Here is a 127,327-nt window from a genome sequence, read left to right on the forward strand (position 1 = left end):
AAGATTCTATGTCTTATTTTCAAATAATTTCAAGTGCTTTATTATTAGGCTTCATGGCCAGCTTAAGGCAATTGGGCTGGGCTGGAAGGAATGCTTCAGAAGCCTATGCCCTAACTGACCAGATGTTATCAGACATAATGGCTGTGTCACCTTGCATACCACTGCTTACGAAATTTCCCATTACTCTGCCAGAACTCTCAAAGCCTTATAAACCTCCTGCTTTTCTTTGTTTAGGGGAACTGATCTGACTCAGTCTCCCCTCCATGTTGGTGGAATAAAGCCTCTTAGCTGAAATAGTGCCTGGCTTGGGTCTCTCTTTCTTTTCTCCGTCTCGCGGAACCTAACATTTATGTCTTTGATTATTTACGAAAACCGAGTCTTCTCATTAAAAAAAAAAAAAAAAAGCTAAGGGTTTTTTATTTGACAATCATATTACCAGTGCCTCATGAGATATCACATTTTAGGAAGAATTAGATTCACGTAATTGGAAGGCACCTTGGGAACTGACTCAATCTGACATATCCATTAATATGTGCCAGCAGGAGTTACCACATTTAAATCAGCACAGCTAGATGAAAAAGCTACTTTTTAAACACCTTTACCTGAATAACCTCAATTTCCTTTATCTTTACGCTTTTCTCCTGAGTTGGAAATCCAGCAAATGGAAATTCCACAGCAATCACTGGCAGAAAATTCTTACTCATCATTAGCTAAAGACCACCATACGGAAGTTAGCTTATTACATAAGCTTAACAAACAATTGTCAAAATGAAGTCCTAGGTTAAAAATAGACACCCCAACTCTTTTTATGTTTGCATGACTGAGTAGCTTGTAACTGAAAGTATATAATAAAAGAGCAAAAGTAGAGGAAGTAATATACACTAAACTAATATATATAATTAAGTAATATATATTAAACACATAGTCTTCCTAGTTTAATTAGAAACGTTGTTAGCAGTGTGCTGGGAGAAGTCCAAAATTTAAAGCAAGAATTTTTTGGACTGACTCTTCTTTCTGTTACTCACTAAATTGTGGGACCTTGGGCAAGACAATTAAGATAAGTCTCAATTGCCTAATTTGTAAACGTCCTACAGCGTTTTGGGAATGTTTCATTCGCTTGGCAACTACAAAGGCTTCAGTAGGCTGGCAGTATTTAGTCAGTAAGCATCAGCGGCAAAAATTCTTCCTTTAAGTCCACTCACACCAGGACACCGCTCAGGAACACCGCTAAGCGTCCCTTTTGCTAAGCGGATGTGGCAGTCCGTAGGCGCAAAGTTCGACCTAGTAGGAAGGAAGGACTTCGCAGGGCTGGAGCGCGGGCGGGAGCAAGAAGCCGAACCGGAACAGGTGGAAGGAACTAGGCCGCCGGAGGGAGGTGTCGGGAAGCGCCGGGGGGTGGAGGGTGGGTGGGAGGGGGACGGACTACATTTCCCATAAATCCGCGGGGCAGGGCGAGGGGCGGGCGTCGAGAACGTTACCGGACAGGCCTTTCCCGGCAATACAAAGGTAAACGCCGGCACCGCGGCTCCGAGGGAAAAGTAACTTACGGTCCGTGCCTAGATATATAGTAGTAATCCTCCTAACCCATCCCGAACTGACAGAAACTACTCTCCCAACCGGGCGACTTTGAGATTTCCGGGCCTCAGACGCCACCCTCTCAACCCATAGCTGCCCCACCAACTTTGGGCCTGGGGGCACTTCCCAAATGCCTACGGACGTGGGGGCGGGGAGTGCGCTAGGAAGGTGAAGGCCCAGGGTACCCTTTTCTAGGGGTGACGATCTATAACGGTTCCTTGTTCGCCCCTCCCCCACTCCCAGTCTCCTATGAAATCGGATCCTATTAAAAGATGCTTCCACCTCTCCTATTAAAGAGATGGCAGCTGGAGCGCCCGGCCCATTCTGGTAGCAGACGACCGCCCTTCGCCTTTGGTTGCTGCTCAGTCGTCCTCGGGCCGGCGAAAGCTGTCGAAGACCTGCAGGCCAAGCACTGCTAAACGCCTCCACCCAGCATCCTTAATCCTTCCCTCTGTCCTTTAGAGTGGTATAATGATTGCCACTGGAGAGACTAAGGGACTTTGCCCTGGGTCCCAGTACCGAGCCTGTCCGGATCTAAAGTCCTTTGCTTTGCTTACGTCCCATCACCTTCTTCAAACCTTATCATAAGAGAGGGCAAGCTCTGGGGACCGCGGAGTCAATTTTTTTGCCCAGTGGTACTGACGCAAGCCACTTTGGGCCCAGGTGCAATGCACCCCATGTCCCCAGCACGTTCCGGCCTGTCCAGCCGCGCTGGCGCGGACATATTGGTCCGGCTTCGGTTTCCCCCGCCTGAACAAAAACCAGCAAGGTCTTCCCTGGACCCGTCAGGGGCAGTGGTCCCTTGGACTGTCGTTTCTCTTCTCCTCCTTTTCCTTCTCTGGGGACTGACGGACAGCGGGCGTCATCGCCGGGGCCGCTGGGTGGCAGGGTGGGGTTTACTGCACGGCGACGGCAGCTAGTGGGTCCTCCAGTGACTCTGGGGCGGGGCCGTGAGGAGGGCGCGGACAGACAGATCGACCCCGCCGGAATGGGGGGTGTGGCTGCTCCGCCAGTTTCCTCTGGGTGGGAGAGCAGCTCCGCGACCACCGGTGGCCGGACTCCCTCGGCCTTCTGCTAGAGATGCTCTTCCTCTCGGTGAGTTGCTTTTTTGTTGTCGCGGGCTGGGCTGTAGGCCTAAGTCACGCCCCGGGGAGGAGGAAGGAGCCGGGCCACCTCGGTCTGTGTGGCCTGGATAGGGCAGGGCAAAGGGGAACTGGCCAGCTGCGCTCCTGGTCCTCCTCCTTTTGGGGCATGTTGATCCGCGGCTGCGCTCCATGTTCCAGTTTCATGCAGGCTCCTGGGAAAGCTGGTGCTGCTGCTGCCTGATTCCCGCCGACAGACCTTGGGATCGGGGCCGGCGTTGGCGACTGGAGATGGCGGACACGAGATCCGTGCATGAAACCAGGTTTGAGGCGGCCGTGAAGGTGATCCAGAGTTTGCCGAAAAATGGTACGTGCACCGGGCTGAAGAAGCCTCCTACGGAGGCCTGAGGCCCCAGTTTCTAAGCCTCACCTCTTTTAACCTTTTTTCTGGTTCTAATCTTGCTTAGTTAGCCTAATTTTTTCTCTGTTGAAAAGGAGTGTAATTGAAGAGGAGGTATCGAGTGTGAATTAATTACCTGCTGATCTTTCAATCTTTCACAGAAATATATTATTCAGATTTCAAGTAGTTTTTATTGTTGAGAACAAAAGTCTTGTCACTTAATGACTGCGGATTTGGATATGTCAAAATCTGGGATGGAGATGTCTGGTGGCATATACTCATTAAGTCTAAAATTTAAGGCTTTTTGAAAACTTTTGATATGAAGGAAGAGAAAAGACAGGACAAATTTTTTCATTTGCAAATGATTTTTTTATTTTTATTTTAATTTAATTTAATTTTATTTTTTAAAAGATGACCGGTAAGGGGATCTTAACCCTTGACTTGGTGTTTTCAGCACCACGCTCACCCAGTGAGCTAACCGGCCATCCCTATATGGGATCCGAACCCGTGGCCCTGGTGCTATCAGCACCGCACTCTCCCAAGTGAGCCACGGGCCGGCCCGCAAATGATTTTTTAAAATTTAATAAATATATATTACTACTTTTTTTTTCTATTCCGTTGTACTAGTTTTATCTTTTTTATGCTCATATTGGACCTTCTTTGCAGCTTGGAAGAAAAGCCATTAAAGTTGTTCTGTTGTATTTGATGTGTCATTTCTCTGGCTACTTTGAAGATTTTTCTCTTTCTCTTTGTTTTTTAGCAGTTTGGCTATGATATGTTTAGGTGTGATTTTGCTCATATTTATCCTGTTCACGCTTTGCAGTTTTTGGAATTTGTAATTTTATGTCTTTGATCATGGTTGGGAAGTTTTCAGCCATTATTTATTTATTTACTTATTTATTACCTTTTTTTTTAAAAAAGATGACTGGTAAGGGGATCTTAACCCTTGACTTGGTGTTGTCAGCACCACACTCTCCCAAGTTAGCCACAGGCTGGCCCTGTAATACTACTTTTAAATTGATCTGTCCTAAACTACTGCAGAGAGTAAGATCTTAAGATTTTTTGTTACTTGTTGCTTCATCTTTGTTTAAGGCCTAAGGTAATAAAATAATGAATCTATGGCATCTATGTTTGGTATGAGCTTGGCCTTTAGAAATTTAAATTCTTTGATAATATTTCAAACGTATATGTTAAATATATCATGTATGAGCACCTTGAGGACAGGGATCATAACTATCTGGTGCCTTACACATAGAATACATTCAATAAATGTTCTGTTTTTTGTTTTAATCCATTGCAATGTGAATGTCATTCACCTAAGCCAATAAACTTTTAAATATTAATTGGTTAGCTCACTGAAGATACTATGAGATGAGGCTTGGTGTTTTAAATTTAGATATGTGTTAAATAAGTTGGTGACCATTTTTAACTGTGATTTCTCCATTTTTTCCCTCTGCTGTATAAAAAAGGACTATATCATTGAAACACTGTAGCTAATAGATACTCCTAAATTTGCATGTAATATATGTGGATAATTATTATTGTGATTTTGGAATTAGTCATGCACTCTTGGCCAAACTTGAAATACCAGCTCTCAGCTTGTCTGTTTTGTGATTTCCACAGCTTTTATAAACTACTAGCTTTTGTTTACTACATATTATCTGTTTATTATGCCAAAGTTTCTTAGCAACTGAGAAACTGAAATTTGGCAAAGAGGAGCCGAATTTCTTACTGTTGCAATTTTATTAACCAGAGTATACATGTAACTTTTTAATTTATGCTAGTCAATTTTGGTTTGTCACAAGCTTTGAGTAAATATACCTTATTATAGTGCATAATATCAATTATTCTACATATTAATATATTTGTTTTTTAAGTGACATTTGCCAGTTATTTTGATTACACCTACAGTAAGTTTGTTTATTCTTTTACTTATTGAACTGTTATGCACTGCTATTAAAGCTTAAAATCTCAGAGTTTTCTGAAATCAAAGGAACAAAGCAATTAACAGAGCCATAATTTTTGTTTCTATAAGGTAGAATAAATTATTATCTGAATTATTAATGAAATATAAAATCACTATTAGTAGCTAAGCTAATTTACAAGTTTACTGTATCACTTGTATTCTCTAGGTGATCTGTATTTAAAATATTTTTCCAATAGGTTCATTCCAGCCAACAAATGAAATGATGCTCAAGTTTTATAGCTTCTATAAGCAGGCAACTGAAGGACCCTGTAAACTTTCAAGGCCTGGATTCTGGGATCCTATTGGAAGATATAAATGGTAATTTTATGTAGAGAGCTATGAAAGAATTTTAATTTTAATGACATAATTATCATATATGGCTGTTACTTATATGGATGTATATTATTCTGTGCATAAAGTTTCCTAGATATTGGATACAATTTTTAATCCTTGAAGTACTCTTAACATAATTTTACACAAATAGGAAAATCTTGGGGAAGAGAGGAAAAAAATAAAACCAAAAAGGGTAGGTGCATAAAAGATAAAAAGTTAATCTTTTAAACCTTTATCTTTTATCTTTGTTAATCTTTCCTTTTTATGGAGATAAAAGATAAACAAATTATCTTTGTTAATCTTTCCCTTTTACGGAGTTTTTCTTTTTCTTTTAAAATTTTTTTTTCTAAGCAAAGAGCAACTTCCAAACTAAGTTAAAAATACAAAGTTTAACTGGCTCTTTTACCTGCCAAGAAAAGTAATGACTTTTGCTTGTCAGGTGACATTGTTTGCTTTGATCCTTTAAGATAATAAATAACTAGGGATATGACTAGGTACTGCCACACTAACTTTTTATCTAAGCTTTCATTTCGAGAAATTAGATTTTTAATATACTTAAGAGAATTATATACTATCAAGATACCTGTGCCATTTTCCCAATTGACTAACATTTAATATTCTTAAATTTTATCGAAGACTTTACAAATGTCTGACAAAAGTCAATTTTAGACTGTTCTTTATGACCACAGAATGCTAATTGTTTTTTTTTTTTTTGTCTTTTTTGTCTTTTTCGTGACCGGCACTCAGCCAGTGAGTGCACCGGCCATTCCTATATAGGATCCGAACCCGCGGCGGGAGCGTCTCCCCAGTGCGCCACGGGCTCGGCCCAGAATGCTAATTGTTGAAGAACGCTTAAAGAGCTACACTTTTTTTTTTTTTGGCAGCTGGTGGGTGTGGGGATCTTAACCCTTGACCTTGGTGTTATCAACACTATGCTGTAACCAAGAGCCACACATTATCATGCTAAATTTCTTCATCCTGAATTGGAAAGTGCTATAAACTTGTTTGAAGATTTCTTAGTACTGTACTTTGTTCTAAGATCTTCATGAATAGTCATAAAGTAATAGGTTAAATGAAACAGCAATGTTGTTTAATTTGTATGTTTTAAGAAAATTATTTACTTCATTTTTTTCCCCTAGAATTTACATGGGTGGAATTAGACTCCTTATGGGCAAAATATATAAAAAGAGAGGTTTTCATGTTAGGCAAAATTTCAAAGGACTGTTCTTATTATTTAGGGCTTTAAAAATTTCTTGCTGCTCACATTTTCATTTCTTCAGAAGTGAAAAACCATTTTCATTTTTAGTTCCAGTGTACAACTTAGGCTCTTATTTAAATTAATTGAAAAAAAAAATTTTTTTTAAGATGACCGGTAAGGGGAGGTTAACCCTTGACTTGGTGTTGTCAGCACCATGCTCTTCCAAGTGAGCCACGGGCTAGCACTAAATTAATTGAAACTTTTAACTGAGCTTTTCTTCATTTAAAACATGCCTATGGGGCCGAGCCTGTGGCACACTGGGGGTGGGGGTGGCGCTGGGAGCGCGGTGACGCTCCCAGCGGCCGCGGGTTCGGATCCTACATAGGAATGGCTGGTGCACTCACTGGCTGAGTGCCGGTCACGAAAAAGAAAAAAAAAAAAAAAAAAAAAAAAAAACATGCCTATGACAGTTCATGTAGTCTTCTAAATTGTTCATTTCTATTCCTGTTCTTTATAATGATATAAAAAAGTTTAAAGAGTTCTTAGCAAATATTTACAGATAGTCTGTAGTCTCCGTGGTCTATTAATATAAAGATAGACAGATTTTATATATATACTTATTAGTTTTAAATACTACTAATTTGCAAGTTTATTTGCTGTGATGGTTTTCTTCGAAGTGGTGCATTCAAAGAGATCATTTGGAAACAAAACATGGCTTTGAGTAGAGCCTGTTTTAAATTAATGATCCTACAGCATCAACTATAAATTGTTTTCTGAGCAATTGAAAATCAGGTGTCTTTTTGTCATTATTTGGATATTTTCATTTCTAGGGATGCTTGGAGTTCATTGGGTGATATGACCAAAGAGGAAGCCATGATTGCATATGTTGAAGAAATGAAAAAGGTAAGGAAGATAATTCACAGTAGAAAATAAAAATATTCAGAGCAGCTCTAATTTGATTTTGTTATCAGACAAATTAGGTGCTTCATTTAAGGAACAAGGAGATCACAGTACTGTATGTTATACTATAGAATCTAGATTATGGACTTTATTATGGTTTTTTGTGATTCTTTAAAGTTCATCTTAAGGTGGTTTTTTTTGTTTTGTTTTGTTTTTTTTCTTTTAAAAGATGACTGGTAAGGGGATCTTAACCCTTGACTTGGTGTTGTCAGCACCACGCTCACCCAGTGAGCTAACCGGCCATCCCCATATGGGATCCAAACCCGTGGCCTTGGTGTTATCAGCACCGCACTCTCCCAAGTGAGCCACAGGCCGGCCCTTAAGGTAAGTGTTTTTTCCTTAAGATACATCACATCGGTCCGGCCCGTGGCTCACTCGGGAGAGTGCGGTGCTGATAACACCAAGGCCCCGGGTTCGGATCCCATATACGGATGGCGGGTTCGCTCACTGGCTGAGCGTGGTCCTGACAACACCAAGTCAAGGGTTAAGATCCCCTTACCGGTCATCTTTAAAAAAAAAAAAAAAAAAAAAAAAAGATACATCACATCGTGGTGTTATGGTATTTTATTTTATTTATTATTATTTTCTTTTTCATCTTCCATATCTTTATAGTCAACTCCTGGAAAAAGTATAGGAATAGAAATCTTTGGAAATACTGTTGTCCCCTACTCAGGAGTCTGGGAAGTACCTGGACTGGCTTGAAAGCATTTCTACTTTGGAACTTTTTATTTAGGAGAAATAGTTAACAAGACTGCCCAACAACATTCTCATACAAGTTTTGACACATAAATCGAGATACTGTCATCACTGGACTTCTCAGTAACAAGCGTTTTTCTGTGAATGCTTCCTTCAGAAGTAGAGTAAGATAAGTATACTTTTAGATTCTCTGCTAACTCTTAAGGAGAAGCATTCCTTGTTAAGCCTCTCTTTTAAGTCTGTCCAAGGCATTGTTTTGAGGAGCAAATTTATGAAGAAATCATGGATATTGAAAATGATCTTAAGGGGCCGGCCCATGGCTCACTTGGGAGAGTGTGGTGCTGATAACACCAAGGCCATGGGTTCAGATCCCTAGACAGGGATGGCTGGTTAGCTCACTTGGGAGAGTGCGGTGCTGACAACACCAAGAAAGGGTTAAGATCCCTTTACTGGTCATCTTTTTTTTTAAAAAAAAGAAGAAAATGATCTTAGAGACGTTTTATAAAGGGCCATTTTTATGTTGGACATGGATCAGAAGTTGTAAAATCTTTAAAAAGGAATAGTATTTTTGCTGATGGTTTGAAGGTATGAATCTCTGTAGTAATTCTATTTGGTAGATTCAGACCAGTTTTTCATTGTTTTCTTTTTTAATCTCTTCCGCACTGCTCAAAAGTTGTGCCCTTTGTTACATTTTCACAGTTTTTATTTATTGGACTTAATCTACAACAGAGGGCAGAGTTTAGTTCTTCTGCGTGTTAAGTATATTAATAACACAGTAACAAAGGAGCCTTTCCAAAGCAGAGAGAGAGATAATCTGAAGCCTTTTTGGTTTAATAACTATTCCTTTTTCTTTATCTTAAATATCATTATAATTTTTAGGACACACTTCTATAATATAAAGCTGAATTGACACATTGAGTAAAATTTACCCATTTTTTTCTATCCAATTTTATTAATTAATGGTATAGTCACAGTGTAAAGTGGCAGGGGGTGAAATATTATGTATTCTACTTTTTCACCAAGAAAGATTAAAACTATACTGCTGCCTTTTTGTTGTCTTAAATTGCTTCTACTGGCTGTGGATTTCAGTAAGAATACACTGTTTTTACTGAGACTTTTACAATTTTATTTCTTACTGTGAATGTAGCTTATAGTAAACTTTGAGTAAAATTGAAAAATGTTAGGATATTTGTAGATTGAAAATTTGATCACTGTTTTGAATTATTTTTATAGTTTAGCTTTATGGCTATCAGTAGATAAAACTGCATGTTTCTAAATAATCTGGTGGGATAGTACGTTATCCCAAAGATTTGATTATTGAATTTGAGACTTTTTTTCTTTTTCTTTCTTTTTTTTTTTTTTTAAAAGATGACCGGTAAGGGGATCTTAACCCTTGACTTGGTGTTGTCAGCACCATGCTTACCCAGTGAGCTAACCGGCCATCCCTATATGGGATCCAAACCCTTGATCTTGGTGTTATCAGCACCATACTCTCCTGAGTAAGCCATGGGCCGGCCCTGAGACTTTTTCTAATTGCAATAATTTAGTAACAAAGCAGTCATTAAATTATGTTGTTAAATATGGTTCATAAATCACTGGCTATTGCTCTTTAGAATTACTCTTTTTGGGTGGTGGGGGCAGCTGGCCAGTGCAGGGATCTGAACCCTTGATCTTGGTGTCTTCAACACTGCCCTCTAACCAAATGAGCTAACTGGCTGGCCCTAGAGTTACTCTTTAGAGTATAAATCTCATTACATGTCTTTGCATTCAAGGGTTTCAGAAATCTTATTTAACTTATATTGTATAATGGATAATTTTTTGTAGAAAATTGCTTTTTGTAATTTATAAATTGTCCAGTAAACTATCACTGAAAAAGTTGTGGAATCAAAAATTATTTTAATGTAATTTAATATAGTTTTAGCTTTGAGGGAATAGAGTAAGTAATGTGATTTGGGGGAAAAAAATCCATGTTTCTTTAAATAAGGTTTATTTTGATTCATAATCAGAGGGAAGTATAAAATTCTATTTTTTGTACAAATGTAACAGCGTATCTTATGGGGATTTTTGGAGTATTCAGCCAACACTTGAATAATGTGCATTATGTCTGCTGTATTTAAAGAGAGGTGAGTGTACTCAATCCTGGCTGCATATTAGAATCACTGGGAGATATTGAGAAAACATAGAAATGTCCCAGGATGACTGCAGACTAGTTATTTCAAGATTTCTAACAGATTGGGATAATCATAGTAATAGAGGGAAGAGTAGAGCAGGATCTCATAAAGGATGGAACCTGAAAGTTACCATGGCCAAGGATCTCGTCCATAGCTGTACAAGTGTAGAACAGTGGATTTCTCTGAGTATTGACAGTTGACTTTTGTTTTAAGGTTTGACTCATGATAACCATCTTTTGGAAGTTGGAAAAACCAGAATGCCGGTTTCTTATGATAGACTTTTCTAGTGGTCAGCATACTAAGTACTGACATCTAGGACAGTCCTCAAAAGGTCAGAGGCACTTGGGAGACTGAATTAGTGATTGCTGAGACACATTGAACAGAGAGTACAGCAGTGGGATTTGGATGGCTTTAAAAAATGTGATCATCTTGGACAAAAAAAAGCTTTAGGTATTTAGTCTTTGCTTTAGTAAGGTATATATGCACCTTTCCAGTATGATTTTATCATCTAAAAATGTCTCTCACTGAGGAAAAGTGCTTGATAAACCTAGAGAAATTATTGTGCTTTGGGTGCTGCTTTTCTAGAGTCCATGCAGCTTATCAAACATTTCTGTTAAAAGATTCGTCATTTGGATAGATTGCAATATATTGAATTAACTTAATTCACTTATAACTTTAGAAAAAAAATCTTCTCTGAAGATAAGTAGTAGTTACCTAGACTGAGATTTGCCTGTGTCTGCTTGTCTGTGTGTGTCCCTCTAGCTCCATCTGTGCATGCATGTGTGCTATTTCTTGAATTTCAGTATTGGCATCAGGGAGAGAATTTTGCAAATGGCTAAGCTCATTGTTTTAGTCCATTTATGTTGCTATAACAGAAATACCTGAGAGTGGGTAATTTATAAAGAACAGAGGTTTATTTAGCTTATGATTCTGGGACAGCTGCATCTGGCACAGACCTCAGAATGCTTCTACTCATGGTGGAAAGCGGCAGGCAGCCAGTGTATACAAGCAGGTCACATGGTGAGAAGAAGCGAGAGAGAGAGAGAGAGAGAGAGAGAGAGAGAGGAGAGAGAGAGAGAGAGGAGAGAGAGAGAGAGAGAGAGAGCAAATGCCAGGGTCTTTTAAACAACCAGCTCTCATGGGAACTAATAGAGCAAGAACTCACTCATTAATCCTTCCACCTAGGGAGAGCATTAATCCATTCATGAGGGATCCACCCTCATGACTCTTAACAGCTTCCAATACTGTCACATTGGGGATCAGATTTCTGCATGAGTTTTAGGGGAACAGCACATCCAAACTCTGTCAATCATTCTTAGTTGTTTTATTTTTAAAGTTTCTTCTTCAGAAAGCAACACCTTAAATTCTAGATATGTCTTGCCATGGCCACTCCTGTTCTCACTATATTGACTATTGAAATTTTAGCTTATTGCAAGAACGAATACTCTTTATATTTGCTTAGTGCCAGTACATACACCATTTATTTAGTTGTGGCATTTCGATTCCACACTTCACTCTCTTATCTTATGAGGTATGAGAAACCCAAACACTGAATGGAGTAGCCCTACTTAAGGACAAATTTGAGAAAGAGATTTATTTTTATAAGCTTTAATAGAGAGCTAAAAGATCTGTTTTGGAGAAGGATCAAAGGAGGAGGCATTGAGTGGGCGTCAGGATGGCATATTATATGGTTGGCTTATCAGATTCTGCTAGGTCAAGTCTTTCTATTATGGCAGTGTGGGGTAGTATAAAGGGTCTGATATAATGTTTTATCATATTATTACGTAATGTTTTATATCTCTGCCATTTATTAGCTGTGACTTTGGTCATGCCAAAGTAAACATTACCATATGGTTTCAATTTTGGTTTGAATCTAATTCTCAGAATTATTATTACAATCCAAGTATATTATAAATTAGATATCTATAATAAGCTATAAAAATGCGCCCCCATGGCCCCGGCCTCATAACAAATATTTCCTTTAGCAAAAAGAAATTTTATGATTAAAGCATTTTCATTCCTATCCATTAATAGGAACAGCAGTTAGATAATTTACTATGAGCTGTGCATTTAAATTATAATTACTAAAACCAGTTATCATTAACATAGTTTATTATGTATAATTTCTCTCATTAACAACCTCCCCTGCCATACACATGATGGATGGTGGTGTTGATGGGAATATCTCAGTTCAAAATCATATCAGAGTTGCTGATTGCCATAGTCTACTGATGATCTGTCCTCTATCTGGTTTGGAAATAAAAGCATGTTGTCTGAACAAGAATTTGAGAGTTTTAAACTAGATTATTTATTAAATACCTTCTATGTGCTTGACAGTAGAAATACAGGAGTGAACAAAAAGAGATAAAGACACTTTTACTGAGCTTACAGTGTACTGTGGAAGATAGGAAGTAAAGCAGGGAGAGTGACTAATAAGTCCAGAGTTTTAGTCTGGACTTATTAAAAACTCTGTGAGTTTTCCACAAAAAAGTAGCCACTTTAAAACTGTGTATAAACTGAAAAAATATACAAGAAAGATAATAGGTTTTGGTTTCTTAAAAACAACAAATTTGTTCATTTTAATAATAAAAGTAATATATGTTATGTAAATGCAAAAAAAAAAATCTTAACAGTAAAAGAAGTATAAATGAAAATTGAGTCTTCCCTGTATCCTCCATTTTTACTCTGTAATGGTAATTACTTTTAATTGTATTTTGTAGATTGATTGAGAAGGGATGTATATGTCCTATTGTTAAAGAAAACAGAGGCTGGCCGGTTAGCTCAAGGGTTTGAATCTCCTTACCAGCCAGCTGCCAAAAAAAATAAATAAATAAAAACAATACTGGCATCATATTAAATATACTTGCAGCAATTTTTTTACCCTTAAAGAAAAATTAGAAAATATACCACATTAATGTAACATATTAATGACAGGAGAAACTATGGGGTAGGGGGTGGAGGTGGGATATGGGAACAATCTGTTCTTTATGCTCAATTTCTCTGTAAACCTAAAACTGCTATAAAAGTAGAGACTATTATAGAAAAAAAAATTAAAGAGATTTTGCTAGTCAGCACACATAGAGCTAACTTTATTCTTTTTAGTAACTATAAAATTTTTTTATTCCACATATCTAAGTACTTTAATTTCTTTGATCAGTCACTGGTTAACGGCTAGTTAGTTGAATGCCTCTTCAGTTAATTTACCTTGCTCTTTGAATTTGATGATTCTAAATTGACTCATAGTTAAGAAGGTGTCTGAAAGTGGTTACCATTTCCTACTTCACTTTTGTGCCCTTTTAGAAACACTACCTTAGTGTTAAAGAACAGGTTTAATAATTTTATTCTAACCTCACAGTTTTCTGTTTTATTTAATTAAAGCCATAGTTTTTAAGATACAACCTATAGATTATTGTATAAAATTTAACATGAAGATTATGTAAAATAGTCTACAAAATGAGAACACTTTACATCTTTAATATAAAAGATTAAAGATGAAACTTTTCTAAGAGCATGTGTACAGTAAGTATATAATTAATGTAGATCCTTTAGAGAGTCTATTAATTATTAATGAACTTCAAATCTCAAAATTATCAATAAACTGGAAATATTTGATTATTTGATACTAGTGTAGATCAAATTAAGTTTATTTCATTTGTATTTGTTTCTTTTGATTGCAGATTCTTGAAACTATGCCGATGACTGAGAAAGTTGAAGAATTGCTGCATGTCATAGGTCCATTTTATGAAATTGTAGAGGACAAAAAGAGTGGCAGGAGTTCTGATTTAACCTCAGGTTGGACTATTTTACCCAACTTTTAATTCTGCAACAGATGTACTTTGCATTTGTTAATATTAACATGTCTAATTTTTTATTCTACTTTCACATGCCAGCCCGACTGGAGAAAATCTCTAAATATTTAGAAGGTAGGAATAATGAAATCCATGTAAAAATTTTGTTTAAAATTTACTTGCCAAAAGAATTCTGCACAAATTTATATAACTTATAAGGATTTGTTACCCAGGAATTTTCATTCCAAGCAAACACATTGTATGGAGTTTCAAAATATTATAAACTCTTGTTTTATTTTATTTTTTTTAGGGAGCATTAAATACTTGGTAATTTATATAATTTACTGTGCTAAAAATGAAGAAATAAATAGGACATGGGAATAGGAATAACATAGGAAAAGTAATTTATGATTTTCTTCATTTTGGTTTTGCTTTCTTGTCTTTAGGAGGAAAGATTTTGACTTCAAAAGTAAAAAAAATAAGGGCTGGCCCATGGCTCACTTGGGAGAGTGTGGTGCTGATAACACCAAGGCCGCAGGTTCGGATTCTATATAGGGATGGCTGGTTAGCTCACTGGCTGAGTGTGGTACTGACAACACCAAGCTAAGGGTTAAGATCCCCTTACCGGTCCTCTTTTAAAAAAAAAAAGTAACATAATATTTAAGAAGGGAATTCACAACTTTCTTTTTTTTTTTTTTTTTTTTGTCTTTTTCGTGACCAGCACTCAGCCAGTGAGCGCACTGGTCATTCCTATATGGGATCCGAACCCGCGGCGGGAGAGTCGCCGCGCTCCCAGCGCAGCACTCTACCAAGTGGCCACGGGCTCGGCCCGGAATTCACAACTTTCTGGTCTAACTGGTATTATTGTGCTATTTTCTCAGTAGTCCATGTTTCTGGATAAAGTTTATTATTATTGAGAGTGTCAATGCCTCTACAACAGAATTTCACCTTTGGGAATATTCTTAATATTCATCATATAAAGCAACCTGAATTCATTTGGCTTTTGAGGTGTTTCTGCATTTTTTACCTGTATGGTAGAGGCAGGGTCTCTGGAATCAACATACACATCTTTTAGTAATGACAGCACCTTGTCATCTTTTTTAGCAATTTCTCCCTTAATTTCTGGGTGGTGGCTCATCTGCCCTCACAGGAGGTCCTTGATGGAAGGGTGCTTGGGAGCAGGACAGGGCTTCATCTTGCTGATTTCCTGTTGAACTTGATTCTCTAGGTGGAAATTCCTGATCCTGCGAATCACCACAGCCCCTACCTCCTTACAACATGATCTAAACCCTTAAGATTTTAACCCTTAAGTGTTAAGTTATTAAAATATGCCAATTGGTTCACTTAGTATATACAAAATTATAACAATTCATGGTTTTATTTTGAGGGATCATATTTTCTATTTTTGCTTTATGAGTTATTAGCAATACTGTGGATTAAATAATTTTCTAGCTAACTTAAAAATGGATATGTTTATAGTATGGTTTAACTATAGCATAGCAAGCTAAAACAAGACATTGTTGAATTCACTTTGCTTGGTTTTTTTTTTTTTTTGGAATTTTGTTTTCATGTTCTCAGTAAAGGATTAAGAAGGTTACATTTTGCATACTAGTAGGAGTTTAATAAAATACACAAAATATACTGTTATTAACTATAAACATTTGCTCTTTAAATTTTATTAGAAAGAGTGAAATGGCAAGATAAAATTTAAATGAAAATTGGGTATACTTTAAATAAAAATCAGCCTGGCATTTCTCTTTTTTTTCTGGGCATCCTTATTTATAAGACATCTTTTAATAACTGACAGAAATTGCAGCATTTCACAACAGTAATCTACCTGTTCTGTAATAAGGCCATGTAGTTTGTATCTGTCATGGTAATAAACCATGTGCAACTGATAGTGACTGCTTACTGGGCATAATTCTGTATCAGACCATTCTATATCTGATTTGTTTAGAAGAGTCAAATATTAACACATAGTCCTCCTTATAACTCATGCTTATTTAATTCAGAAAATTAAACGTTTTCTTTGAGCCTTGCATGTTGTTAGGATGCAGAGGGAAATAAGTCTGTACCTGCCTTAGTAGTGTTCAGCTTACTGGCCAGAGGCTGATATTTAAACAACTAGTTATAATACAAGAGAAAATAATAATAGTAAAAGCACCGGTCCACAATTACTTAGCTATAATTTAAAAATCCAAAAAGCTTTGAAAACCAAAGGGTTTTTTGTAACTCATTTGGGAGCAAAATCTGTCCTGACATGAACTAATTGAGGAGGAAGACCTGACCTGAAATGTTGTGAGTCTATTTTGAGTCCTTATCGTATTTAGTGTGACTATTCATATTTTGCTGCAAAAATCTTAATTAATTATTTATTTTTTTAAGTGAAGGAGCTATCTGCCTTAGACTCTGTTGGGGTGTTACATAATACACCATATGGTATATGTACCATATGACCTTTGCAAAATTAGAAAACTTGGGATTTCACAACATATCTGGATCCAAGGGTTGCTAAGCAAGAGATTGTGGACCCGCACCGGAATTTATTTAACCTGAACCATTCTGACGGATGTTTAGGTTGTTTTCTCTCTCTCTCTCTTTTTTTTTTTTTTAAAAAACATGACCAGCAAGGGGATCTTAACCCTTGACTTAGTGTTGTCAGCACCACGCTCTCCCAAGTGAGCTAACCGGCCATCCCTATATAGCGATCTGAACCCTTAGCCTTGGTGTTATCAGCACCACACTCTCCCAAGTGAGCCACGGGCCAGCCTTTATTTTCTCTTTTGATCTTCAAAAAGTTCTGCTGAGAGTAACCTGTACATATGTCCTTTTACATATGAGGAAGTATATCTGTAAGAAATAATATTAGAAGTGTTTGATGGATGCTTGTAATTTTGTAAGATATTGCCAAGTTGCAAGCCAGTTTGCAATCTTAACTGTTTTTTTAAAACAAAGCATCTTGTTAAAAGTATCCATTTAGGCCCAGTAGAACAGAGTTATCAGTTTCATGTGGGCTTTTTCAGAATATACCTATGTAGTAAGTTTTGAAATCAGGAAGTATAAGTCCTCCAGTTTCATTCTTTTTCAGGATTGTTTTGGCTATTCTTGATACTTCACATTTTCATATGAATTTTAGAATTTGCTTGTCAATTTTTGCAAAAAAGCCAGCTGGGATTTCGATAGAGATTGCAATGAATTTGTACGTCATTTTGGGGATTGCCATCTACACGATATTGTCTTCCAGTTCATGAACATGGGATGTCTTTCCATTTATTTAGATCTTTAATTTCTTTCAACAATAATTTGTTACATTGTATAAGTCTTATATCTTATTTTATTAAATATATTCCTAAGTATTTTATTCTTTTTGATGCTATTGTAAATTGAATTGTTTTCTAATTTTATTTTTGGGTGGTTTATTGTTAATTTATATAAATACAGTTGATTTTTGTGTATTGATCTGGTATCCTGTATCCTCACTGAACTGTTTGCTAATTCTAATCGTTTTTTTTGTAGGGTTTTCTATATACAAGAGTATGTCATCTGTAAACAGAGATTGTTTATTTCTTCCTTTATAAATATGCTTTTTATTTCTTTTTGCTGCCTAATTGCCCTGGCTAGAACTTTCAGTTCAGTATTAAGTAGATACAGCAAGAGCAGACATCTTTGTCTTGTTCCTTATTTTAGGAGTCTTTTAACATTAACCATGATGCTAGTTGTGAGTTTTTCATGCCCTTTTTCAGACTGAGGAAGTTCTCTTGTATTCTTAGTTTCTTCAAAATTTTTATCATGAAAGAGTGTTGGATTTTATTAATGTTTTTTCTTCATCTCTTGTGGTAATCAATCATGTGGTTTTTATCCTTTAGTCTGTTAATGTGGTGTATAATAAATCAACATTATTTGATTTTTAGATGTTGAGAGGCTCATCAGTAATTCCCTTTGCTTTCTATAATTCTCATCACAGAACTGCAGTGATGCTGCTTTTGCTGCTGTCAAGTAGCTTTTCTACAACCATCCATTTGATGGGGGTTTAGGAATTCCCTGTTACTTGGTTTTGTTGAAGATGTCTGTGGGTAGTAGGTTTTTTTTTTTCTTTTTTGTTTGTTTTGTTTTGTTTTTGCAGCTAGCTGGTACAGAGATTGAAACCTGGACCGTGGTGTTAGCACTGTGCTTTAACTGACTGAGCTAACCAGCCAGCACTTTTTAAAAAAAATTGTTATTCTTGCTTTTTCTGGTTGTCAGGGGAAGAGTATGGAAGAGACAAAAACTATGCTGTTGCCATGATTCCCTAAATAGACAATAGAGTTGACTTTTTATTCTTTTGTTCTGTTAATTAGGTAGAGTTGAGTAAGAATACGAGGGTACTTCATCCTCTTACCAGACAGCTGCCAAAAAAAAAAAAGAATATGAGGGTACTTCAACAAGTTTGTGGAAAAATGGAATTAAAAGATGATGAGAATCTTTCCATGAACATTTTGAAGACCCCTCATTTAGTCCTGACTGTTTAAGATTTATGGAGATTTGGGAATTTATTTATTTATTTTTTTAAAAGATGACCGGTAAGGGGATCTTAACCCTTGATTTGGTGTTGTCAGCACCACGCTCAGCCAGTGAGCGAACCGGCCATCCGTATATGGGATCCGAACCCAGGGCCTTGGTGTTATCAGCACCGCACTCTCCCGAGTGAGCCACGGGCCGGCCCAGAGATTTGGGAATTTAATATGTTATTTGGGATTCAGGGAAGCATCCAAAATACGTTTGAATAAGTAAAAATAAAGCCCAGAAATTTAGGGAATAAGACCATTCTTGGCCAGTAGCCACTTAGGAGACTTTAATATCTTTTTTTCTTTTTCTGGGCTGGCCAGTATGGGGATTTGAACCCTTGACAATGGAGGAGGACTTTAGGATCTTAAAAAATTGTTGATGGAAATGGAATTCCTTGTTTCTCAAAATGTGGTCCAGTAATCAGCAGCTTTGGCAACACATGGGAGCTTTATGGAAATGCAGAAACTTAAATCACTCTTGACCTGCTGATTCAGAATCTACATCTTAACTAGATCTCAGCTGATTCATGTACACATTAAAATTCTGATGTATTTACTTTCAGGGTATAACTTTGGCCAATATTATATTTATGTTTTCAGCATGCTAGCATACGGCAAGGATCTTTTCATTTACGATATATGAAGAAGATCATTCATCTCTAACTTTGCTATTTTGATTGATGTTAACTTAAAAATAATTTATTCTCTGCTGTGTTCAGAAAAGATTTGAGAACTTTATCATTTTTGTTGTAAACATAATTGAAGGAATGTGTCTATTTGTGTAATATATGTAGATTTATAGTAAAAGAAAAGAATGCTATTAATTATATGTAAAATTCTAACATTTTAATTCAAAATGATTTTGTCAGTTATTTATAAATTACAATTATTATTTGTAAGTTATGACGTTGTATATTACCACATTAACGATTAAGTGGTCTTTTCATATTTTAGATCTCGGTAATGTTCTAACTTCTCCAAATGACAAAACTGTTAATGGTAAAGCTGAAAGCAGTGATAGCGGAGCTGAGTCTGAGGAAGAAGAGGCCCAAATAGAAGTGAAAGGAGCAGAACAAAGTGAAAATGGTAATTTTTGGAAAATGGGTTAATAATTTTACATTAAATAAGGATATGAAGACATTTGGGCTGATTTGGTATTCCATAAGATTAGTGCATGTGGTAGGACGTGGGCTGTTGACCCTATAACCAGGTTTTCTGTGAACCAAAAGACTCTACTAGAGAGTGTAGGGACAGCCAGCCTTGTGCATAAATGAAATAGGTGTTTATTGAAGGCTGACAAGAATAGGCCACTCCTCCAAATGTACTGCATGAAATGCTGCATTAGATATATATTATCTTTAGGTAATACATATCTAATGGAATTATCTTAAGGTAGTACATATCTAATGGATCTAATGTTTCAATATGAATATGTGTGTGTTACCAAAGTCGGAAGACAAGTTAAGCTTTCAATATCTTACCAAATATAGAATGGAATCCAGAGAACAGGAAAGAAGCAGGAATTTTGAAGAACATTGAAATCATAGGGGGGACTTGTTAGTAAGAGTACCAGTGATTTATGGGAAGACTGTTTTAGAAAGGGGAGACTGAAAGACCCTCAATCAACCCGCACAACTTAGTTTTGGCTTCACTTTCCAGTAAGTTGTGATGAATAATACCTTCTTTAAGGATTGTTTTATTGGCTATGTGGACCCCTGTACACTGCTAGATCTCACAGAGCAATTCGCCTATGCCTAAGAGAGTGTAAAGTCCTCGAGAGATTATTCTTTAAAAGGGATTCTAGAGGATTCACAAGGAACTAAAGTAGTTTTGAAGCTAACACAGTTTGGATGAGCTCTCACCATACAGTAAACCCCTTTTCAAGGAGCACTTCATCTCTCCAATGCATGTCGGAAACCTTTGAAAGGTATTATGGTAAATTGGGGAAGTGATTACCGGATGTTAGAACACAGTATTAGTTAACACATAAAAGTTAACCTATTGTGAACTTTTATGAATTTCTCCATTTTCTCATAAAAGATGATAAAATGATGAAGAAATCAGAAGATCATAAGAATTTGGAAATCATTGTCACTAATGGCTATGATAAAGACAGCTTTGGTCAGGATTTGCAGAATGACATTCATGCGAGTTCTTCTCTGAATGGCAGAAGCACTGAAGAAGTAAAACCTGTAGACCAAAACTTAGAGCAAACTGAAAAAACTGCTGTCTGCATTCACCAAGGTATTGTCCCAAAATACGTATTTCTTTGTTCAGCTTCTTTTCTATGAATAAAATATTCTTTTAATAATTTGGGGATATTTAGGAGCAGTTTAGAATTTAAAAATCTCTTCTTTAGTAACATCTTAGGATTTATTAGTATTATAAAGGTTTATAGTTATGAAAGACAGTGAATTAGGGCCAGAGCTTTTATATTTTTATTGAAACATTTTTTACTGTGTTATTATATGATATTTTAAAATAAAATCTTAGAAATTTTTTCTTTTATTCCTGATGTTTCTTTTAACCTCTGATTATATGATGCCTTTATTCTCCAATTAGCAAAGATAAGTTTTAGTCTTTTCATATCCTAGGATGCTAGGGGTGAACCCGTAGTATGTATATGGTAAATTAATAACATTGCTGCAATCCAGTGGAGAAACCAAGAAACATTATTTCTTAATGTAGCAACCAAACTTGCATAGTTGCATCCCAACTATGGGAGGTCATTCCATAGTTGACCTCCTAGCTGGTAGTCAGTTTTTTCTTATAAGATTATTTATTAGGTTTTGTAAGCTTTCATCTGGACAGTGTCATCATAAAATTCAGTGAAAAAATACTTTATAATCTTTTCAGATAAAAGCTATCAACTAAAGTTAGAGTTTTGATGAGTTAAAAAAAAAAAGAAGTATGGCTTGGTAAATCAAATTTGTCTCTCAGTATCAAGATAATATAGAACTGATGAATTTTGAAAGTGAAATAAATGTGTTTTTTCCTATTAGTATAATTATACTACCTGGACATTTGTTCATATTTAGATATAAATGATGATCATGTTGAAGATGTTTCAGGAATTCAGCATTTGACAAGTGATTCAGACAGTGAAGTTTACTGTGATTCTATGGAGCAGTTTGGACAGGAAGAGGTAAAGGTGACATTTTCTGATTAGTAAATTTTCAAAGTGGTCTATCAGAATTGAGTGAATAGCTTCTTAATAGCAGATTTATATGCTGTTCATCTCTTTGAAAACATACCTCTACAATGTTTAAACATTTGTATTTTTAGTTATTTTTTGTGCATTAAAAATATATAAAATTCTGGAATATTCAGAGAAAAATTAATATTTAAAAACTATTATAATTTATGATATAATCATGTGTTGATTAACAATGGGGATATGTTCTGAGAAATGTGTGCTTAGGCAATTTCGTTGTATGGTATAGCCTACTACACACCTTTATGCTTGGCCCTATGTTTGAAACACTGATTAATGAGGGTGGTTTTGACAGCTCTATTTATTTAGTGCTTTTACATCCTCTCCCCACTCTCCCTCACCCCCCTTCTAGTATAGTTCAATGCATCTTTTGCATCCTTGAAACAATGATTTTAACTTTTCTATTTGTGTTTTTCCTTTTTTCCCCACTCATTTAATAATGCAGTTAAATTTACCTCTTAGTTTTTTTTTTTTTTTTCTTAAAGATGACTGGTAAGAGGATTTTAACCCTTGACTTGGTGTTGTCAGCATCACGCTCTCCCAAGTGAGCTAACCGGCCATCCCTATATAGGGATCCGAACCTGTGGCCTTGGTGTTATCAGCATCACACTCTCCCAAGTGAGCCATGGGCCGGCCCCTGAATAAAATATTTTTTAACTAAGGTCAAAAACAAATGAGTAGCATAGATGGGAAGAATAATGATAAGGAGGCTAAACTGAGAATGAGCTGAAATTAGTGACAAATGAAAATGAGAAGTGATAAAAACGCAGATTCTCTTTTATTTTCTCTTTTTTAGAAAATATTTTTTTGGGGAAGGTTGGTGAAGATGGACTGTCTGATGTGACTCCTATTTACTGGCCCCTCATAACACAACTCTCCTGTTTGGTGTTTGCTCACCACTCACAGCGCCTTCTGTTTGTTCCTCTAGTATGTCCAGTCCCTCTCCATTCTTTCCTCCAGCGTCTTTACATTCATTTGACCTGGAGAGCACCTTCTCCCCATTCAGTGAGTTAACTCCTTTACATCCTTTAAACCCTAACTCAGATGTCCCTTCCTGAAGGAAACCGTAGATAAGATACAGCCCCACCTATCACCACCCTCACCAAATCTAGGTTAATTACAGGTTGTCATCCACAAATGTCTTAGGTGGATTCTTTTGAAAATACATTTATATAATATCTATTATCAATTTTGGAGTCCTTGAGAATCAAAGTGATTTTCACATTCTTTTTGTGGACCAGTAATGTCACATTTATTGTTTGCCTATTATGATTTGAACGTTTTCCTTTTCTCATTGATTTCAACTTATAAAAGTATTTTTAGAAGCCTGTAATGGCCTTGTGAATGAGTCAGTTAAGCATCATACCCTCCCCCCAGAGTAAGTAATATTTTAAAAATCTTTGGTATATATTTATTTTGTTGCAATAAAGTGTTTTAAAATAGTCTGATAGCTTGATATCTAGGATTTGCTTCAGAATAATTCACTGGGGATGGGGTGGGGGTAATAGGTGAAACAAGAGTGGCTCTGAAGTGCTAAGTGTCGAAACTGGAGGATTAGTACTCTAGCCTATTTGAAATTTTCCACAATAAAAAGGTTAAAAATAAGCATTATAGTCATCTGTGGAATATTTTTTCTTTGTATTTTATTTTCTAACTAATTGTTGCCTATGTGATTTCTTCTTTTTCCTTCTTCGATCAGTGCTGAATTTAACTGTGTTCTACCTTATCACTTTCATAATGAGTACCTTTTTGTTCAACTTCCTTATGACTTGTAGTATTACCTGTCTTTTTGGTTTGTTTTTTTTTTTTTTTAGAGATCTCAATTAGCTTTATTGTGATTATAAAATCAGGCAACACATCATTCCATAAAATAGAATAAGTGTTCCCTAGTATTTACCTGTTTTAAGGGGCTGCTATTTGTTATGTCCCCAGACTTCGATATATCTTATCCACTGAGGTATTTAGCCAATCTGCTAGTATAATTAAAATCTTGTTTTGTTATTACCTGACTTATTAATCTAACCTCAATCCTAAATAATATTACTTCCAACTTCTTTACCCATAATAGATGATCTGTAATAAATTACTATTTTTTAGAAAAGTAAGTATTAGAATGTTATTTTAAGGATTTCTGTACTGCTTTTTGAGTACAGTAATCTTTTTACCTTGTTGCTATTTAGTTTGCCTCAGTTTCTATTCTTTCCATAGGGTTCATGGTCTGAAAGCACTACATCTTATTGGTTTTAACTAAATCTCTGAGGTGAGAGAGGGCGGCATGCTTTCAAGGGCCTCATCTCACTTAACAAAATATTGTTTAAAAGAAAGTCATTTTTTGATTTCATAGTTTTTATTTTTAGTTAAATTTAAATAAGTTGAGTACTTTATAGATCCCTTTCCAAAAAGTGGAAACTTTGAAAGATTGAATTATTAGCCATTATTGCTTTGCAGAATCTAAAAATGAACTATGTTCTAAAATAGCCATTTAGATAGGTAATGGTTTGGAAGTACTGTTCTGAAACTGAAACAGAGACTTGAAGATATGAAATGTTTTATATCTATATATGCTTCTGGTATCATTTCAACCATTATACCAATGCAGACCAGTAGTATACTTGGAATTTTGTGAGGTGGGTTAGATTTCTAAGATGGCAATAAGAGAGAGAAAAAACCTTCTCCTTTGTCTTACATATTCTTATCTCTTTAAACAGTACTTCTTAAAAGGGGAGTTTGTTATAGCACAGACTCCAGGGCCTCAACCCCAGAGTTTCAGATTTAGAATTTGCATTTCTTTTTTTTTTTTTAAAGATGACCGGTAAGGGGATCTTAACCCTTGGCTTGGTGTTGTCAGCACCACGCTCTCCCAAGTGAGCTAACCGGCCATCCCTATATAAGGATCTGAACCCATGGCCTTGGTGTTATCAGCAGCACACTCTCCCAAGTGAGCCATGGGCCGGCCCTTGAATTTGCATTTCTAAGAAGCTCGCAGTTGATGCTGTTGCTCCCAGTCTACAGACCACACTTTGAGTAGCATCTAAAGCATTAGAAGCTAGAGTCTATCAGAATTGGTGGTATGGGTAGGGGACTGATACTCATAAGTCCCATCTCAACTTTTCCCTTGTTTTCATCAAATAATTTTATCTTCTTTATTGAGAAGATAGAAGCCATTAGGTTGTAGCTCCTTCAACTTTGTGGCTTGACACTTATTTTTTAATTTACTGACTGTAAGCTACACCTATTCAGTCCTTGCTGCGTTTCTTCACACCTCAGTGGATGACATGTTCTTCCCATTTAAGGACACTTCCTCTACTTTGCTTGTGTCATATTTCTTCCCACCTTATAATTTGGGGACCTTCATCTTTTCTACTCTATCTAGATTATTCCCCACCATTGTTTCTCTTCTGGTTCTTTCTTCTCAAGCTATACACATAGTCATAACCCTTCCATTTTTAAAAGAAAATACTCTTTAACCTTGTGATACCTTCCAACTATTGTATTTTCTTCCTTCACTTCATGGCCAGGCTTTTTGTTGGTTGTATTCATTTATTATACTCATTTCCGTCAGATTTCTGCCATACATGTCAACATACCTTTGTTGCTAATTTGAGTGGATGCTTTACATTTCCTATCTTATTTGAACATCATTATACAATATTCACTATTCTATCCTCGAAAACATTCCCTTGGCTTTCTTCACACCATTCTTTTAGGTGTCTTTCTTTCCTTTTCTTTTTCTTTTTTTTTTTTCGGCTTCTCGTAGGATCCCTCTTTGAGTTTTTCTTTCTCTGTGGAACCCTTAAGTTTGCTGTTCTTCAGGCATACAGCCCTAGTTGCTACTTCCTTGGTTTGAACTATCACATGCTGATGATGCTCTGAGTTCTAACTCCAACATGTATCTCCTGATTCCAGCTGCGCTACTGTACACCTTGCCTAGGGACCTCAGTTTTTACTTGTTTGTAACTGTACCATTATCTCTTTCAGTTCCCCTGAAACAACCTTATCCTCAGTACTTATCTTGGTGAGTATCACCAAGCCATTTAGTGCCCAGTCTTTCCTTTTCCTTACTCCCATATTCAGTCTTCAAATCTGGTTGATTTTGTAATCTTAAAAGTTCTCAAATCATCCTCTGTCCAACTACTACTTTGTTGGCACATGCTGTCATTATTGTCATCCTTCGACTTGGCATATTCTCTTTTGTTCTTCAAGTCTTAGTTCATATCATTTCGTCCAGGAAGGCTATCCTGACCAAACCTCTACCCAACCCTGGTATGGGTTAGGTACCCCTCCTGCAAGTTCTTATAGCATCCTTTGTACATCTTTTTAATAAAACTTATCAAATATGTTATAATAATCTTCTCTGACTCCCTTACTAAGATTGTAAGCTTCTTGCAGATAGGGATTCTATCTCTTTCTTGATAGTATCCCTAGAGTTTAGCATAGTAACTAAGGTAAGCATAGAGATTTAAATGTTTTTGGGATGAATAACTGATTCATGAGAACAATTCAATGCTAAAACTTCTCAATTCTTTGCTCATAGTGGAATCATTCCTGTTCCGTTTCTTCCCTGTGTACAGGAAGCAGAATATTAATTGAAGACATTTTTCAGAAAAAGAACATTTCTAAGAATAACATGAAAGAACATTTTAGAAAACCAGTATTTCTATCACCTTGACAACTTTGTGCTGTATACGTTATGTTTATAGCTTTTAACTAAGCATCATTTTAAATTTGTAGTCTTTAGACAGCATTACGTCAAACAATGGACCATTTCAGTGTTACTTGGGTGGTGATCCCAGTCAGCCCTTGGAAAATTCTGGTTTTCCTGAAGATGTCCAAGTATCTCCTGGAAATGGCAACATTGGGAATATACAGGTGGTAGCAGTCGAAGGAAAAGGTGAAGTAAAGCATGGAGGAGAAGATGGCAGAAATAACAGTGGAGCACCACACCGTGAGAAGCGAGGTGGAGAAAATGAGGAATTCTCTAATGTCAGAAGAGGGAGAGGTGTGTATTACTTTTTATTTTTTTTTCTCACTGACTATAAACTAATTGGTAAAATGGGGAAGTTCTAGATAGGAGAGGCACTAAGATGATCAGTGTGCAAAGGTTATCTGTAAGGTTAAATGTTATCCTTACATAACATCTGACAGTTTTTCTTTATGTCTACTTCTCTCCTTTGACATCATGGGCATAGTAGTGGGTTCCCTAAAGTGCTTGAGGGAGACATTTCTATTTCCACATCTTTTATGCAATTTTTTGAGGTAGCCAAATGTATGTTCTGTCACCTCCTGAGGAACCACCGATTGCTCCAACTGTGCTGCTGCCTTTTTTCCCCCATATAGGTAAAAATCTGAATTCTTTATCTTTCCCACATTTCCTCAGTTAGGTCAAAAGAGATTATTTAAAGCTGACAAATCAAGTAATAGAGAGAAAAGAACATTTAACTGTACAAAGATAAACATTAAGAATAGTAATGTGATCAGGAAATAAAGTGTCAAGTGGAGAAGAAAAGTAAATATATCCATTTGTAATTGTTTCAGGAAATAAATGAATAGATACTGTTAAAAAAAGAGAATTAAGGGTATTATAGAAAATTATGGTTAAAAACACAACCATTTGAGCAAAATACAGATCTTTCAAATTTATCAGGAAAAACACACATGACGCACATTTGTTAAAAAGTATTGAAAACAAACCACATGGTAAAATATTTTTTAAAACCCATAAAACAGTGCACAATATAAAAGACATTAGGGGCTGGCTGGTTAGCTCAGTTGGTTAGAGTGTGTTGTTATAGCACCAAGGTCAGGAGTTCAGATCTCTTTATGGGCCAGCTGCCAAAAAATAGATGTTAGACCAAATATATTTGTGATAGCAATAAAAGTAAACAGGCTATATTCACATAAAGAAAAAGGTGTTCAGTTAGGTTCACAAAGCAGAACATAATTTCATGCCGTAGTCTATAAAAGGATAGGCAAATACAAATTAAAATTAAGCAAAGCTTGTAATCTTGAAATCAGGTGAGATTAATTTTAGGGCAAGAAGCAGTATGACAAAGAAAGCCATTTATAATGTTAAAGTATGAGATAAGAATATAAAAATTATGAATATCTTTATGTCCAAGAATGTAGTTAGTATCAATATTCAAAAAGCAAAACCCAGCTCATCAGTTAGCTCAGTTGGTTAGAGCATAGCCTTGTTTTTTTTTTGTGGCTGGCTGGTACTGGATCTGGGATCCAAACCTGTTACTTTATAAGGCTGTGCTCTAACCAACTTATCTGACCGGCCAGCCCTAGAGCACAGTTTTTTAATACCAAGGTCAAGGGTTTGGATCCCTGTACTGGCTGGCCACCAAAAACAAAAAAAAAAAAAGCAAAATTTGCAGATAATGTAAGGAGAAGTAGACAAAAATCATATTAATAGGAGATTTTAATGTACTTCTTTTGGTCTATATCAGAGTATAAGGACAAAAAGATAAGTAAGGGTAACAAGGATCTTAATAACATAATTTAGTAAAAATATAATTGGTGTTTATCATACTATATACCATGAAAAGAAAGAGAATATGCCTGTAGAATCTGTCTAGATGTTAAATTTTTCTCTTTGTTATCCTTATTGCCACCAAGGCAAGACACCTTGGGCTACATTTCGTATTTATTATGACCAATGTCTCCCCGTTTTTACATTAGGTCTAACACATAAACCTGTAAATCTGCCTCCATAATGTTTTCCTTTCCATTTTGATAGCCACGCCAATATTTTCATTTCCACTGGCTGCAGAGACCTCTAATTTTGTAAGGCTGTTTTTATTTTCTCACTGTTTCAATCCATTCTCAAAATGATTAGGATAATCTCTTGATTTTTTTTTTGTAAGACATATTATCTATTCACGAATATAGAGCCATTTTTTGTGGTCTCTGTGTTAAGGCTACACTCTTCATCTTCTTGTGACAATTCCATTCTGTCCTTTGCTTTCTCTGACTTTATCATTCTTATTTTTCATCACCCTCCTTTTTAGTGTCTACCTCAAATGAGCAAAGGCAATCTTTCCACTCTCATGTCTGCATTGCTCTTCCAGTTCTATATCTTTGCGTATGTCTTTTCTATCATTTGGAATTATCTTTTGCCTCTTCTTTGTTAATATTTTACTATCCCTTCCTTCAAAGTTCAGCTTTAAAAAACAGTATTTTTTGGAAATCTTTCCTAATAATTCACATTTAATTTTAATTAAAGGGGTTTAATATTCTTGTGTTCTTTTACTCACTCCCTTTGTGTGTTAGGACTTTTGTGTTCTGAATATAGTATATGTTTAATAAATGTTGACAGCACACTATAAAGCAATAAGCTAAAAGATGGCTCTGGGGACTTCCAAGGAAGGATAGTCAAATGTATGCATTGTCGTAACACCCCCCCCCAACCTAATTAAATGAATAAAAAGAGGAAGAAAATATCAATGTCTATAGCAATGGCCCTGAAATTAGGTAAGGACCTCATCCTCATACCATAAGCTTTGCAAAGTATCAGCCAAGGAACAGGACAATTAGAAAGAAACTAAAAGATCATTCTTGGAATGTATGGGAAGTTCTCCCCCATCTTCTGTATAAAGCAATACAATGAAGAGGAAGGTGACTTGATAAAATTTTGAAAAATCCCCTTAATTTAATGGGAAGCAGACTGGAAGCAATAGGGGCTTGAAGAAAATGTTCATAGTGTCCTCTTGGAACTCTTTTGGATAAATAAACAGAAGAACCACAAAACTTGTTATTTTTTTCCACCTGTGGTTGGGAAGAAGGCTGGATAATGGAAAATAATCTGATAGGACTAATCATCACTCATAACAAAGGCTTAAAATAAAAGAGAAAATAAATGGGGGATTGGGGAGCATAGGGTCTAGTTCACCAAACTTCATGTATCTAGCCTTTTACTTCCACTATAATAAGCAGAACCATAGCCAGGACTACACGAAACTGGGATTTGCTTTCACACCTGATCTCATCCTTCCAATTCTGAGCAGGAGGACAGTGGAAAAGGCAAGCATGAATAATTGCTCAGGGATTATAGTTTCTGACTGCCAGTGACCCTTTGGCTTTTGTTATGGAGGAAAGATCTGAAACACAAGGCCACGTGTCATTTGAATATATACCTCACTGACCAGGAAAGAACCCTCAATACAGGGCATTTAACAACATTCAAGAAAAGAGAATAGAAAACAATATCCCTATTATGTTAGCCCCTACTGATAGACCCAGAGGAGCCTAATTTAGAAACAGCATGCATTAATATCAAGCTTTAAGCTCAGGTTCTGGAGGAACATGCCAGTAGAGCAATGTAAACATGGCATGAAACAAACTCTGTTTAGGTAGATTGATAGAGCTGCCCCTGTCTCAGGTAAATAAGTTGACAAAAACAGACCTGGGAACTATGCAGAAATTCTGCAGCCAAGGGAAAAGTAAAAAGGAAGTGGGGAAGGAGTAAGGAGCATTGTATGCAAACAAAAGGTCTGTTTCGGAAGTATACATGTCCCAGAAAACACAGGAACATTTTAGATGACCAATATTTCTCATTCGAAGAAAAAAGATATAAACTGTTACAAATAGGAGATCAAAGCAGAGATGATAAGGTCTGAAAAACAAAAATTGCTTAGGTGAGGGGAAAATTTGGGGCAGAAGCAATACAAAGGTACTTCAAAAAGTGCGTGGAAAAGTTGAATTAAAAGATAATATGAATCTTTCCATGCACTTTTTGAAGACCTCTCATATTTATAGAACTTAGAAAAACCTTAGAAACAGCAACGAAGAGAATAGACATGGCAGAAATGCAAGTCATTCATTTATTCAAGAAAGGCAGATCTAGGTTTTCGGGGATCTGAAACTTAACACAATTTGGCAGGGGGAGACCTCCGTACTGGTACATTTCTGTTACTTGTAACAAAATACCTGGAATTGGGTAATTTGTAAGAGAAAAAAAATGTATCGTTTAACGTTTCAGAGGCTGGGAAGTCTGAAGTCCAGGGAACACATCTGGTGAGGGTCTTCTTTGTAGGTGGCTTTACAACAATGCATGAGTCTCACATGGCAGAAAATGGCTGAGCAGAGAGAGAGAGAGGCTTTCACATGCTCTCCTTTTAAAGCCCTCAGAACCATACCCCTGACCACCATTATTAATCCATTCACTACTGCATAATCCTACAATCTAATCACCTCTTCAGTGCCCCACCTTTCAATCATCGTAGTAGGATTTCCCACCCTCTTTACACGTCACAGTGGGGACTAAGTTTTGGGAGGACAGCACCCTCTTTAAGAGAAAGTGAATGTTAAAAGAAAAAGAAAAATTACAACTATTACTAGAGCCTTGGATTCAGGTACCTGTCTTTAGGCAATTTACCAAAATTGTTTATATGAAAGGCTTCCTATTTACAACCTGACTTCCCCACCCCACCCTAACCTGTAACATGCTTCAATTCCCAGCAATCACAGGAGTCTGTACAAATGGCAGACCCTGAAGTTAAGCTTTGTTAACTTCTTAGTAAATCCACTTCAGCATTCAACAAATATTATTGAGCACCTGTTCTGTCTTGGGTCATAGGGGTGCAATAGAGAACAAGACAAAGTCCTTCCTTTCATGGAGCTTACATTTTAGTAAAAGGGAGCTGACAGTGAGTAAGCAAACAAGATATGTTTCAAATAGTAAATTGTGAGTAGTGCTCTGAAGAACATGAAACAGGGTAATTGGGCAGAATGACTGGAGGTGGGGATTACCATAACACGGGAGTGGTCCAATTAAGCCTGTTCTTTGTGAAGGCTGTATGCTCTGTAGGATATAGTGAGCAGAGACCGAAGTCATTCTCTGGGAGTGGTTCTCTAGTGTCATCAGTACCCACTGACAGGCCATCACAAGCTATCTCAATCTCTTAAGTATGCAGGAAAAAACTAAGACTCAAACTGGACCTTACACTTTTTTTCCCCATGTGAGTTTTATACCACTAGCTGGGTTTGTGAAGGACCACTTCAACATTTACTTCCTTTTGATACAAGAGTAGAAGTCTTCTTGAAAATGGCATCAGGCACCGCTGTGTACTCTTTGGGGTTTAACTTGGCAAACAGCTCTAATTCCATTTCCCATGCAACCCCCAACAATACTTGATGCAAGTTCAGCTGTAGGTATCCTGCTGCTGGAGGTTCTAGGATACTGAAGGGCAATGTGCTAGACAATTTCCTATTTATTATTTAAAACAAAACAAAGAAAACTTACTCATCTCAGCTAATGTGTAACAACTTGTAATTTTCCGTTTCTACAAGGGTAGGGTAACATAGTTGTACCTTTTGTACACTGCAATAGAAAACTGTTTTAGCCTTTCTGAAAAATAGTTTGGCAGCACTCATTAAGAACCTCGACAAAGCTGTTATCCTTTGATCTAGTAATTCTTAGAATCTGTCCTAAAGAAATCAGTGGAAATCTGGACAATAATTTATGTGCAAAACATTCATTGCAATGTTTGTAATAAAAATTTGGGATCATCCTGACTATCCAAAAGTGGATAATGGTTGAGTGAATTACTTCATGACCTAACTAGGGAATTTCTGTAATCATTTAAGTGTTTTTGGAGTAAAACTTAATGATGCAGATAAATGTTCATAATATGATTTAAAAAGCGGAACACAAAATCATGTATGAGGGGTAATGCCAATTTTGTAAATATATGCATAGAAAAAAGATGGATAGATATATTACAAAATCTTAATAGTAGTGAGATTTCAATATTTATAAGGGAACATGCAATTTTTAATAAGAAAAACACATTCAAAAGCCTTATGGAAAGCTTACAATATGATAAAAACAAAAAATAACCAAAAAGGAAAATACAGCTATTCAGTGTAACAAATACTAATACTTCTAAAGAAGCAGCCTTCGTATTTTTTCAGTCTTGTTAACCTTATTAGTGAAGATTTTCTGAGTATGCATGCCAAATATGTATATCATTTGTGAATTATATGCATATAGTCTAGTATATTATGTCTATTATAAAGCCTTGGCAAAACAAGTTTAAAAATATACCAGTATATATAGAAGTTTGCATATTTATTTCTTTGATCCCAAGAGTTTATTTTATGTACTTCCTGATTACTTCTACTCTACTTCGGAGATTTAGATCTCAAAGAAGTAACAGAGGAAAATGAATAAAACACACTGTTTTTACTTTTATAAGAATTATTTAAAACTGCCTTATTTTGCTCCCTTAAAATAGGGCATAGGATGCAACATTTGAGCGAAGGAACAAAGGGTCAGCAAGTGGGAAGTGGAGGTGACGGGGAACGCTGGGGCTCTGACAGAGGATCAAGAGGCAGCCTCAATGAGCAGATCGCTCTAGTGCTCATGAGATTGCAGGAGGACATGCAGAATGTCCTTCAGAGACTTCATAAACTGGAAACACTAACTGCTTCACAGGTAAGCCTCTGAGTTTGTCTTATCGTTGTCTTCTACTTGTTGATCCTGGAAAGCAGTGATCAGATTTACACAAATTAATGTATGTTAATGAATTGTATAAAAAATAAAAAGGACCTCATTTTGAAAATATTGTCGAAGAAAAGACTGTCCCAAGAACTAAATACCACTTAAAATAATAGAAAATTTTTAGAGTTTAAAATTAGCAGTACTGTATTGGAGGTAGGAGTCTAGTGCTTGGGATTAGAAGAATAATTACTGCTAAATAGTACAGTTTGAAGAACTGATAAAGAGACCTTTACTAATGCCCTATACTTCATCATTAAAGAGTCATTCTTTTGTAGTAAGCCTTGTCTATCTTGATTCTTTTAAAAATGCTGATAGGAGTAATACATTAAGGTGCTAATTCCTTTGTGTAAATTAGTTTTAGGGTCAAAACTTTAAGCCAGAAGGGAATGTAGACCTATAGTTTGGCCTTAACTATCTTTTTCCCTGGAAGATCCAAGGGCATTAAACTTTTGAAAAGACACTACAGCTAGTCCACGTACAGAAACTCAAGCAGAACCCAGACATCCTCTATCCTAGGCTAGTGGTCTTTCTAGTCTTTCATAGTAAAGGCAGATTGCTATCCTGAACTGAATAAAACTAGACAGCTGTCTCTGGAGAAAGTACAAAAAAGAAGGGCAAAGGGTTTGTAGGAAGAGAAAATTCCGCTTGGTTCAAAGCTTTGGCTTGGCTGTGATAATCACTGGACTCAGCTGCAGAAGTTTCAAATGGCTGCTAGTGATTGTCCCCATTTGTCTCCTGACTTGCCCCTCCTTGAGTAACATTGGTTGGATAGAATAAAGAGGCAATCAGCCTGTCTGTCTGACCTAGCTTCAAACGTTATACAAAATCGAAGCATCATGCTGTAACAAATGTTAAGAAGAATTTGTAGGGATTAATCAAAGAAGATGTGCTTCCATTGCAAAATGAACACATTAAATGTTGACACATATGAAGAAATGGATACTGCAGGCTTCCTCAGCATCCATTGTGATTACCTAACCCTTTACCCAATAAGTAACCTACTCAAGTTATCACAAGGTTTCTCAATTATATGCATCTCAAGGATTTTTAATTACATTTTATTATCAATTAGACTGAATCCCTGGACTTTCAGGAATCTTTGAATACCCTAAAATACTATTATGCACATTATTGTTTGATTTTTGCATTTTTGAGGGGAGAGGATTTGTTTTCTTCATTAGATTCTCAACAGGGTCTATAATGAAAAAGAGGTTAAAAGTAGTGCCTTATATGTATGATTCAGTGTTTCAGAGTTTCCATCACATTAAAAAAAATAAATTTGAGATGAGAAAATTAAACCCAGTTTTGTTTTTGTTTTTAAATACACAAATATATTAAAGGAAAATTGAATCTTGGAAAAGAAAAAAGAATAATGCCTTAAATAAGTGACATTGTCTGATTTGTACAGGCAAGTATAGGTTGCTGCTATCAAATGAACTGTTTTATCTTTCATTAATGAGAAAATTCTAGTGTTCTATATGTGCTTGAGAGATAAAACGTATTTAAGGTCCATGATCCCCTCACCCTATCCTTGGATTAGAACAGACTTAATCTTTTTTTTTGGCAGCTGGCTGGTATGGGGATCGGAACCCTTGCCCTTGGTTTTATAATACTGCACTCTAACCAACTGAACTAACTGGCCAGCCCCTTGGAGTTAATCTTAAAGGAAGCCAAAAAGAGCTACTTATGCAGGAAATCTTGTTTAGTTATTATTGAACATTATTGTTTCTGGTAGTCTTTTTTTCTTGTTCTGTGATTTTTTTTTTTTTTTTAGCAGCTGGCCGGTATGGAGAACCAAACCTTTGACCCTGGTGTTATAACATTGAAAATATTTTGTATATATGATAGTAAATGTCTTTGATTATATTGAAATTCTGCTAATTCTTTTGAGAGATATGTATATATATTTTGTTTGTTTTTGTTTTTCTATTTTTGCTGGCTGGCTGGTGTGTGTGTATGTATATATATATACATATATATGTATATATATGGAGTTTTTCACTATTGTCTTACATAAAATCTTTTTTAAAAAAAGGATTTTGACATGATAAGGACTTTTTCCTTAAAAATTTCATGATTCACTTGGATGATTCATAAAAGAAATAAATTGATGGTTGAATAGTAGTACATCGTAGGATACTTAGTTCAACACCCTTATTTAGCAGATGAAGAGGCTGAGATACTTAGAGGGTATATTAATAAGTGGCAGAGCAAGGTAACTAACGTCTCCTGATTTCTTTTGTAATGCACTTTCCACCATAGAAAGGTGCCTGAGATATATTTTTTGTAAAATAATTCCTTAGATTCATTCACTCGATAAATATTTTTTGAATGGCGACATACCAGATACTTCTCTAGACAAAGGATACAGAAATGAAAAGGGAGATAGCATAGTGTAGCAGACTTTGGAGCAAACTACCTGGATTCAAATTCTGGCTCTGCCACTTACTAACTGTGTGATCTTGGGTCAGGAAGGTGACTTACCTTCTCTATGCCTCAGTTTCCTAATCTATAAAATGGGAATATTAATAGCACCTACCTCATATGCTTATTCAGAGGATTAGATAAGATGCTTAGTGCAATGCCTAGAACATAGTTAAGCACTTAAGTACTGTCAACATGAGATGATAGTGATGATGACAACAATGATGACAGGACACTTTGTGTTTTGTTTTGTTTTTGTTTAATTAATTTTTTTAATTGAAGCATAATTGTACATATCTGTGGGTACAACATTGAATATCGATACCTGTGTGCAGTGGACACCTTGGTTCTTTACTTCAGGAAGCTCACAGCCTTTGAGAGGCCTAATTTAAATAATTTTCTGTCTTCATATTTCCTTTGCAGTGATTACTGCTATATGAGATTTTTCCTTTCAAAATGAATTTCAAAAAAATTCAGTAATATTTTATTTTAATATAGCAATAGAATGATAAGATGATTGGACATTGGTTTTCTAAATATGTAAAAGCTACTTGATATATATGGAAAAATTTCTTTAAAGCAAATAAAAGAATAATGCTAGGGCTAGCCCAAGGCTCACTTGGGAGAGTGTGGTGCTGACAACACCAAGTCAAGGGTTAAGATCCCCTTACCGGTCATCTTTTAGGAAAAAAAAAAAAAAAAGAATAATGCTAATTATGCAAGTAGTGATTGTTACTTCTTACCTGTAAGCAAGGGTCTTCAGGCATCTTCATTTGCCATTGCAAACCATTTATTACTTAGAAAAAAATCCACTTATAATTCCATTTTATAGTTCTGATTTGACCCTAGCATTTGTTAGTTGCTGCTTTAATGAAGAGTAATTGTGTCTGTCACATTGGAGTTTGGTCACCTTGAGTTCCATTCCAAACTGCACTAATGTAACTTTGTGTAAGTCATTAGACATTTAGGAGCCCAATTTTGTAAATTTACCCTTTCTTTTATTTGGTCAGGAGAGGTACCATAGGTAAATGTCTTGGCTGAATATTATTATGCCTACAAGCTGGTATTATAACTAACATAAGAATCATTACCTTGTCTTGATTCTTTCAGCACTTGGAGTGTTCAGCTTGAGTATAATCTAACTATAACTTGTTTAATACCTTAGTGGTCTATAAGGACTAATGCAACATCCAGAGGCAACTAATTTAGTTTTACTTGTAAGCTATAGTCATAATAGGCTTAGGGAAATCATATTATCCATAACAAGGAAATTTAAAAGCCTACCCTCTCTCCTCCTTTTCTTTACTTTCCTGCTGTCGTCATTCACTCTACTTCAGCACACTGGTGTTGTAGCTCTTCCTTGAACTTGCCAGCAGGCTCCCTCCTACCCTGGGTCTTTGAACTTGTTATCTCCTCTGTATAGAAGGGTGTTCCCCAGTTAGCCACAATTTTGAGCCTTCCCTGATCACTCTAATTAAAATTGCTTGCATGTCCCATAACATGTCCCATCTCCCTTCCCTATTTTATTTTTCTTTATAGTATTTATTTTTATTTTTTATTTTTATTTTTTTAAAAAGATGACCAGTAAGGGGATCTTAACCCTTGACTTGGTGTTGTCAGCACCACGCTCACCCAGTGAGCGAACCGGCTATCCCTATATGGGATCCGAACCCGTGGCCTTGGTGTTATCAGCACTGCACTCTCCTGAGTGAGCCACAGGCCGGCTCAACATTTATCACCACCTAACATACTTTATGTTTTACTGCTTTATTTGTTATTACCTGTATGCTTCTACTAAAGTATAAGCTCCATTAGGGCAGAAATTTTTGTCATTTTGCTCTTCTATATCTCTAGTGCCCAGAATAGTGACTGGTGCATAATAGATGCTCAATAAACATTTACTGAATGAATTAATTCAGTAATCTTCATACAATTTCTCTAAAGTTATTATAAATGGATAAACTGGATTAATAAGTCTCTAATAACTAGCCTAAGGAAACATGTCTTTAGAATGAGCCAAATTGGCATCTAAATTTCCTGTTATTCTGAAATTTTTCTACTTATTTTATGCTACTTCTCATTTAAAAATTTATAACCAACAGTTCGCTTCTCATATGTATGGTATAGCTCTTCTGCTATAACTTGTCATGAGTTTCCAAAACGGATCTTTGGATATTGTTTACAAAGTCTTTTTATTTTAATTAATAATCAAGGCTGCAATTCTCAGACGTGTTTGTATGGAAACTAAGGAATTAATTAAGAAAAGTTGCGTAAATAATTTGATAAGATTATAAAAAGTAAGGGTGTAGATTGATTTGGGGTTTTATTTTTATCTTACATAGTTCGAAGTATAAAATATAAAATGTCAAAGGTGTTTGGCTTGTAATTTTAGGGACCTTATCTTTTGGTCAGTATGGGTTTCAAGATAATGAAAGCATAGTTAGCAGAAAAATAGAGAATAAATAAATATTTCAGCCTTTTTTTTTTTTTAAAGATAGGAAATAGAAAAATGACTGTATTTTTTTTTTCATTTTGTTAAAGCTTAATCACTCTGATTTGCATTTATAGGCAAAATCATCAACATTGCAGGCCAGTAGTGATCAACCCCCCTCAAAGGTAAGAATTTTTTTCTTAAATCTAAGTGCCAGGGTTTCAAGTAAGTTACAGTATATTTAGATTATATGAGATCCTTAAAGCATTCTAAATGACATCTACACTTCAGAGCTTTGAAGTTAAAAAATATTTGTGTTTGTTTAAGTCTGAAGTACTCCTGAAAGTCTGCTTATTGAATTTTGAATTTTGCTGTGAGATGCCGAATATCTCCCTCATTTTATCAGGAGTGAGATTTGTGACTAGTTTTATATTTTCAAAATTATGAGTTAGGAATGTTTTTAAGTTTATATGTGCAAAGTTTAATAGATTGGTGACAAGCTTATTTTATTTTCTCAGAGACCATCTTGGTGGCCCTTTGAGATGTCTCCTGGTGCATTAACTTTTGCTATCATATGGCCTTTTATTGCCCAGTGGTTGGTATATTTATATTATCAAAGAAGGAGAAGGTAATACTATAGTTTTATAATTCGAAATGATGTATTAAACTCTTATAACCTGTAGTAGATAGCTTTTAGCAGCAGTTAAGGGGATAGGTCCAGTTTATATATATGTTGTCATACTGAAAATTCTATACTGATCCTGAGACTGAAATTACCTTGGAAATGATATCTTGTAGATTTCTAGGTACTTGTTAGACTTAAAATATTTTTCACTTGAGAGCATCTGATGGATATGTACACCTTTGGTTTAGACAACAACAAGGAAATGACCATGTGTGTCTAAAGTTTTATGGTTTATGAGGAAACAATGCTGTTAAAGTCTGATGTTTATTTTGGGCCCTTTGCTAATATAAAGGACAATGGAGAGGTAAACAAGTAATGCCTGCTTGCTCTTTATACCTTTGAAATATGCACATTGACCTTTCAGAAAATGTTCAGCCCAGTCGCTATCTCTAGAATTAGGGAGTACTTTAAATTTGAGAGCCAGAATTTCAGTTTGGAATGACAGGAGATACCTCAAATCGGTCTGAGAATAATAGATTGAAATCCTTGAAAGTGCCCTGTGTCTGTTTGGTTTTTTTTGGCTGGCCAGTACAGGGATCAAACCCCTGACATTGGTGTTATCAGTACCACACTAACCAACTGAGCTGGACCCTGAGTCTGTTTATGATAGGAATAACCTGAGGCCAAAACCCTTGGGTTCCAGAAAAATCCTTAAATCTAAAAAGTGTCCTTTGGACACCATGTAAACGGAGTCACTTTCCATACAGGGGTGGGCAGATAGACCATTATTTACCTGACTGTGGCCTCACTGATTATGTTTTTAGTGTTTCATCACCATTTCCACTTAAGTAACAACAGATGGGGAAAAGAAGTGGGGCATTTAATAATAATGTGCAGTACACATACATTTTCAAAAATCTACAAGTTCAAATATTTATGGGTATGTTTTTCCTTTACCAAAGAACCCACTTAGTTAAAAGTATTTAATTATTTTCTAATTGCTACGCTTAGTAACAGAAAACACTCATCCTTCTCTTACATGAAAGGAATAAGCAGCACTCTAAGTGCTCCAGCTATAATACTTAATAGTAGATAGACTGAAATGTGTATAACATTGGGTGAATCATTTTAGTCTTATTTGTTCTCTGTTCCTATTAAGATGGTTTGATTTATGATCATAAGTGAACTAAATAAATTTTTTTGTACATTAATGTTTTTGGAATATACCTTCCCACCTGAAAGAACTTCAGTAGGATTTCAGAAACATATGTTGCTTTCTTAGTATTATTTATCTTTTCTAATTCATTTGTGTATGTATTATTTTAGTTATGAAGATATAGACCTTAATTTAAATCCTTTTTTTCTTCTGTCACACATTTTAAATTTCTCATATGATGGTTGGATTTAGTGCTATACAGTGTTTTATATTCTAATATCCCTGGTAATAGGAGGAAAAAAGAACCAAACCTTTTTTCAATATGTAGTAATGCTAGATTTAAGCAGCAGGGCACAGTGACACTTAAGGTAGATGTTTACATATTTTGCAATGTGTTTCAAAGTTCCTTTTCATGTTTTCTTTGTAGAAAGTTGGGAGTCAGAGAGTAGAGAAATTTGGCATAGTACAAGAAAACCTAAAGCTTACTTTGGTTAATAATTTATTTTATACTTAAGGTTGAAGCAGCTTATCACTTCATTAAAGACTGAAAAAACAAACTATATTCTGCTTCAGCAGTCACAGAAAACTGGAGTTTTTTAAAAATTATTTTTTAAATGTTCCCTTCTAGTAGAAGTATAATAAAAGATTATTTACTATTTCTCTTCAGTTGTTCACAGATGTCTCTGAATGGAGAAACTCTTTTCTATTTTTAATTTTCTATTTTGTTATTATTGAATCTTTATCAAGTTTTTCACTGTATGTTGTGTTTGATCCTTCCAAATTGCAAATTATTTAGCACTGTGTAACTGCATTTTGATGAGGTACAGTGTTTTTTTCATATTGTTTACTTATGTTTGTAACAGATTAACTGGGGTTAGAGGTAGAGCTGTATTTGATATGGAAATAAGTTTTAGCCTTGAGGGGATTTAGGTATCTTCTAATCTGGCAGTGTTTAACAATTATTAATCAGATAGTTAAAGGAATGAAGACTAGAAAGCAGTGTGTATGGTTAGAAAGAGACAGGTTCTGTGTTAGAGATTAAGAGAAAGGTCTAGAAATCTGATTACGATGGGAAAAGTATGAGCAGAAGAGGATGTTCCCTACTCTGGTAGGGATTATCCTGTAGCTCATCCCCTTGGTGCAGTGTCTGGCATGTACTAGTGTTCAGAAATTGTGTTGAATGCATGACTGAATGCCCTCTATTGTCATGACAGCAAACTGAAGTACCATAAGACATGGGAAAGCTTTCATTTTATTTAGTAAATATGCATGTGGACATAGACACACTGGCATAGTCCTATATGTATGTAAAATAAGTAGATATTTGTGATAAGCTTTTAAAAAATATGTATTTTCCTTTTAATGTTAGAAGACACTTAAGGTCTGTTGTCTGATTTTTTCTAGAATAGTAAAATATAAATTTAAAATAAAACAGATTTCTCACACTATCACTCTGCGCCAAGTCAAAAAACATTCTTTCTGTATGTGATGTGAAGAGCAACACCTACCTGCAGGCTTCTCCTTGTTCAAAAATAGGCCTGTCCTCTGTTAATGTAGCCTGATAACTTTACTACTAAAATTCTCCACAAGTTAAATGTTGAAAGCAGACCTATTAAATCCAAAAGACTACTCTTAAACTATTACCTTGAAGGAAAGGATGTTTCTAACCATTTTTCTTTAACAGCCTCCACAGATTTCGTAAATTTGCTGTAATGTACTTTCCTTGGGAATACTGAGCCTACAGTAGAGAGGTAATAAATAAAAACTGGTTGGACCAAGGTTAAGGGTTTGGATCCCCATACTGGTCAGCCACCCCCTTCACCCCCCCCCCCTGCCTTGCGCACGCGCCAAAGAAAAATGGTTGGGAGTGGGGAGGATCTCAGGGGAATATTCTTCAAATCGAACGTGGGGCAGAAGGTATTGAAACAAAAAGTCAGGCTCAGGGTTCTGAGGAGGGGAAAGAATCTCAGCAGTACAGCCAGATCGGAGACTTTAACTAGGTGAGAGGAAAGGCAGAATTTATTTTGCTTCCCTCATCTGTTGTTTTCTGTGACTTTCCTACTCTTATCAGGCTACACCCTCCATTTTGCAAGTCGATTAAAAAAACAAAAACAAAAAAGAGAAAGATCTCATTAAAATTCTGAAAAAAACTCAAGTTCTATTACATCAGGAGATGGGGGTTTAGTGACCAGATTATCTGCCCTTTTGTAAATCTGCAAAGGACCTTGTATAGTAATCTGCATCCCTCTGTTTCTTGGTAAGTGTTGCTAACTGCTCAGGGACCCCACAGCTCACCTTTCTGCTCAGACCTCAGGCAGTTTGTCTTTAGAACCATCTACATCTGATGTGTGACATTTTGGCAATCATTTTGGACATTTTATTTTCCGTGTTGTGGAAGACCTCCCTTAATCTTCGTTTTTTGGTCCTCATTGCTAAGAAGAGCTATTGAGAAGGTCCTAACACTGCAGTTCAGAAAACGAACAGAGCTAAGTAATTGAGAAAATGCCTCCTCTTGAAACGGATATAACGCCAGAAATAGAAGCTATAGAAAGATTGAAGAATTTTATAATAAGGGAGTTTAACAGACTATTCGCAGTGATACAGAAGGGCTGTGCAGAGAGCTCAAAAAGTATCAGGGAGTTGAGAGAGTTAATAGAACAAAGGTACAAGCTGGATTGTCCACAAAACTGAATTACTGAAGTAAGTGCAAAACAAGAGAAAGTCTCACAGACTGCAGAGAAAAAGGGAAGAAAAATCAAGATAAGAAAAGAGGAGAAAAAGAGAGACCTAGAGGGCTGGTCCAGGAGATACGATCTATGCATAGTAGGAATTCCTGAAACAGAGGACAATACAAATGGAGCTGAAATAGTAATTAAGGAAGTAATTGAAGAAAATTTTCCGGAGTTGAGGAACAAACTAGATCTACAAATGGAAAAAGCACACGGTATTTTAAAATTTGACGCAAAGACAACAACAGGTAGACATATTCTGGTGACATTTTTAAATTTCAAGGATGAGGAAAAAATTCTAGAAATATCCAAGCAGAGAAAGCAAGTTATTATAACGGGCAAAAGGCAGGCTGACTTCAGATTTTTCTCTTGCATTTTTAAATGCCAGAAGACAATGGAACCATATCTACAGAGTTGTAAGGGAAAATAATTTTGAATCAAGAATTATATACTCTACCAAGTTATCATTTCTCTACAAAGGCAACTGGAAGACATTCTCAAATATGCAGAGGTTAAGAAAGTATGTTGACCAAGAACCTTCCTTGAAAAGTTTGCTGAATGATTTACTGCAGCAAACAGAACATGAACTAAAGTAACTCAAGAGTAGGGAGGCAATTGTATGAAAGAATTAATGTTAGCCTGTAATTGTAAACTTGCCACGAGACATACTATCCAGATCCTGAGAAACCAAGGAAGACATCAATAAAGCTGTGGTGATTCCACCTGAAGCACATCAAAATCCAGCAGGACCCTAAGATAACATCAAGATGGGAACAGAAACCAGAAGGAGCTTTGGTGAGACCTTGTACCTGGCTCCTTGCTCGGAGCCCCCACAGCTCACGTCCCCCTCCCTCCTGCTTTTCACTTCGTGCATTCCATTCTCTCAACCCCTCTTAAAAAACCCCTCAGTAACCTGAGACTTTGAGATGGCTTAGTCTGGCCACTCTCCTTCAGGTTTACTGGAGAGATGGGTCAGCCTAACATCTCTCCTCAGGTCACTAGTATTCCTGAATAAAAGCTCACTTCCTATTCCACCACCAAACAAACAAACAAACAAACAAACAAACAAACAAACAAAAAACCCCACCCACATCTGTCTGTTATGTGAAAATGGATTTGATTGTATTTAAAATGTCACTCCTGCCTAGGAGGTGTGCATTAGAGGAATTTCTACAGAGGATAAGGAATGATCTGATTATTTAAAATATCACTTCTGCCAAGGAGGTTGCATAAGAGTATTTCTGCAGAGAGGAATGAATCTGTAATAAGAGGGTTTCAGACATTTTGGCATCAGGAGTGCTGGAAGGGTATGGAGATTTTATAGCAACAGGACCTTTCACATCATATATGATTGTGGTGTGATACCTAACAAGTCAACCCTTTTCTGATAGCTCATTCACTCTGCTGTCCTTAAAATCATCACATTATATATATATATATATATATATATATCTCCAAGTTTTCGGTTTGTATGTCCACTTCTGCCCCACCAACTAATTGAGAGCTCTTGAGGGTTGAGCACGTGCCTCACTTATCTTTGAATCCCTAGTGCCTGGCACAGTGCCTAGAAAGTAATAGATACGTAATATGTGTTGATTAAGTGAACAGTCCAGGTTTTATATCTTTCAACCTCTTATAGTTTTGTTAAGCTTTTTTGCTTCACAATTATTCTATTTTGATAAAATTATGGAACAGTTCCCCCAAATCTTAATCATGTAATAGCCAGGTAGTAAAAGCTGAGAATCTAGAGGGTAAGAGAGGAGAAATGTAAATTTAGATTATTTATTAAAAACTGGTCATTTCAGCACGGGTAATTTTGGGTTCTAAGTCACATGAAGTAATTTCATAAGGACCATTTGCAATTTTATGTTTTTATTTTGAATTTGAAAGTTATTATGTTAGCATCCAGAGAATTCTTTGGTATAGATGTGTTTCATATTCAGGTGACATTTATACTCACGGGAACTTGGCTTTTACTTTCTTTTTAAAGAAAACTGAACTGAAGAAAATCATATTTTACTCAAGAAGACAGCTGGGCCTGGATGACTTCAGAATGAAATGGATTGTGGCGTTCAGAAGAAAATCTTAGTTTGTGATGATTACATTTCTTTTTGTTGTCCAGTAATTTGCTTTGTGTATATATATACATATATATATTTTGCACTACACAGATGATAACATTTTGAGGACTGATAAAACTGATAACTTGAATACTCAGTCTCAACTAGGTTATAAGTAGCATACATAGATTTACCCTACTCTTGAACTTGAAGGACATTAAATCATTAATTATTGTTTGGTCACACATTTACCTGATTATCTCCCATAGAGAAACTTAAGCTGCTTTTCCAAGGTACAGTTGTGATAATGAGATCAGATTTATAAGTTGGTATTTTTAATTTTCTAAATTAAATACGAGAAAGAATGAAAACCAGGAATGGATATCAAATGAGATTAAATTGACTCTATATCTCAGTTACTGAAATGCCATGCCAAGTAGTAGAAAACAGCTGGAAGAATCTTCTCCACATTTTACTTTGTGGGCTGCCCATAATGTTTCTTGGACATTCACAACTCTGAGTTTGGTGTTTAGGCGTCATTATTAAAAAGTAGAGCCCTATGTACTAGGCTTAGTTTTTACAAATGATTCACAAAATGGATATAACCTGCTGATGGAAATGATGAAGAATTAGCTTAATGCAGGTTTAAAAATATATTATGAGCCTGCACTTGATTAATATGATTTTCATTCAGTCATTTAATCCTTTGTAATCATTTTTCTTTAACTGAGGATATCTAGCATCTGTGTCATAGGGTGCTTTGAAATATAAAATGAAAACTTATTTATACTGTTTTTACAAAGTCAAAAAGGAAACATGAAAATCACTTTTCTGCAATTGATGAACTACACAGACTGATCTCTTAACCTCTTAGTGCCTCAGTTTTTCCTTTGGGGTATAACATTTGAGATATACCTATTATACAGGTGTATTGGAAAGATTTGCAAGCTAGCAGGCCATATGCTTCCATATGAATAAAGCATATGCAACTAATGAAAACGTAAGTCCCTCTACCCCACCTCTCATGTTTAGGCTAAAAAAAAGACTGTAATTTAGATCCTGGAAGACTTTGTTTGGAAAATCATTCATCCTGTACACCTTCCACCGTTCCCTCCTCACTTAGGTGTATCTTATGCTTTAAAGATTTATTTGATTCAAAGGCTTGGCAGGAAATAATTTTTAAGCATTCTCAATATGTATAATGTTGGGCTTAGCATCATGTGTTCAGAGTGTCTTAAATAAGAGGGAAAGAATTAGTTCATCGGTAGTAGTATACACAGTGGTTCTTTGTTTGCCTGAAGGAAAAAAAAAAAAGTTTAAGAATACAATTTGCTTTCATCAAACTCTGTTTTCCTTTTTTTTTTTTTTCATGTAGCTTGATTTTTTATTTTTTAATCCCACCTTGATTAAAATGTGTCTGTCTAACGGGATCTACTACTATTTGCTTTTAAAAAGCTGTTCCCTATTTATTTAGGAAAAAAAAAATGAAGCAAGTAACTGAATTATATGCAAAAATAAAGTTTAGACCTGTGGACCAGGGATAATTTTCAAAAATTAGATATCAGTCTGCTATCAGAAAATGGTGGCTTTTCTCTTAGTGTGTAAATAAATAAAATGCAAATTAAGAACTTAAGCAGTTGTGATTCATTACAAGCAGTCAGGGGTAACTAACTCCTAGGAATAACCATTTGTATCCTGTTCCAAAGTCTTATTTTATAGTTTGAAAAGCACTTTGCACACAGTTCTTGTATATAAAAGTAAAGATGTAATTATAGGATATAGTGTTACTGCTTTGTTTAACAAGAACCTCATTTTAAATTGACAGCTATGGTATTTTTTTAATGATCAACTTTTCTGTTTCTTTATTGTAAAACTAAGTTAAAAATAAAAGGTTAATGAGAAATGATATGGTTTTTATTACTTGTTAACTATTATTGTTTTGATAATGTACTGAGGATTAAATGAGAACAAATAGTAGGAATTTATAAAGTAATTGTGACTCAAAATAAAGTCATGCTATTATATATAATTTGATAAAAGTCAGAAACTAGAATGAAATTTAACTCATTTGGTCATCTGGTTGAGAATATCAGTGATTTGGTAAAAATCTTAGTTTCAGTTCTTTCTATTTTTATTTCATTTTTTAAAAAGTAATAGACTTTATTTTTATACCACTTTTAGCTTTATAGACAGTTTATATACTCCCCCGAAGTTCCTCCCATTATTAACATCTGACATTAATGTAGTACATTTGTTACAATTATGAACCAATATTCATACATTATTATTAACTAAAGTTTACATTAGGGTTCACTCTTTGAGTTGTACAGTTTTATGGGTTTTGCCAAATGCATAATGTCTTGTATTCACTACTACAGTATCATACAGAATAGAGGACACATCTATAACTTGTAACTTCTATAGATGGTGATAAAAGTGATGTAAACCACCTGTATCATTTAAGATACCAGTGTTCTGATGCATGTGATAGAAACCCAACTTCAGTGGTTTGACCAAATAAGTGTGTTTTTTTTCCCTCATGTACAAGAAGTCTGGAGGTAAGAAGTCTAAGCCTGGTAAGGTGCTTCCACAGTAACATCGGGGTGCAAGCTGCTTCTTTCTGTTCTCCCATCTTTGGTGTGTGGTTTTGTCTTCATGCTTGCAAGATGGCTGCTGTACATCCAGATCTAATGTTTACATTTATAGGCAGGAAAAGTGAATACTTCAAAAGTTTCATGGAAAAATGGAATTGAAAGATAGTGCAAATCTTTCTGTTGACTTTTTGAAGTACCCTTGTATTATTCTGTCTGATCAGGAAACAGAAACCTTCTTGAAAGTCTCACACAGGAGACTCCTTCTCACACCTCATTAGCTAGAACTGAGTCTCATAGTCATAGCTTTGCCTATAAAAATATTTTTTCAAGAATAAAATCATTCCAGTTTATATAGATAAAATTTTATAAGTATAACTTAGCTCATCTGTGGTAGGAAAGTCCATGTCTTTGGCCTTTCTCTCCTTTTTTTTTTTTTTTTTTTGTAGCTGGCCAGTAAGGGTATCTGAAACCTCTCCTCTGTCCCCTCCCCTTCCTTTGGGGAGCTCTTCTTCCTCCACTCAAATCAAGTGATTTTGGTGAGACTACTAAATGGAACATTTAGTATGCAGCTATGTCCATTCCTGCCCCACCCCAAGCCACAGTAATGGGCACGTGACTCAAACCTGGTAAGTTTATGTCCCATTCTCCTGACCGCATCACAAGTCTGGGGATGGGCATAGGACCATGTGAGGAAAATAGAATAATCAGGCCCCCTTGCCTCAGATCTGTTTGGGGGGTGGTGCAGAACATTCTTTGTAAACAAGTTGTGTGTGGGCAGAGTTAGTGCACTTGTGCGCCCATGTATCTTTTTAGTTTGTGCTATTGTGTGTTCTTCAGTTTGTGAAGGAGCAGCTGAATGGCATAGAGCTCGTGTCTAAAAATAGAGCATGTTTACTTTGCTGGGAGCTGCTCGGTTGAGTTTCTCTTTGGGCTGCCTAGCTCTGAGATGTGTGTGTGCTGAGTAAAGACTGTTATTCCTTCAGCCAAGGCTCCAAGGTCCTTTTTCCTGTTACCTAGCTCATAGACCTGCATGTAAAGGGTTTCTGACCCAGTCTGGACAAGCGGCTTGAGGGGTCTGTGAGCTCCAGACCCAGCCCTAGCGCTACAGACCATCAGTGAAGCAGTCACAGTTATTCTCTGGGATTTATTTCATGGAGGCTTTTTCTATCTCTCTCTCTCTTTTTTTTTTTTCTTAAAGATGACCGGTAAGGGGATCTTAACCCTTGACTTAGTGTTGTCAGCACCACACTCTCCCAAGTGAGCCAACCAGCCATCCCTATATAGAGATCTGAACCCTTGGCCTTGGTGTTATCAGCACCACACTCTCCCAAGTGAGCCATGGGCTGGCCCTCTATCTCTCTCTTTAATAGACGTTATTTTTTAGAGCTGTTTTAAGTTCACAGCAAAAGTGGGTGGAAATACAGAAAGTTCCTATAAGTCCACTCCCCTCGTCCACACAACCTCTCACCATTATCCCTGACAGAGTGGTACATTTGTTAGAATTGATGAACTAATAGACATATCACTACATTAGTGTTGTTGACTCCTGGTTTTGTACATTCTATGGGTTTTGATAAATTTAAAATTACATGATTCACTGTTATAATATCAGAGTAGTTTCATTGCCCTAAAATCCTCTTGTGCAGCCTATTCATCTCTGCCTGCTAACTCCCTGCAACCACTGATCTTTTTTGTCTCCATTGTTGTGCACTTTCTAGAATGTCATATATTTGTTTTTGTTTTTTTTTATTTTTTAAATTTTATTTTGTCGATATACATTGTAGCTGATTATTGCTCCCCATCACCAAAACCTCCCTCCCTTCTCCCTCCCCCCCTCCCCCCCAACAATGTCCTTTCTGTTTGCCTGTCGTATCAACTTCAAATAATTGTGGTTGTTATATCTTCTCCCCCCCCCCCCCCGGGGGGTGGGTGTGTGTGTGTGTGTGTGTGTGTGTGTGTGTGTGTGTGTGTGTGTGTGTGTGTGTGTGTGTGTGTGTGTGTGTGTGTGTGTGTGTGTGTGTGTGTGATAGAATGTCATGTATTTGGAACTATAAACTATGTAGCCTTTTCAGACTGGCTTCTTTCACTTAGTAATATCACTTAAGGTTTCACCTCCGAATAATATTAATTTTATGGATGTACCACAGTTTATTTGTTCACCTATTGAAGGACATCTTGGTTGCTTCCAAGTTTTGGCAGTTATGAATAAGCTGCTATAAACACCTGTGTGCAGGTTTTAAGTTTTCACCTCATTTAGGTAAATACCAAGGAGCATGATTACTGGATCATATGCTAAGAGTATGATTAGTTTTGTTAGAAATCACCAAACTATTCTAAAGTGGCTGTACCATTTTGCATTCCCACCAGCAATGAGTAAGAGTTCCTGTCAGTCTGTGTCTTTGCCAACATTTGATGGTGTGTTTTGGATTTTAGCCACTCTGATAGGTGTTGTGGTATCTCATTGTTGTTGCATTCTCTTTCTCTCTGAACTGTAGCCCGCTAAGGTTATATTGTCCTACCCTAGAGGTTCTGGGAGCCATATCTCTTGCCAGTTGGAGGATACAGATAATAAAGCCAACATGGAAACCTAGAAACTTAGACAAATTAAAGTCAGAGCCAGTGAGGAATGTTCATGTCTCTTGATCCAGTTAACTCTGAAAGCACTACCCCCCTCTCATTTGTTTACACGAGTTAGTTTATTAGTCAGGGTTCTCCAGAGAGATAGAACCAATAGCGCGCGCGCGCGCGCGTGTGTGTGTGTGTATTTATTAGGGGAATTATTAGGGGAATGGGTTCATATGATTATGAAGGCTGAGAAGTCCCATAGTAGGCCGTGTGCAAACTGGATGCAGGTAGTGTGGCTCAGTCCAAGTCCAGAAGCCTCAGAACCATGGAAGCTGGTGATATAATTCTGTCTGAGGCCACAGGCCTGAGAACCTGGAGGTGCTGCTGGTGTAAGACCTGGAACCCAAATGCAAAAGAACCCTGAGTTCTGATGGATAGGAGAGAAAAGTGTGTACTAGCTCCAGCAGATACATTTGCCTTTTCCTTCCTTTTTGTTCTCTCCAGGCCCCCAGCAGATTGGATGGTGCCCACCCATATTGAGAACAGATCTTTCCCACCTAGTCCACTCAGGCTCACATGCTAATCTATGGAAACACTCTCACAGATACACCCCCAAATGCTTTACCAGGTGTCTAGGTATTCATTACTCTAGTCGACACCTAAAATTAACCATTACGTGTTTGCATACATATATACACCAATTGTCAAAACCACTTCCATTTTTCCACTGTTCTTGTTCTCTCAGGTTTTTCCTTAATAAGTGTCTGAATCTACAGCATCTTGGCAGATGTAAATTTAGGTAATAAAATCACTTGTTTCCAATAAATACCATTACAATCTGCCTTACCTGTTGGCAGAATGTCAGATGACTAGCTGCATATGCTAGGTCTATAACAGCAAGCTGTTTGTAACTTTCCACTCAAGGGCACCGTCTTCTTTATTGGGAATAGGCTCATTGTATATTTCCCCAATTATCCAGTAATATCTCGAGTCTCTGATAAGATTGATAATCCTGGGCAGTCACTAAACTGGCTTGTTCCCTAATCTGGCTCTGCTCATTCTAATTCTCCAAAGTAATCACTATATATATATATATATATCTCCAATATACAGGTGAGCCATCAGTGGCTGAGTTTAACCTGCCCAAGGCCTTTTAACATGACAAAGTGATGGTTTGTACTATTTGTGCTTGATCCCAAAGACTTTTTTCTTTTAGCTACTTGGTAGTAAGGAGGGCAATAGATAATTCTGTGCTTTCACCTAATTAAAGAGAAAGATGTAATTCATATTAATTGAGTTGTAACAACGGTATTTTGAACATTAGAAAGGGTGACTATTAGGAGAATCAGATCTAAGTAGTCATTACTAAAACAAGCTCAGTAAAACCATTAACCTATGGATTCAATTATATAGCACTGATTATAATGGTAATATCATTCACTGTAACAGTTTGAAACTTATCTTTGTCTACTACATTGTAACAGGGCTTGTATTGGTGTAATGGAAAGTAAAAACACTAAAGCCAATGTGCAAAAGGAACAATAGTATTTAATAGATTATTAGCAGAAAACTCACATATGCTACATTTAAATTTGAACTTTGCTCACTTGGGGGTTAAGTATGCTGAAACCTCAGTGGATTTAAGATGATTTGTGAAGCTGAATCTTGGTTAATATATTTTTAAAAGAATAATGTTGACAGATAATCTGTTTGTTACAGTTATATTTATTAAGCAAAAGTAAATTGTTTTTTTTAAAAGGATAAGTCCATTTCTCATAATGTTTTAAACAAATGACTCTAAATGTAAAGCATTACATTTTCTATTAAAATTGAACAAGCTATTAAAATTGCTAGAGTATATCACAACTAATCATTCCAGGACTATTTTAAACAAACACCTATTGTAGAGCGAGCACCAAAAGCAGTCAGGGCAGCAAAACTGTATCATCAATAAAGTAATCTTAGTCCTTTTATTCATTGCTCATTCCCCAAAGGAGTTACATTATTGAGCCAAGGCATTTTCTAGTTGCATTTTTGAGGTCACAAATGTGGCCTTAAAGGATTGTCCTTGAGACCATAGCTTTTGCAGACGATGTGCAAGTAAAATTACAATCAAATGAAACTACAGTTTTTTTGATATTTTAACACCAAGCTGAATGGTGCACTGAAATCAACGGATAAGAAGAAAATCAAGTTTATGGCTCTCTCTCTATAGTAGTAGTGTCATTCTAGTTTTATTGATGCCTTGCTTTTCATAAAGTGCAGTAAACAAAATAAATACGGTGAAAAAAGCTTTGAAAATTTATATACAGTCATGAGATTAAGATAAATTACTGATTATATTCCTTTTAGCCTTTGAACTCTGTGAAAGGTGTCATGTACATTACAAGCTCATTGGCCCAGGTAAAATAATCATTTTTGCCCTTAGATCAGTCTAGTATTAAGGAGTATATAATTATGTCAGCTTATTCTATAACACGAGGTTAGACTAACAGGAAAATTTATGTGCTATAGACTAAATCCAGATACAGTCAGGTGCTGAGCATTATTCCTGGCTTCAAAATAGGATGTATCTGTTTCGTCATCTGGTTGGGGTATGAAAGGCATAGTTTGATGCTGCAGATTTTCCCAGTCTACATCACTGAAGAGAGGATGATGTTTCAGCTCTTAGGAAAAATATAAAACAAAACAATATTATGACACCATTGCCTAAATAAGTACTATTTTATAGGAATTAAAAAGAGAATGTCTCACATATACCTTGCCCCATTTTATTATGCCAGCTTTACAGACATTTGTTTAATATTTGTGTCCCTATTAGGCTACATACTTTACACTAGGCATATGACAGGTGCCTGGGTTGTATTTGTCAAACGAATGAATGAACGGTTTATCTTAACAGAAGCTTATTGTTCTACCAGCCTGCATCACAATCCCTGATTTGACAGAAGAGAACTTGGCCTACTTCTTGCTCCCTGATACACCTTCCGTACTCCTGATCTTCCATGATTAATTCCTGATCTCCAATTCTCATTCCAAGGTCTTGCCACCTGTTTGTATCACTGCAATCCTTAGCGCTATCTATTGCCCTAGATAACTTTGGCATGAAGCTCATCCTCCACTCCCTTACTTTCTTCCCTATGCTTCATCCTTATCCTTCATGGTGATTTCAAAAAATACGTTGATGACACTTCTGACACATTCTGTTCATGGTTCTTTGACTTCCTTGTTTTCACCAGCTTGCATCTCTACAACATACTGACTGTGTAGCAGTATGTCTACATCCAGAATCTTTATATCACAGCACTGCTCTGCTTACAAGATCTCAGACTTTGCTCACCTCTTTAACTACATTTATTACTTGTCATCTTTCCTATTTCTTTTTACCTAGTGAAAACAAAATATGCTCTTTTGACTACACTGTGATATTTAGTTGCTAGACATAACCTTTCCTTTCTTCAATCCTTCACTTTATAAGGCAACAATAAAGATGTTGACAAACAACAAAGTAATAATAAAGGCAGTAAAAAGCACCCCCTCCCCAAACGTACCCAAATTTAAGGAAAACGTTGGAAGAAGACTACACAGATAGGAAAGAATAATGTGTCTGTATTGGGGATGATGGGTTGGGAGATCAATATGTTTACAAGTTGATTTTCCCCTAAACTATTATAGTAGGAAAAGGGATAAAAATAGTAAAAATAATTCACATTTACAGCATTTTTTTTTTTTTTTTTTGTCGTTTTTTTGTGACCGGCACTCAGCCAGTGAGTGCACCGGTCAGTCCTATATAGGATCCGAACCCGCGGCAGGAGTGTCGCCGCGCTCCCAGGGCAGCACTCTACCAAGTGCGCCACGGGCTCGGCCCTACAGCATTTGTTTCTTAATGTTCAAAATAAATAACTGAGCATGGGATATTTAAAAAATTACTTTAGAAAGCAATTTTCAACTGGGGTGATTTTGCCCTCCAAAGGACATTTGGCATTGTTTGGAGACATTTTTGGTTATCACGACTTGGGGCATACAGTGGGTAGAAGCCAGGGATTCTATTAAACATCCTACAATGCACAGGACAGTCCCCACAACAAAGAATTATCTGCCCCCAAACGTCAATTATGCTGGAGTTGGGAACCATTCTTTAGAAAATGGCTATTATATATTGTAATTTGCTCAAAATAAGTGGGGCAGAAGAACAACATTCTTACTAATGACACCACAGATTTTTGTTTCTCTGATGAACAATTTACATAGCAAAGTAGATGACGGGGGTATTTTTCAGTTAAAAAACAGTTGCTTCAACACAAACTAAACTAGAATTCCTTTGTGGGTTCAGTTTAAAAATAAATGAATAGAGTTATGATGACAGGATCATAACGCTTCCCATCATACCCAGATATCATAGATTACCAGTCACTTCTACAAGTTTTCTGCTTCATTAAATGTTCCTGTCAGCAGAAAAATTCGAGAATTATTCCAACACACAATATCTTAGCCCATTAGAATATCACTATAGCCTGAAACTTTCACTTCTTAAAACTATTGCTACCATGAATGTGGCCAGAAAGAATTATAAGTTTTAGATATTACCATTAATTATCTCTAATTTTTTCTTCTTTTAAGCTGGCAATTGTTTTTGCCTCAAATGTGTTTCATGCTGATAGAATACTTTTCCAACCAGCAGTATAATAAGCTGATGTCTAGAGTCCTATTAATAATAAAGTCTTTACTCAATTTGAGACTGATTAAGTAAGTTAGGGCTTAGCATACATTAGGTATTCAATAAGAATTAGCTTTTAAAAAAAAAGATGACTAATCCCCCTCATGAATGATAGTGTTTTATAATAGCAATCTGACCGATATGCTGCTTTCAGACACTCAGATCTATTCTGAAATAACATTGCAAGGATTCAATATGTCTGAAACCAATGCACAATGTTTGGAGTTGAAATTTGTGGGTATCTGTGTGTTTCAAACAGCTTAATTTAAGTCTTAATTGTCTTGAGAAAGTTAGAGCTGAGTTTTCAAATGTCTGCTCCCTCACTTTACATAGGTTTCTGCTCCAATCCGAGTCCTTACAGAGGTCATCCTGACCACCCTATCTAAAAAAAATCCCGCCATACAAAGAGAGTGTATCTTCTCACTCTGCTTTATTTTTCTTCATAGTACTTACCACTACATGGCATTATGACATTATGTTATGGCTGTATTTGTTTACTGTCTGTCTTTCCACTAGAATGTAAGTTCCAGGAGGACAGGGATTTGAGTCTAGTTTATCCCTAGAGTTCTCCCACTGTCTGGAGCAATGTTGCCTAGCAGGTAGAAGTCACTCTATAGGATCCGTTAAATCAATAAACAAACAAACAGTTGATCTTTTTAGAGGGAACATCTAGAAGCTGATGCCAACGACATATTTCTAAAGCTTATTTTTTAAATATACCCTACTTCACACGGAAATGCATTTTGGAACATAATGTTTATTTGTCTCTATATTATTACCTCATCTTGTTACAAAGAGAATTTTAAGGCAGCTGCTAATGAGATTCACTAGAGTTTCAAAATTAGGGTTTAATATACTCCTGCATTGAGAAAACCATTGAATGGTTCATAATGTACCAAGTTTTTCTTATTTGAGGCAACCTGGGACCTGATACATTGGTCAATGAATAAAAGTATCAGAAATGAAGCAACAGGAAATTATAGAACAGAAGAGATTTCCTGCATTTGTTGATGGTTAACTTTATCAGGCTTTGAAACACCCAAGACACTAATGAGATTGTTTCAGGTGCCTGCTTGAGATTAATAAAATTCAATGTGTGAATATTGTAACTTGGCCACATGGGATTTTAATGTAGAATAAGGACAAATAGATCAATGTATATCTAGAGGGCAAAAATAAACTGAATTATTTTAGTACCGATTTAGCAGTCAGATTTTCTGTAGTATTGTATTGAAACTTGATATTTTTATTAATATTCACCAACTGGAACAAATCATGAACAAGCTTAACACAAAACCATACCTTTCATTCCAGCTCTCTTTGAAACATCAGTGGTTAAAAGCATTTCCACTGCACTTTGAGCATTATCAGATAACTTTTCTTCACCTTCTGGCCAAGGGATATCTACAAATATACAAATAAGCTTGTTAATCACTGCTCAAAATAATACACTGAGAGAGATGAATATACCTTAATAGGAGAAAAAGAATCACCTCTTTTCAGAATATTCTGAAATACTTGTTGTGATGTTTCATCATTGAAAGGGGGAATTCCTGTTAGAAATTCGAACAAGCAAACTCCAAGTGCCCACCAGTCTACTGCAGGACCTAGAATTTAAGAGGAAGCAGCTGAACTTGCAAGCATTTTCTATGAATATTTGATCAACTAAAATATTAATACATGGATATTTGGGCATAATCAAGGCATTCATCGCCTAAGGCTTTCTTCTGTCTTCATAAAGTAGAAAAACCCAAATTACCTTCATTTAAGCAATATGATATTACTTTCTATCTTCCAAGGTTAGATTAGCAATTACCACAACTAGTTAAAGAAAAGTTAAAGCCATCTTTTTCATTTGTTAATAACTTCTGATATTCTATATAGTTTACGTGTTCTAAATCCTAAAATAGCACCAAGGAGTGCATTTAACCTAAAAGTTATTCTCTAAAATAGGTAGATGACTTCTCAATTTCACATCAGGAAATGATAACATTTAGATGATTTTTCTGCATTCCACATTTTTCGCACAAGGTATGAGATGAGGCAGAAACATTTATACTAATTGGAGGATAGCATGGTAACTAGGGAAAGCCTTAATTACAGAATGTTTTAATGTGGCTTTATTCCTTTTAAGGACGTAGAGGAGAGGGACTATTTAGTGTAACAAAGAATATTCACTTAAACTATGGCTTGCAGAGGAAATTAGATAAGTCTTAATAAATAGGTAAAACTGATTTCCAAACAACATCTTTACTGGAAGCAACATTTATATACAATGAAGTTTTTAACAATGATTTTATATATATTTTTTGGCTGCTGGCGGTATGGGTATCCGAACCTGTGACCCTGGGGTTATAAGTCTCTCCCTCCTTTTATTTATTTTTTTTGCTGCTGGCTGTTACAAGGATCTGAACCCGTGACCTTGGTGTAATAGGCTGCTCTCTCACCAAGCTAACCGGCCAGTCCTAATTTTAAATATTACCTTAAAAACTGGTGTATACTTTTGTTTAGTTCTGCCTGTAAATAAAGTATTTCCTAAACAAAGACTAATTTTAGCTGAAAAATGGTTAACTTCAATATAAATTTAGAATAGAAATTCTAGTCTAGTGCAAAATTTGCCTACAAATTGCTGTTTAAAGACAATTTCTTAAAATTCATTATTGTGGTTATGCGACTGCCACCATTCTATTTTAAAACAAGAAAGCCCTGTGGAATCCGCCATTAGCAAAAATAATTGCATGCATTTAGAGTGCCTTTTTACCTGCAAGCCACGTAATCCCATCTTCCCTTTAAGGAACAAAAGATGCAAATAGTCTATAGGCTTCTATTTCTACGGTAATCACTATAAAAACGTACAGACCACCTCAGTTAGTAGACCTGTAAGCAGCACTGAGAAAGAATTGTTCCAATGGATTAGATAATATAACCAAATAACAGAAAAGAAGGGAGAAATCAGGAAAAAACACATTTTTATTTGTTTTACTTAGGTTAGAAATTAGAACCCTTTTCCCAGCTCAGCCAAAACGTACTCATGTTAAAAACATACAAGATTTCTCCATGGATATGTCACACATACCCATATACTTAAGTCAAAGTCTAATAAGATCACATATTGTGATAAATCTTAGCAATTATAATATATATTATTAACCAGAGAAAAACAACAAACTTGTTTTATACTACTGGCTTTCTAATGCAAAACCCAATTCTGTAACTTGTAGAAATATATTGATATTGATATTGTTTTCTAGTAATAATGAAAAGATTTAGAAAATTCAAGCCCTTTCATAGCTCCTTATTTTAATATTTTTATCAAGACTATTTCCTGTTTTAACTAAATAAGGTTTTATCTTCACTCTATGCTACCTTTAAAAATTATGAAAAATGCCACATGCCTATAGTTATTTTCATAAAGAACCATCTCTCTGATGTCCTGCTCAGAATATAGAAGACAGTTCATTTTTTTATTTTATAAGTGAGCTGAAAGAGAAGAACTTTTTTTGTGCAATGTGATCTAGTTATACTTTGACTCTTCAGTTTAATATGCTTTGCCATCTACTTTATAGAGAAACTCACTTACCCAAAGTCAGAAATCCTGCATGTAAGGAAACAGTATTAGGTACATTGTATTAAAACTATGACTTCATTCCCTCAAGATTCCATGACCTGGGCACCCGCTATTGTGCCAGACATAAGGAATATAAAGGTGATTAAGAAAACATCTTTCCCCAAGGAGAAAACCACCTGCTCTGGGAGAGACAATATAGATGATTTTAACACAGTGTTAGAAGAGCTGAAACAAAAATACGCACAAGAAGGTGTAGGAAACTCAAGAGAGAGTACCTAAGTCAGCTTGGCTGAGGGGCAAAACCATGGAGGATATGAGGGAGGTCACAGTTGAGCCTTAGGATATTGTTTAGCTGAGGTAGCTAGATGTCTTGCTAAAATAGTATCAAGATCCTATAGAATCTTTAAATTTGAAGCTTACTTTCACACTCTATCTTAAGTTAGAGATAATACGAATTATAGTATAGAAAATGGACTAGCAAATCTGTGAATTAGCAAAAGGGGCACTGTACAAAAATCAGTTAAGCATTCATAGGAACTTGCTTTGCCTAAGAGCGAAAGGGGAATATTAAATGTGTCTATTTCCAATACTGTAGAAATTATTAACAATAGTTACTGAGTACTTCCAAGGAATTTAGGAGAGTTATGTAGAAGGCAGAAAATTTACACCCTGCTTTTAGGAAATTTTCTTAACCTTTTATAGTGGAGACAAACATAACAACTAATTACAACACAGGCACAATGACATATGTTTTAAACAGTTTCTAATAAGGTGATATGGAAGTGAGTAATTCTCAGTAGTTGATCAAGGAATGCTTTATGGAAGAGGTAACATTTGAACTGATGATGGGATAAGAAGACATTTGACTAGAAGATAATTGGAAACTGGCTCTTCTCAACCAAGGCAAAATACAGATGCAAAATAAGAGACCTGAAAACTAAATGTATTTCATTAAGAAATGGAATGAGAGCATAAGGCATATAGAGGAATTCTTCGAGAGATGAAGCTGGTATGAGAGCTGAGAGCCTCAAATGTCGTGATGAGAAATTTGGATTTTATTCAGTAGCTAAGAGGAAGCCACCATAGCTTTTTGAGGAGGGAAGCAAAATGAACCATGTATGGTTAAGGAAGAAAAATCTGCTTGCAATGATTATAGACAATAGAATGAAGTTGAGGAGACCAGATAGAAAGCCACTAAAGTAATGACAGAGAAAGATGAGGTTCTTACAAAGAACAGTGGCAGAGATGAAAAGGAGAGGAGCAATGCTGCAGAGATTTAATTAACTGTATTTAAATGCCTGAATGTAGGGACAATGACTGTGTTACCATGAAAATGGTGAAACTGAGATAGGCAACAGAGGAAGAGCAAGCTGAATGACAAGTCCAGTTTGACACACAACATTTGAAAGACCAGTAGAATATTGAGTAGGCAGTTTGGTCGTGTCTGCTGACAAGAGAAAAGGATTAGAGAGAGAGATCTGGAAATCATCAACATGGAGGTGACAACTGAAGTCACAGGAGTGAAGAGATTAACAGGAAGCACGTGTAGGAAAAAAGAGTAAAGGGCAGAATCCTGAAGAACTTTTATACTACTGTATTTAGAAGAAATGAGGAAACTGAGGAGGAGCAACAGAGGTAGGAGGATGAGACTGAGAAGAGACTGTTAGATTTGACAATAAGGACATCATTGGTGATCTTTAAGAAAAGTTTCCTAAAGAAACTACTGAGAAATTTTAATCAAATTGCCAGAGCAAAAATAAACAGGCAAAGAAGAGGCAACCTTTGAGAAGTTAGGCAATGAGGTGAAAACAAGGGTGGGAACTTATTTTCAGGTTGAAGATAAAAGCAGACAAAGAAATAAAAATAGAAGGGGCGTGAGAAGATGATGAAACAGACGGTCATGAAAGGAGCCCAAAGAAAAGGAAAGAAATTAACATCAAGATGTAGAAGAAGGGGTTCATGTTATGGGTTGAATTGTGTATCCCCCAAAAAACTGTTCAAGTCCTAATCCCCAGTACCTCAGAATGTGACCTTATTTGGAAATAGGGTCATTATAGATGTAATTTATTAAGTTAAGATGAGGTCACACTAAAGTAGGATGGACCCCTAATCCAATATGACTGGCTTCCTTATATGAAGTCAGCCATGTGATGATAGAGACACAGGCAGGCACCACCATAGGAAGAGGGAGGATCAGAACGATGCATCTGCAAATCAAGGAACACCAAAGACTGCCAGCAAACCACCATGAGCTAGGAAGAGGCAAGCAAGGATTCCCCTACAGTCTTGAGAGGGAGCACAGCCCTGCCAACACCTTGATTTTAGAATTCTAGCTTCCAAAACTGTGAGCCACCCAGTTTGTGGTACTTTGTTACAGCATCTCTAGGAAATGCATACAGTTCACTTCAGAAGGTAGGAAGGGAAATTTTTTCAGAGAGGAAAGGGAAGAAAAGAAGATAGGTGAAAAGTCATCTTTTTATTCCTTTCTTAAGTTCCATTTTGAAGGATGGTTCATTTCTGGTTTGACCCTTTTGGTGAGGATATAAGTGAGGGTAAGTTGTAAACAGGAATAGGCTTCTGCAGACTGAACAGAAGTTTAGGCCTAGCACTGTAGTCCTGAGCTCAAACTAGATCATGCTTGAAGAAACGTTTGGAACAAAGACAATATAGGGAATGGGACGTGGGGCTTCTCTGGATCCTTGAGACTAAACCAGAAGGCAAATGACAAATGACAACATGTCCTTCAGCATCTGGTCTTTTACAATCAGAGAATAAGACAGCCCTGGCCATTTCTTTTTTCTTTTCCTATAATAAACGACATATGCGTGAGAAAAGAGTATTGCATAAGTTCATTTTCTTTTATTTTAGGTAATCTAATTAACAAAGAAATTTAAATCAATTTTACTTCAAAAGATAATGTAGTGATAGATAACACTTCAAAGACTCAGGACATGTATGCCTTACCATGGGCCCTGCCTAGTAACAGCTCAGGTGCAAGGTAGTCTGGGGTTCCTAGAATTCGCCCATCATCCACAGGGGCTGCCCCTCTTCTCACACTCTTTGGAGTTCGGTATGGAGTTCCTGACTTGATCTGATTCGGTGTCTGCTAATTCAAAAAGAGTTTAAGAGGCAACAGATATCTTAATTGTTTTTACAATGAATAGAAATCCTCAAAAACAAACAAAGCTATATCATAGGCTGCTAGGCATTTACTCAAATCCTTGATCAGGTTTGAGAATGGACTAAGACCTAGTTACAATTATGAAAAAGTCCTTATATGTAATGAAGTTCAGTAGCTTAGATAACGCCCACTATCTCAATAAGATCTGGATATGCAAGAAACAATGAAAAAATCCATAAGAAAAATTTCTTGATAGCATGGATTAATACAAGCTTAAGAACAGACATTGAGGAAGGCTGTGATTGACAAATGATTGAATTATTAGGACAATATATAAGATAGAACCAAATATAAATAACCTCTTGTACTAAATGGCATTTAAAAGTTCTTAAGATAATTTGCTGTCTCACAACAATCTTGTGAGACTAGCAGGACAGGTCTAGGTTATCCCCTACAGAAAGCTGGAAAAACAGAGGCTCTGAGGTTAAGGGACTTCTAAGTGACTTAATAAGTTCTGGACAGAAAACCCAAGTCTCATAACCTAAATTCTGGGTTTACACATTTTATATTATGATGTCTCTCCAAAGGAAGAGAAAAAGTGAAACTTTGGGTTTATAAATGTAAAGGTTTAGAAAATAAAAACAAGATTTGAAATATATATTTTTCAACTTTTTGTCTATGAAGAAAAGAGACCATCCAAATACGTCCTTGGAAGGCAGTAGTAAAATAGACTTTAATTTTGTATCTCATAGTATTGCTGTGATCAAGTGAAAATATGTGGTTGTGTTTTCTTAGAAAAGTATATAGGGCTATACAAATGGAAGGAGGCATTGTAGTAAAGAATAATAAACATTACTACCAGCTTTACGTTCCTGCATAAAAACTTCCAAAAATCTATAGATTCTCAACAAGGAGAACAAAATTATATGATTAATACCATTTAGTCTAGCTCAGAGGCAAATGTCTGCCTTGATTGTTTATCTTTCTAAAATCCAAAGAACAAAGTGTTAGAAAGTTGTAATATACCTGATATGGCATATAGGATCTTCCTTTTTGAGTAGGGGTTACAGCCATGGGATATGAACCACTATAAGCACACGAAATATCCATTGCATCTAAACAAGTAATGCTCATTTTGGATGGCTCTGAGTTACTAGATGCATTAATATGACTGTTAAAACTTCGAAAAGCTACAGCACTTCTTTTAGACAGAGTTAACATTTTCAACACCTCTGAAGAAGGAGCTAACATTTTTTGGTTACTGTCTTGGACAGAAGGGTTCTCATCACCTTTAGGCAAGGTATTTTCTTGGCAATTTGGTGATTCAACAAGTAGATCTGCAATATTTGATTCTTCAAAAGAGGATTCTTTGATGCTTTTATCTGGATCTAAGGACTGCCTTTCTAATGAACTTTCCATTATAGAACTTCCAGGAAAAGATGAATCAGAGTCCATACAAATACATTTAGAAGCTCTATCATCATCAGAACAAAGAAAACTAGAACTTAAGTAGTCCTTCTTATTTTTCTTTTCACAATCTTCATCCAGTTCACACATAAGGTTTTTTGCTATCATTGGTATAGGTAATTTTTCTGGTGTTTGTTGTTTATCAATAAAAGAATTGATGATGTTCTCCTTATTAGCACAGTCATTTTGCTGACTTCTATATATTGAAATCTTCAGGTCCTGTACTTTGGCTGTTAAGCCTGTACTTTGATTTGTGTAACAATCTATCATGTCATTACAATGCTTATACTCTGCACAAATTTTTTTATTCTGTATAGTTTCCTGACAAGGACTGGAGTCAATCAACTCAAAATTTCTTTTTAAACTTCTTTTCCCAAGGTGCTCTTCAGACATGACACCAGAATCCATAGCCCACTGATCTGACTGATAGAAACCAGGCTGTCTTGTGTCAGTGGCCATATTTATATTATTTATATCCAGTTTTCTTGCTTCCCAAGAAACTTCCCCAGAGAAGCATTTTTTAGCAAGGTTTACACAAGAGAGCCCAGTGGTAGGATTGGCACTACTGTTATGAATGGGAGAAAGGACTAACTCAAGATCCTTTTTATTAAAACTTGCAGTCTCGATGGCATCTGTAGGTTTTTCACATAACTTTTCAACTGTATTCCAACTCATCCTTGTAGAGCCCAATGCCTCATCATTTTCCTAAGAGGAGAAAAAATACTTGTTTTAGTTATATAAAGCTGAGATTCTTTGACCTTTTAAACCGCGGTCCACTTAGGTAGGATAAATGATCCCATATACTACTATGCTACGTATTCCCACTTTTAAATTGAACAAAAGAACAATGATAACAGAATTAAAAAGCAATATAAGTCTTGGATTCGATCCCTGTACTGGCCAGCTGCCCCGAAATAAATAAATAAATAAATAAATAAATAAATAAAATAAAAAGCAATATAAACAATTCTAGTACAAGTTCATACATATTATGTTGAATGAAACACTGGCCTAAAATTTAAATCAATTATTCTATAATACTTACTTTGATAGTGTATTACATGTTACTTAAACAGAACAAATTAATAGGTATTCATATTCAGGCAAATTTGGAAGTAAGGCTACATTATGAGGGTACTTCAAAAAGTTCATGGAAAGCTTTGTATTGTCTTTTAATTCCATTTTTCCATGAACTTTTTGAAGTATCCTCATATGTATATATATATATGTATGCTTTGCAATAGGGGTATGGATCATTCTGTTTGGAATTGCAAAATGCACAGGGCTTGAAGTCTAGTCAATGAAAAACTACAGGTCAAAAATATTGTTAATGTAAACATGTATAACTTCACACAAGTATAATAAAATCAAGCTGATAAGAATGAAGTTAAACTAATAATAACTTATAATTAACAAAAATAGCAGAAATTAAAATTCTTTGTCAACAAAATGAATTGATTATGAACCGGTAACAAAATGCTTTCCTTGAAAACTGAATTCCAAATATCTGTGGGTGCTCATGTGCACTCAGACCTTTGCAGATAGTGTTGCAAATTGATGCACAGTGATCAGGATTTGTACAAGATTACTCAATTAGAGTGAGTCTTCAGCAAAGTCTAACAGTGCCTATTTTTGATGTGTGAATATCAAACTTTATTAACTATCATTAGCTTACTTAGTAACAATAAGGAGCACTTAGTCACAAGCAAAAAGAATATTCCAAATTACAGCTCACTTATCTGCAAGCTCAGAAAATGATGCATCTGGGGATCAGTACAAGATTTATCAGAGGGTCCTTTACGGTTCATTATCATATCACTCTGATCATAACTTGAGAAGTGCTATTATAATCTGATCATTGCATTCCTCAGGGATACAGAAGTGGGAAGAAAAAGGTAAAGCTGTGTGTAGTTTGAAGTAGTACACAGCATGCTTTCTTGAATAGGGAAGAAGTGAAACAGCAATACTAAGAATGGAAATGTTTATCCTGCAGCATTAGCTATACTACAGCGTATAAGGAAAGGAAAAAAAAATATTGAGAAACTCTGCCTTAACTAAGAGTTAAGTTGACCTTGCTAATAAAAATACAAATATCCAGCAATAATAAAGAATATCATATTACTGAAAATAAGGAGCAAATATAATCCAAATTATTTTATCAAATGGAAGTTTTAGTCTTTGTGTATTACAGTTATTCTAATCTAACATTTATCAGCATTCTATGAAGACTTTATTATAATTTTAAATTTTAGTTCCTAAAATCTTTAATACCTATTAGCTTTAATAATTTTATTTATTTATTTATTTTTTTTTTGTCGTTTTTTCGTGACCGGCACTCAGCCAGTGAGTACACCGGTCAGTCCTATATAGGATCCGAACCCGCGGCGGGAGCGTCGCCGCGCTGCCAGCGCAGCACTCTACCAAGTGCGCCACGGGCTCGGCCCAGCTTTAATAATTTTAAAAAGGCAAAAGCAGAGTATATAAATTAAGTAAAAGAACTTTAAGTAAATCCATTCATTTGGCAAACAATCTCCTCAGAACAGATACTTATAAGGGCGTATACCCACATTTTTGTGGTCTAAAAGTAATTTCTTATCCAAAAGAGTTACCATTCCATTACATGAGAAACTGGTGGAAAACAGTATACACATTAGTAGAGAACAGTATACAAGTTAGTAGAGTTGTAAAATGACATAAGTGAAAAAAAAAAAAAAAACAACCAAAAAACCAAGAAGGTAATGTCTATATCATTGTAGGGAAGTTAAAAAAAAAAAAAAAAAAAAAAAAAGTCCACCTAGAAGCCAAACATTTACTATCAATTTACTGCAAGAATCTCATTATGCATCAAACAAGAACGGGCCAGCCCACTTGGGAGAGTGTGGTGCTGACAACAAGCCAAGGGTTAAGATCCCCTTAACGGTCATCTTTTAAGAAAACAAAACAAACCAAGAACAATTTTGCAAGTGAATGAGAAATATTTCCAAAGAATTTTACAGAATATACAGGAAAATTAAGAATCTTTTATATTACCTTGACTGCCATTCATGTAACAATTTCACTTCCTATGGAATTTATATGAAACGGTATAGTGTTTCTATCGTTAATTTGATGTACATAATTGATTTTGGAAGCACAAAAAAAGTGATAAATTTAATTAATTAATAAATTAAGATAAATTTCCCTCTCACCTGGCAATCCTTTTCCCATTTGGGACTGCTGTGGCATTCTGATTCCACACTGGATATGAAGGCTTGGGACTGACTACTGGCACTGGACGTAGCCAGCCTTTTCCTAGACTGTAGTAGATTAGAAGTTAGACACTTCACAGGTATATCTGGATTGCAGGCAAGTGTTTCAAGACCTGTATGGAAGAGAAAATATTGAAGCTTATGGCACAGCCTTCTTTGTTCCTTACTGAACCTGAATCTTTAGAGATAATTAACTTTGGCAATAATTAGTTAAATACTATCCAGTGCACAAGAATGGCTGCAGGTATTTCTGGAATACTTCCCATTATGTTTAAATGCATAAATGGTTACAAATACAAGAACTGCTCTGAAAGTTAGAACAAGACAAAATCCCCTTAACATTCGTAAAGTAAAAATTGGGACAAGGGAATTAATTTATAATTAGGAAGAAATCAATTTTGAGCATCCATGATCCAATTTGAAATTCTTCTTGATAAAGGAACGTCACTGATGTGCTATAAGGTTAGAATGTGATTAAATTTACTCAATTCAACTTGTATTTAATTAAAACTGTAACTTTATTGTAACACTGAGGTTCATGTGCTTAGAAATGTGAATTATACACATCCATAAGGGGTTTTCTTAACACTACTAGATAAAGCAAATAAATAATGGTAAATTAGTTAATAGCAAGCCAATGCAATAAAGTAGCATCATCTACATGATACTTGCTCCTTTACTGTATATAAATAATAGTGCTAAAAACGGTTGCTTCTCAATTTATAATTAGACACAGTAAGACAACTGCACTTTTACTAATGATCATATGTTGATATACAGATTTTAATGTGTATATAAGAAGATAAGTATATATTGTTCTCTCTTTCCCAAAAAGAGTGAACATGATCTTAATTTCAAGGAAATTCTTAGTCTTAGATCTAATAAGTTGTAGAACTTTAAAGCTGAAAGAAGAATTTTGAAGTCCATCTAGTCAACTTTCTTTTTGGCACACAAATCCTCTCAATGGAATTCCTGAAACTGACTGGACACTGACCTTGATTTGACTAAACTGCTCAGCTGCCTTCCCCAAGTTACATGGGAACTTGTGTCTAAATTAAATGTCATGTGAGTGCTGTATACCTGCTAATGAGTTCTATTTGCATTACTGATATGATCCAATCATCGCCTACTTTGGAACTTTTGACAGCTCCCTGTTTTCTACAGGGAAATCCTAGCTTCCTTGTAATGACCCTTGATCCTTCCCCATCTACCTGCCAAACTTCCCTCCCCATTGCATATGCTTCCCATTCCCATGCATCACATTTAGTCCCTATGGTCCAAAGCTGGAATATACTTCCATAGGTCTGTGCCTTTGCAGATGCTACTGCCCCTATATGAAATGCCTGTTTTCACTATACTTGTAGCTATGAAGTTCCTGCTTCCCTTTCTGGGTCCAGTGTGGTTGTCACTATATCTTTATTTAGAACCATTCCAGATTCTTCCCAGTTAGCATCTATCACTTCATATGTTGCATCTTGTATCCCTCCTATGGCATTTAATTTATAGGGTTGTTATTGTTATCCCTTTATCCCAGTCCTCACCACAAAATTACAAGTTTTTCTGAAACCAGGACCTCTCGTACTCATTTTCATATTCACTCAAGTGACCCAGCACAATGCCTTGCATCTACCTAGTTCTGACAAGATTAAAGAACGACTAAAGGAGATACAATTATTTTTCCTGAAGAATAAGTCTATAAATAACATTGGCATATTTTTTATTTTAACAGTCTTCTGTTTATCAAAGCTATATATTTTTTTCAACCATCATAAGACTCATTAGAGATTTATACTTACAATCAAGACTTTGCTTACCCACTTACTAGTGTATAACTATTTTCAAATATTACTTTTCAGATATTACTTCCAAATATTAGTTTTTTCATTTGAAAAAAGGAGATAACACTATTTATGTCCTAGATATGTACAGATTTGTTGAGGACCAAAATCAAAATGTGGTCACATCTATGAAAATGAGTAACACCAATTACCCTTCAAAGCATTATTCACATTCCTAAGATGAAGAACATGAGCTCAGGGAACTAAATTGTCCACTGTCACTAAGTTACAATGGGTGAAGTCAAGTGTTATACAAATGTTAAGTCTGTCCTATGGAATATACTAAAAAGCATATGTACTTCACAGGGCCTGGTTTTCCAAAGCCTTGCAGTTTCAAATATTCACCTTGCAAGGACAGGAAATTTTCCTCAGGCTATAAGTCTCTGGTTTAAGATAAAGATTTGTGGCACAGCAGGTTGCTGGCTCAAAGATAGACTAGTTACTGATTGTTATGTAAAGATACTGATTGCTGTAGGAAGGAATGTTTGCTAAGATCAAGCTTTTGTTAATTGCCTTACTGGAATGTCATCTGGCTTGTTTCACTGAAAGTTACCAGCCTATACTGTTAAACTATAACCCCACCTGTGTCTCTTCCTGTAACTTCCTGGTCTGGAAAATAAATGCAGGAAGAGAACCCCAATTCGGTGTTAATTTCCCAAGGAAGGGCTGCCTCTCACTGGAGGGTGCCTGGGAAGTCAACCTCTTCAGGGCCTCTCACTGCTCAGAAGAGATGGGCTTTGAGTAATCCTTTGCATCTCTGTCACCCAGGGGAAGTGGGGTGACAAATCCATGGGGGGTGAAGCAACACAAAGCAACACTGTCCCACTCTCCTCCTCTACTACTTGACATTTATCTTTTATTGTATGCAAAAATATCTTTATTCTGAGTTTTTAAATTTAAGATACCTCAAAATCTTTTGGAAATAAGTTTATAAAGACACACAATATTACAGGCACTACATCTTCTCCATATATGATTTCCATAAACCCAGTATAGTGAAATTTACCCAGTGATTATTCCAATATTATAGGTAATTGAAGGATGTATCATTAGCTAGACTTTTTATTCTGTTGACTTAAAGATCTGTCATAATCTCTGTCAGAAATGGTATTTACATAGTGAAATACAGGAATGCCACAGACAGTTCAAGTATTTGCATTTTAAAATTATTAAAACTGTAGTTCACTTGGGAGAGTGTGGCTTACTTGGGAGAGTGTGGTGCTGATAACACCAAGGCCATGGGTTTGGATCCCTATATAGGGATGGCCAGTTAGCTCACTTGGGAGAGTGTGGTGCTGACAATACCAAGTCAAGGGTTAAGATCCCCTTACCGGTCATCTTTTTAACAACAACAACAACAACAACAACAAAAATTAAATTGATATTAGAAATTCAAAAATTTGAAAATGTTTTGTTCTTCAAAGAATACACTTAATGGATAAACTACCTCTTCTTTTATACTCACATGATTTTAGTAGTTTGCTAGAATAAGGAGTAGTGTCCTTTTGATCTATAGACATAGGACAAATAAGTCCTTGAGAAAACTGTGATGGTTCAGATACGCGAGCTGAAAGGATGTCTGCAGAGTCTTGGTTTTTTTCTGCAACTGGTGTGTTCTATTAAAAACAGAAAAATAAAAACAAATGCCAACAGATTTACCTTCACAAATACATCACTTAAGTATAAGACTGTTATACCACCTGTATTAGTCCATTTTGTGTTGCTATAACAGAATACCTGAAACTGGGTAATTTATAAAGAAGAGAGGTTTATTTGGCTTATGATTCTGGGACAGCTGCATCTGGCATGGGCCTCAGGCTGCTTCTACTCATGGCAGAAAACAGCAGGCAGTTGGCAGGTACAAGCAGATCACACGGTGAGAGGAAGCGAGAAAGAAAGAGAGAGAGAGAGAGATTGAGTGCACAAGGGTCTTTTAAACAACCAGCCCTGGTGGGAACTAATAGAGTGAGAACTCACTCATTACTCCCCCCACCCCCCAGAGAGAGCATTAATCCATTCATGAAGGATCTGCCCCCGTGGCTCAAACAGCTTCCAGTACTGCCACATTGTGGATCAGATTTCCACATGAGTTTTGCTGGGAACAACACAGCCAAACTATCACCACCTAACTAGATAAACTGTTAAAGTAATTTTATGTGCTTGATGTTTAAATCTATTTTGATCATACTTTTTTGTTCAAAGGGGGATTTTAAATTTTAAATGGTAATCATGAAAGGGCATGTTATGTGAGTTTTTTCTTATCAAGTACTTACAAATCCCAAAGAGCTGATGAGAGATAATACTTGTCCTGGGGTTCTTGAATAATCTTGTCTAGGTTTAGCCATTGATGGTGTTGTAAGGATATCCATCATATTGATATCTATGCATGCAAAGAAAAGCATATGAATTTATTTAAAATCTTCAACTGTCCTTGACTAAAAATGAGTGTTATCTAACTGGCAACAAAATAATTTTTAGCAAGTCAAATATTGGAAAAAGAGGTGGTAAGGAATCAATACAAATTACAGGCATCTCATGTTAACTAATATGTTTAAGCCTAGGTCAAGGCAGAAATTGACCCAGATTGTTAGCTTATTCAGTGCGTGATATTTTAAAATAATGCAACACTGACACATAATACTGTACTATTCTACTTAGATATCAGAAAAGGTAAGAGAAGTCTAATGCTCTGTATATGGTAAAGGACTTTAAAAAGTATATTATAAGTTTGAACTTAAATTCTGTTTACACCTAATAGTGATGAAGCAATAAGAATAGGCAGTAATAATAATCTTAAAGGATATTTTACAAATAAAACTTAGAGTATTATGATATAAAAATGATTTAAATTAATCAATAATATCATCTTAATACAAAATTTTCCTGATTTGTCATATTTTCCAATAAGTTATCTGAAATCCTTGGAGTCAGACTTGTTTCACAATTGAAAAATGTTTAGATTTTAGAATGCTAACGTGGGGCCAGCCTGTGGCTCGCTTGGGAGAGTGTGGTGCTGATAACACCAAGGCCACGGGTTCAGATCCATATATACTGATGGCCGGTTAGCTCGCTTGGGAGAGCGTGGTGCTCACAACACCAGGTCAAGGGTTAAAATCTCCTTACCGGTCATCTTTTTTTAATTAAAAAAAAAAAAAAAAAAAACTAATGTGGTGAGTATACTGTATATTTTGGAACATCCAGAGTGCATCTCATATAGCATCTGTAATCAAATATTATTTCTGCATTGAAATATATGAATAGTCATTTGAAGTGGGGATTAATAAAGATTATAAATAGCCCCACATCAGCTCAGGTCAGATTTTACCAAATTGAGGGAAAATCTTTAGGTATTCATAACTGTTTGAACTTTTTACTTCCAAATAAAGAATTGTAGATATTAAAAAAAAAAAAAAAGTAGATCTGAATACATTTTCAAATAATTATAATTCTAGGGATTATAATTTGCAATAGGTTATTGCTAGGTTATTTAGGTTATTGCTTGTTTATTTAAAAAATACCTTTTCATCCTTCTACTGTTTTTGATAAAGAATATTATATGCTTTATGCTGCTACAAATCATTTTCTTCATGTATATTTTGTTCTCTTGAAACATTTCCTTAGAATAAATTCCAAAGCATGTCACTAGATCAAAAAGAATTAAAACCTTTTATTTATTTTTTTAATTTTTATTTTTTTATAGGTGACCGGTAAGGGGATCTTAACCCTTGACTTGGTGTTGTCAGTACCACGCTCTCCCAAGTGAGCTAACCAGTCATCCCTAAATAGGGATCCAAACCAGTGGCCTTGGTGTTATTAGCAGCACACTCTCCCAAGTGAGCCACAGGCCAGCCCAAAAAACCTTTTATTTTTAAAAAACATATTGGCAGATTTCCTACAGAGAGCACTACGCTAGTTTACAATGCCCCTAGAAAAACTAACTGGATCATAAATATTCCATTTCTATGCCCATTTAATAGTGTAAAATAGTTCACTTATTCTTTTTTTAAAAAGTTTTATTTTTAATTGATATAATAATTGTACATATTTATGGGGCACAGTGTGATGTTTTGATACATGCTTACATTGTGCAATGATTAGATCAAGGTATTTAGCATATCCATTACCTGAAACATTTGTCATTTCTTATTTTCTTCCTTGGCAGTTGGCTGGTATGGGGATCTGAACCCTTGACTCTGTTGTTGTAACACTGTACTCTAACTAACTGAACTAACTGTCCAGCCCCTATCATTTCTTTGTGGTGAGAACATTGAAAATCCTCTCTTATAGTTATTTTGAAATATACAATACAATACCATTAACTATAGTAATCTTACTGAGCGATAGAATAGCAGAACTTATTCCTCCTAATCAACTGTAATTTTGTACCCATTGATCAATCTCTCCCCGACTCCATCTCCCCCCAACCCTCCCAGCCTCTGGTAACCACTATTCTATTCCGTACTTCTATAAGATCAGCTTTTTTATTTTTTTAACTTAATTTAATTTTATTAATTTATTTAAATTGGCACATTGTTATTGTACATGCTTATGGAGTACAATCTGATGTTTTGCTACGTATATATCATATAATGATAGGGTCAGCATAGTTAACATAACCATCACCTCATGCATTTATCATTTGTTTGTGATCAAACATTCAAAAGCCTCTCCTCTAGCTATTACGTGATATGTAAAACTTAACTGTTAACCATATCTACTCTACTGTGCAACAGAACATCAGAACTTATTCCTCCTATCTAATTGTAATCTTGTACTTGTTGACCAACATCTCTCTGTTTTCCCTTCCTCCCTTCCCTCCCCAGTCTCTGGTAACCATTGTTCTGCTCTCTGTATCTATATCAACTTTTAATTTTTATTATTTTTTTTAGAGTCCACATATGAGTGAGATCATGTGGTATTTGTCTTTCTGTGCCTGGCTTACTTTACATGACAACCTCCAAGTCTATCCATGTTGCCACAAATGACATGACTTTATTCTTTTTTATGGCTGAATAGTATTCCATTGTATATATCGTAATTGATCAATTCATCCATTGCTGGACACTTTGTTGGTTCCATATCTCAGCTATTGTAAATTGTGCTGCAGTAAATATTAAACATGGGAGTGGAGATATTTCTTTGACATATCGACATCATTTCCTTTGGGTATATACACATTAGTGGGATTGCTGAATTGCAATTTAAAAAATTAAAAGTTTTACTTTTAATTTTTTGAGGAACCTCTATACTGTTTTCCATAATGGTTGTACTAATTTGCACTCTCACCAACAGTGGGCAAAGGGTTCCTTTTTCTCCACATCATTGCCAACACTTGTTTTCTTCTGTCTTTTTTGTGTCTGTGTGACCTTGATGTTATAACACCGTGTTCTAACCAACTGAGCTAACTGGCCAGCCCTTTCTTTCATCTTTTGGATAGAAGCCTTTCTAACTGGCGTGAGGTGGTATCTCATTTTGATTTGAATTTCCATTTATTCTTTTTTTTAATGTTAGCATTTCTTTAATTACTACTAGTGAAATGAACATATTCCCATATATATGTGTGTGTGAACTGTGTGTTCATTTTCTTTGCCCCTTTGTTCATAAAGGTCTTAGTGGTGGCCATGTATATTAGAATATGTTTTTAGCTGTTAACCCATCAACATGTTATAGTTATGTTAGTTTACTGATGGTTGATTGGTAAGAACCAGTTTCACTAGGTACAAGTCAGAAGACCAGAGATTGTGAGTTCCTTTTCGAAGACCCAAGGATCTTCAAGGACCTTTGAAAATCCATGAATAATCATTCCCATTTTTCATCTTTAATGGAAAAAAGATAACATTTTCCATTTCTAGCCTATTTTGGAACAAATAATTATCAAATTTTATTTAGCATAAATTAACAAAACAGTGAAAATTAATGAAATGTAGTCTCTAAAATTTGTTGACTTTTAAGAGGGCACTTACCGGCTATTTTTCTTACCTCTATTCAAAGTAACTTTGGAAAGGCCAAAATCTGTCAGTTTAATATGACCCTCATTAGAAATAAGCATATTGTCTGGTTTCAAATCCCTGCACATACAAGAGGCAAATAGTAAATAACAAACAAAGGGCTAGTTTTGATGTCAGAATTTCCAGAAAAAAAAAAAAAAAAAGATAGGTACAGAAGAGGCAAATACTATTTATTTCCTCTAAAATAAAGGCACTCATTGGTGGCTTTGAAAAGTGCAGAAGACAACTCTCAAAAGTAAAACATCTTTTGTATATCTTAATTTACAAAAAAGTTAAATGATTTAATACTAGATTATTTTGGGAATTATTTATTAGATATTCCGTTAAAATAAACTTTGTTAGACAAAATCAATCTCAATGCAGTTCAAAACCACATTTACCTTTGCAAAGGAAGGTAAGATTAAGCTTTAATAGAGCAGAGAAACTTAACCTGACATTCTTCGCACAGAGGAAAACATTGTAAATCAATTGGGATTACAAAATACAATACTTTTGTACGATGGTAGACGAGTAGAAAAGAATTCAATATTCTTCACATTAAAATGCTATACTCATGTTCAAGGCAACATATTTAAAAAACACAATGAGATGAAAGAAGCGTTAATAGCATTTCTAAATTCACATAAGTTCCTACTAAACTTTAGATAACCTGGAAATATGGGCAAGTGATGACTGCAAATATTTGAGATTCAAATATTTAATATATAATTTGATTACTTGTATTTTTAAGTAATAGTTTAGAGAAAAGGCAATCTTTACCTGTGGATGATTCCATGTCTATGAAGGTAGTCTAGAGCCAATGCTACCTCAGAAATGTATTTCACAGCCATCTCTTCATCAAAATAACCATATATATGTAGGAGAGACTTGACGTCTCCACCAATAAGATATTCCATTATCTATCAAAAATGAATTTAATGTTGTCAAATAAAAACAATATGATTACTTTAAAAATACAGTAATTGGGCCTTATAGTTACATATTTTTATCATGGTCCTGTGACAAAACACATTTGCTTGTTATTGCTCATTATACATTAATATCAGATTTGCTCATATTACCATATTGTTTTTTAATTGAAAATTAAACTGTTTAGACTAAACCATAGACCCTTTATGTAGATTCACCCATTGTTGGCATTTTGTCACATTTGCTTTCTCCCTCTCCACATATATGCATATAAAACAAGTTTTAATATTTGAATTATATATTAATATTTATAAACTATAAAGTAAATAACATAATCCACATAAATATTTATTTTATATGCATATATTTGTGTCTAATTAAAGAAAATATGGTAACATTAGCAAACCTGATATTAATGTATTAATGCATAATTTTAAAATTTGGGGGCTGGTAGGTTAGTTCACTTGGGAGAATGTGGTACTAAGAACACCAAGGTCAAGGATTCAGATCCTCATATCGGCCAGCCATCAAAAAAACAAAAAACGGGCCGAGCCCGTGGCGCACTTGGTAGAGTGCTGCGCTGGGAGCGCGGCGACGCTCCCGCCGCGGGTTCGGATCCTATATAGGACTGACCAGTGCACTCATTGGCTGAGTGCCGGTCACGAAAAAACGACAAAAAAAAAAAAAAAAACGTTTTCTGAATAATTGGTGAGTAAAGATGAAAAACGGTCATGGCTTGTCATCACTAAATTCTTCATCATGTATCTCCTAACAAGACATCCTTACATAACTACAGTGCAATAAAATTCACTGAATTTAACACCAATATAATGCTACTATCTAATACACAGTCCATATTCAAATTTCTCTGACTATCTTGATATTGTGTTTTATAGTATCTCTCCTCACCCCTCATTCCCAAGCCAGGATCATGCATGGCATTTCCTTGTTGTTTCTCTTCAGTTTCCTTTTATCTTGAGCAGTTTTTCAGCCTTTTTGGGGGGTAGGTATTGGCAGGGGAGGAGTCTTTCATGACAGAGACATTTTTGAAGAGTACAGGCTTTTTTACAAAAGTCCTTCAATTTGGGATTGTCTGATTATTTCCTCATGATTGGATCAGGTAATGCATGTTTGGCAGAAATACCACATAAGTGATGTTGAGTCCTTCTCAGTGACTCCCACCAGATGAGACACCTAATGTCAGTGAGTCGTATTAACTGGGATCACTTGGTGAAGGTGAATCTCCCAGATTTCTTCATTGAAGTACTTTTTTTCCCCTTTGTAATTAATAAGTAATCTGTAGGTGGATACTTTGAGACTACGTAAATAACCTGCTCCCCAACAAACTTTCAATTATTTTAGCATCATGTGATCACCATTCTTGCCTAAATCCATTATTGCTATGTTGGTTGAAAAACTATATTATTCTTTCCACATGTAGTAATCATTATTCTCAAAATTATTCTACAGTTTTAAGCTATAAAATATTGCCTGCTAAGAACTTAATAGAACAAGATAATTGCTTTCCTCTTCAGGTCAATACTTTCCCTGAGGTTGCAGAGAGGTTAATCAATATTTGTAGATGGGATCAATCATTAAAATATTTATTAGGCATCAAATCTCTGTTACATACTGTGCTAGCAGTACTGGGAATACAAACATGAATAAAATGTGGTCATTGAAAAAAAAAATGTGGTCATTGCACTTAAAGGGTTCTTAATTCAGTACTGGAAAAATACATAAGTAAATAGATGTATTTGAGCTCAAGAGAATGCTTATTTTCCTACAACCTTTGCAAGAGTGATTATCAATCTTTTTATCTTCATCAATGTAAAGAAAAAAATGGTCTTGTTTAAATGTTTACTTCATTAATTATTAGGAGGATTAGGCATCTTTGCACATTGTTTTTGGCCTTTTATATTTCATTTGTGACCTGCTTCTTCCATCCTCTGCCCATATTTCTACTGGGGTATTTATCCTTTTATTGAATTGTAAAATGTGTTTACATAGTAGTCAAATTAGCCTTTTGTCTTCTAAATATTTTCTCCAAACTTATAATTTGACTCTATGTATTTTGTGTCACATATTTTAAAATTTTAGGTAGGTTTTATGTTATACTCAGTAAGGCCAGCTCTACTCTATGCTTATAAAAATTTTTATGTCAGTTTTCTTCTAGTGCTTTTATAAATTACCTTTTTAAAGTAGAAATCTGATATAAAAGGGAAACAAATGAACTGAGCTGTATATCGAGTTTCCTAACCACACAGAGAATTATATGTCAAGTGTCTTCAAAAAACAGAATCTTAACAGTACACCCCCAAGACAAAAAGAACTGCAAAGAAATCTTAAATACAGTAATTTTAGTATTAGTAAACAATATTGGCATTGTTATTGTGAAAATATTAGGGGTATATATATATATGTATATATATATATATGCTGTAAGTTAAAGTGGGTAAGTAATGTTAATATTGTTAGGAACCAAGATTCTCATGGTAAGAGAAAAGAATACGAACATTGTTCCAAAATATTTTTATATTTAATTTTTAATATTTATTTTATATTTTCCAAATATTTTTTCAAAGATGTTAAGTTAAAATTCTATAATCTTCCATTGAATTGTAAATATGAGTATGAACTCATGATATATATTTTTCTTTCTATTAAAATATTTTTTACTCTGTCCACTAAATGGCCTTAAAGAATGACAGCTCAGTGGCAATGAACTACTTACTAGTCACCAGCACCTAGATTATGGTCCCTAAATACTATTTCCCAATAAAAGGAGTTAGACCTCCTTGCCCAGACCTAGTACAGAACACTTACAAAAGGAATCTTAAATATTTTGTCATGCCAGAAAGCAAGGAAACTATCAGAATACTAAGATGGTATAAAAAGACACAGAAGCTAACTGAAGCTTCCCGCTGGCTAAAGATGGAACAATTTGAGCATAGAAAAGAGTAATGACTGCAGTGGATCAAAAGATATCAAATCTATAAACATTCATGAATTCATAAAGATGTTAAAAAAATATACCCATTTGGAAGTTTTGGAGGTTGATAGCTTGAAAATTAGAGATGAAAGGAATCAACCATTTGTTCTGCCATCCTTATACAAGCTGTATTTCATAGTAATGAATTCAATGATAAGGGACAGTTCTTTATAGAAGAATTCCAGCTCATGAAAGCAGAAGGAATAACAGAACTAGAAAATCATCATTTTACAAACCTTAATAAAAGAATGTATCCAGGACAATAACTCAAAGGATGCCAAAACCATTAAATGAAAGGTTGATGGGGAATAGACGAAACAAATTTTTGCAAAATGTTGATAACTACTGAAATTGTCTGATAGATACATGAAGTTCATTATACTGATCTTTCGATTTTTTATGTGTATGTTTAAATGTTTCCATAATAAAAAGGCCTTTTCCTCTTTATGTTCCTTGTACCTAGCATAGTACCTGGCATGTAGTAGTCAATCATTTGTCATTATTATGGCTACATTCAGTCATACCCTACCTCTTTGCTTCAAAGTAGCTTCCCATGTCTAAGAAATCTTTGTTTTGTCTACACCAGTGTTTCTCAAACTTTAACGTGCCTGGGGATCTTGTTAAATTGCGGATTCTGACTCAGCAGATTTGGAGTGGAGACTGAGATTCTGCATTTCTAATAAACTCCCAGATGATGCTGACACTGCTTGTCTGTGGACAACACTTTTAATATCAAAGATCTAAACCAATGATGAACTTAGGTAAACAAGATATGGCCTACTACCTAACTGCAGGAATAAGAAATAAAAAATATTATAGTTGTTTACTTAATCCACTAATTCTAGGATACAAGCAATGAAAAAATCTACTAACTTGAGCAATTCAACCCAGGATTGATGCTGCAAACACAGTCATGGCTTTAGGTAAGGCATACACACGCATGTGAAACAGTATGTAGTAAAGGCATTAGAAAGCCTCAGGAAGAATTAAAGGATTAAGTAGCCCCTTGACTTCTCTGGGAATGGCACATAAGAATGTTCCTTTCTTTTTCTGTAAAGAGCCAGAAAGTAAATATTTTAGGCTTTGTAGGTCTCTGTTGCAACTACTTCACTCTGCTATTGTAGCATAACAGAAGCCATAGATAATATGTAAACAAAAGGATGTGGCTGGGTTCCAATAAAACTTTATTTACTAAAATTCAAATTTCATACAATTTTCATGTATCACAAAATATTATTCTTCTTTTGATTTTTTTCCAACCTTTTGAAAGTATAAAATCTATTCTTAGCTCAACAGACTGTACAGAAATACAGAGTAAGCCAGATTTGGCCCATGGGCCATAGTTTGCCAACCACTGTCTTAAATCAATTATTCTTACAGTATCTAGTATTCACTTTCTTACTACCACTATGTATATTTTTTGACTCCCTCAGACAGTAAATCATTCTAAAAAGCAGAACCCCATCATATACTTTCTAAGAAGCTAGGGGTCTCCTTTTAGCCTTGCTTTGAATGTGAATTTCAATACAAATTTGTATCCTCACTCCAAAATCCTTGTCCCTAGAATCACCAGGTCTCATCTCCCATAGAGCAGTTCATTAAAACCAGGTATTGCAATTCACAGTGAAGTTTTCATTGTCGTATTGTTTAGAACAATAGAAAACAGCTAAAAAATCCCCAAAACCAACTATCAATAAGCCATTCATTAAAGAAATTATGAAATTCATAATTAAATCAATGGAATTATATGCAGTCATTAAAAAGGATGAGTTCACCATTAAGTGAAAAAATAGGTAGAAGAATAGTATTTACAGTATGATCACATTTCACCATTCATTTAAACAACTGTGGTTTTAAAAACTTTTAATTTCCTGAATTACTCCTGATACTAAAAAAAAAAGTGCTCACTACTCTTCTAGGAAAGCTTTTTATTTTCCAAAGTTTTCTGACCTTCCTGTTAAAGCTTTGCAACACATTTAACATCAATCTAAGTATACACAAAAATTTACTGAAAGATTAGAAGTGAACTAAACCATCAAGTACCAGAAGAGTTTTAGAGTAGATACCATTTTTATAACCTACCCTGAATTATTTGCTTCTATAGCCTGAAGCTGGACATGATGTTCAATTAGAATTCTGTTTAGTCTCAAATTTTTGGTAGAGCAAAAAGTTGATGTGTGACACAATTATGTTCCACAGAGTTGCAGGACGGCTTTAGCATATTGGGGGTAAAGGGTTTTCCCTCTTGGAGGCAATCAAATCATGAAAGGAATGAGATTTCTGTTGATAAACATATAAATTCCATGTCTAGAACCTATATCCTAAAGACCCATTCATTCATGGACAACCATTTGTATGTGCTAAACAGAAGCTGTTGGGGTTATCAAACATTTAATCCATAGACCATCTCTGAGATCAGAAGAACCTATGGAATTTGTAGTCAAAATACCTGCCATCCTTGCTTCCTCTCTGTGCCCCTTAAATTCCTCATTTGAATTAATGGAGTGGAAGCTGCTGCTTTAAATGAACAGAAAGCAGCTCTCAAAGCCCACATGCCCAAAACACATCACTTCCTGGTATCTTTCCTTATTTACACCAAACTTTACAAAGAATTTCTATTGTATGTCCTTTTCTTAACAAATATTTTTAGCATTGTGTCCCAGACACTGTTCTACATGCTTTATATTAACCTATTAAAATTTCATAACAACCTGTGAGGTAGGTACTATTATTACCTCCACTTTACAGATGAGAAAACTAAAGTGTGATGGTTAATTTTATGTGCCAAATTGGTTAGGCCATGGTACTGAGATATTTGGTCAAACACCAGTTTAAACATCTCTGTGAAAGTATTCTTTAGATGAGATTAACATTTAAATCAGCAGACTATGAGTAAAGCAGATTACCCTTCATAATGTGGATGGCCTTCAACCAATCAGTTGAAGGCCTTTAAGGAAAAAAGAATGAGGTCCCCAGAGGATGAGGGAATTCTGCCTCCAGACTGCCCTTAGACTGGAGCTGAAATATCAACCCTTCCCTTGGTCTTCAGTCTGCCGACATACCTTGCAGTTTTCGGACTTGCCAGCTCCCACAATCCTGTGAGCTGATTCCTTAAAATAAATCTATGTATGCATGCAAACACACGCGTGCGCCCCCCCCCACACCCTCTATTGGCTCTTTTTCTCTGAAGAACCCTAAGTAATACAACAGGTAACTTGGCCAAGGTCATAGAGCTAGTGGGTGCTGGAGCTGAAATTCAAATGCAGGTACTCTGAACCAGAGACTGTGTTCTTAAATCACTGGGTTCAGTGATGGCTGAATAAAGAAAAAAATGTAAAATTATTTACTCACCAAGTAGACATTGCTTGCTGACTGCAGTGAATAGTACAAATGGACAACAAAAGGACTTTTGCTTAGTGCCAGTGCATCTCTCTCAGCTTGCACCTGATGGGTCATATTTTTGTTGATCATTTCTGCTTTTTTGACAACCTACAATAGATAACATGACAACATACATAGTTATTTATTTTTTAATACAAATTGTTCTCAGGTTTCAAAGTTACCATCATAGAAATGCAAAGAGAGAAAAAAACATATAGATGCCATTTGGAACTCACACTGCCATCAGAAAACTGTCAGAAAAACAGCTACAATGGTAAACATACATACCAACAAAAAGCAATCTTCAAGATGCAACTTCTTATCTTGCTATTTAGTGGAAAAAAGCATTATATCCCTTTTGAGAAGAAAAAAGAATTGACAAATACTCTGTAACTGCCTTGCGTGTTAGTAGGAAAAAAATTCTGTTCTGCTGTCCTTATAACAAAGTCAAATGATAGTAATGTTCCTGATAAGCCCCAGATAACTAGGAATCTTGGCACAGAGTAATAGTAACTAATATATATTTTTTTACTTCTGATTCTTTGAAGGATGAGAATAGAATCAGAAAAAGAAATAATGTTGGTTTGTTTGCCTAGGAAAAAAAAAACTTAATGATTAGAACTACTGCAACAATAGTCCCAAATGCTGTCTTAGAGAAAACAACTAATTATTCTTTTCAAGTTTCCAGGTAATTGGAACAGAAACAAAACTATAATCTACATTAAAGTTGGAGCACTAATCTGAATAGTCAGTAACATTGGGATCAATTCTCAGGACTATTATAAGAAAAAAAAGCATATTTCTTTCAAAGTTTCATCAGAGTGTTTAATAAAATCATTAACATATGATGAATTCCAGCTCTACCTCCTTTCCACAAGAAAACTGGGGATCACTGACAAAGCAAGTCTGTAACATGATTTCACCTATCAGTCCACTGGATTGGAAGCTCTGTGAGGGCAGGTTTGTTTTGTTCAGGTTTGATCATGTAACCTAGATCCTACATACAAAGGGGAAACTCAACAAATTTACTTACTGAACAAATGAATGACTGACAACTGAGAATGGACCAATTTCTAACTATGGTAGAAAGAAAAGCACAAAATCTTGGGAACATATAAAGCAGGAAACAATTTCAATGGGATAGGCCTGAAAGATCAGGGAAGGTTTGAAGAGGAGCTAAGATAAAAATTAATTCATGAATAAGATAGGTGAAGAGAAGGGTGTAAGAAAAGAACTTACAGAGGAACCAGAATAACATAAGCTCAGAGGCAAGAAAATACACAGCACTGAAGGACTAGTCAATTATCTGGGATGGTTAGAACATAGGGTGTGTGGATGATATAATGGAAATCTAAGAGCCAGAACTTGCAGCATATCTGCTTTTCTAAAGAGTTTGGACTTCAGCTTGCATGTCACAGCAAATAGATGAAAAAATAAAGATACTGATTCCAGTTAGGGGGGTATTCCAATAAATTAGGTGTGGATACGAAGGCCTGATGGAACTCAAAAACATCATGTCAAGTGAAAAAAGCCAAATGCCAAAAACCATATGTTGTATGATTCTGCTTATATGAAATGCCATAAAAGGCAAACCTATAGAGATAGAAAGTAGAAGTGGTTACCTGGGACTGGGGGTGTTAAGAGGGGAGGCACTGCAGATGGCTAGGAGAGGTCTTTTCTGCATGATGAAAATATTCTAAAATTGGATTGTGGTGATGGTTAAATAAATAAATAGGGGGAAAAATGAAGGCCCGTACTTGGACAGAGACTTGGGAATGGATAGGAAGGGATACAAAGAATAACTATAAGAGACAGTATTGACAGCAGTAGTTGAGAGATATGATACACAAATGAAGTAGAGGAAAGTTAAAATTACTTGGGTTTCTAGCCTGAAGGACAGGGATGACGGTAGTGCTATTAAGTGGAAAGAGGGAATACAAAAGGTTCAGAGTTTAGGCAGTTAGGTGGAGAGGACTGTTTGAGGTTAGGCAAATACAATTTGTAAGTGCTTTCTAGATATTAATTTGGCAATGCCTGGCAAGAAGTTGAAACTGCATCAGCAGACTGCTGACTTAACCTATCCTTTATAGCCTTCACTCAGTGCTGAAAATGTGAGTAATCTGAAACCATATAAGTGGATGAGAACCAAGAGTGGACAGAACAGCTTCAAATATATGTTGAATGTTTTTAGAATGATAAACATTGTTGCCTGGATAAAGGATTGATTGAGGACATATTTCAGCTTATTCTTCAAGTAAAAGTACATTTTAGGCTTCACAATGAAAGGTTAGAAGAGAAAAAATGAGGTTCATTTAATGAGATCTTTTGTTTATACAGCAGGTCAGAAATCTTTATCGAAATGAAAAAATTAGAATATAATGTGGAAGTGACTGTTAAAAATTTAATGAAAGTTCACACTCAATCCTGGTAAAGGCCAAATTAATAAAAAGGATCCAAAAGATACATAAACGAATAGGTGATATTAACATTTAAAAATTTCATAACAGATATCAGAAAATAGTGCAGCTTCTTCCTGGTTAGAGTCAAACTTGATAAGTCAGTGTCTAAAAACTAATCACTCTTCTCTGGTGGAAAAATCTAAGCAATTCTGTACGTCAAAGCAAACAAACAAGGAAAACAAAACCACCAATTACTTAAAACTTTTTGGATTTACAAACCTGACTCAAGCCTGGGTTAAACTATGAATCAGGGCTTTGGCTTTAAGTTCCTGTTGTACTAAGGCCGATGTAACCATCTCAGTCCAGTCCCTTTGCCTTTGGTTTCAAGTTTCCTCACTTGCTAACACTGGCCAGGGAGAAAGGGGGTCATCTTTGTTATTCTCACTGAGCAGCGATTCTTAAGCATCCAAGAAATGAAGAGAAGGGCGGGGCAGAGGCGAGACGCCCGACCCGACCGCTGATGTCACCCCAAATGAAGTCAGCTCGCAGGGCTCTGGAGGCTTCAGCACCCAGACTAGTCGCTCCAGCAACCCCAGAGCCTGCCAATGTCAGGGGGCAGGAAGTAGGGCCACAGGGCCGGCCTCTTTCCCTCTCTTGACTCCTTCACTTCTTACCTTCACTGCATAAAACTTGCCGCCTTTCTGCCCCAGATACACTTTCCCGAAGGCGCCACGGCTAATGGGCTTCACTATGGTGAATTCCTCAATGGAGGGCGGTCTTGGCACCGGAATCCTATTCACGCACTCCCCTGTCGCCGCGCTTCCTCCACTGTCCTCCTCGCTCTCCGCGGTGGGTTCCATCACTGGACAGCCCAGATGGAAGGTTGCAGCAGGTCAGTCGCCAAGGCCCCTTTCCCAGCCGCAACTCCCGCCAACTGGGTTCAAAGAAAGGCTCCACCCACGCCGCGCGCTGACCGTGACGCCATCGCGTCGCCGCGCCGAGCCCGGCGCAGCCCGGTTTCGTCACTACCTCTTAGACTCCGAAGGACCCAGTGAACGTGAGGGCGTAAGGGCAGGAACGCCGGGAAAATTTCCACCCCATCACAGACTCTTCGAGGACTGTGACCAAGGTTGTCTGACATCATTTGTAATGAGGGAGGAGGAACAAACAGTTCTCGGCCGACAAGAAACGGCACAAGCGGGACTTAAGTCTGAATAGCGGGATTTGAAGAGATTTCTCCCGGCCTCCAGACGAGGCTGGTGAGAAGATGTTCTCGTTCCAGTCAAGACTTGAATTTTTTTCCCTCCTTCGCGACCCCCACCCAGTGAGAAATATAAACCAGTTGGTATTGTTAGTTAAGCCATGGCTAGGGATGAAGTTTGGAAGCTAGTGAAGTCACGGAATGTGGAGAAACCGGATGAGCAGGAAGCGGGTGGCTGACCCTGTAATCTGACGTTTTCACAGGTTGTCACTTGCCTGACTGAAACAGATTAGGACCAACAGGAAGAATTTTTGATTTACTTGGGCGAAGATAAGGAGCACTAAATTGTAGCAAAAGACCCAGTCGGAATATTAGGTGTAAAAAGTCTGAGGGAGAGGCTCAACAGGATGAATGCCGTTCGCTCCTTAAAAAGCAAGCAAACAGGGCCGGCCCGTGGCTCACTCGGGAGAGTGTGGTGTTGAGAACACCAAGGCCCCGGGTTCGGATCCCATATAGGGATGGCCAGTTCTGAGCGTGGTGCTGACAACACCAAGTTAAGGGTTAAGCTCCCCTTACCGGTCATCTTTAAAAAACAAACAAACAAACAAAAACCTATACATCAGCCCCTGAAGAGGCGGAACGCTGACACACCGCCCAGGTGGTGGCGCCTACTTACCCCGGAAGTACTGTTGCGTTAGAGCCTTGCCTTCCGGGGTAGACTGTCGTTGCGGCAGCTGTAGGAAGGGGAGGCCATTTTCCGTGTCTGGGAGGACTGAGGGCAACGAGAGGGAGGAAAAGAAGGCAAAGAAAGGGCTCAGCGCCTCCCCGCCAGGCCGTGGACTGAGGGGCAGTTTTGGCAGGCGGGTGAGGTCGCTGACGGCCCCGAGGAGATGTTTTCCTTGTCGAGCACGGTGCAACCCCAGGTGAGTCCGGCATTCAGCCCTTTTTCTTCGGCCCTCCCGTGGCTGTTTGCGGGTTGCATTCGTAGAAACGGTTCCGCGGAAGGGGAAGGGATTAACCCATCGCGAGTCCCAGTTTTGAGAAGTGGCTCAGGGGATAACGCCGAGAGTCGGGCCTGAGACTTAAAAGGGCTGAGGACGGAGCTGTTGGGGGCAGAGGCGTGAAAATGAACGTGGTAGAGATCTTGGCTTATGGAACCGATTGCATGGAATTTCTGCTACTGAATCCGTCGGGCGTTGTTCAGTGTCTGGCATTCCGGGGTGGGGATGGGGAGGTGTCTCCGCCGTAGAAGTAAAGGGAGCAAGTGATGTTCCCTTTCCATCCTTCTGACTCTCCCAGAGGCTTAGGTATTCAAAACCCCGACCCCCTACTCTTTCTTTGTTTTTAATTTAACCCAGACATGATTGTTTTTTCCTGTTTGACCAGAAATGACTAATATACATGTATTTTTGAGTCGTTATTGCTTGCATTTGAAATTTTGATTTTGCCTAATCCTCATCTTTTTCTAAAGCAAGAGTTAGGGCAGAGAAAAATGATTCCAAGGGTGATTATTACCCTCTTTGAAGGGTAATTCACTTGTGACTTATTCTTGGTGCATTTCAAAAATTTTTTTTTGTGTGTGTGCTAGTACTGACTTAATGATAAAAATTAAAGTGGTTAAGTTATCTATCGGTCAACAGTAAGGTACCAGGTGAACCAAGTATGGAATCTTGTCTTAATGGTAATATGAAATAAAGATAAGTAGGAGTTAGCTAGGTGAATAGTGAACAGAATAGTGAACAAGTAAACAAAAATATCTGGAGGTCCTGAGATAGGAAGGAGTTTAGCAATTTAACAGATTGGAGGAACAAAACTAAGGCTAGTGTGGCTAGAGCATAGTGATTAAACGGAATACTGACAAATGAGGTTGGAGAGAAGCCTTGAGACACATACAGGGAGTTTGTTAAAGGAGTTCAGATTTCACTTTAAGTGTGTTTGGGAAACATTGAAGGTTTTAAAACATGATCAGATTTTCATTTTTAATAAACCATTTGGGCCCCTTGACGTGGAGAATATGAGAGGACATGAATGGAAGTGTTATCAGTTAAGGATGCTAATGCAGTAATCCAGGAGAAGGATTTTGCTCCACAAAAGTAGTGGCAATGGTTATGGAAAGAAGGGGTTGAGATTTTATTTTGAAGAAAATGAAATTTCGTGAGATTAGGTATGAGAATTGATGAGAGAGGTGTTTCTGGTTTGAGCAGCTGGATGCATGAAGGTGCTATTTACCAAGATGACTATGTTTTGAGGAGTCCTAGCAGTTGTTTGAAAAAGAAGTCTGATGTGGCCTTTCAAATACAGTATCACACTTTTTTTTTTTTTTTTTACAGTATCAGACTTTTTGAAACTAAACTCCTTACCTTAGTTCACATCAAGTAGGCCTGATTTTAGAATTTACCATCAACTGGATGTGGAGTTAGTGGTATGTGATGTTGGTAGAGTTGGTGAAGGAATTTTGTGTAATATAGGCAGTCTTAACTGGGCTCAAATGCTTATGTAAGGCCCTCATGCATTTTATACTGTAAAAGATGGTAAACAGGGCCGAGCCCCGTGGCGCACTCGGGAGAGTGCTGAGCTCCGCACTGGGAGCGCAGCGACGCTCCTACCGCGGGTTCGGATCCTACATAGGAATGGCCAGTGCACTCACTGGCTGAGTGCCAGTCACGAAAAAGACCAAAAAAAAAAAAAAAAAAAAAAAGATGGTAAACACATTTGGAATTCCTTGTGCTTAATTGGTTGAATATGCTTCAATTTAAATGGTAAAAATAGGGAAGACACAGAAAATGAACTTTTTTCATTGAGAAGAGGTCAATCTTAATTTAAGTCCTTTTTTTGGGTAAGAAGAGGCAGTAACTAATTAATATAAACCTTTTGAAAGAAGTAGGCAGATAATATGTATCTTCAAACAATTTGATTTCTGTAGTTTTAAAAGAACTTCTTTCACCCTAAAAATAATACACACTTTGCCAAAAATGCTGAAAATTAATATAAATAAGAAAATAGAGTTCATTCATTTTATTACCCAGAGATACATATTTTAGAATAAACTCACGCACACTTTTTTTCCGCTACACAAACATGGGTATGTGTACTTTTAAAAAGATAGTTTTATAATCTGCTTTATTATGTAACAGCATATCATGAATCATTTCTATATCAATATCATGGAATGAGAGGTCTTTAACAGTGTGGAATTTTGAGTCAGATTCTCTGGGTTAGAATCCTTGCTCCTATATGTACAGCTGTGTGACTTTAGAAATGCCACTGAACTTGTCTAAATCCTTGCTCTTTTCATCTATTAAATGGGAAGTGTCTACTAACTGGGCTGCTATAACAGAATACCTGAGACTGGATAATTTATAATGAACAGAAATTTATTGGCTCACCATTCTGGAGGCTGAGAAGTCTGGTATCAAGGTGCTGCCATCTGGTATGGACCTTCTTGCTGGGTTTTAACATGGTAGAAGGTGTAACATGGCTAACCGGCAAAAAGAGAGAAGGAGCAAGAGGGGGCAGACTCACTCCCACATAAGAACCTTATAAGGAACCCATTCCCATGATAAACGTAATAGTCCATTCAAGAAAGCAGTGCCCTCACGACCTAAGTACTTCTTGAAGGTCTTCCCTTTTAAATCTTAATGGCAACAAAATTTCAACTTCAGTTTTGGAGGGAAAAGACATTCAAACCATAGCAGAAGTATAATAGTAACTAATTTTTATGGCTGTTAGGAGGATTAAATGAGATAATATAAGTAAAGCGTATAGTACAAAACCTGGGATATAGTAAGAACCCATTTAGTTTATTCATTTATTTAACAGATATTTATTTAGCACCCACTGTGTGCACTGTTGTTATACTGGGATACAGTATTGAATAAAATAGAGAAAATAAGGTAGAGAAAAACATCCATTGCCACATGGAGCTTACCTTCTAGTGGGAGAGTGTGGTATAATAGAAATATTTATTCTCTGGTCTTTTTCTCCAGTGCCTGGCACAGAGCTTCTAAAACCCTTGAAATTTCCTGAGTTATTCATAATTCGTGAGCCCCATTTAATCACATCTGAGTTTATGCTATTGAGGTGACTTAGGGTATAGTTTGTAAATAGCCCCAGGATGGGGCTAGTCACCAGAAAGACCAAGTGATTAGAGGGTATACTTTCAGTCCCCATCTGGGGAGGGCAGATAGTGCTGGAGGTTAGGCTTCATTAGAAACTCTTGCATGAGAAGATTCAGTGAGCTTCTGAGTTGGTGAGTGTATGCATTCAGTAGGGTATCACTCCCTGACACTATGGGGGACAGAAACTCCTGTGCTAAGGACCCTTTCAGACTTTGCCCTATATACCTCTTCATCTGGCTGTTCATTTATTTTATTATAGACTGATAAACATAAGTAAAGTTTTTTCTCGAGTTCTTTGAGCTGCTTTAGCAAATTATCAAACCTGAGGAGGGGGTCAAGGGAACCCTTGATTTATATAACTGGCTCGTCAGAAGTGTGGTGACCTGGGACTTGTGACTGGCATCTGAAGTTCAGGCAGTCTGGTGGGACTGCGTCTTACCTGGTTGGGTCTGTGCTAACTCTGGTGAGTGTCAGAATTGAAATGTTGGACACCTAGCTGGTGCTGGAGAATTGGTTGGTGTCACAAAGCGCCCTAGAGAGAGACAGATAATAAATGATATACAGGTAATTAAGTGTTTGATAGTGAAAAGTGCTAAGAAGAAAAAATAGAACAGAGAATGTGGATAAGAAATTTTTTTTTTTTTTTTTTTGGTCTTTTTCATGACCAGCACTCAGCCAGTGAGTGCACCGGCCATTCCTATATAGGATCCGAACCCACGGCGGGAGCGTCGCCGCGCTCCCAGTGCAGCACTCTCCCGAGTGCGCCACGGGCTCGGCCCAATAAATATTTTTAGGGGAGGGTTGTTGAAATATTAGTGTGGCTAGGGAAAGGATTCATGAAAAGATGGCTTTTGAGCAAAGAACTGAAGGGAGTGTGAGAGCAAGGTTATGTTGCTAACTGGATAAGATAGAATAAATAGCAGTGCAAGTGTCTTCGAGTGAGAGCCTGCCAGGTGTGTTCCAGGAACAGGGAGGCCAGTGGGGCTGGAGTAGAGAGAATGAAGAAGAGTATGATAGGAGATAAATTCAGAGAGCTAATAAAGAGCCAAACAATGGAGTGCTTTATAGGCCACAGTTGTTAGGATTTTGGTTTTTACTCTTCTTCTAAGTGAGAAAAGAAGCCATTGGAGGGTTTTGAGTAGAGGATTAATGTGAACTGGCTTTGGTTTTGATGTGATCACTTTTATCCTGTGCTGAGAATATACTGCAGCTGGATAAGGGCAGTAGCAGGGAAAGTAGTTAGGAAGTTATTGCAAAAATTTACACATAGATGATGGTGATTTAGAACAGGATGGTGGCAGTGGGGAAGTTGAGAAAATAAAATTCTGAATACTTACTATTTTTTTATTGTCTATGAAGTACTTCATCTGTGATACTATCATTTATTTTGCCACTCCCATAATGGTGGATATTTCCAGTTTTCCACTATTTTAAAAATGTTTTGATGAAAATTGCTCTCTATACGCAGTTATTTGTCCGGTTGTTTTCTTAGAGTAAATTCCAAAAAGCTGGATTGCTGGGACAAGAAATTTATTCATTCTCTATACTTTCGATTCATATATGTGGAATAGAATCCTGAAAGAATAGTTTTCTTCCCACCAGCAGTAAATCTGTGTACTTACAATTTTTAATATATAGTTTTTTTGTTTTTGTTTTTGTTTTTTAAAGATGACCAGTAAGGAGATCTTAACCCTTGACTTGGTCTTGTCAGCACCATGCTCACCCAGTGAGCTAACCGGCCATCCCTATATGGGATCTGAACCTGTGGCCTTGGTGTTATCAGCACCACACTCTTCCAATTGAGCCACGGTCCGGCCCATTAATATATAGTTTTGATATGCAGTATATGTTTAACTTTTAACAAATCCCAAATTCTGACAAGAAAAAGGAGATTGTTTCTGTTTTTATTTTTTAAAAAACACTAGTTAATTTTCACTTTTGTGGGCCGGCCCGTAGCTCACTCGGGAGAGTGCGGTGTTGAGAACACCAAGGCCCCGGGTTCGGATCCCACATAGGGATGGCCGGTTCGCTCGCTGGCTGAGCGTGTCAAGGGTTAAGATCCCCTTTCTGGTCATCTTTTTAAAAAAAAAAAAAAAAAAAAAAAAATTTTAACTTTTGTCTTTTGCTAGGTTACAGTTCCTCTGAGTCATCTCATCAATGCCTTCCATTCACCAAAAAACACATTTATTTCTGTCAATGCATCAGTGTCTCAAAACCAGCATCGAGATGTAGCTCCTGAACATGAGGTTCCCAGCAATGAGGTAATAGTTTTTACCCTGGTTGTGTGAAAAAGCCTTTTTGATATAGTAAATTTTAATCAGGTTTAATGAAATATCTTCATGTAGGCATTTATAGTAAGATGTTTTCTACCTTCAACTTAATCTCTTTTGTAATTAAAGGTATCTAACTCCGGCTTTTATTATACCTATTAAAAAATTACTTTGTTTTATGTATTCATTGAATTTTTTAAAATTTTCATGTAACATTGAATTTGGGATTCATCTCCTAGTTCCTTCTTGTGTGATACCAGTCAGATATTCTTTTGTGTTCCACCAACAGTAGTGGTGAACCACAGGTAACTGACTGTGTTTGTTTGTTTCTGTTGCTTAAAACAGAATACCCGAAGCTGGGTAATTTATAAAGGAATAGAATTTATTTCTTACAGTTCAGAGACTAGGAAGTCTACAGTCCAGGGGGGTTATCTGGTGAGGGCCTTCTTCCTAGTGGGAACTTTCCAGAGTCCTGTGTTGACCAGGGTATAACATGGTGAATGGGCTGAGTGAATGAACTAACCTCAGTTGCTCTTCTTTCAAAGCCATCAGAAATATGCCCAGTACTTCAAGAATGGATCAGTCCATTCGTGAGGGTACAGTCCTCACAATCTAATCACCTCTTAAAGGCCCCACCTTTCAATTACCTTAATCGGATTTCCCACCCTGTTAAGATTGTTACGGTAGGGATTTTGTTTCCAGTACATGAACTTTTGGGGGACACATTTGACCCATAGCACTGACCATAATTGCCTCCTAAGTCTCAAATAGTAAGACATTATCATCTGCTGCCTTGTAGGAGCTTTCAATACAATTGAGCAATTTAAATATAGGCATTTGAAAGTGAAATGTATAAAGCTAGGAAACTGTACTTTCAGTATTCATATAATTATAAAATCAGCATTGCCTAGGATATAGGGAATTATAAACCTAAGAACCTTTGTATTTGCAAGATTCATTAACAAGGTAGTTGCTTACAAGCTTAGAATACATTTTTCATAGAAAAGATATTATAATCTATAGTTAAGTTTCCCAAAAGCCTCCTGAACCCATAAATAGCTTATGTTCTTAGTCTTGATATCAGGAGCTATGGCAAAGGACAGTAGAGGAGGAACTGAAAAAGAGTTCGCCTTTTGAAGGGGGGTAGTGTTAGGATAAAATTTTAATTAGGTGAAAAGTTTTTTTGGGGGGGTCATTTGTAGACATTTCTTTTATACTATTTGCCTCTTTCTATAGGCAGTCCATTGTCTTTCTACTGTCCTGACACCTTTCTCCCAAATTATAGTCTAAGAGAGACTTACTGCTGAAAATATTATATCAAAATTGCTATGTGCAGCAAAATTATATTCATTTTAGAAATTTTGGAAAATATTAATGTAGGTGGAAGAAATAAAATTCATCTGTGATCCTGTTTTCCAGAGATAATGCCATTAACATTTTGTGTTTATATTTCATGTCTCTTTTTTCTGTGCTTGTTATATTTTATAATAATTAGATTGTGCTGTACATGCTGATTTAGATTCTGCTTTGTTCATTTAATGGTCTTATGAACTTGTTATGCCATACATTTTCTGTATATGTATATTCTTTTTTTTGGGTGGCTAGCCAGTAAGGGGATCCGCACCTGTGGCCTTGGTGTTATAAGGCTGTGTTCTAACCAACTGAGCTAACTGACTAGCCCATTTTCTGTATTTTTAATGATTTCAAAATATTCAATGTTTGATGTCCCACGTTGAATATTGTTTCCAATTTTTATGTTGTTATAAACAACACCATTGTTACTATCCTTGTTGCTAAATCTTTGATTATTTCATCAAGTGAAGTTGCTTTGTCAGTGCTGAAGTACATTTTTTTGGCCTTATAAAGTAGCTAAACTGTGGAAGTCAGTGTTCAGGTTAAGACTAATGCTGTCAGATACAGAATTGTTCTTAACCTCTGATATACCTACCTGCATTAGTCTTTCTATTTGTCTTTAATGGGTGTTCTTTATTGTATCACAACCTTTTTCATTTTCCTTAAGCATCCTACCTAACTTCTACTCTCACTTTCTTTGCTATGTGGGGTCTTTGTTTTCAAGTCTTGTTCATACAAACATCCACTCCCAAATGCAAGCAAAAACATCTTTTCAACTTCCTTCAAGCTATTGATGTCTTTTCCTTTTACCTTCTGACTTCTTGAAAGAGTAGTCTGAACTTATGTCTTGTACTTGAAAAACTTTGGTTCACACTACATCTCATTGTGATCTGGCTATTACTTTTACCATCTTTCAGAATTATTTTGCTAAAGTCAGTGGTGGTTTTCTTAGTGTTAATTACAAGCCTTTTAAAAAATTTCCATCTTTTAACTTATCGTTTGCATTTGACCTTGCTGTGAACGTCCACTACTTTCACAATACTCCCTAGAATTGAGTGATATTTCTTTCTTTCTTTCTTTCTTTCTTTTTTTTTTTTTTTGGAGTGATACTTCTTTGATGGTGGTTTTTTCTCTCTGTGTTTTGCTGGCTTCTTAAAATTGCAAACCCATTAAATATTGGGTTTACTGTGCATTTATCCTTAATCTAATTTTCATCCTTCACATTCTCCCAGGTTATGTTATTCATATTCATATCTTCAGTTTACATCTGTATATGAGGACACTTCAAAAAGTTCATGGAAAACTTCGTATTATCTTATAATTCTGTTTTCCCAGGAACTTTATGAAGTACCTTCTTATATCTATATGCTGATAACTCTCAAATATATCTCCAACTCTAAAGTCTCTCGAAATTTTGGAGGAATTTTTCTAGTAGTTTGTTAGACATATTTCTCTGGATAGGCTCCAGGTAACTCAAATGTAAGATGCCCAAAATTGAGTTATTTCCCCAAATTTCAGTATATTTGGTCTTACTGTGGCTTCAGTCCCTCTTTATCAGTCTGGGTCCTTCCAGGAGAGGAAAACCAGACAGTCATTTAAACAGTAGAAGTTTAATATTAAAATTTAATACAATTTCTTAGTTTAATATGTAAAAAAAACCCAGAAAACAAAAAAACCCCTATTTTTATGTGGGATTGGAATAGCTAGGGATTAGCGACTAAGAAGTAAAGAAAATTCTAAAAAATACAGGGCCAGTAGATTTAGGGAGCAGCTATTACTTCTAGCTCTGAAATAGAATATCCCAGGAAGTATTCTCCACCCCCAGACTGAGGTCATGACCTTGTTGGAAGGCATGGCCTTGGCTCACTGAATAGCAGTGAAGTTACTGTGGTGTCACACTGGCCGCACTTGTTAGAAATCTGGGAAATTTGCCCTCTAGGGTACTAGGGAAAGATGTTCCTGGGGATGTGTTTTGCTAGAGAAACTGTTATGGGAGTGGTGCCAGGGGAAGCTGCTGGGTCCCGCTGACCTCTTTGCACTCCAGGAGCCAGGGTTGGAGAAGCTGCACAAATGACAGGAGCCAGATGCTGCAGAAACCATGGGTGTCGCAGACTGGATCTTGTTGAGTGAACATGCCAGAACCAGGAACTAAAACCCTTTCCTCCTACAGTGCATCTCCAGTGATCTCTATTGACAAAGCTTAGCATTGTGCCAGCTGGCAAAGGAAAAATATTCAAAGGAAACAGATCTATGTTCATGGAGTCAGCAGAAAGGAAGAAGAGGAGCTAAGAGACGACAAATCAATAACTGGCATATCCATCCAGTTATCTCACTCTTCTGGCTTCATTCCTGAGATCCTTCCTTGAACCTTTTCCCCTCTCAGTCCCTATACCCTAAGGGTTTCTTCAGATGTCTTTTGTCTGTGATTTTTTACGTCCATCCTACTTGGTCAGGGCTTAATTCAGGCTCTTACTATCTTTCACTTGTTCCGTCAGCCTTCTCTCTCATTCAGTCTATCTTCTTTAATCTTCTGTTTTGTTCGAGTAAATCAAAACTAATCATATTACCTATAGAACTAAATTCAAACAAGGTTCTTCACAGTTTGGTCATAGCCAGTCTTTTTAGTTTCTTCATCTTTCACTAAATTGTTTGAGACATTCCAGACCCTTAGATGGCTTTTTCTTTGCCCCCTTCCTCATGTCTTCCTTCTCCATCATTTTTAGTAGTTTAAAAAGTACTTTTAAATATTTTATCATGCCTTTAACTATCTTTTACTGTGTACCACCATGATATATGTTAGGACATGTAGATGAGTAAGGCATGATCTCTGCCTTTAATCCTTACTGTTGTGAAATAAGGTATATTTTATAGTCATTTTAGTAATGAGGAAATGGATTCTATGAATATGAGTGACTTGTCATATAGCTAGTAAACAACAAACCCTCAGACATCAATCCAGAGCTGTATAATCCATGGATCTTTCTTTACATCAGTCATAAGAAGTTGGTACTTAACTTGTTCTCTTTACCTTTTGTGTCCTTATTTTTAGGTTTTAGCTGTTTGGGCTGGCATGTAATTATTACTTGTCTTTAGTTTCCTTCCTGTCAGCCCATGTGGACAAGAAAATAACTAATCCCTATATTGTTTCTAGTTACTTTAGAACTGTTTAAAGGTGAGTATATTTTCACACATTTCTGTGGATTTTACACATTTTTGTCTTGAAAATGTGTGTAAATTTTCACACACATTTTCTCACATTTTTGACCTTGTTTGATTTCCTTTTTTATTAGAAGTTAGGTATGAGTAACTTTAGAACCTCTTGGTTCAAGGAAGGATCTCAGAAATGAGGCCAGAAGAGTAAGATATCCTATAGTAACAGAGTATACCATTTCTTTATCAAGTGGGCTTTTGTTTATGGGCATTTAGAAACCAGAGGAAGCTTTAAAGCTCCACGGATTGGTAAAGATTATCACTTGAATGCAGTTTCCCCATTTCAAGAACCTTATTTAACATTGTCCTCAAATCAGTTGTGTACTGTTAGGGAAAGTCCCCTGACCTCATACAACAAACTTTTAACCCAGCTAGTAGTTACTCTTATCCTCTTATCATTATAAATGTTTGACTGATAGTTGATAGGCTTGCTCTAAATCAGAGCACCTTATATGAAGAGAAGGAAAAAATATCAAGCATTTCACTTGATTTTGTGAAACATAATGTTTAGTACAGTGGTGGTTTTGGTTTGAATGAAAAATTAATTTTTTTTCCACTCATGCTGAACTGTTATCTCTTTATTTAAGGATACCATTGGGAATATAATTTTTTAACCTTTGTCACACATCACATGGCTGACCTCAATAGAACTAGAACTATAAAAATATTTGCATCAACTTATTTTTTTAGATATTAAAAAAGTAAATCACTGTATTCATTAGATTTTTTTAAATCCATCTTGTTTCAACTGATAATAAGTACTCTTTAAGTTAAATAACTTGATAATGGTAATGCTTACTTGGTTGACTTAATCTTTACAGCCTGCACTTAACTTAAGGGACCTTGGATTATCTGAATTAAAAATTGGACAGATCCATCAACTGGTAGAAAATCTACTTCCTGGATTTTGTAAAAGCAAAAACGTTTCTTCCCATTGGCATACATCTCATGTCTCCGCACAATCCTTTTTTGAAAATAAATATGGTATGTTAATATATTTTTGGTTTTAATGAAAATAAGCCATTTTAGTACAATTAATAATTATTATAATAGATACCATTTATTAGCTTTTGCTGTGGGCCAGGTTCTTTTCTGACTTGCTCTGTCTGTCTATATTTGTTTATTTGTTTGTTTATTTCTCTCTTTTGTAATTTTTCATATTGGAATAATATTAGATTTACAGAAGAGTTGCAAAGATGGTGTATAGAGTTCCTATATACCCTTTACATTGCTTCCCCTAATGCTGACATCTTACAAAGCCATTATACATTTGTCAAAACTAAGAAATTAATGTTGGTATAATATTTTAAACTAAACTATAGATGTGGATTTCAACAAAATTTGATTTCATCAAATCGCTAGTTTTTCCACTAGTGTCCTTTCTTTGTTCCAGGATCTAAGCCAGCATACTACATTGCATTTGGAAGAGTGTGGATTTTAGTTTTGTTTTGTTTTGTTTTTAGGTGACACACATTTATTGGACTCTAGGTACCATACTAGTCCCCAAGAATATATTGATGACTAAACAGTCTTTTCTTTCATGGAATATCTACGTATTTTCTTATTTGAGTCTTGTAGCAATCTGGTATTGTAACAAGTGGGCTTGTACTACAGTCCCTTGAAAGGGGTGTCAGCTTCATGAGTTTCTTTTTGGATGCTACTTAAACAAGGAATTAATGTTGCAGGCTTATCAAAATATTTGTTTTATATTGATGGAAGAACAGATTTTTAAAAGCAGTATAAGCTATAAAAGTTCAGGAACTAAAGAGTAGATTTCTGTAATTTTATGATGAAGCTTTGATTTGAAGCTGTACTTTGTATAAACTTAATTCAATTACTAATTCTTTACTCTTCTTTTGTCTTTATTTCATATAAAGGCATAAAGAATACAACAGTGGGAAAAAATGTAATGTTTTTGAGCTTGAGGGTTTAGACTAAAAATCTGCTTCTATTTTATTTATTTTATTATACCCCCTTCTAAAGTACTTGGCCCATAGTAAGTGTTTAATAGAGTAAAATTGCTATTGTTATTGTTATTATATTATTGTTATTTATTTATTTATTTTTTACTGCTCTTCTAGTCTGCCTATTTACATTTACTTTTAAGGTTGTTCCTCATACCATCAGTGGCTTGCTAGTTTTATGTAGGCAGAGAGCTAATAGGAAGCAGTTTCTTGATTTGAGCCTAAGGGTTCTTTGAAGAATTCTAACTGCGACATACAGATAAACAAAAACCACTATTTCTGTCTTTGCTGCTGTCAACTTTTTTCCTAGGATCTTGGATGCAACACATTAGTCATGAGTAGGAGTTAGGAAAGATGACTGACGTATTCATGGCTTATAGCTAAAGAAGGAACTTTCTTCATACCCGATGACTATGGAACCTTTAAGAGGGAAAGATAACAGTAGCTATGGTTTGCAGTGTTATATCAAATCATTAGAACTTCTGGAATGGTCTCTAAAAGATAGCAGTTCTTTAATTTCTTTATGCTCTTAACTGAAAGTAATTTTAGCTAAATGTATATATTCTTTACCTTTGTTGATATGAATTTAGTTTCATTGGTAGCTATATTCATATGCCAGATAAAAAAGGTAATCTAGCTGGCCAGTTAGCTCAGTTGGTTAAAGCATGGTGTTGATAACACCAAGGTTGGGGGTTCGATCCCTGTACTGGCCAGCAAAAAAAAAAAGATAATCTAAGTGACTAGTGATAAATAGTAAACCAAAGAACTATGAGATTTAAAGTAATCGGATTAGCAATGCTCTAGATATTTTATAAAGGCAGAGTTAAAGCATGAACAAATAAAGGGTGAAACTCATTTAATTGTGATTTTCCTGAAATTTGGTAAAATTATTTATATTTTATAAGATTTTTTGATTTTTTGGTTTGACAATGAGAAAATTTACTTTTTGCAATTTTTCTCCAGGTTATTTAGATATATTTAGTACTTTACGTTCCTCTTGCTTGTACAGACAACATCCAAAAACTCTTCAGAACATTTGTTCAGATCTTCAGTACTGGCCAGGTATGAAGCAACAATTGTATTCATTTTGAAAAAAATAATAGGTTTATTTAATATATTCTGATTTGTCCTAATGGTATTGATGATTATAAACTTTTTTTTATAGCTCAAGTAGGACTTAAAAATTATTTGGAATTGATTAGCTTGGGTATCTATAACTTTTAATCTGGAAAATATATGATAGGAGCTGAACTTCAAGTGTGGTACATGCCATAGTAAATCAAACTCTAGGGTCCTTATATACACCTGTTTCAAAATAATTGAGTAATTACATTTGTTTACTTATCTTTACTTTCAAAAGGCTATTAAAATGACAGAAAAATATATAAAAATGAGAAAAAGTTTAGGGTAACACAAGGGGTTTCATTAATGGACCAGAAATTTGAGTATTTCAATAAGTTGTTAAGTACATGGCATCAAATTGATAGCAAAATCAAATCTGCATTTATTTATTGAATACCAGTCACTAGTGATAGGTGTTAAGTGATAGTGATAGTTGTAAATGAAAAAGACATGTTCCCTTTCATGGAACTTATGGTTGAGTATCATGAAAGAGGCTAGTACTTCTGTTTCCAGTAAAACTCAGGAAAAACCCTAAGCTGAGAGTCAATAAGAGTGGTCTCTAGGATGGTTGATATAGTAAACAGTTTCAATTTACAGTGAAAGTAAATGGTTCTGTTTTATTCAGTTTTCATACAGTGTCGGGGTTTTAAAACTTTGAAATCAAGGACACGACGTCTACAGTCCACCTCTGAAAGGTTAGCAGAAACACAGAATATAGCACCATCATTTGTGAAGGTAATTAGACCTTTTTTTATGTTCCAAAAAGCAATAATTTTCAAGTTATTAAAACAACAAGGACCTTCGATGTCTGATTTCTTTTGTTGGCTGATGGAGTTTCTCCCTTCTTTCCACTTATGCTTAAGAGATTAATGACCTATGTAATCATTATACCTACAACTTTTCTGGGCACCAGGCTTGTCTCTCCACTTGCTTACTAGACATCTCCGCTGATTTTTTTCCTTGTCAACTAACACCCAAGTATGTGTTCTCTGTATTAATGAGAGGCTTCCACTCAGGCTAGGAACCTGATGATCAACCTAGATTTGGCCATCTTTTCTTACATCCCACATCTATTAATCACTAATGTCCTGTTTCTTAAATCTCTCTCTTCCCCATTTCCACTGCCATAGACAGTCTATAACCATTTCTTGCCTAGATTGCTCTAGTAAATACTCATTTAGTCTCCTTGCCTATAGTCTTGCTGCCTCAGTTTAGCCTTCAGATTGCCACCCACTGTTCTAACTAAAATGATGCTCTAATTGTATTACTCTGCTTTCTTATCGAACTCAACCTAGTACACAGGGCGTTTCATCAGTTGGCTTCTACTGACCATTTTTCTGTTCTCATCTTTCAATAATACCACCCATTCTCTTCTCCCACTCTATTCCCCTATCCTCCTCTCTTGGCATTTAAGTCTTGTCATATAATATTGCTTGCAGTTCTTGAACACTAAAGGCTGTTGTTTATGCCTCTGTCAGATTGTTCATGGTGTTTGTTCTCTGTGGTTTAAATGTCCTATTCCCTGTAAGGCCTTTCCTGTCTTTTAGGTGCATTTATTTATCACCATACCTAGTACTTCTAATATAATATCAAAATCACTTCAGAAATTTAGTTATTTACATATCTTTCCCCAGTAGACTGAAAACTTTCAGATAAATGGCTTACTTTATATCGTCAGAACTTACACAAGGCTAAATATGTAAAAGGTGCATAGTAAACATTTAATAAGTTAATGAGGTTTTTCTCTAGCAGAGGCAAAGGGGTGTGAACATCAAGCCATTAGAACCCCAAGAGTAACATGTGACCTATTAACTGATTTCAGTATAGTGCTCTTACAGATTGTGAATAATGCCACTTTCTTTATATCATTAATTGATTGATACAGGTATAGGATCATGTTAGTTTTGTCATTGATTGAGTAATTCATTGTTTAGTCTTAATCTGTTTCTTCATGTTGACAATAAAAATCCTGGAATTTTAATGAATTTTTTGATAGGTAGTCATAATATTGCTGGGGGATTTTACTGTCTATGTAGTCAACCAATATTGATGCATTGTTTGTGTATATAGGGGTTTCTTTTGCGGGACAGAGGATCAGATGTTGAGAGTTTGGACAAACTTATGAAAACCAAAAACATACCTGAAGCTCACCAAGATGCATTTAAGACTGGTTTTGCAGAGGGTTTTCTGAAAGCTCAAGCACTAACACAAAAAACCAATGGTAGGTTGATTTGACTCCGTTCATGTTTGAGAAGAATAACTGAAGGGAAGTCATAGTCCTACATTTAAGTTATTGTAAATGACTTTTCTTTTTTTTTTTTTTTTCTTTTTTAAAAGATGACCGGTAAGGGGATCTTAACCCTTGACCTGGTGTTGTCAGCACCACGCTCAGCCAGTGAGCAAACCGGCCATCCGTATATGGGATCCGAACCCGGGGCCTTGGTGTTATCAGCACCGCACTCTCCCGAGTGAGCCACGGGCCGGCCCCGTAAATGACTTTTCTAATATCATCCATCTTTCCACTGGTTGTTATATTTATAACTTGAGCTGTGTGGAAATGGAAATACTGCTGGCAGTGTCACATTCTCAAGAGAAAAACCAAAGTCAAGGAACAGAAGCATGTATTGCTTAATGAAGTTTGTGGTAACTGGGTTCTGAAAAGAAATGATGCCAGTTCTGCAGAAGAATGCCAGATTGCAAAATTGCATGTGATGAACTATGATTATCAACAATAACCTAATACTTGCACTTCACTGAGCTGTCATATCTCATCAGTGTCATTTAATTTAAGGTTTTTTCTTTCTCTTCTAGATTCCCTAAGGCGAACTCGTTTGATTCTGTTTGTTCTGCTGCTCTTTGGCATTTATGGGCTCTTAAAAAACCCATTTTTATCTGGTAATGGCTCTTTTTATCTGACTTGTTAATTTTCTTCTTCCTTTAAGTACTTATTTCCTTTTCACGGTTAGACCTAGAAAAAGAAACAATGTTTATAGTTTTACCATGTAGGCCTTTCATTCCTAACAGAGGTAAGTTTCTCAGATTTTTAGAAAATGATACTTGCTGAATTATAAAATTTAAAAATTACATAGAAGAATTTTATAATAGGAATACAAAGTACAATAGTCTTATTTCAAAGATAAATTAATAAATGGAATTTTTCCTAAAATTACTGTAAATGAGTTTTTCAGTTTGCTGTTGTGAAATAAAGTAATAATGTCAGGTTTAAGTGATTCCAGTTACTCTTTCAACTATCATTCAGTTTTTACCCTGTGTTCTCTACTCGATATGATTAAGGATCTAAGGGCTAAAACTGTTAGTGTCTATTCTAGAATTATTGTTTTTGGGGGTTTTTTTTGGCAGCTGGCTGGTATGGGGATCCAAACCCATGACCTTGGTGTTATAAGGCTGTGCTCTAACCAATTGAGCTAACCAGCCAGCCCAAAATAAAAGTTTCATTAGGAAATTACATACAAAGGAATACAAATTACAGTAATACAATGACATAAAAGGTGATCTATATAGCTTATGAAGCTAAATAATACTACTCATAAATCCACCTACAGACTTAAGACCATCACCATTGTCACTGAGTCTGCCTGTGTGCTCCTCTCTGACCTTATATTCCAGTTTCTCTGATCCAAGATAGCTACTATCCTGACTTTTTTCATTCTCTTGATTTTCATTAATGTCTTTTTTTTTTTTTATCGAAACATACTTGATTGTACATATCTGTGGGGTACAGCATTGAATATCAGTACCCGTGTTGAATATGTGATGCTCAAATCAGAATAATTAGTATTAGAATTACTGATTTAAATTTGCCTTCCCAACTTGCATATTTTTGATGTCTTAAGCATTTCTTCTTAACCCTGTATTTTTGCCTGATATTTTTGCGTCTAAATTTCAGTCAATCTTAGTGACAATATTTTGGGCTTCTTTTGAGGAAATTAGAAATTGCTCAGTTTACTCATTTATAATTGCTCTAGTTTGGAAGTTTCTACTTGAGGAGGAGAGATTTAAGAAAGCCTTGTAATAGTTCCCTAAAGTTGATCTCAGGTATTTTACTATCCTACCAAACCTTTTCTTTTTTATATACTTAATGATGTCATTAATGATATATTATTTGAAGACACATCATATCAGTTATCAGAGAAAGAACACTACATGAAAAGTGAAATAATCTGTTAAGACTCTTTTTTTTTTTTTTTTTTTTTTAAGTGAGTGTGCCAGTATGTAATGCTAGGCTTAAGGCAGTGCATTTCAGAGTGTCGACTTGTGACCACTTGTATCAGAATTATTAAAGGTGCTTGTTTAAAATGCAAACTCTCCTGGGCACTTTCTCAAATCTGCAAACCACAAGTTGTGCCATGGCCTGAGAACCTAAATTTAAACACATTTCTTAAGTGATTTTTATTCACACTGAAGTTTGAGAACCATTGATTTAAGACTTCTATTATTTGGTATTACAAGGAGAAGAGGAAAATAATTCTTGGTTTTAACTGAAAGTAGAAACATGTCTTTTTATTTTTATTTTTGGCAGCCAGCTGGTACAAGTATCTGAACTCAACCTTGGTGTTACCAGCACCACACTCTAACCAAGTGAGCTAACTGGCCAGCCCTGAACATGTCTTTGTGTGTGTGTGTGTGTCTCTAAACATGTCTTTTTCTAGAAATCCAGAAGACCTAGTTTCTTCTCCTTTCTCTTGATTTAGTGATTTAATAATTTAGGTCTCTCAGACATTTAATTTTTGTAGGCTTTGCTTTCTTGCATCCAAAAAATAAGGTGGTTGGAATTTTTATTAGTCTATCTAATATAAATACTTCTTTTCTTCCCTTTAGTTCGCTTCCGGACAACAACAGGACTTGATTCTGCAGTAGATCCTGTCCAGATGAAAAATGTCACCTTTGAACATGTAAAAGGAGTAAGTTAAGATTTCCATACTTTGTTCATACGTTATTTAATTGATATCCTATATAAGGTCAGCATTTGATTCTAAAGCTTATTTTGGAATAGGTAAAATTGCATCCAATAGTATTAGAAACTTTAATGTTTTGCAGTAAACAATAGTAGCAGAAGGTCAAATCTTGTTTTATGGCAGGGCTTAGTATTGATTTGTCAAGGAGCAGCATCGTGTAGTGGAATGATTGTGGACTTTAGAGCCAAACAAACTAAGGTCTCAGATTGATTTTTAAACTTATTGGCTATGTGACCTTGAACAAATTTACTTTAGATTCTTACAAGTCATGTGCTTGGCACATAGTAGATAGTCAGTAAATGGTACTTCTTTACCTGTTCCTCTTATTGATCTTTTTAATTTGTAACCTGATTATATAAAATATATTGATAATATATATTTTTTTGTATGAATAGACTGGATAAATACTAGTTTATAGTCAGTTAATATTTTAACAAATATTTAATAGTGTCTACTAAGTGCCAGGCCCTGTTTAGATGCTGGGTTAGATCAAATAAATCCCTGCCCTCATGGAGTTTGAATTCTAAAAGCAGGAATTGAACAATGATATGGCATATAAGAAAAAGAGTGTGTTAAAAGATGATTAAAATGTTATAGGGAGAAAATAGAGCAGGATAAAGAGTATTGGGAGTTCTGGGAAAAGTGTTATGATTTTAAATGGGATGTTTAGGGTGTGATTAACTGATAAAGTGAAAATTGAGGGGAAGATTTGAAGGAGAAGATGGATTAAACCACGTACATTTATCTTAGAAAAGAACATTTCTGGCCAAAAGAACAGATTGAGCAAAAGCCCTGAAGTATTAGTATGCCTGACTTACTTGTTGGCAACGAGAAAGCCCACTTTCGTGTGGAATGGTGTGAGGAAAAATGTTAGGAGATGAGAATGGGGAGTTATATAGGACCAGATCACATAGTTTTATAAGCCATTATAAAGACTGGCTTTTACTCTGAGAAAATAGGAACAATTGAAGGGTTTTGAGCAGAGGAATCATGTGGTTTGACTTAAAATTTACTTACAACAGTCTGGCTGCTGTGTTGATATAATCTTGAGGGGCAAAAGGTAAATAACAGGCTGTTACAATAGTCCAGGCAAGAGATGATAGTGATTTAGACCAAAATGGTTGTGTTGGAGTTGGTGATACATAGATTCTGAATACATATTTTTACGATAGAACCAACAGAATTTCCTGATTAGAATGTAGGGTATAAAAGAAAGAGGAGTCAAGAATGACCACAAGATTTTTGGTCTGAACAATTAGAAGGATGGAGTTGCCATTTTTTTAGATTAAATAAATCTGTGGGTAGAGCAAATTTTGGGGAATAATACTAGAAATTCAGTTTGGGGTATGTTAAGAGTTGAGTAAGTACTTGGATATACCATTTTGGAGTAAGAGAGATGTCTGAGAAGAGATTACATTTATGTATGAGGGTACTTCAAAAAGCTCATGAGAAGATTAGTATTATCTTTTAATTCTATTTTTCCATGAACTTTTTGAATACCCTTGGATATTAAGTCCATGTGTTTGAATGAGATCACCAAGGGAGTGAGTGTAACTAGAAAAGAGAAGAGGTCTAAATACTGAGCTGTAGAGCACTACAAAGTTCGCAGGACAGAGAAGAGGAACCAGGAATGAAGATTGAGAAAATACTGCCAGTGAGGTAGGTGTGGGTGGTATCCGGGAAGAAAATATTTTCATGATGAAAGAGTGACAAGTTATGTGAAATGCTATTGATGGGCCAAGTTGAGAATTTACCATTAGATTTAGCAATGGGAAGGTCATTGGTATGCTTGATAATGAGAAATTACAGTGGAGTAGCAGGGGTTAAATCCGACTACAGTAGGTTTACAAGCGAAGGAAGGAGATGAGATGTAATAGGTGATTACAATTTTTGAATTTTGTTTCAAAGGGGGCACAGGTAATTCATCTAATAACAGGAACTAAAATACAGATGTTCGTAAACTGGTGGGCAGGGGTTTATGGAAGTTCCTTAATAGTGAAGTCAGAATCAATGTCATTAGCTGAGAGAATATGGATGGAAGAGGATGGATGAGTGGTTTATGGAGGAGGTATGAAATTGTGTAGGAAGGGGAGAATGAGTGAATTAGGCCCACTTGAAATTTGGGATATGAATTTATTTGAGACTAGTCCATATGAGTTTGTGACTGATTTCTATTTTTTTTGTCTCTTTCAAATATGAATTCTGGAACTGTAATCCCATGTGGCTCTTATCTGTGAAGTATTACTACATTTGCTCTGTTATATTTAATTCCAGAAACTGTAGAGGCTTTTTAATTGTCTTTCAGAAATGTTTTGGAGGAAAGTCTTTCTGCTGGAGGGACTTGAAATACATGACCTAAGACCCTTCCAACTCTGGGGAGACTGATTGATACCCTTGTCCCTACTTATACACAACCATTTTTTTTTCAACTTTGACTATTGGGAAATAAAGCATAGGAGTCATTGTTGGTACTTTTACCAAGCAGTCCTTTCCTTTCCTTTCCTTTGCAATTTAAATTGCTGTGAACCCTGTTGGAATTGTAAAAAGGGAACAATTGAGGAAGAGATTGACGCAGTGATTATTTGAAAACTTATCAGTGCAGAGGGCACTTCTCATTCTGTCTGAGAACAGAGTGCTTACTCTTAAATCGAACCTGTATTAAGGCTGTGGTCTGCTAAGGCATTCTTATTTTCTGCCTACAATGTATATATATTTCTGAATATATCACACTTTTTGGGGGGTGAGGGGATTTCTAAGTACAAAACTAAAGACATGCTGATGAATAAATATTAGGAAAGGGGACATCACAATCAAGGTAGATCCTTACAAATTTTGCTATGCTAGAATGAATCAATGTTATAATTGCTATAAAATTTAAATTTATATAGAGCAAAATAATTCAATAGCATTTTACCTGTGATCAATTTTACCAAGTCTTAAAGAGTTTGTATAGTAATGTCATTTCCTTACCCACCAGAATTTCTGAATATGTAGGTGTACTTTTATACACAGTTGCCTTAAAAAATATTAATAAGGGCTTTTTATAACTTTATTCATTACCTTGATCCCCATAACCCTATTTTCCTTAATAGTTTTTATGTTCCTCCACTGGGAATTCTCTTTCCACAGAGGTTGGGGACCAAATATAGCTTCAGCAGTAAATGATGTTTAACTTCTTTCCCTTTATTCCTGCAATTTAAAATTGGCATTGAATTAATTATTTTGATCAAATGTATTTTAGTCTTCTTTTAGTATACGGTTTTTTTTTTTTTTTGGTGACTGGCTGGCATGGAGATCCAAACCCTTGACCTTGGTGTTACCAATGGATATCTTTGAATAGTTAAAAATTTGCTCTTTTGATAAACAAGCCTAATCTTTCTTTTTTTTTTTTTTTAAAGCAAATTTTGGAATTTTTATTGATAATTTTAAAGTCAAGGTGCATCTATTCAGCTTCATGCTCAGTGGTTGCAGTTCCTTTTATCAAACTAATGACAGAAGTATGTCATACTTTCAGGGATGTTTGTTTGGCACTTTTGAGGGTGGACCAACAGCTCATCAAGCAAGAGAAGACAGAGATGAGTGTCTTCTAACAAGGTTCCATTCATTCAGCTTCTAGGAGGGAATAAGCAACTTTAAAGCCAGGGTCTTGGAAGGTTGTAGGATGTTCCTCAGATGGCTGGGGCTTGTCAGCTGCTTCCAATCAAATCTTGCACTGTTAAATTGGTGCATCTTACATACTCAGTAAGATCCTGTTGAATGTGGGGTAAGCACCCTTATTTGCTCCGTATCTAGAAAGTGTCTCTTGTGGTTTGGAGAGCAGTGTCCAAAACCAACAAGAAAGTATCAGAAGAGGGCAATTCAAAGTTGAACACAGCACCCTCTCCTGAGCCATGTGTTTTGTTTTAACTTTATGGTGTTGGAGTCCAGCCATATCTTTTATTTAACATAAATTTTATTGGAGGTTAGCATATTCACACAAAAGCAAACAAATCATAAATGTATAGTTCAGTAAATTTTCGGAGTTGAACACAGCTATGTTAATCAGTACCCAGCTCAAGAAACAAGAGCATTAGCAGAATCCCAGAACCTCCCTAATGCCTCTTTCTAGTTACTATCTCCCCCTACCCCAAGGATAATCATTGTCCTAAACCATACATGTCTTTGCCTGGTTTTGAATTTTATATAAATGTAATACATGTAGAATGTCTTCTTTTGGACCTGGCTTCTTTCACCTAATATGATGTTTGTGAGTTCATCCATGTTATTTGGAGTTGTAGTTCATTTGTCCTCATTGCATAGTATTCCATTATACCAGTACCACGATATTGTGTGTTCTACTTTAGATGGACATTTGGGTTGTTTCTAGTTTTTGGCTGAAATAATGCTGGTGTGAATATTCTTGTGCATATCTCTTAGTGAATATTTGTACATATTACTCCTGGGCCTAGGAGTGGACAAAGCTTTGTTTTTTCACCGTTAACTTTATAAAGATTTTAGTAAATTTTTAATGATTTAATCACAGTAACTTTCAAAAACCATTCCAAACGTAACAAAAAACCTTGCTTAACTCTTTAGCAATTACAATATTTCCTGGAAATATTTCTGGGAAATTTTCTAGAAATACAAGGTAATCATGACTTTAATTTTTGATTTTTCAAATACCTTTTGGCCTTCATGCGTTTGATGTTTTAGTATGCTTCTGTCCAGGTAGTTTTTTTTTTAACTCCGCTCAATGTCCTTGACTCCCCCCCCCCCCCCCCTGAGAAAATGTAAGAGTATCAGAAAGATTTTTGTTGGTGTACTAAGGAGACTTTGTATAGCTGGAAAGGAGGGTCAGGAGAAAACCCTTCGTGTGTTTATGAAGTGGCATTTTTGTATACTTCTCTTTCTGAAACAAAGTTGAGTCTATATCCATGTTAAATTTGTGATTTTCAAAGAGGAAGCTTTGATAATCTAACCAGATCTAATCATTTTAAAAATTATTTGGTAAATTGTGTCACTTTAGGTGGAGGAAGCTAAACAAGAATTACAGGAAGTTGTTGAATTCTTGAAAAATCCACAAAAATTTACTGTGCTTGGAGGTAAACTTCCAAAAGGTAAGACATCTTCCCTTTATCATGATTTGACATAAAAAAAATACTGTAATATATTACTAATTTAATTTTATCAGATTTTAATGGATTAAAGTTTAGTTCTTAAGTGCTGTTTTAGAAAATATGTGCTCATTCTGAACATACAGTTCTACAGCCCTTTTTTGTGTAACTTTGATGTAATTTCAGACTTTAAGTTGCAAGACTAGTACAGAGAATGCTCCCCATACCCTTAACCCAGACTCACTAGTTCTTAACATTTTGCTCCATTTACCATTCACTTTGTCTTTTTACATACATGTATTTTTTTTTAACCATTTAAGAGTAAATTGTGGACATAGTGCTCCTTTACCCCTAAATACATCGATGTGTGTTTCCTAAGAAGAAAGATATAATTTTACATAATTCTGTTATAATTATAAATTAGGAAGTTTAACATTGATACAAACTATTATCAAATTCATAGTTCATATTCAAATATCAACATTTGTTCCAATTAATATCCTTTGTAGTGTTCTTCTCATCCCACCCCTTTTTAGGACCCACTCTAGGATCAAACATAATAGCATTTAGTTTTTTCTTTAATATGAAACAATTCCTCAGCCTTTTTGGGAGTTAGGGGGTGCGTGGGAAGAAGAAGGTCTTTCATTATCATTATAGTTGTGAAGAGTACTCACTAATTATAGAACGTTTCTCAACTTGGCTTTGTCTGATGTTTTCTCACAAGTAGTAAATGTGACTTCTGGTGACTTTATGGTATCTTTCTAATTTATGGTGGTAACATAATTTAATCATTTATTGTGAACTTTTTTATGGTTTCCAGTTTTTTGCTTTTAAACATTGTGATGATCATCTTAACATTAGCATTGTAATTAAACTTTGCCCACGTTTATTTCCTTAGAATAAATTTCTGGAAATGGAATTGCCAAATTAAAGGGGGACATTCCTTTTTAAGGCTTGTTTTCATACTGCCAAATATTTCTACTGAGAGTTCAGAAGTGTATGAGAATGAGGTTTGCATTAACCTTTGCTAATTCAGGGTACATTTATTAAATCAGTATTATGTCATCATAAAGTGGGTGTTTAAAACCATAGAAATAGTTACACTCTTCATGTTTCTTATCACAAGGAGTATTTTATAAATTTGTGAAAAAATCTTTAGGTACCAAGAGATAATCTACAGAAACGATTTAAACCAGTTAGGTATCACTAAAACATGGCAATACTAGGATAGTTCTGGCTGTTTTTGAGCTTTCCTTAAAAATTTTTTTTTCTTATGTTAAAATATAGTATTAATACAGCTTTATTGCCTGTTTGTAGTCTGTTCATTTACAGAAAAGTTATACGTAAATCAGGGAATTCTTTTTTTCCAACTTATTATGAAAAATTTACTGGCATTATGAAAATTTTCAATCATGTGGAAAAACTTGAAAGAGTAGCACAATTAACATCCATATACTATCCACCTAGACTCAACTCTTGTTAACATTTTGTCATATTTGCTTTCTGTGTGTGCATGCATGTATTTATTTCTCCCCTGAACATTTGAAAGAAAGCTGTAGACATCAACTACTTTACATCTAAATACTTTGGTATGCGTTACCTAAGAATAAGGACATTGTCCTAAAGAAACACAATAATCTTATCCCACAAAAGAAAATTAACACTATTTCCTTACTATCATGTATGCTCCAGTCTTTTCTTGAATTTGTACCAAATATACTTAGAATCTTTTTTTGTTTTTATGGAAAAGCATAAAGTCAAGTTTCATGCCTTACCTTTGGTTGTTTAATCTGTTTTTATGTGAATTTTATTTTACTTGTTTAATGATAAATAAGTTTATATTCCTTTGCCTCAAGATTCTCTTTCCCTGTCTTGTCTGTTGTTGGTATGTAAATAATATTTAAATGATACAGGAAAATTAGTTGTGGATAAGATCCTGAAGTGAATTATTAGCAGAGACAAATATGTTTTGCTTTGTTTCAAAATATTGGTCATTGGTGTGCTTTCAGCCTCAAAATTATATAAATTAATAATTGTTTTACAGGTTCACATCAAGAGATTTTTTAAAAAAATTTTAATCATTCTTGTTTACTTTTTCTTTTAGGAATTCTTTTAGTTGGACCACCAGGGACAGGAAAGACACTTCTTGCCCGAGCGGTGGCAGGAGAAGCTGATGTTCCTTTTTATTATGCTTCTGGATCAGAATTTGATGAGATGTTTGTGGGTGTAGGAGCCAGCCGTATCAGAAATCTTTTTAGTATGTTTTGATATAACTTTCATACAGTGCTAGATTTTGTTAATTTTAAGGGAAAGAGTGTTTCTTACCCTTCCTTGCTTATGATTGATAGCTGAAGTAGCCATTGTGGGGTTCTGGGTTTCAGGTTATGAGCTAAAATAGAGTTGTACTCTTTTTCTAAATAGAATCATCAGAAGAGATAGTGGAAGTGCTAGTTAAGGTTGGGGGCTATTGAAAAGCTCTTAGTTTTTTCCATTTTATTCATCAGTTCTATTGTATGTGATTAAGGAGTAATTAGCCTCAAACCTGACTGTATATGATATTTGTACAGCTAGGAAGAATGAATTCCAAGTTGTTTTCATTTTATTTCATTCTCTTTGGTACAGTTATTATCCTGAGGCTACTTTTTTTTTTTTTTGGCAGCTTGCTGGTATAGGGATCAAACTAGATCTTGGTGTTAACAGCACTATGCTTTAACCACCTGAGCTGACTGGCCAACCCTACTATTTTTAAATCAGGAAAAAATGACCTTCTTTTGTTTATTTTCTCCCTATGAATGTTTTTTTGTTTGTTTGCTTTTTGACAGTCTTACAGGTTTTTAATAATTTATGTGGTTTGTTCAAAAAGTGTTGATACTTTTCAGCTTATTTGAATTTTTTCTGTTTTCTTAGGGGAAGCAAAAGCAAATTCTCCTTGTGTTATATTTATTGATGAATTAGACTCTGTTGGTGGGAAGAGAATTGAATCGCCAATGCATCCGTATTCGAGGCAGACTATAAATCAACTTCTTGCTGAAATGGATGGGTAATTGAGTCTTTGTCTATGGGATATGGTGATTTTTTAAAAAATTAGGATTTGTCTTATTTTAAAATTGTTTAGAGTAACATTGATGCCTCCCAGCATTTGATATATGTAGACTTGATCTTATGCAAATTGTTCCCATAAAGCATTTGATAACATTCTAGAGATGAAAAATGTTATGTGTATACGCGATGGAGTAGTCCCTCATGTAAGAAGTCAAGGCAAGCTTTTCTCTCAGTATTATGTTCTTTCTACTAATTGAGTATTTGATATGTCAGTTCTTCTTGTTTAATTTATGATATTTATACCTTTTTTCATTTATTATATTATACTTATGATAGGAAAGCAATGTTTCAAGCCAAGATTAGTAGTGTATTTGAAGAAGTAAAGGGACAGTATGTTGGTTTCTACACAATGCATGACTAATGTATGCTCTTAGTGTTGTGGTAGATTGAAAGATTACATCATTGTTCATCATATAAAAAGCACATGGTATGACATTGCTTTGGAACCAAGTAGGAAATCTAGGTGTGAATAATTTGTATCGGTAAACTTGAAAGGAACTTTTCAAAAATTAGTCAGGCACCCAAGCTTTTTATGTCAGGCCATCTTTTCCTAAGTAGAACAGTTATTTTGAAGGTGTAGAATCACGGATTGGTGGTTTATTATTATTTTCTTTTCTTGGCTGTTATTAAGATTAATGATAAACAGTTTTGTGTAGAGCATTGTTGTATGTGTGCTATACTTTAATTTTCAGTGAACAGATACTCTTTTTTTTTTTCTTAAATAGTTTTAAACCCAATGAAGGTGTTATCATCATAGGAGCCACAAACTTCCCAGAGGCATTAGATAAGTAAGTATTAAAAGAAAATTTTTGTTACATGCTACATTAAACTAATAGAAGAGACCCATCACAAAAGATCACATTGTATGATTCCATGTATTTGAAATGTCCATAATAAGCAAATCCTCAGAGACAAATAATATTAGTGGTTGGCAAAAGCTAGGGAGAATGGGGAATAACTGCCAGTAGATAGGGATTTCTTTTGGGGAGATGAGAATATTCTAAAATTAGATTGTGATGACGGTTGTATAGCTTTTTTTTTTTTTTGCAGTTGTTGGGGGATCTGAACCCTTGACGTTGGTGTTATCAGCACCACAGTCTACCAAGTGAGCTAACTGGCTAGTTTTGGTTGTACAACTTATACAGTTGACCCTGAACAACATGGGTTTGAGCTGAGTAGTTCCACTTACATGTGGATTTTTTTCAGTATATAAATTGGAAAAATTTTTGGAGATTTGTGACAATTTGAAAAAACTCGCAGGTAAACTGTGTAGTCTAGAAATATTGAAAAAGTTAAGAAAAAGGTATGTCATGAATGTATAAAAAATACATGTACATACTAGTCTATTTCATCATTTACTACCATAGAATATATACAGATCTATTATATAAAGTAAAAATTTATCAAAACTTACACAAATACTTACAGACCACACATGATGCCATTCATAGTCAAGAGAAATGTAAACAAATGTGAAGATGTAGTATTAAATCATAACTGCATAAAATTAACTGTAATACACACTGTGTTACTGTAGTAATTTCCTAGTCACCTCCTTTTGCTATCGTGGTGAGCTCAGGTGTTGTATTTGCCTAAAACACAGTATACCACTAATCTTCTCCATTTGAGCAGTTCATCTCTACAGTAAATTGTATACTGCAGTAAAAAGTGATCTCTCAGGTTTTCTTTCTTATGACTTTCTTAATACCATTTTCTTTTCTTTAGCTTCCTTTAAATAGTAAGAAATCAGTATATAGTATATATAACATGCAAAATATGTGTTGACTGTTTATGTTACCGGTAAAGCTTCTGGTCAACAGTAGGCTATTAAGTTTTTGGGAAGTCAAAAGTTATACATGGATTTTCTGCTGTGCAGGGGGGTGTTGGCACCCTTAACCTCCGTGTTGTTCAAGGATCAACTGTTTAAAAACCACTGAATTATCCACTTGAAATTCTGTGTTATATGAATTACATCTCAGTAAAGCTGTCACATGATTTCTTTTTTTCTTATATATCACAAAAGTTTTAGGTGGCGATCATTATAAAAATAAAATTTACTGTAGTATTAAAATTAACTTTAAATTAAAATACTATCAAGATTTTTTTGATATTATTATAGAAGCTATTCATATTTTCATTTGATCAGTATTTTGTCTTTGCCTAAGACTCTAGTTTAACATTCTATATGTAGCAGTTGAGATGGTTGTGTGGTTCTCATAATAGTAGTCTGCTGTAGGATTATTTGTTCCTTGACTCACCTACTTTCATGTTTTTATTTCTGAGGGTGTATGCTACCTAGATGCACACATATATTTAAATGAAACTTTGTTTTACCTTCTAGTTATTGAGATTGTTATTTGAACCATGTTTTAAAAGGAACTATCGGAACATTTATTTTCAAAACTCCATCTAATCTCTGGCTGCCATTGCTTTCTCATTATATCTTTAGAGTGTCAGTCCTGTTTAACTGGAACTTTAACATAGTCAGCTTATTAATTTATATTTTCTTTTTGCATTCTTCTTTTAGTGCCTTAATACGTCCTGGTCGTTTTGACATGCAAGTTACAGTTCCAAGGCCAGATGTAAGAGGTCGAACAGAAATTTTGAAATGGTATCTCAATAAAATAAAGTTTGATCAGTGTAAGTCTAATTCTATATTACAAATATTATCTCCATAAAATGGTAATGAATCCATCCACCCTGTTTGTGTTCTTACTTGATAAATGTCTTGGAAGATCAATTCATTTATATGTTGTGTTTTTTCCTTATTTGAATGTCTTTTTAAAAGTCCAGTCCTTAATTAATGTGTGTCCAGGAGATTCTATCGTTTTGAATCATGATTCCAAAGGAAGTTTTCTTTAGAATATTCAGACAGATAATATATGAGAATGAATATATGTATAGATAGTTTTTTAAGACGAATGTAACATACAAAATAATAGAAAAAGCTCCAGAAACAGTACCTCATGATGTAGAAAAGGGAGGAAAGCAGATTTTAAAACAAAACACATGGAAATACTATGGACCCACTTGAATTAATAAATGAAGCTATCAAAGCTGCATTTTAAAGAGAGCCGAATCCATTCATAAAACTTTATGTTTCCTGTAATGAGGGAATCTTTTTTTTTTTTCCTAAAGAGGACTGGTAAGGGGATCTTAACCCTTGACTTGGTAGTGTCAGCACCATGCTCCCCCACATGAGCTAACCGACCATCCCTATATAGGGATCTGAACCTGTGGCCTTGGTGTTATCAGCACCACATTTCCCAGGTGAGCCATGGGCCAGCCCCAATAATGGGATCTTCTATGTCCAAAATATTTCAAGACGAAATTCAGACAACAGAGTGTTGTTTTATGAGCACGCTTTTTCAGTTCGTGGTTATATTAGTAACAATATAGATCATATTTGATGTTTTTAATTCACATCAGGCAACTCTACATTTTTTGATTTTTACAAAGTTAAATTTTAAATCTTAATAGACCCATATTTGGGCTCTTTTCCCTAAGAATTTTAGTAAACTAAGTTTATTTTAGTTTTAAGTTGTAGTTCAGAATAGCTATAGCTATTTTCTTTTTTTCTTTGGAATATGAGTTTGTGAAGAGCTTTCTTTTAGCTGTTCTGGACTTACAGTACTGTATTCTCTTTTTACATAGCTGTTGATCCAGAAATCATAGCTCGAGGTACGGTTGGCTTTTCTGGAGCAGAGTTGGAGAATCTTGTGAACCAAGCTGCATTAAAGGCAGCTGTTGATGGAAAAGAAATGGTTACCATGAAGGAACTAGAATTTTCCAAAGATAAAATTCTAATGGGTAGGTTTTCTTTGTTTTTTTTTTTCCCTATACTTTTCGTTGTGTTAGAGAATAAATTCTTTTGGCAAATATTCTGTTCAGCCTGCTAAAGACTGTGGCTGTGTTAAATGTAATCTTACTCTAAAACTTCAGTGTCTGGGTAGTCAAGACTTGCAATAAATAATTTCACAAATTCCTAATTTGGGAGCCAAACTAAAGCCAATAAACAGTAACGTTTTCTTGACAATACCCATCTTGTCAATGATGTAGAACTCAGTTTTGTAGTGTAGCACATTCATTAGTTTTGTCTTTTTCTGAGAAGACCTTTTTTTCAGACTGAAAAGAGAGAAAGGTTAAAAAAAGAAGGATATAGTAACAAAATTTCAAAATATATATTTGAAAATAGCAACACAATTTGGACTCTTACAGAACAGATGTATTCCAGTAGCTTATATGATTACCCTGGTGCTGGTGATGGTGGGGTGCTCATGCCATTTCTTCTTGTCCAATATTGCTGATAAGAAGGATGGTTAATTTTATTTAGTCTGTGTTCTTTATTTTAAATCTTGGATTGGCTTAAAAAATGTTAGTTGTGACATTCCTGTTAAATTGGAAGTTTATTTTCTAGAAATGGAATTAAGCTTTCCCTCTTGATATGAATATTAAGATGATAGTTTTTGACAGGTTTGGTTTGCAGTTAATTTGTTTTAGTTTGTACATGTTGTAGAGTGAATTATACTCATTTTTTAAAACTTTTACTCTGAAATATTTATCAATAATATTAAATCATGTTGCTCTAAGAATGAGTTTTGGGAGGGAAGGGAAAGAAAGGAGGGTGGAGGGGAAGCAGAAGTGGTGAACTAACATGTACAAAACTATGCTATCTACCCTAGGTGAATGCATGTATTGAACATTGTTTTGTTTTGTTTTGGTGTCTTTTTTGGTGGCTGGGCAGTTATACATGTATTGAAACAACACACTGTACTCAACAAATATGTACAAGTAAATGTTAAAATATAAAAATTAAAATTAAAAAAAAAATAATGACTTTAATTAAATTTTTATCTTAGGACCTGAACGAAGAAGTGTGGAAATTGATAACAAAAACAAAACTATCACAGCATATCATGAATCTGGTCATGCTATTATTGCATATTATACAAAAGATGCAATGCCTATCAACAAAGCTACAATTATGCCACGAGGGCCAACACTTGGACATGTAAGTTTCTTGTAGTTTTTGTTTGCTTTCACATAGAGCTTTCTAGAAGCTTAAGTAGGAAATTGCTGATTAAAACATTTGCAAAGCAAATTTGGCTACTTATGTGTTTTAATACTTTATTTTTTCATTTCCTGAACCATGTTGAAATCAGATAGACACATTTGTGAAATTTTTCTGTTAATAAGGAATAGTATTTTTTAGATATTACATATTTACATTATGAAATTTAATTGAGGAATGACAGCAAACGATTATTCTAAAATATCTAATTGCTCTGCTCCCCCCCCCAAAAGAAATTGTGTGTCACAGTGACTGGCTCAATAGTTTTTCTCATATTTTTCTCATTTAGTACAAGTTTCATCTTTATATCTTTCCAAATGTAGTCATTTTAAACATTTTTTATGCAACTTGGGATAAAACAGTACTGTTGCAGCATTATCCACCTATTGTTTATAAAACACTTTTGCTTTGGAAAGTGTTTTCCTTATTTTCTGAGTTGCTGGTTTTGTCATAAGTTACCTGATGATCATCTCATTCGAAGTCTTTGAACTTTCAGCAGCGTGGTATTTTAAGTACGATAGTGAGAGCTAGATGATAATTCTGTTTTGTTTTGTTTGGTGGCTGGCAGGTATGGGGATCCAGACCATTGACCTTGGTGTTATTAACATCACTCTCTTCCAAATGAGACACCAGCCAGCCCTATAATTCTGATTTTTAATATAACAATTTCAGAACTGTATCTGAAGTGCTTTCTTTAGTTATTATCTGATTTGTTCAATTGTCTAGGTGTCCCTGTTGCCTGAGAATGATAGATGGAATGAAACTAGAGCCCAGCTGCTTGCACAAATGGATGTTAGCATGGGAGGAAGAGTGGCAGAGGAGCTTATATTTGGAACTGACCATATTACAACAGGTTGGCTGCAAAGATGTCTTTAGTTCAAATTGTGTTGGTTGGTTTAAAGATATTTTTAAAATTTGAGTTATGTGGTTTTAAAAATTTTTTTCTTTTTTATTTTAGGGGCTTCCAGTGATTTTGATAATGCTACTAAAATAGCAAAGCGGATGGTTACCAAATTTGGAATGAGTGAAAAGGTAATAGTGAATTTTAATCCTTTTATGTATCAAATGATCTGCCAGGTGTCTCTTTGAGAGACTGTTCTGATTATAAATTGATAACATTTACTTTCTGAAACTCTTTTATTCCAAATGAATTTGAGGCTACTTATTCTACACATTGTTCTAAATGTTTTTCTCTGAGTAACAACAAATATAGCATTCTCTTAGCTGCTCAGAATTAGCTGCTCAGACAGTATTACTTCATGAGCTAACCAGGTAATAAAATAAATTTTTTAGCCTTTTCTTACAACATAAAAGAACCTACTTTCTGAGCTCGCTTTGCCCTGTACATCTGTTTTACATTTCCACATTATCATAGTGGCTCCCTGAAGCACTTATATATACTCTGAATTGTGGATTTCTGGATTTGTAGTAGCTGCCAAGATTTTCAAAGAAGGTGCTCAGAACCAGAATTAAAACAATCTTAAATTGCTCACACTTCTATTATTTTTATTTTAGTTTTTGTGTTTTCAAAAAATGGTGAAATTTCTTTGCCCTCAAGGGCATTTTTATATTGTATTCCTTCCTTGCCCCCCATGATATTTGTTTCCTTATACCATATAGGATAGTACTTTCTTCGTTAAATTTGTTAGTGTTTGGGGGCTTGTCTGTTCAATTACTTTCTTCTCTTTCAATTTAGCTTGGAGTTATGACCTATAGTGATACTGGGAAACTGAGTCCAGAAACTCAATCTGCCATTGAACAAGAAATAAGAATCCTTCTAAGGGTAACAATATTTTCCTATGCTTGTTTATTTTTTTAGACATAATGTGCCTAAATTGTTAGGTACTTTAAAAATGGTAACAACTGAAGGCCCCTCTGTTCACCAGAAATGTCAGTATATAAAATAAGGATAATAAGTGCACGATAGTAGCAATGCTTTAGATGTTATTAAGGAACCTCTGGTCATAAACTGGGTCTTTATTTTTATTTTGACCATGGGCTAAGGACAGTTATATTTGTGGTTATAAAAATTCAATTATACTTTAGCTGAAAACCATAAGAGGTGATAGAATGGGGGATATTGTTTATTGAGTCTCTGTGTCTCTTGTTTTCCCACTCTTGACATGTATTTATTCAACAAGTATTATTTTCTTCTTTGTGCCCAGCAGTATGCATGTGCTGACAAAGCAGAATAAGTAAAGCAAAGGTCTCTTTGGCTGCAATGTCCAATACAGATTAGGGTAAAGGGATGTAAGAGGAGATTCAGTGAGATCAGTTAGTAAATACTGTGGTGATCCAGGCATGATATAATGGATACTTGGATTAGGGTAGTTGAAAAATGGAGAAATGTAGGTGGGTTCAGTAGATACTGATATAGTGGAATCAGTATATCTTTGTGATGTTTTGGATGTGAGAGGTGAGAGACCAGTAAAAGCTGTTTTCTAGATTTCTGCCTCACACAACTGTTTAATTGTGCCATTCACTGAAGAAACTAGAGACAGCATGGGCGAAGGCCAGGAAGTGGGTAGAACATGAGTTCGGTTTTGAATTTAAAACGTCTTAGTGAAGATTTCAAGTTGTTGGAAAAAGATATGGGTGTTTGGAGCTTAGCAGAGAGATTGGTTTTATGGTTCTATTTGGATGTTGAAGTTACACATCCAGTAAGACAAGTCTTGGAATGGAGAGGAAGACAGAGCTGAGTACGAAAGTCTTTAGTGAACGAGGAATGTAAATTAGGGTATTTGTTAGATGGCACAGTGAAGGGGGTTGGATAGGGCTATAGTCAAATGGTTTGGACTTCAAAGGAATAGTGCTTTATATGAGTGAATAGGTTAGTAGTGGTCTGGAAATGGTGATGGGAACAAAGAGCTCACCTCTTTACCCTGAAGTGTCTGGGATAAAAACAAATAAATAACACTTGAGAGGGCTTAGGGAAAGGAGTCTTCACAGAAGAGAGCCTTGATTAACTCAAGGACGTAGAAGGAATGTTTTACAGTAGTTAAGGATATGGAAAGTTTTTATAATGGAAACTTTAGAAAGTGTTTTAGAAGAGGAGGTGTCTGCTGTCCCAGAATGTTTATTCTCTTTTCCTTACCATTTATGTTGTTGTGCACAAATTACCTATACTCTAGAACCAAGTTTTTAAGTGCTTTAATTTTTATAAATATGAATCAACAGATTTCACATTTTTTAGGGTACATAAAGGTTTTATTTCTTTTCCCACTGACTATGGTTTTTGCTTCCCCTACATTTTTCTGCTTCTTATATATCTGCTTTTCTATTTCAGGACTCATATGAACGAGCAAAACATATCTTGAAAACTCATGCAAAAGAGCATAAGAATCTAGCAGAAGCTTTATTGACCTATGAGACTTTGGATGCCAAAGAGATTCAGATTGTTCTTGAGGGAAAGAAATTGGAAGTGAGATGATAACTCTCTTTATATGGATGCATTGCTGGTTTTATTGCAGGAATATAAGTAGCATTGAAGTAGTCTCCTTTTGCAACACTTTTCCTCCATTCTTGTCTTGGTATTATTCGAGGATGTGAAACACTTTGTCGATCTTTTGTCACATTTATCTAATTTTGGTTATTCTCATGATGACACCTATTGCAAATCAGCAAACCATAGCATACATATTTTAAAAATAAAGGACTATCAGGACTGAAAACAGCTGGTTTGAGAAATGTCAATTGTTAATAAGGTGAAAGTAAGTAATAATTTTATGGTTGGTTACTCTATTAGATGTGAATAAAAATTGTGCCTTTAGCTCCTGGAATGTATTTTTAATTTGTAAGCTAAAATTGTTGAAGGATTATCTTTATCTCTTGACAATACAATTTGTCTTTGATAAAGAAATCATGCTATTTGGTTGTTGGTAAATCATATTTCTATGTACATCAGTGAAAAAGTCATTAAGATGCATTTAATTATGCCCCAGTTTGACCATATATAAAATGGTTTTTTAAAAATCTTAAGAGTAGAGAATTGTAAACATACAATCAGAATTTAAATGATTATAAGTTTTTAAAAATGCAGCATGCATTTTCATGTTCCTTTTTTTTAATATTACTATCACTTTGACTAATGAAATTTATTTCAGAGCAGCAGTATTTTGTTAAACAAGTAACAAAGCTCATTCTGAATAACTATACAATTATGCTTGATCTCAAAAGCAAAATTAAACCAAAAGCTCAGTCCTGTTCAAAGTGAACTTTTGAATTACCCTGGGTTAGAAATGGAAAGGTATGTTTACTTTTCATTCAGATTTTGTGGATATGAACATGTTACGGGATTTTAAGATGAATTTTTATTTAACTCAATAGAAAACTTAGAGCCAACCAAATTATATTTTACAACCAAATTATATTCTTGAAGTGATTTTATTAAAATTACCCACAATTTTCTGATAACTTAAGCTGTATATGTTCTTCATTGAAGATAGATATAGTAAGAGGGAGCTCATTACATGATATTCTTGACTTTTTAAGGTAATCTTAAATTTTGATGTAATTCCAAACTGACGGAAATGTTGCTAGAATAGTATAAGAAACTCCCATATCCCCTCGATCCAGATTCACCAATTTCTTTTCCCCCATTTTTTAATTGCCCCCATCCCTTTTCTCTCTCTCCGTATATACAAGTGTACTTCAAAAAGTTTGTGGAAAAATGTCATTAAAAGATACTATGAATCTTCCCATGAACTTCTTGAAGACTACTGATTCATACATGCATACATACATAATATAAAGCAATGATAAAGTCTTACCTGTCTTATCAAATCTGACCTAAATCTTTTATTATAGATTTATTGAGATACAGTTTATATACTATAAAATTCACCCATTGTAAGTGTACAATTCAAAGATTTTTTTGTGTTAATCATAAGGTTTTAGAACATTTCCATCACCCCAAAAAATTCCATCACGCTAGTTTGTGGTTAAATGTTGAAGAAGCTGATGAACTGTTTTCAAAGTGAATATACAATTTTATGTCCTAACCAGCAATGTATGAGGATTATAGTTTCTCTACATCTTTTACAGTACTTCTTATGTTTGCCTTTTTGCTTATGGCCAATCCAGTGTATACGAAGTGGTATCGCATACACTCAGATACACATTAATCTCATCCATATTAAATCATTGTGGATTTAATTTGCATTTTCCTAATGACTAATGATGTTGAGCATCTTCTCCCATGCTTATTGGCCATTTATATATCTTTGGAGAAATGTCTATTCAGATCTTTTTCCCTCTTTTTTAGTCGGGTTGTTTGTCTTCTCACTATGAGTTATGAGATCATTTATTCTGAATGCATGTCCTTTATCATATGGATTACGATTTTTTTTATCCAGTTTAACAATCTCTGCCATTTCAGTGGGGTGCTCAGTTCATTCATTTAATATTTTTGATAATAGCTGGATTTATACCTGCCTTTTGCTATTTTGTTTTTGTCATATTAAGAGATTTCGGTTCCTTTTGTCCCACCTTTTGTTTTAAAATTTTTTTAATACCATTTTAATTCCTCTGATTTTCTGCTATATTTTTTTAGTTATATCTTAGTGTTCCCTGTAGGAATGACAATAGGCATCTTACCACAATCTACTCAAAATAATACAAACTTAAAAAAAATACAAACTTAATTATGATAAAATGTAGGAACTTTGTTCCAATATATATTCCCTTTTCCTCTCCTCTTCTTTTTGTCATATATATTACATCTATACATGTTATGAGGTCAATAGTACACCGATATAACTTCTGCTGTATAAAATCTTATATCCTCAATCTTTATCTGGGATGCCTATTTTTGCCTTTGTTTATTAGGGGTAGTTTTGCTGGATATAGAATTCATGCTTGACAATTTTTTCTTAGAGTCTCTTCAAAAATGTCATTTCAGTGCACTCTGATTTCCATTATTTTTGGTGAAAGGTCAGCTGTTAATCATTTTTTGGTCTTTATATGTTATATTGCTTTTCCTTACTGCTTTCAAGATTTTTTTTCTTGGCCTTGGCTTTTAACAGTTGGACTATGATTTTGTTTTGCTTTGTTTTGTTCTTGGTTATTGGCTGGTACAGTGATTGAATCCTGGACCTTGGTGTTAGCACCACTCTCTGTGATTATGATGTTTTTAGGTATGAGTTTGTATTTATCATACTTGGAGTTTATTGAACTTCTTGGATGTGTAGATTGATGTCTTTCATCAAATTTAAGAAATTTTTGGCCATTATTTCTTCAAATATTTTTCTGTTCTTCTCTTTCTCTTTTCTCCTTCTGTGATTCCCCTTACACACATGTGTTGTTGCATTTGATGTTGTCCTGCTGTCTGGCTCTGTTCATTTCCTTCCATCTTAGTCCTCCCTCTGTTCTTCAGGTTAAATAATTTCTGTTGACTTCTCTTCATGTTCACAGATTCTTCTGCCATCTCATCTACTGAAGTTTTCATTTCAGATATTGTATTTTTCAGGTCTCCGTTTATTTCTTTCATATATTTTGGATCTCTTTATTAATATTCTTTGTTCCTTGGATCATTGTTATTAGTTTTCTTTAATTCTATAAGTATGACTTACATTAGTTTTTTAAAAGTCTTTGCTAAGTCCAACATCTGGGGATACTCAGGTAGTCTCTATTGAATGGATTTCTTCCTTAGTTAAGGGTCACATTGTTTTATTTCTTTGCATGCCTTGTACTCTTATTGAATTTCAGATAATAGAATGTAACAAGTTTGAATTCTGATTTTCCCCTCAGAGGGTTGTTCTTTTGTTTTAGTAATTTGTCTTCACTAAATCTGTGAAGTCTGTCTCTAGTGTAATGTGCACAGCCACTGATGTCTCTGCTTAGGTTTTTTTGTTTTTATTTTTTAAGTCTGGAGTCCTGGAATTGGCTGCTGTGTCTGCAGTTTAGCAGTTAGCCAAAGATTGGCCAGAGGTTGTGCTCAAACCCTTTCAGTCAGTCAGGCCTCCATTCTGCTGATGGATCTGTTTGTGGTTGGGCAAGTACATTCAAGTCTGCTCTGGCTTTTGATTTCTACTGGGCTTTTTTGCTTCTTCTTTGTGCATGTGGGAAAGCTTTGGCAACCAGGGATGTGTGGTGTCTTGAGTGTTTTCTGCTCTGCATGCCTGCAGTAAGCTGGAATATGTGGAGTGCTTTTCAAGCTCCTGTGGCTGTCTCATCCTCCAGAACTGTTAAGTACCTACCTACTCCATCTGATGTTTGCCCCAAACAGGACTTCAACCTCAGACTAGTGAACTGCTTATCACTGAGATCACAACTTTAACAAGTCAAGTTAGTCCCTTCTGGCAGTGGGATCAAGCTTTATTTTCAGGGTCTGCCCTCATCCTGGTAAAACTGCTGCACCTATATGGCTGGCATGGGATAGGAGCAGCTGGGCAGGCGAGACCACCACAGACTTGTGTTGTTCTTACCTGTCAGTCTTCATGAATAAATGCTTTTTAGTTTGTTGTGGGTCTTCCCTTGATTTCCAGAGTGCTGAGATGATTATTTTTGACAATTTTGTACAGATTTATACTTTTTGAGGTTTTTTTGACAGCTGGCTGGTTCATGGATCCTAACCCTTGACTAGAGTTGTTTTTTTAATGGGGAAAAGATTTGTCGACTTCCTCACTCCATCATGCTAAAAGTGAATCTCCCTTGACTTATTTTGAAATTCACTCCAACCAAAGCAATTTTTAGTAATAGAGGACTTAGAGAAGACTTGTAAACTTTGCAAAGCTCTCCATTCAAAGCAATCAGAATGCCAAAATTTCACCTGTTATCTATATTACTATTATTTTTAGTTACTGATACATGTTTTATTTTTAGATACTCTTTATATTTGTTCTTATTCATTTAAAAGTAAATATTGAGTTACTTCAATCCAGCTAGTTATGAGCATATTTCTTAAGCTTAATTGAGTTATATGTAAGTGCTATGTTGTTTTCTGAACTATCAGTCTTGCATCAGCATGGCAATATAATGAGTAGCTAATCTGTTATGAATTTGGGAGTGCATTTCACGGAAAAAAAAAAAAAAGCTGCCTAACAGGGACGGTGGAAGTGTGCTTATTTCTCATATAAAATCTACTTTGGTGAGCTTGAGTCTTCTGAACTTCTAAAAGCAGTGTTTGACTCATAACCAGAAAATCTGGAGCCTGAGAGGTCTGGTGAGCTTCCTTGGCTGAGAAAGGGAGAAGAATTGCTACTGTGTTGAGACTGGTTTACACTCTAGCATTTGTTCTGGCAAAGAATGCTTGTGTATGTACAGAGGACCAGCTGTTGTCAAGCATGAAAGAAAGTGAACCATTATGGGGGAGGGTGGGTGTCCATTTTATATCCCGTAGGAACCACCTATTAAAGGTGTGAACAGGCCATTAAAGTAGATCTCTGGATTCCTTAGGAGATAGAGGAAAGAAAGGTTGCCAGAATGGAGTTCATTCACTCAGGTCAAGGCAATTGCAGGAGAGAACAGCTATGGGCACAGAAGTGCCCCAGAGAGAGTCAGCTTTAGAGTAACTGCTACATCCAGACTGCTCAAAATCATCTCACAATAGTATCAGCGAGATAAGAAGTCGACCACCCTCTACCGTTTTGACCCTGGCAGAGTCAGAAACCGTAACTAAGCAACTGAGGGAGGAATTAGGCAGGGAAGAAGAAAAAGACCATGCCTGCCTTCCACTCTTACTGCAAGTACCCAGCCTGCAGTATGCCCTAGCTGATTAACTCTGACTTTGGGCCATTTTTATAATTATATAGGATCGGACGTTCTGTTTCAGTCTTTGTGAATTAAAGCAGCTCTAAGACTTCTTACTTGAGAATCATGTTTTTAACCTGGTGCAGGAGAACAACATTTTGAGTAATTATCAGCACCGCACTCTAACCAACTGAGTTAACTGGCCAGCCCCATGTGAGTATTTAAAAGTGATAGTGGAAGGTGGTGTTGCCTTCTGATTACATCCCATGAGTCAAAAATAGTAGATAAATATATTAACAGATTTTTGTTTGAGTACTTCTTTGTTGGTATAATTCCATTCATATGATTTTCCAAAATCTAAAATATTTGATTGTGTACTCTCAATCACAACAATCATGTATGAGATATGTGTGAATATATATCACCTTTAAGTTTATTATTTTTAACAAAGCTGTTTTCTGTTGTTGTTGTTGTTGGCGTCTGGCCAGTAAGGGGATTTGAACCCTTGACCTTGGTGTTATCAGCACAGTGCTCTACCAAGTGATGTCTATTTTTTTGATAAGATTTTTGATTGCACTATATGGCTTAGTCTTTCTCCTTAAAATTCCTATACAATTTAGTTATTTTTCAATAATCATTATTAAAATTAGTATTGTTAGTACTGAAAGAACTAATCCAGGGATTTAGTAGAATCATCTATACTATTGCTAAATTAATAATTGGGATAAGAAATAAACCCTTTCTAGTGACTGCTTTTAATTGATTAGAACTTTTATTTCTCCGTTTATTCTATTTAAAGTATTTCTATGTGATTATGTTAAAATTCAGAAATTACCTTGTGATGTCCTTATTCTTTGCTCTCCCTTTCATGTTGTTGAACTCTGAGGTTATATCCTTGGTTCTTTTAGCTTCTCTCTATATTTCTGTATCGTCTGTATACTCATGACTTCTTAGTCTTTTCCTCCATCCTTCTATTTAGTATGTATTTCTAACTGCTATCTCTGTTTCTCCATAGCATTTGATTTATACTTTGGTAATAAGCTGTTCTCTAATTTACTGTTTCTATGTCTGCCTTCTCTTACCTGGTAAGTTCTAGGAAGCTTATCTTGAACACCTTTGCATCTCTAGGACTAAATGGAGTGCTTTATATGTAGGTACCTAATACATTTTAATAGGTATTCAGCAGATTAATTATCCTAATTCCCTTACCATCAGGCAGATCACTGGAACAGATGGACCAGACTCTGTAGAGGGTAAAAATAATGCTATAGAGAATAGGAGTATTAAATGACTTTTCATCTCAGAAAATATCCTAGTGAATATCACAATAAAGGAGATATCTTTTAAAAGACTGATGGAATGTCATCTTGTAGAGGAAAGTCTGATTTCTTTTTAAGAAGAGAAAAAAATACAAGATAGGATTGCGATCCAGACTAACACAGTATCTAAAAGGATCTGTCAAATGAATAAAAAGATAAATTTAAGATCGCTAAC

At 35.5% G+C, this 127,327-nt stretch overlaps 3 protein-coding genes across 14 annotated transcripts; 2 read left to right on the forward strand and 1 right to left on the reverse strand.

Annotated features, from left to right (window-relative positions):
• The first annotated feature begins 1,449 nt into the window (after window positions 1-1,449).
• Window positions 1,450-46,700, forward strand: ACBD5 (acyl-CoA binding domain containing 5). Of its 7 annotated transcripts, none has more exons than XM_063099475.1 (14): window positions 1,450-1,506; window positions 2,859-3,024; window positions 5,221-5,341; window positions 7,385-7,457; window positions 14,059-14,173; window positions 14,272-14,304; window positions 19,668-19,799; window positions 20,754-20,957; window positions 21,752-21,858; window positions 26,659-26,926; window positions 33,168-33,367; window positions 38,426-38,473; window positions 38,807-38,916; window positions 44,789-46,700. In XM_063099475.1, exons 2-14 carry the CDS (start codon window positions 2,949-2,951, stop codon window positions 44,799-44,801), a joined length of 1,500 nt encoding a protein of 499 aa, XP_062955545.1. In that variant the 5' UTR covers window positions 1,450-1,506; window positions 2,859-2,948; the 3' UTR covers window positions 44,802-46,700. The 7 variants fall into 7 exon arrangements, with proteins under 7 accessions (XP_062955545.1, XP_062955546.1, XP_062955547.1 ...); XM_063099476.1 differs by having other exon boundaries at window positions 1,485-1,506; window positions 2,869-3,024; XM_063099477.1 differs by lacking the exon at window positions 1,450-1,506 and adding an exon at window positions 2,536-2,670 and having other exon boundaries at window positions 2,869-3,024.
• Window positions 46,701-52,358: 5,658 nt separating this feature from the next.
• MASTL (microtubule associated serine/threonine kinase like) lies at window positions 52,359-84,525 on the reverse strand. 5 transcript variants are annotated; one of them, XM_063100437.1, is made up of 13 exons: window positions 84,340-84,525; window positions 81,237-81,374; window positions 74,744-74,883; window positions 73,956-74,044; window positions 70,250-70,356; window positions 69,442-69,592; window positions 66,079-66,251; window positions 62,450-63,595; window positions 61,267-61,405; window positions 58,315-58,329; window positions 56,228-56,341; window positions 56,037-56,138; window positions 52,359-52,683 (listed from the first exon to the last, which is right to left on the reverse strand). In XM_063100437.1, the coding sequence occupies exons 1-13, from the start codon at window positions 84,523-84,525 to the stop codon at window positions 52,526-52,528; spliced, it is 2,658 nt and encodes an 885-aa protein (XP_062956507.1). In that variant the 3' UTR covers window positions 52,359-52,525. The 5 variants fall into 5 exon arrangements, with proteins under 5 accessions (XP_062956507.1, XP_062956510.1, XP_062956508.1 ...); XM_063100440.1 differs by having other exon boundaries at window positions 61,267-61,408; XM_063100438.1 differs by lacking the exon at window positions 58,315-58,329.
• Window positions 84,526-85,600: 1,075 nt separating this feature from the next.
• On the forward strand, window positions 85,601-120,914 carry YME1L1 (YME1 like 1 ATPase). 2 transcript variants are annotated; one of them, XM_063098750.1, is made up of 19 exons: window positions 85,601-85,789; window positions 91,114-91,245; window positions 96,639-96,801; window positions 98,745-98,843; window positions 99,529-99,638; window positions 100,974-101,124; window positions 101,715-101,798; window positions 103,743-103,825; window positions 108,885-108,975; window positions 111,077-111,229; window positions 111,880-112,012; window positions 112,800-112,862; window positions 114,602-114,714; window positions 115,729-115,884; window positions 116,934-117,085; window positions 117,872-117,998; window positions 118,104-118,177; window positions 118,842-118,928; window positions 120,432-120,914. In XM_063098750.1, exons 1-19 carry the CDS (start codon window positions 85,757-85,759, stop codon window positions 120,573-120,575), a joined length of 2,148 nt encoding a protein of 715 aa, XP_062954820.1. In that variant the 5' UTR covers window positions 85,601-85,756; the 3' UTR covers window positions 120,576-120,914. The 2 variants fall into 2 exon arrangements, with proteins under 2 accessions (XP_062954820.1, XP_062954821.1); XM_063098751.1 differs by lacking the exon at window positions 91,114-91,245.
• Window positions 120,915-127,327: the final 6,413 nt, after the last annotated feature.

The sequence above is a fragment of the Cynocephalus volans genome, chromosome 6 (assembly GCF_027409185.1).
Source record: "Cynocephalus volans isolate mCynVol1 chromosome 6, mCynVol1.pri, whole genome shotgun sequence".
NCBI classification, from domain to species: Eukaryota; Metazoa; Chordata; class Mammalia; order Dermoptera; family Cynocephalidae; genus Cynocephalus; species Cynocephalus volans.

What these genes read in the sequence shown, in the direction of transcription:
- ACBD5 (XM_063099471.1), top strand. An exon ending in GAGTTCTGATTTAACCTCAG is followed by an intron (nt 14,174 to 14,271) that starts GTTGGACTATTT and finishes TTCACATGCCAG; the next exon opens with CCCGACTGGAGAAAATCTCT. An exon ending in AGCAGTTTGGACAGGAAGAG is followed by an intron (nt 21,859 to 26,658) that starts GTAAAGGTGACA and finishes TTAAATTTGTAG; the next exon opens with TCTTTAGACAGCATTACGTC.
- MASTL (XM_063100440.1), bottom strand. Translation starts at nt 84,525, where the DNA reads ATGGAACCCACCGCGGAGAGCGAGGAGGACAGTGGAGGAAGCGCGGCG. An exon ending in TCATCAGCTCTTTGGGATTT is followed by an intron (nt 69,593 to 70,249) that starts GTAAGTACTTGA and finishes TGTTTTTAATAG; the next exon opens with AACACACCAGTTGCAGAAAA. An exon ending in TCAGAATATTCTGAAAAGAG is followed by an intron (nt 56,139 to 56,227) that starts GTGATTCTTTTT and finishes GTATATTTGTAG; the next exon opens with ATATCCCTTGGCCAGAAGGT.
- YME1L1 (XM_063098750.1), top strand. Translation starts at nt 85,757, where the DNA reads ATGTTTTCCTTGTCGAGCACGGTGCAACCCCAG. An exon ending in AGATCTTCAGTACTGGCCAG is followed by an intron (nt 98,844 to 99,528) that starts GTATGAAGCAAC and finishes TGTTTTATTCAG; the next exon opens with TTTTCATACAGTGTCGGGGT. An exon ending in TAGCACCATCATTTGTGAAG is followed by an intron (nt 99,639 to 100,973) that starts GTAATTAGACCT and finishes TTGTGTATATAG; the next exon opens with GGGTTTCTTTTGCGGGACAG.